Raw genomic sequence first — 114,263 nt, 5'->3', positions numbered from 1 at the left:
TAATAGTAAAAGTTATTCGCCAGGCGCAGTGGCTCGCACCTGTAATCCCAGCACTTTGGGAGGCCGAGGCAGGCAGATCACAAGGTCAAGAGATCGAGACAATCCTGGCCAACATGGTGAAACCCCATTTCTACTAAAAATACAAAAATTAGCTGGGCGTGGTGGCGTGTGCCTATTGTCCCAGATACTTAGGAGGCTGGGGCAGGAGAATCTCTTGAACTGCAGTGAGCTGAGTCGCACCACTGCACTCCAGCCTGGCGACAGAGCAAGACTTCGTCTCAAAAAAACAAACCAAAAAACCAAAAAAATAGTAAAAATTATTTTAACTGCTGGTGGGAAAACATAGAAATAAGAGAACCTTGGAAATTGATGGAGAAAAATAGAGGAAGGCACAATGGGCTCCTAATATTGATTACTTCATGAAGCCATGCTTTTTAAGGTATATATATATATTACTGAGATATACAGTGCATTCACCAAACTAATAACTCTTATTATAAATTGGGTTTACCTGAGACAGATTTTTCCTGTCTGACCTCCTGTCTGCTAATGAACAAACCTAATTCTCTACACTCTACCTCATCCTTTTCAACTGATAACATTTTTTAGAGAATGTGACCTTAGAAGCATTTATTTTTTATTTAGAGAAATGTCTTAATTACTTAGTAGTTCAAAAATAAACAGCAGTAAAACATATGACCTAATGTACTTATCATTCAGATTTAACAAACATCAACATGCTGTCACATTTGTTTCTGACCTTTAAAACAAACAACACAGAATGTTATCAGCACAGCCAAAGTTGCATCCCACATATCCCCTTTGCTTTCTCCTTTCCTAGGGTTAACCACTACAAAGAAATTTTTAATACCTTTTTAATACTTTTTATACTTGTTTTTGTATTTTTTTATAACTCAGGGTGCACAAAATGACAAGCCACCAGTGCATCCGGTGAGGGCGGGGTAAAGGGAAGCTCTCATTGGCAAGAAGGAAGAGGTTCGTGTCAGCTGCTTAGACATGGAGTCCACTGGCTCCAGAGGCTCAAAGCTAAAGTTGTCATCAGTTCATTGGTAGAGATGCTGTTACTGTGCAAATGGCCATTGAGAGCATGTTATCTGAATTACTGCAGTCCTAAAGAATGTCTAGTGATAAACCTTGTCATAGAAGCATATGTATATGTGTGAAACCTGCAAGCTGTGCAAAGCAGATGAGTGAAAGATACAAAGAGATGTCTTCTGGAGTTCTTAGAAAGTTCTTGGAAATAGTTCTTATCTCAGACATGTAAGCATGAGCCCCCTCTCCTTCATGCCTTCCCAGCCCTATTTTGTCTGGGTGTGACAAAAGTTATTTCATCCTGATACCTGCAACTTTCACATTTCCCTCTTTTGATAACGATTTTTCTCTAAAAATATCATTGATCAACTAGCCTGTAGCCAGGTTTGAATTGTCCTTTGGTGCTGAGATAGACCTGTTGTAGTTAGTTGACCTCATCCCACATCAGGCGGAAGTGATAAACAGCTGGAAGTCAGTCTCAAGACCCTTTTAGCCACATTTGAGCAAGAAGGAGGCCAGAAGGAGAAGCTCTTAGGCTTATCTCATCTGGATTTCATCACTAAATTTAATTTTGTCTGTTCCATAGGCATTGACTATCATCTCAAATTGCTGGGCCAACATTATTTTGTCAGGAGTTGTATTTCTGCAAAGATTTAACAGATAACAGGTATACAGTTTAAAAAGGAAAATACAGAGCAAAAGGAAATACAGAGCAAAAAAAAAAAAAAAAAACAGGTATACAGTTTAAAAAGGAAAATACAGAGCAAAAACAGCCGCAATATGACCAGCCCAGTTTGCATGATGCTTTTGAGCCATGCAACAAAGGCAACCAACTAAATAGATAAAATGACCCCAGAGAAATGGGTGGGACTTGTAGCCAGATAGACTTGCTCTTTTAGTTTATGTAACTGAGTTTCAACTTATCTGGAAGAGTTAACCTGGGTACAACATGCAGTATTAGCAATCACATAGATGCCACCTTGCTCAGCTAATAGATAATCAAGAGCAATTCTGTCAACACTACTGTGGCAAGAGAAGCCAATGGATGCTATTGAATTTTGCAGTGAAGTCTGCAAAAATTCCTGGGGTAGCAAATACATCTTTTACCATTTCTTCATTAGTGGCTCTATCATACCATTATACAAAAGATCTGACAAAGGAAGCAATCCAGAGTCCCATGCCCACCTGGTAACTCATGTTTAACCCTTTGATATAGTAAGAGGGGACTAGTCCAATGACTAGTCCCGTGACCAGTTTCAGATCTACTATGCATTGACAACAGAGAAACAAAACATCCCAACGCACATTAGCCTCCTGTTGTCCAAGTGTCTAAATATCTGGAGGCCCATATTGACATATCCCACCCACAAAAGTAAATATATCTGATATGAAAACAAAGAATTCTTCCATCTGTAAATTTTCTGTGCATGGCAGGATTAAACCAGGGGTCAGTTATATTACTATAAACTGCTAATGGCCCTTCCTCTTAAAATCAGTCCCAGCAAGTTTTCTTACATATGGTAAAGAGACCCAAGGAATACTTTAAGAGAGATGATCCATTGCACATCTCTAGGGCCCAACTAGAAGATCACTGTTTTGAGTAGATGAGACAGGGGACAGGAGTAGAAGGTGAATGAGAAAGCTTAACCTTATAGGATGCTCCCACGATACACTTTGTACAGGGGGTTGGAGCTGAGATGTTAGCAAAATTTGTTACAGATTGTACTAAAAGATCACTAGAGTCATGAACAGGTCAGGATTTTTTATGACAGATCCAACAATCAGTAAGTTTTCCCCTGTACCAACAGACGGGAAATATGGACAGGAATATCATCTTCCAGGGAAAAAAAATGGATAAGATAAAGTAAGAATTAGAAATAAGGAAAGGGTATACAGAAGTCATCCAAACATCTTGGGAGAAACAGATGCCACCTGCTTCAAATCTTAGAAATTTTTAATTTTATAAACTAAGTTCAATTCTTAGAAATTTTTAGTATTAATTCGCTAACAGGAGTGCAGGTCCACTCAGGAGCTGATGTTTTCCTTAGGTAAGATACATATATCCAAGAATCAATTCCTTTAAGCTCGGCAGCACAAAGGTTGGTTAACAGGACCGGAAATGGGCCTCTCAGTGAGGTTGGAGGGAGTCTTTTTTTAAATGTCTTTTCAAATAGACAAAATCTCCTGATTGTATATTATGGTGTTTTAGGTCTTCCTCTCCTGGGAATGCACTGTGGAAAGATCGTTCTACCAGAGCATACTTTTTATCCATAGCCTTGATTATATCTTTATAATACTGAAGCATTTCACCTTTCATGAACTTTGGGTCTTTGAGGTTGGGGCCAAATGCATGGGGTGCCCAGTAATAATTGCGAGTGGTGAGATCTTCTGTATTCCAAAGGGAGGCCCTTTAGCTCTGAAGCACTATAGGCAGGGCTTTTGGCCACGGGAAGTATAAGGTTTCTACAAAATTTGCCAATTGGGTCTTACGAGTACTATTGGTGCATTTCAACTAGTCCAGAGGGCTGGAGATGATAAGCACAATTAAAGTGCTGTAAGATTGGCCAGATGGCCCACATTGTCCTATAAAATTAGTTCCTCAGTTGCTGGGAGCTCAAGACAGATGGCCCTGGTATGGATTATCTTTTCTAATAGGACTTTACTGCTAATGTGGTGGCTCATCTTCAGGGGAATGCTTCAATCCAGTGGAAGAACATGCAGATCAAGACTAACACATATTTGTATCCATGCAAGGGAGGGAGCTCTCTAAAATCCAACTTTGAATGGCCCATTAAGGAGGTTAAAATGTCCAGGGTTATGCACCCCACGTTCCCAGGATTGGATTTAGGGAATGTAGGGCAGGGTAAAATAAGTATTTTTGGCTGCTTTGTTGATGGTACCTGACCAGTATTGTTTTATAGAAGTAATCATATTTTATGTAGTCCAGTGGCTTAAGTTATGTACCGTAGTAAACAATGGAAATTTCATGGAGTCTAGCAGGACAGGTTTGTTTATTTGGCCCAAACCAAAGTATATCTTTACCAGTGAATCAGCATCCACTATTCTCCAGTTTATTTTTTTGGCCCCAGGTACCCAATTCTGTGCTTCTTTAGTAATTGTTTCAGAATTATTTGGGGGAACTTTCTAGCTGGGCCATGATAGAAATTTGATCAATAGGATCTTTTAAAGACAGCATTCTTTGCTGCGTTATCAGCAAAGTGATTTTCCCTAGATTCCATACTGTCTAATTTTGAATGGCCGAGACTTTGATCATGGTTAGGGCATCAGGTAACTGTATAGCATCTAATAATTCTTGCCCATAAGGGCTATTCTTTATTTTGTCTCCACTGGAAGTGAGGAAACCTCTTCACTTCCAAACCATACCAAAACTACGAACAACTCCAAAGGTTTACTATATTAGTCCATTATCATGCTGCTGATAAAGACATGCCTGAGACTAGGAAGAAAAAGAGGCTTAATTGGACTTACAATTCCACATGGCTGAGGGGGCCTCAGAATCACAGTGGGAGGCAAAAGGCACTTCTTATATGGCAGCAGCAAAAGAAGATGAGGAAGATGAAAAAACAGAAAACCCTTATAAAACCATTAGATTTCGTGAGACTTATTCACTACCATGAGAACAGTATGGGGGGAACCACCCCCGTGATTCAAATTATTTCCCACTGGGTCCCTCCCACAACACATGGGAATTATTGGAGATACAATTCAAGTTGAGATTTGGGTGGTGACACAGAGCCAAACCATATCATTCCACCCCTGGCCCCTCCAAATCTCATGTCCTCACATTTCAAAACCAATCATGCCTTCCCAACAGTCCCCCAAAGTTTAACTCTTTTCAGCATTAACCCAAAAGTCCAAAGTGTCATCTGAGACAAGGCAAGTCCCTTCCTCCTATGAGCCTGTAAAATCAAAAGCAAGCTAGTTACTTCCTAGATACAATGGGGGTACGAGTATTGGGTAGATATAGCCATTCCAAATGGGAGAAATTGGCCAAAACAAAGGGGCTACAGGCCCCATGCGAGTCTGAAATCAAGCGGGGCAGTCAAATCTTAAAGCTGCAAGATGATCTCCTTTGACTCCAGGTCTCACATCCAGGTCATGCTGATGCAAGAGGTGGGTTCCCATAGTCTTGGGCAGCTCCACCCATGTGGCTTTGCAGGGTACAGCCTCCCTCCTGGCTGCTTTCACGGGCTGGCATTGAGTGTCCATGGCTTTTCCAGGCACCTGGTGAAAGCTGTGGGTGGCTCTACAATTCTGAGGTCTGTAGGACAGTGGCCCTCTTCTCACAGCTCCACTAGGCCAATGTCAAAGCCATTCAACAACAGTGCCCCAGTAGGGACTCTGTGTGGGGGCTCCAACCCCACATTTCCCTTGCACCCTGCTCTAGCAAAGGTTCTCCATGAGAGCCCCACCCCTGAAGCAAACTTCTGCCTGGGCATCCATGCATTTCCACACATTTGAAATCCAGGCAGAGGTTCTTAACCTCAATTCTTGACTTCTGTGCACCCACAGGCTCAACACTACATGGAAGCTGCCAAGGCTTGAAGCTTGCACCATCTGAAGCCATGGCCTGAGCTCTACGTTGGCCCCTTTCAGCTACAGTGGGAGTGGCTGGGAAACAGGGCACCAAGTCCCTATACTGCACACAGCATGGGGACCCTGGGTCCTGCCCACAAAACCATTTTTCCCTCCTAGACCTCCAGGTCTGTTATGACAGAGGCTGCCGCAAAGGTCTCTGACATGCCTGGAGACACTTCCCCCATTGTCTTGGAGATTAACATTCAGCTCCTCATTACTTATGTACGTATCTGCAGCCGGCTTGAATTTCTCCTCAGAAAATAAGATTTTCTTTTCTACCCATTGTCCAGCTGCAAATTTTTCCAAACTTTTATGCTCTGCTTCCTTTTTAAAACTGAATGCCTTTAAAAGCACCCAAGTCACCTCTTGAGTACTTTGCTGCTTAAAAATTTCTTCTGCCAGATACCCTAAATCATCTCTCTTAAGTTCAAAGTTCCACAAATCTCTAGGGCAGAGGCAAAATGCTGCCAGTCTCTTTGTGAAAATATAACAAGAGTCACCTTTGCTCCAGTTCCCAAAAAGTTACTCATCTCCATCTGAGACCACCTCAGCCTGGATTTCATCGTCCATATCATTAACAATATGTTTGTCAAAGCCATTCAACAAGCCTCTAGGGAGTTCCAAACTTTCCCACATTTTCCTGTCTTCTTATGAGCCCTCCAAACTGTTCTAACTTCTGCCTGTTACCCAGTTCTAAAGTTGCTTCCACATTTTCAGCTATCTTTTCAGCAGTGCCCCACTTCCAGTACCAATTTACTGTATTAGTCCATTTTCATGCAGCTGATAAACACATACCCAAGACTGGGAAGAAAAAGAAGTTTAATTATACTTACAGTTCCCCATGACTGGGGAGGCCTCAGAATCATGGTGGGAGGTGAAAGGCACTTCTTACATGGTGGTGGCAAGAGAAAATGAGGAAGACGCAAAAGCAGAAACCCCTGATAAAACCATCAGATCTCATGAGACTTACTCACTACCATGAGAACATAGGCCAGGTGCTATTTATTACAGGCTCATGCCTATAATCCCAGCACTTTGGGAGGCTGAGGCAGGTAGATCACATGAGGTCAGGAGTTTGAGACCAGCCTGGCCAAAATAGTGAAACCCCATCTCCACTAAAAATACAAAAATTAGCTGGGCGTGGTGGCAAGCATCTGTAATCCCAGCTACTCAGGAGGCTGAGCCAGGAGAATCGCTTAAACCTGGGAGGCAGAGGTTGCAGTGAGCCGAGATCACGCCACTGCACTCCAGCCTGGAAGATAAGAGTGAAACTCTGTCTCAAAAAACAAACAAACAAAAAAAACCACTCCTAATTTGAAGGATCATTTCACTCAGAAAATTAAGTGGGAGAAGTGGGAAAACCCCCATAAGTCCTTGGAGCCTCTTCACTGAAAGTGATCTCAGATGGGAGAGGAGATGGGGAAGTTGAGAATGAAATTCCCCCTTTCTCTTGCAGCAATCTCTCTTCCAGCCATCTGGAACATTGGCACAGCCCAGGGAGTCTCTGCCTAGTGTTATGTCTGGGAGCTTCAGTTTGCTGTAATTGAAGATTAAGAATGTTAGTGGTTTTCTTTTTAGTACTGTCCTCAGGGGTGCAGGCAAGCTGATTTGCCAGATTAACCAAATCAGATGTGGACATAGTTTTCCATTCCATGTGTGCTCTTTTGACAAGCTGAGAAAGTTCTTGAGAAAGGCCATTAGCAAACTTAGAATTAGAGCCTACTTGAGTAGATTCGGCATCCATAGGTAATCCAGAATTTTCTACAAATACAACCTGGAGCCAACTGTAATAGTCGTAATCTGGTTCATTAGGTTCTTGGGTACAGTCTTGGATTTTATTCATCTAAGGTTTCAGGAAAAGCCTCAAGAATAGCCTCATGAAGTTTTGTTATTTTTGTTTGTTTGTTTGCTTGCTTGCTCACTATGCTTCAGGCTCTGTCATAGTCTTTGGGGGTGTTTTTGCCTAAAGCCCTCTCAGGGTCACATCAAGGAGCCTGGGCCGTTCAATATTGGGCCTGGCCTTCACAAAAAAAAAATATATGAACCAACTGGCATAGGTGAGAAAAACCTGGATGATAAGTCGGAATTATAATACTGTGTTAATTTTATCAGCAAATTGGAAAGGTCTCCATGACCTTTGGGAATTCTGTGGCAATGGCTTAAAGTTCAGCCTTGCTCCAAGGAACAAAAGAAATTTAGGATTTAGAGGAATGATCAGTGAATTTAACTTTAAAGGGACAGGTTTTAACAGGACCAGGTTCAGGGGTAGTGGGAGCTGAGGAAAAGAAGAAATAGAGAGGAGGAACAGGGGAAAGAGAAGAGGAGGTCTCCTCCAATGAGGAACAAGTCTGGGATCCTCAAGCCTTGTCCTTCCTTAACTATTTGTTTGTCTCAGTTAATTTTGACATAGTATCTCATAAGGAAGCAATTGTAGAATCCTGAATGTACTTAGAAGCTTTGAGATACCAATTAAAGTATGTCTCCCATTCAGATTGTTTAATATTAGGACCACAGTCTTCTAATTTTGTTCTAATGAAACAAGTTTGGGGAGCTCAGATGCCCCCCAGTATGACCAATGAGGATCCAAATTAGTTTTGGTGTGGTGTGCTATAGTTATTGATTTAAAATTGTACACGAGAGAGGACCATAATTTTTTAAACATAGAGCCAGCAGGGGTCCCAGGAGGATTATAATTACGTGCTTTAGAATTTTGGGATCCCATTCTGCTTATTAATCTCTTGAGAGCAGAAGAAAAGCCCTATGAGCAAAGCCCTGTCAGGGAATGATAGGCGTTTGGACTGGTGTTTTGTTTTACAGTGTGCCTGGCACCGGATTTTTGTTTTACTTGGCAAGCAATCTGCACTCTCATTGCCTCTCCCATGACCAAGTTTTCCCTAGACGTGCAAAATTTTTCTTGAGACTGGCAGGCCCCCTAGTGGTAACTTGGCTGTTTGTGCACTAGTTTATCCTGATACAAGAGATTTTTTTTTCTTCGGACACTAACATCCCTCATACAACGATGGCCATTGCCCTAATGGCTTTTAAACGGCCAACTCGTGCCTACCTTTTGAGAAAGTAAATTTTTCTTTCAAAAGATGTTTAGAAATAGAGGAAGAAAAGAATCAAGCAACAAATGAAAGTATAAGCATATACAAACAAGTCAGAACAAAACCGAAACCAAAAGTGCACTTACCAGGACCAGAAAGACAAACTGTCTTTCTAATAGAAATAACTTTCCAAAAAAGACAAAAGGTCTTATATAGTCTCAAAAAGGATGCAAGGCATCTTAACCCAATCAGATCCTGAATAAGTCAACAGGGAGCTACTACCAAAGGGAGGGAACGCAATCTGAGAGATGATTTACCTGGGCAGAAGAAAGATGATCCATGGAAGCTTAGATTGCCAAGGGCTCAACTGTGGTTACCTACCCAGTTCCTCACCTGGTTCCAAGAGTCACCAATCTTTTCCAAACGTACTCTCACTTCAAGAGTACTTCCAATAGAGGGAAAAAGGCGGATAGGAGGCAAAACTAACTTGCAGCCTCCACTAGGACGGACAGAGTGGCATGTGTAGACACACACCATGAACTTTTGCTCTAAGAAACACCACAAGAACATACCAGGTAAAGCTGAGAGAATCCACAGACCCTTTGAGGGAGGTGGATTGCCGCTGCAGGCTCCGTGGGACAACTGAGGAACTGTGAGTTTGCTTGCTTTCTCAGCTGAGAGGCTTGGAGCCTGTAGACAATTCTCAGCCCTGCTCACCGGCTACCTAGAAATAAACTCACTGCTGCTGGCAGGTGGTGGGGGCAGGGGACCACCTTGGGAGTGAGACCAGCCTTTCAGGCTGTGGGCTGCATGGGATCTGGGTGAGACCTGTGACTGCCAGCTTTCCCCCACTTCCCTATCGACCTGTGTGACACAGCAGGAGCAACCATAATCCCCCTGGGAACATAACTCCATTGGCCTGGAAACCACACTCCCAGCCCCCACAGCAGCCACAGCAAGCCTCACCAAAGGAGAGCCTGAGCTCAGACATGCCTAACCCTGCCCCTACCTGATGGTCTTTCTCTAGCTGACCTGGTAGTCAAAGACAAAGGACATAATCCCTTGAGAGCCCTATGGCCCCACCCACTGCCTAATCTTCCCTATACTGATGTGCTGATGTGCTGATATAGCTGAAGTGCTAACACAAAACCAGCACGCTTAACAAAAATACAAGCAAGGATCCTCACAGAGTCCATTTCACTCCCCTGCCACCTCCATTGGAGCAGGTGCTGGTATCCATGGCTGAGAGACCTGAAGAGGCATCACATCACAGGACTCTTTGCAGACACTCCCCCGTACCAGCCCAGAGCCCAGTAGCTCCACTGGGTGGCTAGATCTAGAAGAGAAACAAGTCACTGCAGTTTGGCTCTCAGGAGGCTCTATCTCAGGGGGAAAGGAGAGAGCACTACATCAAGGGAGCACCCTTGTGGGACAAAGGAATCTGAACAGCAGCCCTTGAGTTCCAAACTTCCCTCTGACATAGTCTACCCAAATGAGAAGGAACCAGAAAAACAGTCCTGGCAATATAACAAAACAAGGTTCTTTAACACCCCCAAAAGATCACACTAGCTCATCAGCGATGGATCCAAACCAAGATGAAATCTCTGAAGTGCCAGAAAAAGAATTCAGAAGATCAACTATTAAGCCAATCAGCGAGGTACCAGAGAAAGATGCAGTCCAACTTAAAGAAATCAAAAGATAGAAAATATATGTAATTGAAGTTCAGAAAGAGAAAAGAAAAAAAACAGTTTAGGAGTAACATTTCATGAGACAATGGCTGACAGTTTTCCAAAAACTGACAAAAGCAACACCCCCCATGATATGGTTTGGCTGTGTACCCACCCAAATCTCATTTTGAATTGTAGCTCCCATAATTCCTACATGTCATGGGTGGGACCCAGTGGGCAGTAATAGAATCAGGGTGGGGAGTCTTTCCCACGCTGTTCTCATGATAGTGAATAAGTCTCATGAGATCTGGTGGTTTTATAAAGAGCAATTCCCCTGCACATGCTCTCTTGCCTGCTGCCATGTACGACATGCCTTTGCTTCTCCTTTGCCTTCCACCACGATTGTGAAGCCTCCCCAGCCATGTGGAGGTCTGAGTCCATCAAACCTCTTTTTCTTTATAAATTACCCAGTCTTAGGTATGTCTTATTAGCACCATGAGAACTAATACACCCCATAAAAAACTTTTTGAACCTATCAAAATAAATATACAGAAAACTAGACTTTAGACACCACAATTCAACTAGTAAAAACCAAAGACAAAGAAAAATCATTAAAGTAGTTAAAAGAAAAACAAATTGCTTTCAAACATTCATTCCTGACAACTGACACGTTTCAACATGAATCCAAAAGACAAGGGAATAACGTTTTAAGAGAATAAAAACTATAACTACAAATTGTGGACACTAAAAGCACTGAAAATATCCTTCCAAACAAAGACAAATGAAGACATCTATTCAACACATCTATCCTAAAACAAATATTAAAGAAATTTCATCAGACAAAGGGGAAAATGTCCCAGCAGAAACAAGGAGATCTAAAAAAATTTGAAGAAAAACAAAAATATTAAAGACAGCAAAAAATGAATGCTGACTGCACAATTATAGTTATGTATTGTGCAGTCTTAAGTATAAGTAAAATTAAAAATGTATGAAAACAACAAAACAAATTATAGGAGAGGGTTTAATAGAGTATTTTGTGATTTTACAATTCTTTTTAAAGGGGTAGATGTTAGAAGTTGCATTAGACTAATAAGTCGAGAACAAAAAATGTACCATTTACCTATAATATAAAATTTCTATTTGGTGTCTTTTTCTAATTCCCATCCCTTTATTAATATTCTGTTTAGTAATACATTGTTCTCCTAGTTTCCTCTAGTTCTTTGTCCATGATTTCCTTAGTTCTTTGCCCATATTTTTAAAAGTTGATTTAAAATCTTTCACTAGTAAGTCCAGGATCTGGGCTTCTTTCAGGACAATTCCTGTTGATTTTTTTCCCATGAGTGAGCCATAGTTTCTTATTTGAGAACTTTTTTTGCATACCTCATAATTTTTGTTTAAAATTGAGTATTTTTCATATTATAATGTGCTAACTCTAGAAATCAAATTCTCCTCCATTTCCAGGGTTTATTGTTGCTGCTCATTGTGGGTAGTAGTTGTTTCTTTGATTAGTGACTTTTCTTTTTTTAATTTTGTCTTATTTTAAGTTCCAGGATACTTGTGCAAGATGTGCACATAAGTTCCAGGATACATGTGCAGGTTTGTTATGTAGGTAAATGTGTGCCATGGTGGTTTGTTGCATCTATCAATCAACTCATCACCCAGGTATTAAGCCTCACATACGTTAGCTGTTTATCTTGATGCTCTCCCTTCCCCTGCCCCTGCTCCGAGAGGCCCCAGTGTGTGTTGTTCCTTCCCTGTGTCCATGTATTCTCTTTGTTCAGCTCCCACTTATAAGTGAGAACATGCGGTATTTGGTTTTCTGTTCCTGTGTTAGTTTGCTGAAGATTGGCTTCCAGCCCCACCCATGTCCCTGCAAAGGACATGATCTCATTCCTTTTTATGGCTGCATAATATTTAATGGTGTATACTTACCACATTTTTGTTATTGAGTCTATCATTGATAAGCATTTGGGTTGATTACATGTCTTTGCTATTGTGAATAGTACTGCAATGAACATACACACGCATGTATCTTCATAATAGAATGATTTATATTCCTTTGGTTATACACCCAGTAATGGGATTGCTGATCCAAACGATATTTCCGGTTCTAGGTCTTTGAGGAATTGCCACACTGTCTTCCATGATGGTTGAACTAATTTACATTCCCACCAACAATGTAAAGTGTTCCTATTTCTCCACAGCCCCATCAGCATCTGTTGTTTCTTGACTTTTTAATAATCACTATTCTGACTGGCATGAGATGGTATCTCATTGTGGTTTTGATTTGCATTTCTCTAATATCACTGATGTTGGATTAGTGACTTTTCTAAACTACTTTTATAAAGACTGTATTCTTTTGTGTGTGTGTTCCCTAAAGGTTCTGTTAGCTTAATGGTCAGCTAGTGATTTAACCATGATTCTCCTAGCTTCCTGGATCCAAAAGAAAAGAAAAGGAAAGGAAATTAAAGAATAAGATAAGATAAAATAAGAAAAAGAGAAAAAATGTTCCCCTGTCTTGGCAGATTGTCTCCGTGTTAGGGCAGTCCTTCGATAGTTAGCTAGGTAATTTACAGCTCTGCCTTATCCCTTCACTTACTGCTTACATGGATCCTAGAGATTAGCCAGAGCTAAAAGCATAGGATCTCTTCCAATCTTTCTAGGCACGTGTTTATTCCTGAGCGTGCACATAGCCCTCTAGAACTTTGTTATATGCAAGAGCTTATTACAGCCATTATTCCCCATTCATCTCCATCCCCAGACTCTTCCTCCCTAGTCAAAACAATCTTGAAAAATAAGAACAAATTTGGAGGATTTACACTTCCTGACTTCAAAATATACTATAAAACTGCAGTCATAAAAAAAATATGCTACTAGCACAAGGATAAATAACTAGATCAATTGAATGGAATTGAGAGTTCAGAAATAAACCCATATATGTATGGTCAATTGATTTTTAACCAAGGTGCTAAGACCATTCAGTGGAGAAAGAATAGTCTCTTCAACAAATGGTGCAGGGGTGATTGGATAGACACATAGAAAGGAATAAAGTTGAGCCCTTACTTCATAGGATATACAAAACTCAAAATAAACTAAAAACCTAAATATAAGAGCTAAAACTATAAAACTTTTTTTAAAAATTGAAGAAATCTTTATCACCTTGAATTTGTCCAAGTTTCACAGATATGACACCAAAAACACAAGCCACAAAAGAAAAAAATAAAGTGAACATTATCAAAATTAAAATCTTTTTTACATCAAAGGACAATATTGTAAGAGTGAAAACGCAATTCACAAAATGGAAGAAAATATTTGTAAACCCTATGTCTGATAAGGATATCTTATCCAGAATATATAAAGAGCTCTTATAACTCAACAACAAAAGACAAAGGGAAAAAAATGTTTTAATGGGCAAAGAACATAAATAGGCATTCCTCCAAAGAAAATATGTAAATGGCCAACAAGCACACAGAAGATGCTCAGTGTCATTTGTCATTATGGAAATGCAAGACAAAATGACAATAAAATATCACTTCATACCCCTTATCATGGCTATCAACAAAATGATAAACAAATAGTTCAAAGAAATTGAAACACTCAAACACTGTTAGTGGGAATGTAAAATGGTATGGACAGTGTGGACAATAGTTTATTCCTCAGTCAGTTAAACACAGATACAAGATGACCTAGCAACTCTACCCCTAGATGTATACCTAAAACAATTGAAAATAGGTATTCAAACAAAAACTTGCATCCAAATGTTCATACCAGCACTACTAACAATAGCCAAAAGGTGGAAACAACACAAATGTTCATCAATGGATGCATGTATAAATAAAATGTGGCATCTTCATACAATGAAATATTACTAAGCCATAAATAGGAATGAAGTACTAGTAGAGGCTAAACATGAATGAACCTTGAAAACATTATGTAAAGTGAAAGAAGCCAGACATAAAAGGCTTGCCTTTTTTTGTGTTTCGTTTGTATAAAATATCCAAAACTGACAACTTTATAGAGGCAGAAGCAGTTTAGTGTTTGCTGGAGGCAAATTTGTTTTATTTAAAAAGAAACCCAAAGTTAAAAATAAACAAATAAATAACTTGACTCTGCATATTCCTAAAGAAATAATGGGCTGGATAGTGACTTCATCTCATGAGGGCTGACCAGAGGTGATGAGTCCTTTCCCTGTGAGACATTCCCATCTTCCTTTGCCTTTCTAGCCCTATGCCTTCTACCTGGTAATGGACACAAAAGCAGTTCTGGAAAGCCTAATCTGCTACATGCCTGTAGAGGGCAGGATAGCTGAACCAGAGATGTCTACCCAGAGAAGCCCCGTCTGGATCAAGACAGGTAATAAATGGAAAGAGATCATAAAATAGGATATAATACCTGGAAAGGAAGGTGACTTTTTTTTTTTTTTTTTTTTTAGATCGAGTCTCACTCTGTCACCCAGGCTGGAGTGCAGTGGCATGATCTCAGCCTGCTGCAACCTCAGCCTAGAAGGTTCAAGCAATTGTCATACCTCAGCTTCCTGAGTAGCTGGGACTACAGTCACACGCCACCGCACTTTGCTAATTTTTTGTATTTTTCGTAGAGACGGGGTTTCACTATATTGCCAGGCTGGTCTCAAACTCCTGGCATCAAATGATCCACCCACCTCGGCCTCCCAAAGTGCTGGGATTACAGGCATGAGGCACTGCATCCGGCCACTGGGAGTTGTCATTTTTATCTCAGGAGCAGGAGAATAATATTCTTAGCTATTTCTTTCATATGTGGTGCTGATCATAGCCCATACAAGGAAATACCCCAAGATTTATTTCCCCTTGATAAGGAGGATTGGACCGAAGCCACACAGCAACGATTACCTGAGACGTTATGTACGAGATTTGGGGAGAAGACATCAGAGTTCTTTGATGACCTGCCTAAGCAACAGTAGGTTGGGATTACTGTTTTAGTCACATTTTGTTCTTATGTGTATCATGCTGATTCACTGTAGCACTAAGAGGATTCCTGCCTTTGAACCTCTGTGACACAGAACATACTTTGACTGTCAGCTAACAGCTCTGCATCATGTTGTTGTAAATCAGGATGACACCCCACTGTTAAAGCAAATACCTGGGTATGAGGGAGACATCACTGCGGTTGTCTGCCTAGTATATTGGAGTCTAGTTTGCCCTTTTACCTACAGCATGTGGTAATGTGTTTGGAAAACAATACAGGCAGGCATTCAAAAAATCACAATGATGTCTGAGAGGGGAATATGACATGACATGGTTGTCACATACCAATGATGATCTCACCCTGGAACTTCCAATATGATGATTATGGGAAGCCTTTGGGATACTTGAACTGAACGGCCCCTGGGAACTGAGTATGATAACCCTACAATCTCTTGAGGGACACAGTACTTTTTAGATGCATGTAGTTTATTTGAATTAGTCTTGTATCACAAGTACTCATGGCTGTAACACTTGTGATCACAGACCTTGCATTGGTCCAGAGTACTAAGAGGGACTTAGGAGGTTGGGAGCTTGGTTAAGCATGGCAAGTAGAAATGACTTTTCTGGAGACTCATGCTTGTGGTCTAAATGGTCACTAGGGGGAGTTCTCTTCCAGGAAACTCACTGAACTTGCATTTGGCCCAGAAATATGATGAGCAATGTGCTAGGCCATTCTTGCATGGCTGTAAACGAATACCTGAGACTGAGTAATTTAGAAAGAAAAGAGGTTTAATTGGCTCATGGTTCTGCAGACTGCACAAGCATGACACCAGCATCTGCTCAGCTTCTAGGGAGGCCTCAGGGAGTTTTACTCATAGTGGAAGGCAAAGCTGGAGAAGGCAGGTCACATGAAAAGAGCAGGAGCAAGGTGAGGAATATCGGCATTTTTTTTTTTTTTTTTTTTTTGAGACAAAGCTTTGCTCTTGTTGCCCAGTCTGGAGTGCAATGGCACGATCTCAGCTCACTGTAACTTCTGTCTTCCAGGTTCAAGCAATTCTCATGCCTCAGCCTCCTGAGTAGCTGGAATTACAGGCATGCGCCACCACGCCCCGCTAATTTTATATTTTTAGTAGAGATAGGGTTTCACCATGTTGGTCAGGCTGGTCTTGAACTCCTGACCTCAGGTGATCCGCCAGCTTTGGCCTCCCAAAAGTGCTGGGATTACAAGTGTGAGCCACTGTGCCCAGCCACCACACACTTTTTAAACAATCAAATTCAGGAGAACACACCCGCATGACCCAAACACCTCCCATCAGGCCCCACCTCCAATCCCCACGAGATTTTATTTCAGCATGAGATTTGAGCAGGACAAATATCCAAACCATATCACAGTATTTGAATGGACTATGCATGTTACCCAACTCACTCAGCATCTTTCTTGTCAGTAACTCTGGGCAAGAATCCATATGCTCACCAGCGAAGGAACAGCTGCCATATCAACAGCAACAGCACCTGATATATTTAGATAGCAGTTGTGCTGCAGGCTCAAGCAAGAGGAGGCATGTTTATGGGAACACTATGGCCAACCTAACCTATGGCATATGGCAAGATGACTGGTAAGCATGCTATTTACTGCTACTCCCTCAGAGTAACAGTGTCAAAAAGTTGAAAGGAGTTTTGACTCTGATACAATTTGTATTACCTTGGATGACCCAAAGTTGAACCTTAACTGGCTCAAACTCTACCAATTGTGGACAGATGGGCAGTGCTCCACAATGATACCTGGAACCTGAGTTATAGAACCTGAGTTACTATAAAACTTATTCCTTGGGCCAGGCGCGGTGACTCATGCCTGTAATCCCAGCACTTTGGGAGGCTGAGGCAGGTGGATCACAAGGTCAGGAGATCAAGACCATCCTGGCTAACACGGTGAAACCCTGTCTCTACTAAAAATACAAAAAATTAGCCGGGTGTGGTGGCAGGCACCTGTAGTCCCAGCTACTCGGGAGGCTGAGGCAGGAGAATGGCGTGAACTCGGGAGGCAGAGCTTGCAGTGAGCCGACACTGCGCTACTGCACTCCAGCCTGGGCGACAGAGCAAGACTCCATCTCAAAGAAAAAAAAAATATTCTTTGGTGGACGAAGTGTAATTATGCCTCCAGACCAGAGGGAACCTAGACTTTACTGAGCAATGACCTCTAGTAATTACACCAGTTATGGGAAATGTGTATGAGAAAATGGTATTTTTGCTGAGAAGGTTAGGAAATTGACGTGATTATATTAATGTCCTGAACGTTGTCTAATCTTTCTGCTACAGGTAATAAAGAATGTGTAGACTACTTTATAAAAAATAAATGAAAATGGTTGCCAGAATAAAAAGGTATTTTGAGAAGTCAGACTAAAACTTCCAGTTGATGCAATACTCATGGAGACTTATTGGCCAAAGAAAGAAGTAAATTTAGCTTTAAAAAAGTGACATACGCAGCTCAACACCTCTGTTGAAGCCTGTAAAAATGCAGGTGAGGCCAGGCATAGTGGCTCACGCCTGTAATCCCAGCACTTTGGGAGGCCAAGGCTGGAGGATCACCTGAGGTTGGGAGTTGGAGATCAGCCTGACCAACATGGAGAAACCCCATCTCTACTAAAAATACAAAATTAGCTGGGCTTTGTGGCGCATGCCTGTAATCCCAGATACTCGCGAGGCCGAGGCAGGAGAATCACTTGAACCCGGGTGGTATAGGTTGCACTGAGCTGAGATCGCGCCATTGCACTCCAGCCTGGGTAACAAGAGCAAAACTCCATCTCAAAATAATAATAATCATCATAATAATCATAATGCAGGTGATAGTGGAGAAAAAGGGAAGAGAGAGGATAGTCCAACTAAAAAAGATATATCCGAAATTTTTAAGTAAATACACTCATGGCCCAATGTGATTCTTGGGAAGGAATTCCAACTGCTCATTGAATAATATGGTCCTCATGGTTGCAGTTTTACAATGTCTATTTTTGTGCATAAAATGTTGTAGAAGTTACTACATTAAGGATTACTTTCTAAACTAGGTGATTTTGTCATTTGTGACAACATGGGTGAATCGAGGAGACATTATATTAAGTGAAATAAGCCAGGCACAGAAAAACAGATACCACATGATCTCACTTACATGTGAAATCTAAAACAATCAAATTCATAGAAGTAAAGAGTAGAACGGTGGTTAGCAGAGGAGGGGGATGGGAGAATGAACAGGGAAAGGCAAAACACTGCTTAAAGGGTACATAGTTTCCGTTCAACAGGAGGACTGGTTCCGGGATTTGCTGCACAGTATGATGACTATAGTGAACACCAGTGTATTATAGATTTCAAAATGGCTGAAAGAGTAGATTTTAGATGTTCTCACCCCAAAGAAATGATAAGCATTTGAGGTGATTATATGATAATTAGCTTGACTTGATCATTATATAATGTGTACCTGTGTAGAAACATCACATTATACCCTCACAAATATATGTGTTTATTATTTGTCAATTACAATTAAATAAAACTTTTTAAAGAAATTTTTTGAGACAGGGTCTTGCTCTGTCACCCAGGCTGGAATGCAGAAGTGCAATCTTGGCTCACTGCAACCTCCACCTCCCAGGTTCAAGTGATTTGCGTGCCTCAGCTGCCCTAGTAGCTGGGACTACAGGTGTGCACCACCAAGCACAGCTAATTTTTGTATTTTTAGTAGAGACGGGGTTTCGCCATGTTGCCTAGGCTGGTCTCAAACTCCTGGTGTCAGGTGATCTGCCCATCTCAGCCTCCCAAATTGCTGAGATTACAGGCATGAGCCACCGTGCACGGCCAAGAATTATTTTTTAGATGACACGTAGATGAAATGTTGGATATGGTAATTAGCTTGATTTAACCTTTCTACAATGTATATACAGATCAAAACATCACATTGTACCACATAAATATATACAATTATTATTTGTCAATTAATATATATAATTATCTTTTAGATGCCTAAGGAACATATGGCAAAGAAGTATTGACAAAAGTCAGAGGTAAACTGGGAGGAAAGAATTAACAGATGGAGTATAATCGTTTTTTCAGCCTCAAGAAAACCTGAGCACTTGACTCTCGGTTTTATTTCGTGCAACAGTAATTCAAAGAATGTACAGCATACCAGATCTATGATAAACTAGGATCCTGCTATATAGTGAACCAGCATGCTGCACCTCTTTGTTGATTTGTTAACTAGTAACTTCATAACCAGCAATTGCTAGTAATTGACAAGAGGCAGCTGCACAGAAAAATGAGAGATAGAAATACATCTCATAGGCCGGGCGCGGTGGCTCACACCTGTAATCCCAGCACTTTGGGAGGCTGAGGCGGGAGGATCACGAGGTCAGGAGATAGAGACCATCCTGGCTAACATGGTGAAAACCTGTCTCTACTAAAAATACAAAAAATTAGCCGGGCATGGTGGCAGGAGACTGTAGTCCCAGCTACTTGGGAGGCTGAGGCAGGAGAATGGCGTGAACCCAGGAGGCGGAGCTTGCAGTAAGCCGAGATCGGGCCACTGCACTCCAGCCTGGGCAACAGAGCGAGACTCCGTCTCAAAAAAATAAATAAATAAAATAAAATAGAGAAATACATCTCAGAGAGGGTTACATGACCATCAAGATGTAAAAGCCAAACAAGCCCCAGATCTGGTGCAATGCCCAAGCTGAGATAGTCTGGCTGTCTCTGTGACCATTCATATTCCAGTGTGAAATGATTATAGATACAGGAAGATGAGCAGAGGATAAGCAAGGCCTCCACAGTGCTGTTGCAGTGCATAGTGTGGTGCCCATCATTTGTACTATTGTAAAGCTACACAAATTGTGGTGCTGGGTGAAGCCTGTTGTGTCTCATCAATTTGACTGTCAATCCCTACATAAGACCCCGCCTTCCCACTGATTTTGTATACTCACCTTGCACAAAACGTCATCTTGTTCTTACCTTACTTTTTTTTTAACTTATTGTCGCTCGACTTTATTTTATTTTTTTGTAGACACGGGGTCTCGCTCTGTTGCCCAAGCTGGTCTCAAACTCCTGGGTGTAGGGAAAAGAAAGAGAGATCAGACTGTTACTGTGTCTATGTAGAAAAGGAAGACATAAGAAACTCCATTTTGACCTGTACCCTGAACAATTGTTTTGCCTTGAGATGCTGTTAATCTGTAACTTTGCCCCAACCTTGAGCTCACAGAAACACGTGTTGTATGGAATCAAGGTTTAAGGGATCTAGGGCTGTGCAGGATGTGCCTTGTTAACAATATGTTTACAGGCAGTATGCTGGGTAAAAGTCATCGCCATTCTCCATTCTCAAGTAACCAGGAGCACAATGCACTGCGGAAAGCCACAGGGACCTCTGCTCAGGAAAGCCAGGTATTGTCCAAGGTTTCTCCCTACTGAGATAGCCTGAGATATGGCCTCGTGGGACGGGAAAGACCTAACCGTCCCCCAGCCTGACGCCCGTGAAGGGTCTGTGCCGAGGAGGATTAGTAAAAAAGGAAGGCCTCTTGCAGTTGAGATAAGAGGAAGGCCTCTGTCTCCTGCCTGCCCTTGGGAACTGAATGTCTCGGTATAAAACCCAATTGTACATTTGTTCTATTCTGAGATAGGAGAAAAACCGCCCTATGGTGGGAAGTGAGACATGCTGGCAGCGATACTGCTCCGTTACTCTTTACTCCACTAAGATGTTTAGGTGGAGAAAAGCATAAATCTGGCCAACGTGCACATCCACACATGGTACCTTCCCTTGAACTTATTTGTGACACAGATTTCTTTGCTCATATGTTTTCTTGCTGACCTTCTCTCCACTATCACCCTGTTCTCCTGCTGCATTCCCCTTGCTGAGATAGTGAAAATAGTAATCAATAAATACTGAGAGAACTCAGAGACCGATGCCAGTGCAAGTCCTCTGTATGCTGAGGGCTGGTTCCCTAGGCCCACTGTTCTTTCTCTATACTTTGTCTCTGTGTCTTATTTCTTTTCTCAGTCTCTCATCCCACCTGTCAAGAAATACCCACAGGTGTGGAGGGGCTGGCCCCCTTCAACAGGCTCAACCAATCCTCCCACCTTCGTCTTCCGAAGTGCTGAGATTACAGATGTGAGCCACAGCACCCAGCCTCAACTATTTTTAATTTATTTTATCTTGTTTATTGTATGTATCTTTCTAAACAACCCTATTGTTTTTAGAACAGGATGAGATAGAAAAAGAAAAGAAAGAGAAGGAAGGAAGAAAGGAAAGGACAGAGCAAATAAAGAAAGGAAGGAGGAGTGGAGGAAAGAAACCCAGCCAGCCAAGCACTTGGCTTGTTTTTTTTTTTTTTCATGTGAATCTGGAGCATCTCAGAATGCAACTTCCAGGAATCCCAAAGTATAGATTACCATAAAGTCTAGTCTGTCTCCTGAACAAGCCCTCATCTCATTTGATACTTAGAGATACTTGAGTATGCTTCCCACTATCCATAGGGCCAGGATTTCATTTTCCCTCTTTGACCAAAAGCCCGAGGTGCTCCGTAGAAGACAGATGACTCCATGCCCAGTAACAGAGGCTGTAAGAATTAAAGAAAGAGGAAAGAAACACAAAAAGTGGCTCAACAGTCAAAGAGAGTTTTATTTTGGAGAATAAACCTGAGAGGGGCTTCTGGCCAAGTTAGGTCAGAGGCATTCTCTCTTACAGACTGAGGGTTTTTAATGGTTCAAGGCAGGAGAGCTTATCACAGGCTTGGAATGTTTGTCTCTGTCTTGCTTATCTGAGAAGGAGGGTTTTTGTGTCTGTTCCCACACATCTTCCTGCACCTGCAGGCATACCCCCTGAGTCTGCTTTTAGCTTCCCTATCTTCGGGCACCTAAAGGGAAAGGGAATGTACTTATTAGGGCCCACTGTTTTACTGGGGCCCATTGTATGAGTGTGAAGTTTGGTGGTTACCCAAGAGACTTTCCCCGTCTCTCTGTGCCCAAGCTGTCTTATCTGTGTTTTACCGTCTGCTCTTTCTGGTTGCTTGTTAGAAGATAAGTGACTTCCTTGAAATGCATGAGGTTAGAAAGGGAGCTGGAACTTAAAGTGGAGCTGTTTGTCCAAGATAACAGTACTCCTGCTCTGTCAGAGGCCAGTAACTGGAAGGAGCTGGAGGGCCACTATTGCAACTAAAACTGGAACAATTCTTAGAGCTTCTCCAATAGATAAATCATGTAAAACTATTCTTACTACATGCTGAAAATTCAGCATTTAAAGAGCCCCTGACATTGTCAATATCCCGGGAATCCAAAGAACCTGATGGTATTTTGTAAACCAACATAACTCTAATCTACCTTCATCACTTGTCCCTGGACTAGCACAAATACACACACACACACACACACACACACACACACACACACAATTCCATTACCTGAAAACTATTTTCCCCCAACATTAAACTATCCCATACCAAAAGACAAAATAGCATTTCACTTTTATAGACATACTTCATATTCCAAAATACTCACTCCTGTTCGTCAACCTGAGTTACCTACAAATGGGGAAGCTGAGTCACACCTCTGAGATATGACCATGAAAGCTCTGGGAATATTCTCATTACTAGGGAAGAGGCAATGACATGCTCCATCTCCTTGGGCTGTGCTTTGCTTGCTAAACTTGGAAAAGGTGGACCAGGCATGATGGCTCACGCCTGTAATCCCAGGAATTTGGGAGACCGAGGCTGGTGGATCATTTGAGCCCAAAAGTTTGAGACCAGCCTAGGCAACATGGCAAAACCCTGCCTCTACCAAAAAAAAATGCAAAACTTAGCCAAGTGTGGTGGCACATGTCTGTAGTTACAGCTACTCAGGAGGCTGAGGTGAGAGGCTCACTTGAGCCCAGGAGGCAGAGGTTGCAGTGAGCCGAGATCACTTCACTGCACTCCAGCCTGGGCGACAGAGCCAGACTCTGTTTCAGAGGAAAAAAAAAAAAAAAGAAACAAACAAAATAAAACAAAACAAAAAAACTTGGAGAAGTCACAGAGCAGAGTTCCCTGAGGGAAGAGCTGGGAGAAAGACTACCCTGTTCCCTTGGAGCACAAAGGGCCCTAAGGAGGCCTGGCAAAGGAAGGTTGAAGCATTACAGTTGGGACAGGGTCTCCAGACCACACAGGTCCTCACTCAGGGGTTCTGGGTCACTCTGTCTGCTGGGATGGGAAGTTAGGATGGTGCTGGGGACCAGAGGTGGGAAATGAGACAGGGATCTGAAGCAGTGACAGGAAAACCTATGACCACTGTCACTCTGCTTCCCTCTTCTTGTATCCTTGTTCTCTCCTAGGGAGTTAATGAGTGGGAAATGTCAGGTGGCTGGAGCCTTCAGCTGAAGTGTGGTTTCTGAATAAATTTGCAGACACAGTGTGGAAAAGGCTTCTGCTTCTGGACAGTGGAAATAAAACATCTGGACATAGGAGGCGCCATGACTAAATAGCCCCGTCTATCACGTATGCCTTCCTCACTGCCCTCCATGGGAGAATGGTGGGTTCCAAAATGTCCATGAGTCAAACATCGGCAAAAAATCACTCTGAGTGTTTTGATAAGACCCCAGTGAATCAGGAAAGGCTTATTCATGTGTTATTGTCCAAATGAACCCAATGAAATCAAGCACTATCCATGTGTACAGAAAGGAATGAGGGGTCACTATGACTAAACCTCTGATTTTTACATGTTTGGTTAATCTAAGTGCAGGCCAGGCAGGCTTCCAAGATTTAGCTATGACTGGTCACTTAACTAAAATATTTTCTCTTCCTCATAGTATAAATACTAACATTTGGGGATTGGGATGTTGACCACCTGCTGGGCATTGTGCTTTAACATGCTTTTGTTCAGCGAATCTTCTCAACTTCGAGATAGGTACTACCATTGTCCCCACTTCACAGATGGTGAAACCGTGTCACCGAGAGGTTAGGTGACTTGCCCTAGATCACTTGCCTGATAAGAGGCAGGACCATATACCTGAAAAGTGGACCAGTGCCCATTCTCTTAACCTCCATGCACATGACCTCTAGTACAGGCAAAGCATTTACTCTTCATGGAGAAGCCAAGAAGTCCAGGTTCCAGTCTTGACTAACAATAAAAATGTCAGGATAATTAAGGTTCTTCCTCCCATCATGCTCCAATTTCTCCCTTCTTTAAAATGATCCTACTGGATCTCTAGGAATTTCTCCAACTCAGAGACCCTAGGAGTCTGTTTTAAAGTTGAAGCTGTAAGAGACCAAGAGGCACCTTCAAGGAGAGGAGTTCCTGCGATTCTGGTTGGTCTCTGTCCCATCTGTAGTGACTTAAATGGAATGCTGCTCTTTAGATAGTGGCTTGAGGTCTGTTGCATTTCTTCTTTACATCTGTTCATAATTATAAATGTCCATCTAAGCATTATTTCATCTCGAAAATATGTATCAAGGGGCCATTGTGTCCCAGGCACCATGCCAGGTGGGGTGGGGTAACAAGGAACCAGATACAGTTCTTGTATTCAGGCAGCTCACAGTCTAGTGGGGAAGACGGTGTTGTAAGTACTGATTCAGTTCCAGGTTGTGTATGTGAGAGGGTTGCCTATCATGGAGGAACATCAGGCAGGCTTCCATGATATCTAATCTGAGGCAAAGGGTGAGGACTAACCCCCAGGGCTAACAGAGAGGGGGAATGGGCATTTTCAGGCAGATGGAATAGTAAGTCCCTAAGGCAAGAAGCAGCAAGAAATACTTTACAATGGGCATATGAAATGCAAGAAGTCAGGGAGAAAGGCAAGAGATGGAGCAGAGCCCAGCAGGAGCCCATCATGGGAAGGAGATTAGCCTTAAGTCTGCAGGCCATGGGGAAGCTTGTGCAGCACAAACGTCACTGTTATGGCTGAATTGTGCCCTTCCAAAAAAAACTATGTTGGAGTCCTAACCCCTAGTACCTCAGAATGTGGCCTTATTTGGAGATGGGTCCTTTAGAGAGATAATCAAGTTAAGATAAGGTCATGAGGGTGGGTCATAATCCAACATGACTGGTGTCCTTATAAAGAGAAGTTTGAATACAGAAACAGAAACACACGTGCATAAAGGAAGACAATATGAAGAGACACAGAGAGAAGACAGCTATCTACAAGCCAGAGAGAAAGGTTCAGAACAGATCCTTCCATCACAGCCCTCAGAATGAACCAATCTTGACAACACCTCAATTTCGGACTTCCAGCCTCCAGAACTGTGAGACAATACAAATACATTTCTGTTGTTTAAGCCATTCTGCTTGTGGTACTTTGCTACTGCAGCCCTATCAAGATAATACAATGATGTATTCAAACTTGCATTTTATAAAAACTGATTTGCCTACAGTGTAGAGAATGGATTGAAAGGGGGCCGTCATCTCTGCAAGGAGCCTGGTTTGGAGACAAGACATGATAAAAGTCTCCATAAGGGCAGGAAGAGCTGAGATGGAGAGAGGTGAACAGACTGAGAGACGTGGGAGAGGCAGAATCTCCAGGATGTGACCATAGGTTGGGTGTGGAAAATGAGGACTCAAGGGCCATGTCCAGTCCATGTTTGTAGCTCAGATAAACCTGTGACCAGAACACAGACTAGTCAACCACCTCATCAGGAACCTTAGATACAAGTTCTATACAAATAGGCAAGTCAGGAATACACTGCATAGTCATTACTTTCAGCTTTACACCCAGTTCTTCTGGCTTTTGCCAGGAGGTGCCCCTAGCTTCAACACCAGGGGTGACTTCATTTTTTCAACAAATATTTAGTAGCCACCCACGATGTGCCAGACACAGTACTAAGCTCCAGGAATATAGTGGTGAGGTAAAGGAAACAAGATCCCTGTGTGTTATGTCAAGGAGATGGCAAATGTTAATCATATTAATTAATGAGTAATTATAAATCATGATACGAGTTATAGAGGAAGGGAACAGAATTCTATGAGTGCATATAACAGGGTGCCTTATTCCAGAAAAGTGATGGCTGAGATGACATCCAAAGGACAACAGACAAGTAGGAGAAGCATCCTGGAAGAGGACATCATGATCCAACGTAGGTAGCCAAATTTATCCTTTGGTAAATGCTGATTAGCTCTTCTTCCCATGCCTACTTTCCCCAGGGGCTTCATCCAGCTTCTCCAATGTGCCAGGCTCCTGCCTACATTGGCTCATTCATGGTGTCCTCATCCTAGATGCTTCTCCTACTTGTCTATTGCCCTTTGAAAATCAGCTCAGCCATCACTTTTGGGAAGTCATCAATGGGCTTTGGAATTCCTGAAACAGAGTAGGGACTTAATCAATATTTACTAAATGAAGAGAGACTTTGTGTGGGGTTGAGTAGTGTTCCCCAAAAATTTATGCCCACTTTAAACCTCAGAATGTGACCTTATTTGAAAATAGAGTCATCTATGCAGATGTAATAAAAAAGATAAGGCCATAGTGGATTAAACTGGGCCTTAACCCAATGGCTGGTGTCCTTATAAGAAGAGAGAAATTTGGACACAGATTTGCAAAGGCGTGGAAACCAATGCCTCTAGAACATAGCCACATGAAGACAGAAGCAGAGATTGAAGTGTTGCATCTACCAGACGAGGAACAACAAGGATTTCCCACAACCACCAGAAGGTGGGAGAGAAGCATGGAACAGACTCTCCCTCAGAGCCTCCAGGAGGAACCAACCCTGCTGACACCCTGATATTTGACTTCTAGCCTCTACAACTGTGAGAAAACAAATCTCTATTGTTTTAAACTACCAGAGGCAATGGTATTTGGTCACAGCAGCCCCAGAAAACTAACACAGACTTTAATCTAAAAAGTTAGATGATTAAATATTGATTACTAAAAGATCACTGTAGTTGCAGTGCAGAGAATGGATGGAAGAGCAGGTGTTGAGAGGGGATATGGAAACGTCAAATACATCATTGAAATGAAACCACAATAATCTAGATGGGAAACGATGGCTTTTCCCACAGCATTGATGGAGAAAGTACAAAGAGATACAAGATTCAAGAGATAGTTAGGAGCTAAGATCATGGAGATCCTTGAAGAAACAAAGCCCATGCTGATGGATAATAGAATGGGAAAAAAATGGAAAAATTGTTCTAATTCAAGCAACACCTGCTCCTCTCCCCACCATGTGCTTCTAACTCTAGCCACCCTGATTCCCACAGCCAAAAATCCCTTCCATTGTCCTCCACGTTTTGCCTAGCTCAGCCCCCTGCTGCTAGTTTCTCCATTATCAGACACTTCTCAGTCACTCTAACATGTGTCATGTGTGTGTCCCACTTCTGTGTCTCTACCCTGGCTTCCTTCCCTCCATTCCCCCAACAACACTTGGTACATCATTCTTCTTGAGCCTCCTTTTGGGGTCATTTGCCCTACAGGTATCTATATTTCCAACATCATTACCATCGATCTATCTGCCTATTTCCAGAAGCAGATCATCTTTTGTGTTGAACTTCATTCTGAATGACTCTTGAAAATAGAACAAGACCCAATATGTGTAAGAATTGGGAGAGAAATTCCTGGTACAGTGTAAGGAAAAAACTCAAAAGTCAGAGTTGTTGAAAGGTGAAGTCCACCACCCCTAGAAGAGGGTATGATAAAGACAGTTTATACGTTGGGCAGCAATTGAACTAGAGGATATGAAAAGTCACTTACAACTCAGAAAAACTGTTCAATATTAAGGAGTTTCAGACTCCTCATTTTCAGAACTGACAACAGTGATATTTTGTAACAAGGTATATGTCCAAATCACACAAAATCTAGAAAATGTACCAGTTTTAGACATTGGTTATAATTTTATTGAGCCATAGAGCTTTCCACTGTAAATCAATGTCACCCCCATTTGGCTCAGAAGATATCCATCCTGTGGTAAGAAATGAAAACTTGAGAATGTAGTAGAAAAATTGATATTGTAAGTGAACATCTAAAAGCAGAAAGGCTAAATGTCATTGTTCGGCAGGAACGCTTTATTTCTATTGGTGATCTTTCCTTCCACATGAAGAGAGTTTAATTAATGTAATACCCTTGCTTTTTTTCACCTCATTACTGTTTCTGCTCCAGGAAGTACACTGGGAAGGCATATATTTGGCCTGTAATATGGTTTGGCTGTGTCCCACCCAAATTCCATATCGAACTGTAGTTCCCATAATCCCCACATGTCATGGGAGGGACCCAGTGGGGGGTAATTGAATCATGAGGGAGGTTACCTCCATGCTGTTCTCATGATAGTGAGTGAGTTCTCACAAAATCTGATAGCTTTATAAGGGGCATTTCCTGCCCCCTCCTTCACTCTGCACTTCTCCTTGCCCCCCTCATGTGAAGAAGGACGTGTTTGCTTCCCCATCCACCATGATTATAAGATTCCTGAGGCCTCCCCAGCCATGCTGAACTGTGAGTCAACTAAACCTCTTTCTTTTATAAATTATCCAGTCTTGGGGATGTTTCTATTAGCAGCATGAGAATGGACTAGTAAAGCCTGTGTCAAAGCAAAAATTGCATCTGACAAGGTTCAACAGGCAAGGTAAACTTTATTCAAGGCTGTTGCAATACAGGAGAGAATCCAGAAGTCAGTCTGACTTCAACTCCACGGAAACAAAGGGCAGAAGGGTTTTTCAGCACTTGGGTGAGCTAACGGAAAAGTACTGAAGAACATTAGGTAAAAGTCGTAGACCACCTGTGTTTGCTAATTGACTTTATCCAAAGGAAAAATAAACTTTTCATGCCTTTATAACAGGAGGTTACTTTGCAATGTGGAGCAAGGCACCTGCTGAAGTTAGGCTCCTGCCTTCCCACAGAAGACTGGAGATAGGAGTGCTACCTCCTTGGTGCTTACGTTCCAAAGAGATGGCTCCCAGGACCATGAGAAAGACATTTTTAGTTTATGAAACCGGCAAGAGGCTCTTTAAAAGGTTTACATCTCAATGGGATACAGAAAACTTTACAAGTTTTCTAAAGTAAATGCTCTATGAAAAAGGAGGTCAAGGACCCAGAGTCAGGAAGGAGCCTGTCTGGAGTTTAGTCAAGCTGAGGGGAATGAAAAGGCATCCTGGTCACCTGCTTGACTCAGTCCTCACCTACGGGGATCAAGAATTCCACTCTGCTTCTCTGAGCACGGGAGTGAGGCAGCCTAATTTTAGCCCTTTCAACTTTTACTTGAAGCCACATCCTCCAGCGACATCTCTATCAGTAGTAATAAAGGTGGCTTCCATCTACCATCCCTCCGTCCTATTCTCAGGCCTCCTCAGAGACCCCACAATCATGACTGGCCCCTACTTGTTAGAGAGAGGTTCTTGCAAACGACTCCTTGGAGAGAAGCATGCTTTCCCAAACCTGCCTCAAGGGGGCTTTACAAAGCCCAGCTACCTACCCAGGCTGCAAACTTTCTAGCCCATGTATTAGAATCCTATTTCAATTCTAGAATACACATTTTGATATGAGGTTTTAATAACGTGAAATATCTGCTCCTGTGTTCAGATATGTTTTGAAAATTCTAATGATTTTATTAGAAATTTTATTTTGATTTTATTGTGATCTCATCTAAATTTTTAATTTTTAAATATTAAATTTTAAATGTAATTTTGAATATACGATTTTAGTTAACCGTTTAAATTTTATTTAGATTTTATTGTGGAACTAGCATTCACCTTTATATAAAGCTGTGCCTTAAAAATTCCCTCAGAGACTTCCCTATACTTAGCCACTAATCCTTCCCACAGAACTGTAAAAACATGATTATAGATGGCTGAGCACAATGGGGCTATGAGCTATGAGGGCAGTTAAGGGGAATTCCTCCTTCTGGGACTCTTGGGAGCCTGTTTGACTCAGACGCTGAGGCATGGAAAGGCCTCTGTCTCAAGGTCGGGGATGAAGCGTCTTTGTCCATGTGGAGACAGATTCGCAGCCAGCCTGACAAGAATGCTGCTTGTACTGCACCCAGGCTAGTGCAGTGGCTCACACCTGCAATCTCAGCACTTTGAGAGGCTGAGGTTGGTAGATCTCTTGAGTCCAGGAGTTTGAGACCAACTGGGCAATATAGTGAGACCCCATCTCTGATGGATAATACCAAGTGTCAACTTGATTGGATTGAAGGATGCAAGGTATTGATCCTGGGTGTGTCTGTGAGGGTGTTGCCAAAGGAGATTAACATTTGAGTCAGTGGGCTGGAAAAGGCAGACCCAGCCTTAATCTGGGTGGCCACCAACTCATCAGCTGCCAGGGCATCTAGAATATAAAGCAGGCAAGTGAAAAGCCTAGTGAAAAGACTAGATTGGCCTGGCCTCCCAGCCCACATCTTTCTCCTGTGCTGGATGCTCCCTGTCCCCGAACATCAGACTCCAAGGTCTTCAGTTTTGGGACTCGGTTTGGCTCTTTGCTTCTCAGCTTGCAGACGCCCTATTGTAGGACCTTGTGATCATGTGAGTTAGTACTTAATAAACTCCCCTTTATAGATGTAGATCTATCCTATTAGTTCTGTCTCTCTAGAGAACCCTGACTAATACACCATCTCTACAAAAAAATAAAAAGAAAATTAGCTGAGCATGGTGGCATGCATCTGTTGTCCCAGCTACTCAGGAGGCTGAGATGGGGGGGATTGCTTGAGCCAGGGAGGTTGCAGCTGCAGCAAACTGGGATTGCACCACTGCACTCCTGCCTGAACAGAGCAAGAGCCTGTCTCAAAAAAAAAAGGAAAAAAATAATTCCTAGGAAAGTTTGGGTCTGTGCTGTACTTGTTAGTTTCTGTAGTACAACTACACCCTTTCAGCATTCCTAAACCTTCAATAAAATATTATTAACAGCTATAGCTTTTTCTTTACTGGACTGTGGTCACTAAGGAGTTTCTGTGCTTGTACCTGAGATGAAATGAAGTACGATATAACAGTACTTCCTTCCTTCTGGCCAGCCATGAAGGTGACAGCTAAAGCCCTTGGCCTGGTCAGATATGTCAGAGTAGCAAATTCACAAGGGGATTTTGTTTCAAGAAATCATTCTGCATCCATTGACTATCCATATTTAATTTAATTTTAAAAATTAAATATGAATCTACCTTGCAACATTTAGGAAAAAAATTCCTCGTGATTACACATCTAAATGTGACAGACAAAATGACAAGGCTTCTAGAACAAAATAGATGACATCTTCATGACCTAGAGGCAAGTAGAGATTTCTTAATTGGAACAGAAACACACCCATCATAAAATAATAGACTAATAAATTTGACTACATTAAAATTAAAGACTGGTGTGTTCACAAGGTCAGGAGATCGAGACCATCCTGGCTAACACGGTGAAACCCCGTCTCTACTAAAAATACAAAAAATTAGCTGGGCGCGGTGGCAGGCGCCTGTAGTCCCAGCTACTTGGGAGGCTGAGGCAGGAGAATGGCGTGAACCTGGGAGGCGGAGCTTGCAGTGAGCCGAGGTCATGCCACTGCACTCCAGCCTGGGCGACAGCGAGACTCCGTCTCAAAAAAAAAAAAAAAAAAAAACAAAAGACTTGTGTTCAAAGTACACGATTATTAAGAGTGAAAAGGGAAGCCAGAGAGTGAGAGAACATATTTACAGCACATGTAACCAACAAAAGAGTCATCTTCAGAATATATAAAGAACTCCTACAAATCAACAGAAAAATGGATGGGAAATTTGGACAAGGAATTTCATATAAAAGAGAATATTCAAATGACCAATAAATATTAAGAGGGGTTAAAGATACCACTAAACACCTACCAGAGTTTCTAAAATAAAAGACAAAAAATAAAAAGTCTAGTCAAGATTAAGGAGTAATAAAAACTCTTCTCCCCTAGTAGCAAGAGTGTGTAAGTTGGTATCACTTTAAAACTGGCAGTAGCTACTAATGTGAACATATGCATACTTTATGATCCAGCAATTTCACTCCTAGAAATACACCCAACAGATACGCATGTATATGTTCACTACGAGCCATATATCAGAATATTTGTGGCAGCAGTAGTCATGATACCCAAAGTTGGAAACTACCCAAGTGCTCATCAACAATAGAATAGAAAAATAAATTATGATAAATTTACAAAATTAGATACTATGCAACAATGAGAATGACCAAACTACAGCTACACCCAAATATACTGATAAATTTACAAACATAATGTGCAAAAAACTCCAGACCTGAAAAAGTATTTTGATTCCATGTGTACAATGTACTAAACAGACAAGACTAATGTGTGGTGTTAGAAGTGAGCATAGTGGTTATGTCTGGGATAGGTAGTGCCTGAAACAGAGCATCACGGGGATTCCTAGGTGCTGGTAATGTTCTGTTTTTTAATGTAAGTGCTGGTTACATGGTGTTTTCACTGTCCTGGGAAAATTCATCAAAATGTATACTAATAATTTGGCCACTTCTTTCTATGAATGTTTTATTTTTAATTTTTAAAAAATATAGGCCAGGTGCGGTGGTTCACGCCTGTAATCCCACCACTTTGAGAGGCCGAGAAGGGTGGATCACGAGGTCAGGAGATCGAGACCATCCTGGCTAACACGGTGAAACCCTGTCTCTACTAAAAATACAAAAAATTAGCCAGGCAAGGTGGCGGGTGCCTGTAGTCCCAGCTACTCAGGAGGCTGAGGCAGGAGAATGGCGTGAACCCCAGGGGGTGGAGCCTGCAGTGAGCCAAGATCACACCATTGCACTCCAGCCTGGGTGACAGTAAGACTCTGTCTTAAAAAAAAAAAAAATTAAAACCTACACAAAAAAATGCCACTACAAACCTACCTGAATGGTTTAATTTTAAAACATTGACACTACCAAGTTTTGATGAAGATGTAGAACAATGGAAACTCTTACCTAATACCAGAAGGAGTATAAGTTGATTCAACTACTTTGGGAAACTCTTGGGAATTATTTACTAGATTTTAAAACATATATACACTCTCACCCAGCAAATCCACTCTTAGGTACACACCCAACAGGAATGTGTACATTTTCACCAAAAAATATTTCCAAGAATATTCATATCAACATTATTCATAGTAGCCAAAAAACTGGAAATAACTTAAATGTTCATTAACAAACAGAATAGATAAATAAATTGTGGTGCAGATACAATTCTTTATACCGTACAGCAACATAAACAATTCCGTATTGTATTAGTCTGTTTTCATGCTGCTGATAAAGACATACTCAAGACTGGAAGAAAAAGAGGTTTAATTGGACTTACAGTGCCACATGGCTGGGGAGGCCTCAGAATCATGGTGGGAGGTGAAAGGCCCCTTTTATGTGGTGGCAGCAACATAAAATGAGGAAAAAGCAAAAGTAGAAACCCTGATAAACCCATCAGATCTCATGAGACTTATTCACTATCATGAGAATAGTACACAAAAGACCAGCCTCCATGATGCAATTATCTCCCCCTGGGTCCCTCCCACAACAGGTGGAAATTCTGGGAGATACAATTCAAGTTGAGATTTGGGTGGGGACACAGCCAAACCAAATCATTCTGCCTCTGACCCCACCATCTCATTCTGCCCCTGGCCCCTCCAAATCTCATGTCCTCACATTTCAAAACCAATCATGCCTTCCCAGCAGTCCCTCAAAGTTTTAACTCATTTCAGCATTAACCCAAAAGTCCACAGTCCAAAGTCTCATCTGAGACAAGGCAAGTCCCTTCCGCCAATGAGCCTTTAAAATCAAAAGCAACTAGTTACTTCCTAGATACAATGGGGGTACAAGTATTGGGTAAATACAAGCCTTCCAAATGGGAGAAATTGGCCAAAACAAAAGGGTTACAGGGCCCATGCAAGTCCAAAATCCAGCAAGGCTGTCAAATTTTAAAGCTCCAAAATGATCTCCTTTGACTCTAGGTCTCACATCCACATCACGCTGATGCATGAGGAAGGTTCCCATGATCTTGGGCAGCTCCATCCCTGTGGCTTTGCAAGGTACAGCCTCCCTCCCAGCTGCTTTCACAGGTTGGCTTTGAGTGTGGATTTTCCAGGCAACACGGTGCTAGCTGTCAGTGGATCTACCATTCTGGGATCTGGAGGACACTGGCCCTCTTCTCACAGTTCCCCTAGGCAGTGCCCAAGTAGACTCTGTGCAGAGGCTCCAACCCCACATTTCCCTTCCATACTGCCATAGGAGAGGCTCTCCACTAGGGCCCTGGCCCCACAGCAAACTTTTGCCTGGGCATTCAGGCATTTCCATACATCTTCTGAAATCTAGGCAGAGGTCCCCAAACGTCAGTTCTTGACATCTGCTCACTCACAGGCTCAACACCACGTGGAAGATGCCAAAGCTTGAGGATTGCACCCTCTGAAGCCACAGCCCAAGCTCTACATTGGCCCCTTTCAGCCATGGCTGGGACGCAGGGCACCAAGTCCCTAGGCTGCACACAGCACAAGGGCTGCACACAGCCCACGAAATCATTTTTGCCTCCTAAACCTCCAGGCTTGTGACGGGAGGGGCTGCCATGAAGACCTCTAATGTGCCCTGGAGACATTTTCCCCATTGTCTTTGGGATTAACATTCAGCTCCTTGTTACTTATGCAAATATGTGCAGCAGGCTTGGATTTCTCCTCAGAAAATGGGATTTTCTTTTCTATCACATGGTCAGGCTGCAAATTTTCCAGACAGTTACACTGTCTCCCTTTTAGAACTGAATGCCTTTAACAGCACCCAAGTCACCTCTTGAATGCTTTGCTGCTTAGAAATTTCTTCCACCAGATATCCTAAACCATCTCTCTCAAGTTCAAAGTTTCACAGATCTCTAGGGCAGGGGCAAAATGCCACCAGTCTCTTTGCTAAAACATAACAAGAGTCACCTTTGCTCCAGTTCTCAACAAGTTCCCATCTCCACCTGAGACCACCTCAGCCTAGATCTTATTGTCCATATTGCTATCAGCATTTTGGGCAAACCCATTCAACAAGTCTCTAGGGCATTCCAAACTTTCCCACATTTTCCTGTCTTCTTCTGAGGCCTCCAAACTGTTCCAATTTCTGCCTATTACCCAGTTCCAAAATTGCTTCCACATTTGTGGGTATCTTTTCAGCAATGCCCCACTCTACTGGTACCAATTTACTGTATTAGTTCATTTTCACACTGCTAATAAAGATATACCCAAGACTGGAAGAAAAAGAGGTTTAATTGGACTTATAGTTCCACATGGTTGGGGAAGCCTCAGAATCACGGAGAGAGGTAAAAGACACTTCTTACATGGCAGCAGCAAGATAAAATGAGAAGAAAAAGTAGAAACCCCTGATAAACGCACCAAATCTCATGAGACGTATTCACTATTATGAGAATAGCATGGGAAAAACCGGTCCGCATGATTCAACTACCTCCCCCTGGGTCCCTCCCATAACACGTGGGAATTCTGGGAGATACAATTCAAGTTGAGATTTGGGTGGGGACAGAGTCAAACCATATCATGTATACTCTATAGAAATATAAACAAATTACAGCCATTTGTACCAACACAAATGACTCTCATGAGTACAATGTTGGGTGAAAGAAATCAGACACAAAAGAATACATGCTATGTGATTTCTGTATATAATTTTAATAGAAAAGCTAAACTGTAGTATTAGAGGTCACGCTATCAGTTACTTTTGGGGGGAATAGAAAAGGGTAGCAGTTGAAAGAGAGCATGAGAGTGTCACTCATAAATGGGAATGCATAAGGTTGTATGGAAAAGCACATGGATAAGACAAAGTGAGAACTGGAGCCATATCTTTCATGGTCTGTTAATCTCATGTGCTTCTCAAGAGGAAAAAATAACAAACCTCAGATACATCACTCTCAGGTTTCATGCTCTATCTTCAGCTTTCATCAGGCCAGCACACCTCGAGGGCTCTCTCTCAGATCTCTGGTTGAGCCCCATCTCTGCCCCATCTTTCCCATGAGTCCTTGGTGAAGGTTCTTGGGAAAGAGAAGGTTGGTGGCTACAGAAGTTCTCTGTGGCTGAGGCTCCAATTGTAGACCATCATGCCAGCCCACACTTAGCCTTTAAATATTTGTTAAAAATTCTCCTGTTTCGGGCCAGGCATGGTGGCTCACGCCTGTAATCCTAGCACTTTGGGAGGCCAAGGTGGGTAGATCAACTGAGGTCAGGAGTTCAAGACCAGCCTGGCCAACATGGTGAAACCCTGTCTCTACTAAAATTACAAAAATTAGCTGGACATAATGGTGCATGCCTGTAATCCCAGCTACTCAGGAGGCTGAGGCAGGAGAATCGCTTGAACCCAGGAGGTGGAGGTTGCAGTGAGCGTAGATCGTGCCACTGCACTCCAGCCTGGGTGACAGAGAAAGACTCCATAAAAATAAAAAATAAAAATAAAAATAAATCAACTGTTTCTTCTTGCTCTCATCTTTGGAAGCTTTCTCCTCGTGCTGCTATTCCAACATGGATCAATGAAGCCTTGTGACTCTTCTAACCTGATATGGTTTGACTCTGTATCCCCACCCAAATCTCCTGTCAAATTGTAATCCCCATGTGTCAGGAGAGGGGCCTGGTGGGAGGTGATTGGATTATGGGGGTGGATTTCCCCTTGCTGTTCTTGAGATAGTGAGTGAGTTCTCACAAGATCTGATGGTTTAGAAGTAGGTGGCTCTTCCCCCTTCTCTCTCTCCCTCTCTCTTCTGCCACAGTGTGAAGAAGATCCCTGCTTCCTCTTCACCTTCCACCATGACTGTATGTCTCCTGAGGCCTCCCAGCCATGCTTCCTGTTAAGCCTGTGGAACTGTGAGTCAATTAAACCTCTTTTCTTTGTAAATTACAGTCTCAGGTAGTTCTTTATAGCAGTGTGAGAACAGACTAATACATTGCCTAAAAGGAATTCATCATTTTCTGTATTTTTGTTCATTTCATAGTTTCACATTTATACTCTACAAGTAAAAAAGTAACCACTGTTAGGGTGGGAGCAATATTCTCTTATGACTTTCTACATCCTAAATGGAAGTAGAAGTCTAAAGTTGTCCTCATTAAAGTATATGTATATTAATATTATATAGTGTGTGTGTATATATATTATAACATATATATCATTAACTTTTATATATGTATATTATATATATATATCTTATTAACTTTATTCCTGTATATTAATTAGGGCTCTCCAAAGAAACAGAATCAATAGGATAAATATAAGAGGAGATTCATTTTGGGAACTGGCTCATGTGATTATGAGCCCCAGGTCCCTCTATCCACTGTCTGCAAGCTGGAGAACCAGGGATGCCTGGTGTGATTCAGTCTGTGTCCAAAGGCCTGAAAATGAGGGAGGCCACCAGTGTAAGATCTGCAGTCCCAAGCCCTGAGAACCTGGAGCTCTGATGTCTAAGGGCAAGAGAAGATGGGTGTCGAAGCTCTAGAAGAAAGAGCGAATTTTCTCTTCTCTGCCTTTTTGTTCTATGCAGACTCCCAACTGATTGGATGATGCCCACCCACACTGGTGAAGGTGGACCTTCTTTACACTCAGTCCACTGATTCAAATGCTAATTTCTTTCAGAAACATCCTCATGGACACACTCAGAAATACTGTTTTAGCAAATACCTGGGTATCCCTTAAACCAGAAAAGTTGATACATAAAATTAGCCATCACAATTCCTAAGTAGCTTATCTTCTTGTGGTTCTGAATGGGATCATTTTTTCAGCTTAAGTCCATAACCACCATACAATGTGAGGTACTGTTTCAAGCTCCAATATAGTAAGTGGCTTGCAACAGATCAAAACCAAGTTGACCTTGCTTTATAAATCTAGAAGTGAGCCACCCAGGTATTAGCTGAGATCTTGGCCTCTACAAATTTATGTACCAAGTTCATGCCTCAGGCAAGTATTCCCATGTTCAATGTTTCTGTCTAGAAGCATCTAAAAGAATTTACAGCTTGTATGTCACTAAGCTTTTTTTAAAATGGAAATTTATAATAAGCTAAATTTTATAAGTTTTTTTGTGACCACCTCCTGGGTCTTGGTTTTTTTAGTAACTCTCATCAACTCACAAAGATAGCTCTGGGTTTGGTTTTTGTCATAACTCATCAACCTTACACAGGCAGTTTGATAACTTAGCAATCTCTTTTAACAGTCCCTTTAAACCAGATTATGGGTCAGCAGTTGTCTATGTCTGAAGGAGGTGAAGAAAATCTGAGAAAGTCCACCTGCCCTCTCCTCCTATACACAGCATGCAGGAGCACAGAGCATGCTGAGGTCTTGGGGCAGGACAGGCAAACGGAGAAGGAAACCTTCAGACACAGTAGGACTTCACTGAGTTCTATGCAGCAGCCACCAGAGCTGGGAAAGGAAGTAGGAAAGCAAAGAGAGACCGCCACCTGAAGCACAAGCAGACAGGGAGCCGTAGAACTGAGAAACACGCCACCGTCACTCCAGGCCTCCACTGAATACAAGGCAGCAGCTGCCTATGGCTGGAGAAGAGGCTGAAGAGCTGAGAGAGAACCATCCTATTCACCAGGCAAATGTGTAGTGGGCTGGCTGAAGGTTAAGGGAAGATCAGGAGAATTAAAAGAAACCCCACATGTACTCATACACAAGCCCTTCTTAAAGGAAAGTTGCAATCTTGCCCTTATATCATTTGAAGTCAGTAGTGAACTGTCTCTCACTAAAGCCACAACAAAGTCCAGACTTTACTCAACTCTAAATTAGTTTGACTCAGTTTCCCACACTAATAGCCACAAACAAACTGGATCACATATTTTGGGGGGCCTAAATATTACTTATATATTCTCTGTTATTTTACACATATGAAAAATGGAGATGTGATCCACCAAGAGAGAAAATAATCAATATAACAAGACTCAAAGAGGACTTTTTATGTTAGAATTATTAGAGAGGGACTTTAATATAACTATGATAAAAATGTTAAAGGGTGTACTGAAAAAGATAGGCTACATACTTGAACAGATGGAGAGTTTCAGAATTGAAATTGAAACTTTTAATAGTGTAGATATAATATATATTATATATAGTATATATTTATATACTACAAGTATATATATTACATGTACTATACTATATATAACATTTTATTACTGTACTATATTCTATATATATTTACTATACTATACTTTTATACTATTATACTGTATATATGATACAATATATCTGTATGAGCCAAATGGAAATGTTAGAAATAAAAAATACAATATCAGATATAACGAATGTTTACTATGTGTTTGTATATCAAAACATCATGTCATACGCCTTAAATATATATCAAAAAAGAGAACAACTAATTTTGAAACAGAAAAAAAAATTTTTTCAATGGGCTCCTCAGCAGATCAAACACAGCAGAAGAAAGAACCAATGAATTTGTAGCCATGTCAACAGAAATTATACAGACTGAAACACAACATGGGGGAAATAATGCATTTGGTAAATGCAGGACAATAGAAAATGGTGTAACATCTAAAATTGAAAGTCAAGAATGAGAAAGGAGAGAAAATGTGGCAGAAGGAATATTTGAAAAGATGATGGTTAAGACTTTTCCCAGAGATCCAAAGAGCTTATTGAAACCCAAGGAGGATAAACACAAAGGAAACCATATGCAATGCTCACTACCTGTGTGTAATGCCCATGTAATGAACATGCACATGTACCCCTGTATCTAAAATAAAAGTTGAAGTTAAAAAATAATAAAACTTGCCAGGCACAGTGGCTCACATCTATAATCCCAGCACTTTGGGAGGCCGAGGCAGGGGGATCCCTTGAGCTCAGGAGTTCAAGACCAGCCTAGGCATGATAGGATACCTTGTCTTCACAAAAAAATAAACAATAATAAACAATAATAATAAAATAAAACAACAAAAATGAAAACATATGTAGGCATACCAGTAAAACGTAGCATATGTCAGCATACCAGTAAAACCAAAGGCAAGAAGATAGTCTTGAAAACAGCCGCAGGAAATAAGACATATCCTATGCAAGGGAAAAGGGATGAGGAGACAAAAATAATTTCTGAGTTTTTATCAGAAATACTGAAAGTCAGAAGACAATGGAGCATCAACTTTAAAGTGCTTTAAAAATAAGCCAAAAAAAACCCCTATCAACCTAGAATCTTATATCCAGCAAAAATATCCTTTAAATCTCAAAGCAAATGAAGAGATGTTTAGATAAAAACTAAGATAATTTGTTCCCACCAGACCCACACTACGGGAAATGCTAAAAGAACTGTATTAGGCTAAAGGGAAATGACATCAGGTAGAAATATGAATCTACAGGAAGGAAAGAAAGGCACTAGATAAAATAAAATGTAGATAAATATAAAGGACCTTTTTAAAAAATACTGTTTGTAATTATATAGAAATGAATTGTAAATATGTTTATAATCATATATAACATCTTTAAATCTCTTTAGACAACTGTTGACTATTGAAAGTAAGAAATGATAACAATGGATCATGTGGTTTATGATATTTGTAGAAATAAAATATGATATTAAGAGTACAAAGGCTGGGAAGAGGAATCACAAGTGTACTGTTATGAGGTACTTACATTATTTGTAATGTGGTACAACACCTTTTGAAGTTAGACTGTGATAGGTGAAAGTGAAGATTATAATCTCTAGAGTAATCACAAACACAGAGGCATAACTAAAAAGAGATAAATAGAGGAGATAAAAGAGAATACTTTAAAAAATAATAGTCAATCCACCCAAAGGGAGGCAAGAAAGGAAAAACAGATGAACCAAAAGCATACACAACAAATAGAAAACAAATACCAAGGCTGGGTGTGGTGGCTCACGTCTATAATCCTTGCACTTTGGGAGGTCAAGGCAGGCAGATCACTTGAGGTCAGGAGTTTGAGATCAAACTGGCCAACATTGTGAAAACCCATCTCTACTAAAAATACAAAAATTAGCTGGGTGTGGTGGTGCGCACCTTTAATTCCAACTACTCGGGAGGCTGAGGCAGGAGAATCACTTGAACCTGAGAGACAGAGGCTGCAGTGAGCAGAGATTGCACCACTGCACTGCAGCCTGGGTGACAGAGTGAGGTTCCGTTGAAAGAAGAAAGAAAGAAAAGAAAAGAAAAGAAAGGAAGGAAGGAAGGAAGGAAGGAAGGAAGGAAGGAAGGAAGGAAGGAAGGGAAAGAAAGAAAGAAAGAAAGAAAGAAAGAAAGAAAGAAAGAAAGAAAGAAAGAGAAAGAAAGAAAGAAAGAAAGAAAGAAAGAAAGAAAGACAAAGGAAAGAAAGGAAAGAAGGAAAAAGAAAGGAAAGAAAGGAAGAAAGGAAGAAAGGAAGAAAAAAGAAAGAAAGAAAAAAAAAGAAAGAAAGAAAAAGAGGGAGGAAGGAAGGAAGGAGAAAGGAAGGAAGGAGAGAGAAAGGAAGGAAGGAAGGAAGGAAGGAAGGAAGGAAGGAAGGAAGGAAGAAAAGAAAAGAAAGAAAAGAAAGAAAGGCCAAAATTAAAAAGTAGGTTTAAACTCAAAACTATCACCAATTACATCAAACGTAGATATTCTAACTATCTCCTTCCCAGAGGTTTAAAAAACAAAGATTATCACCATGGTTTTAAAAAGTTCCAACTAAATGCTTTCTACAAGAAACATAAATTAACCTAAAGATAGAGAAGGGTACTGGGAACATAGCCAATTCCACAGGTTTTTTTTTTTTTTTCAGTTCATGCATGAAAACTTCGTTATGGACAAACACTGATCCACAGACTAACACTTGAGATGCACTGGTGTAGAATACACTGGAATCTAGGAGTTAATTCAAAAGTTATGTAGTCTAAGGTTAAGATTTTATTTGGGTCCTGGAACACGTTTGGTGGGTGCTGTCTCAGCTCACCTGGAAGCAGATATCTGATGGCCTTATTTCTAGGCACAAGTCCTCATTAGTCTCCTCAGCTTTATAAAGATAATAATATCGTTTATTGAGCACTTACTATACACTGGTTATTGTGTTAAATACTTTACTTGTGTAATCGTATTTAATCCCAACGACAACCCTACAAGACAGATACTAATGTTATTCACATTTTATAGATGAGAACCCTGAGACCTGGTGAAATTTTAACTTGTTTATTACTGCACAGTTAGTTGAGTTATGGAGTTAGAATCTGAAACATCTGTCTGACTGAAAGCCCTGCACTAAATACTAGTGTGTTGTTTGATTGCCAACTCTAAATAGGATTCACCTCTACTTGATTGATAATAGACACCAGCCACAGCTTAGGTATCAACGAGGGACTATTAGTTGGTGGTCACTGATACTCAGTGTTTACCAAAAGTTTAACTAAAAGAAAATATATTTAGGGAAGCTTGCTCAAAGGACATGCAGGTCATCCATACTTACCTGCAAGTCTAAAATCCAATATGTTGTCCACCCAAACCACTGGAAATCTGAGCACCTAGACAGCATTCTTTTTGCCTCTGAGCTATTGCTTACTGTGAATTTTTACACCCCAATGTGATTGCCAAAGCCTACATTAAGACTGATTAAAAGAAACCCCATGCAATGTGTCTGTTCTTAGAACCGCAGATGATATAATTTCACGTAATCAAGTGGTTTATTTTTACTTTTGGTCCCTGTGAACTGTGTGACTGACCAGAAAGCTTGAGCCAAATCTGAGGCCCACCCATAACAACAGTCATCATAATCTGCATTTTCAGAGTCATTCCTGGCTCAATTTTATGTCACCACCCTTGTTTATCCCCTCTTTTGTTCTTTTCTAACCTCATTTTCCACTTATCTTATCTGGTATTTTATACGTATTTCCAAGCTTCCTTAAATTCTTCAGGAATAAGACTTGGCATAAATATAAATAAATTCGAGGAAATCTACCAAAATGTAGAAACAATGGTTACCTCTGGGTAGCAGAAGTATAGATTTTTAAAATCTGTGTCTTCGTAAAGGATCTCACACCCTGACCATAAACATTCTTTCTTTTATAAGTATGAAAACATATTTCTAATTACAGATAAGCTGTAAAATTCTAATTTTTTGTTATGAATATTGGTAAAAATGTAGTCCATTAACGGAGACTGAAGGTAAAGATGGTGATATTCATCAGGAGGGAGACTATATAGTTGATTTTATGTGTCAAATTGGCTGACCCATGGTAACAAGGTGTTTGGTCAAACATTATTCTATGTGTTTCTGTGAAAGTGTTTTTTGGCAATTCCTGACCTACTGGTTCAATGAAATCTCAATCAAAATTCTATTGGGCTCTTTTGTAAGTTGAAAACTTTAAAATAAAATTTATATGGAAATGGCAAAGAACCTAGAAGAACCTAAATAACTTTGGGGGAGGAAAGAAGACCCACACCATGCAATTCAAGACTTAATAAGCTATAATAATCAAGACAGTGTACTTTTGGTTTTATAGCTCAATCAAACAAGAGTTCAGAAATAGATCTACAGTTATATGGCCAATTGATTTTTGACAAAAATTCCAATGCAATAGATAAAGGACAGTTTTTCAACAACTGATACTGGAACAATTGGATATCCATATAAAAAAATCAATCCTTAACTCACATCATATAATAAATTATTTCAAAATGGATCATAGACTTAAATGTAAAAGCGAAAACTGTAAAACTTATAGAAGAAAACAAAAGAAAAGCTTTGTAACCTTGGATTAGGCAAATAATTTTCACATAAGAAACAAAAAGCAAAAACCATAATAGAAAAAAAACTGCTAAATTCAGCATCATCAAAATTTTAAACTTCTGCTATTTGAAAGATACTGCTAAGAGCATGTAAAGACAAGCCACAGGCTGGGAGAAAATGTTCGCAAAACACACACCTAATAAAGACTTTATCTAGAAAAAAGAACTCTCACAATCAATTACAAGACAAATAGCTCAAATAGTGGGCAAAGGATCTGAACAGATACTTAACCAAAGAAGATACACAGATGGCAAATAAGCACATGAAAAGATGCTTGATGCCACTGGTCATTAGGGAAATGCAGATCAAAACCATAATGAAATACCACTACACATCACTAAAATGGCTAATACCAAGCTCTGGTGAGAGAAGCACCTGGAAATTGTATCCATTGCAAAATGGAGCAGCCCTTTTTGAAAACAGTTTAGCAGTTTATTTAAAAGTTTAACACATACCTACCATACAACCCAGCAATCCTATCCCTAGGTATTTACCCAAGAGAAAAGGAACCACATATTTACACAAAGAACTGTATGCCAATGTTTACAGTAGCTTTACTCACAGTAGCCAAACAGTGGAGACAGTCCACCAACGATGAATGGATAACCAAATTGTGGTACATCCATATGCAGCAATAAAAGTGAATGAATTACTTATATGTGCAACAACTTGGAAGAATCTCGAAAAAAGTATGCAAAATCAAAAAAAGCTGGACCAAAAAAAGGCTACATCTTATATCATTCTAATTGTATGACATTCAGGAAAAGGAAGCAGGAAATCAGATCAGTGTTTGCCTGGGGCTAGGAGTGAGAGAAGGATAGTGACTACCAATGGGTAGGAGAGAACTTTTGTGGCAATAAGAATATTCTGTATCTTCATTGTAGTTGTTACATAATGGCATACTGTTGTCAAAACTCATCAAATGGAATACTTCCTATGAATAAATGTTATTGTTCATAAATTATGCTTTAGAAAACCTAATTTTAGAAAAAACACTTTGTAGAAAATAAAAGTAATCATATTTTAGAACTTGGGCTATGGAAAGATTTTCTAAATAAGATCAACATGTAGCAAAAACAAAATATTGATAAAGTTGGCTCGCATTAAAGCCAAAATCTTTGCAATAATCTGACTACAAGACTCTATGTGAACTGGTCTTGTGGCCATTCTGACCTCAGCTCCTGCCCCTCTTTATTCATTCAGCCCAGTCCAGCCACACTGGTCTGTTATTCCTTAAACACATCAGGTGCACTACTACCTCAGTGCTCTCACCAATCTCATTCTATAATGTTATGCCTCCTTCAACAAAGAGGATATCACTGAGGTTGACTATGGCCATGCCAGACCCATCTCCCCCAACTTGGTCCCTCACTTCTAGGTGTCATTCCTGACCAGACCCAGGTAGGTCCTACTTTTTGGACTGGGAAGGGGGGCAGATGAGCCTGAGAGAGAAGTGCCTGTTTCTCCAGTATTCTGAGTTGCTGACAGCCAAAGGCTGTGTTTCCAATGAAGATACTGATCCATGAAGAGACTACACTTAATTTTTAATTACTGCTCCCTTAGGAGAAGACAAACTTTTAACCACAGATGCCACTTAATTAAACCACAGAGACCTTCTCTGCATGGCTAATTAGTATCGAAGCAGATGAGCCAGGAGATTCTCAAATGAAGTTTCTCTGGGGCCTCGTTAACAAGAATGGAGGAGATCCCACACAGGCAGCTACATGCGCACTGAAACTTTTCTGATATTTTACACTCAAAGCCTCCTGGCTTCAAGAGGTTCTGATCACCAACCAATACCATTATCAAAAGCATCTTCCCAGCTGGACTCTGCCTAACTCCCTAGCCTCATTTCTCTTCATGATCTATCATTCTCTCTATTCCCAGAAATAACAAATAGGTTTCACCTCTTACCCTGCCACTATTTAACTAAGAGTAGCTGCCTGGAGTGCTAAGTTGAGGATGATTCAAAGGTTCAAATCAATCCCCATGAGAAATAATGCTCTATGATAGATTAGCAATGTCTGCCACGAATGTGGAAGGGGGATATTGTAGCGTGAAAGCTATATATTCTCCATCTCTGCCCTATACCAAATCCTGAACTATGCTGCATTCCTAGACCACTTAATGTTTCTTCACACCTCCATGTTTTTGTAGGTTATTGCAATATCATTCCTTCTCTTCACTCAGTCAATGCCTAGTTGGCCATCCTTCAAGGCCTGACTTCTCTATAGCTTTCTCTGAGCATCCTTCCTTATCCTTTGGTTCAAGTGGGATTAATAATTTTCTCCATTGTACTTTTAACATCAGATTATTGTTGCAATTACTGCACTTATCTAAGTTATTGGGGTGCTGTGCAAGAATAACTTCTAGAGAGAAGTTCTTGGTGAATGCTATGAGAAGACACAAGAGACTGGTAATGACTCTCTGGTGGGAAAAGGAAAACAAAAAGAATAGAGGTATTTATCGCAAGAAATAGAAAGACAAAAGATAGAACCTCTAAGAATAGAGAAAGAATGAGAGGCCCTCCTCCTTAAAGTTACCGTGACGGTTAGCTACATAATAGTCCACAATATTGAAAGCAGAGTGGGGAACTGATGAAGAAAGCATAACCTGGTTGTATCATATATCATCAGAAGTCCTACACTAAAAAAAACCACTAAAAGAAGAAAGAAAATGATCGCAGGTGAAAGCACAAAATGCAAGCAGTGCAGCACAATGGAAAGAAAAATAATGTGAATAATCTAACAGAATATTGCTTACTAAAAGCAATAGTAAGGATGTCTTGTGAGGTTTAAAATGTGTGTTGTATTAAAATACATCAAAACTCTAACTCAAAAGGCAGGAGGGGAGCAAATGGAGTTAAAGTGTTCTACAGTTCTTGCATTTACTATGAAATGGTAAAAATATAAAAATATATTGGGCTTTAATAAGTAAAAGATATATATTATAATGTCTAAAGTAAGAACTAAGAGAATAAAATGTATAACAAGCTAATAGAAGTGCAAAACTTGAACAATAATTTAAAAGAAGACAAGAAAACAGAAAAACGAACAAAAAACGGGCAGGATAAATAGAAAATATATAGCAAGATAATAATTTCTATTGCAGTAATGGCAAAGCATCTTGTCTCAGTCTGAGCCTCCCATTTTAATAATTTTAAATTATTGGGAGGGAAACTCTGGGGAAAAATTTTTGTTTGAAGGCTTTGGAGCATAACCAAAAGCAGGTACAAAACGGACGGAATTAACCTTGCAAGAAGGAAATCACCTGGGTGAGATTCATATTTAATTGGCTTTTCTTCTGAGGGCATTCTCCAGATTATATAATGCAGGGTGGCTAACACTCAAGCAAAAAGCCAATATATCAGTATCTGGATTGATGGAGGGGACATTACTACATGCCTTACAGATGTTAAAAACATAATAAAGGGGAGACTGATTTGAGTAATAATTAAACTCTGGTCTCCCACACAGGGGCTCTGTGTGAATTACTCTTTCTCTATTGCAGTTCTCCTGTCTCGATAAACCAGCTCTGTCTAGGCAGTGGGCAAGGTGAACCCATTGGGTGGTTACAAATTTGGGGGCTGGCTCAGGATTGCCCTTGTGGCTACATGCCCATGGTCCCATAGCCCTCCTCCAGCAATGGATTCAAAGGCCAGCCCAAGCAGCCACCTAGTTCTCTTAGACTGGAGCTGACTCTGGTAGTCTCTCTACTGGCAGGGTGCTGCCAACCCAATGTGCATGGATTTAATTGTAATGGAGGAAAAGTCCTGGGGAGATGTCCCATAACTGTAGCCCTATCACAAGGTGTCTGTCCGTAGCCCCACTGCAGGGTGTCTGGGTTGATGAGTATCCTAGACACTGCCAATGCCTCCTTCCTTCTCCTGACTGGTTCTGTGGGCCCATGGTGGGGTGTCTGTCTGTAGCCCCATTGTGGGGTGATACCCCACAATGTAGCTCCACCACAGGGTGTCTGTCTCAGTTCAGCTCCTTCAGGGGTCTCAGTTTGTCTGTAGCCCCATTGAGGGTGTCTGTCTCAATTCGGTTCCTGAGGGGTCTTGGTTGGCCCTCCCTAACTAGTAGGAAGAGTCCTGGTTTGGGAGATTTCTCAATCAGGAAGATTTTGGGGAGATTTCTCAAACAGAGAATGGGAGGATAGTTTAGAAGGGATACTCTTGGAATGCTTGGCTAGGGATCTGATTTAGAAGGCCTTTGTCCATCTCATCTTTGTGTGTGTTTGTATATGTGGAGCAGATCTCAGAAGGAATTGCTGACAAAAGTCCAGCAGGCCTAACTCAGAGAAAGCCCCCCACCCTTACTTGACTGGTCACATTCAGTGAGCCCTGAAGAAAGCTCAACAGGCCTGACTTGGTGTGACTGTCCACTCTTTGCCTTGCCCAGAGACCACCCACTGAATTGCTGTTCAGAGATCATGCCTCCCCACCTGGAGTGGACCAAGGACAACAGGGACCAATGGGAGAAAGTTTGAGCCTTGCCATGTCGATATTGGGTCCTGAACGAGGTGACTAGTGTCTGTTTTGTTATGTGTATTTTGCTTCAGCTGGGATGGCAAATGTTAATTCAGTTTTCTATGCAGCCCATTGTGCAACATCTTGCAAAATTGGGAATCTTTTGTTTCTGGTTCCATAAAACAGAAAGGGTGATTTTCTTTTGTAAAGGGGCTTAACCCCTACAGCTATAGTACAGCAAGTAGGGTAATCAAAAACCACTTCATTCTTCTGGCATTCCTTGGTGTGTAATAACTAGGTAGGAAATATAGTTTATGGTACAGCTAATGGCAGTCATGGATGTACTCCTCGAACAGAGAGGCATGCTCTTGGCCACCTGGAAGATATGGAAACATCCCCAACCCCCACTGAGACATGAGACTCCCATGCAGGATGGGCTGATTACAAAATGGGCTGATTTGCTTTGGGTTGCCTTGCAATGAAATGCATGGTAGAAGTACTGCACTATCTTCTCTCATAGTATTTCCCTCCTTTTTGGGGATCCAGGATCCAGTATAAAATAACACCCTATCCCAGCAATTTGGGAGGCCAAGGTGGGCAGATCACCTGAGGTCAGGAGTTCGAGACCGGTCTGACCAACATGATGAAACCCTGTCTCTACTAAAAATACAAAAATTAGCTGTAATCCCAGCTACTCAGGAGGCTGAGGCACGAGAATCACTTGAGGTTGCAGAAGTTGCCGTGAGCCAAGATTGTGCCACTGCACTCCATCCTGGGTGAAAGTGCAAGACTCTGTCTCAAAATAAAAAAAAGCAAAAATTAAAATGGCACACTTAATTTTGGAGATCTGTCTTTGCCTTCCAGCTGTGCCTCCTCATTAGGCTCTACAAACTGCATGCTTTCCTGACCCTGTTCCTCCAAGGACTCCACCCAGAAGCCAGTAATCCAATTAAAAAAACTAGCCAATGAAAAATCTTACAACTGCTGGATCATCTGTCTGTCTGTCCGTCTCTGTATTTATGTGTTGTTTGTGTGATATTTATATAAAAGAGCTCTGATTAATTGATTTAGAAAAATAAGTGCTTAAATCATATTTTGTCAGAAAAATAGACACTTCAATGCCTTTTTTGTTCACATGACGTTAGTAATATTTTGAGGAAAAAAAAGACAGTTTTAAAGATTATTGGTAAAATAAAAATGTCTTCAAATGTAGGCATTTAGTCCAAATTTAAGGTCAGATATCAGATTTGCTAAAAGCTTTAAGATCATACACTGCTTCTTTGACTTTTGATAATTGTTCAATTTACCTACTTTGTAGCATGACATTCTAGATAAGGCCTGAGGACATGTGGAGCTAGCCATGCCCCACGCCCGCCCTGACCCTCTGGCTATGATGGAAAGAGTCAGACCTTATCTGCACTTCTCTCTGATCCCCTAGGTTCCATCCCTAGTACATAATTAAAATCGCTTACTTATCAGGTTTTTCACCAAAAATAAACATTGCTAATAGTTAACATTGCAACATGTAATTGAGACTACTAGAGAAACAGTTTTACACACAAGGTGTGTAGGGAAAGTAGAATGTGTTTTTGGTAAAAGATTATAAGAAGGCATGGGAATATGGTTTTTGTTAAAGGGAATGTAATTTTGTCTACTTCAGAGTGTTTTAAAGATCATCTTAACCTCAAAGAGTAATGGGAAAACACTGAAGGTTTAAGCAAAGTGAAAAGAGTTTGTGAAGGCTTGGTCTTGTAAAGAAAGTTCTGTGGGTATGAGCAACTTGGCTAAGATTTGAAGGGGATTATTTAATTTTTTTCTGTAGGTCAAACATTAAAATAAAAGCATACTAATGCAGGGCCAGAAACTGGGCCCATGTGTCCAAATAACAGGATTTTCTTAGAAAATTGATCTGCTGTTTAACAGAAAATTGTGAAGAGTTCTAAAAAGTTTATTAAAATCTTACCTTAGGTTCAAACTAATTAAAACTAGATAGATTTATAAAATTTTCTTTAAAAACTAGCTTTAGCATTAAAGATGCAGTAATGCAAACATGAAATATGTTTTTCTCTTTTGAAAAAGATCTTTATGTAATATTAAAAGATAATGAAAGGTTTTTGTTTGCCCCTTTGGGTAAATTGCAGGAAAAGAAAAGAGAAGAGAAAAGAGAAAGATTCAGTTGGCCTCATGCTAACTTCATTGAGTCTTGTTTGGAAAGCTTTGTCTCTTCTATCAAAGTATTTTGCCTTTTAAAAAGTTTTTTTGAGTTACCACTTTGGATAAATGAACAGCCTATGATCCTATTTTGTGATATTCCGTGTTTTAAACCTTTGGTGTTTGACAACCTTGCCAAAATCAAATTATAAAGTATGTCATTTTCTGATCTAATTAATCCTTTAGACATTAGGTTCCCTGAAGTCCAAAAATGATGTGTTTGGCTTATTTGGTATAAAAATCATACAGGAAGCATTGTCAAATATGAAATGGTGTTTGGCTTTCTTTGGGCTATATTTGTGTAAATGTGTTACTGGTATATGTTCCAAAATTATGTGAAACTCCTATAATTCTGATATGACTCAGTACATGTTATCAGTAATAATGATAATTGTTATGTTAAATTATTGTGTGCCACAGAGGTAATCAAAATTCCTAGTTCACAGTGGCTTTAATAATGGCTGTTCTGCATAGGCATGGGCAAGGACTTCATGTCTAAAACACCAAAAGCAATGGTAACAAAAGCCAAAATTGACAAATGAGAGCTAATTAAAATAAAGAGCTTCTGCACAGCAAAAGAAACTACCATCAGAGTCAACAGGCAACCTACAGAATGGGAGAAAATTTTTACAATCTACTCATCTGACAAAGGGCTAATATCCAGAATCTACAATGAACTCAAACAAATTTACAAGAAAAAAACAACCCCATCAAAAAGTGGGTGAAGGATACGAACAGACACTTCTCAAAAGAAGACATTTATGCAGCCAAAAGACACATGAAAAAATGCTCATCATCACCGGCCATCAGAGAAATGCAAATCAAAACCACAATGAGATACCATCTCATACCAGTTAGAATGGCGATCATTAACAAGTCAGGAAACAACAGATGCTGGAGAGGATGTGGAGAAATAGGAACACTTTTACACTGTTGGTGGGACTGTAAACTAGTTCAACCATTGTGGAAGTCAGTGTGGCGATTCCTCAGGGATCTAGAACTAGAAATACCATTTGACCCAGCAATCCCATTACTGGGTATATACCCAAAAGATTATAAATCATGCTGCTATAAAGACACATGCACACGTATGTTTATTGCAGCACTATTCACGATAGCAAAGACTTGGAACCAAGCCAAATGTCCATCAATGATAGACTGGATTAAGAAAATGTGGCAAATATACACCATGGAATACTATGCAGACATGAAAAATGATGAATTCATGTCCTTGGTAGGGACATGGATGAAGCTGGAAACCATCATTCTCAGCAAACTATCACAAGGACAAAAAACCAAACACCGCATGTTCTCACTCATAGGTGGGAATTGAACAATGAGAACACATGGACACAGGAAGGGGAACATCACACACCGGGGCCTGTTGTGGGGTGGGGGGAGGGGGGAGGGATAGCATTAGGAGATACATCTAATGTTAAATGACAAGTTAATGGGTGGAGCACACCAACATGGCACATGTATACATATGTAACTAACCTGCACGTTGTGCACATGTACCCTAAAACTTAAAGTATAATAAAAAAAAGACTGTCCTGAGACTTTCTGTCATCCACAGACATTTGTTGTCGTTACGATCCTCTTCAAAAGGTGTTTTATAATAGGCTGTAGGACTTTGAGAGGTGTTCTTGGATGCAGCTTTCTAATAACTTTGGAGATTGTGACATTAGAATAGAGGAAAAACTTTTGGGACTCTCATGGAGAGCTGAAATGTTGATGAATATCAAGCAGAACAGGAGTTAACTGAATGGACTGAACTAATAGGAAACTGAAGTAATCATTTTTTGACGTTTCTGCTAAAAAACATTGCTGATCCTTTTATTTCCAGAGCCAAGAAAACTTCTTTTCAGCTATGTATAACTTTTAACAACTGAGTAAAATACACTCCTATGACCAAAATTTGGAGCATATTTGTTTCTCTCTGCCTGGTTTCTCCAGAATTTGGAAACTATTTGAGTATTCTCAACTTAGGACAGTATAGTTATTGCATAAGTGCAATAAGAATCTGCTTTCTTTTGTAACAGGACACAGTTGGAGAAACTGGTTACTTTACCAAGACCGGAATGGCATGTTTTCCTTTAAGGAATCTAACTTGACTTACAGAGCCAATAAAAGCCCTTTGGGAAAACTGGCCTCATACCTTGTCTATACAGTCCCTGTATAGGGTTCCTGACTGGTGGTAAGTAAAGCATGTAACTTTTTAAGCAGCCCAAGGGCCCCAGGTTATCCTAGGACCTCAAGAGGAGAGGAATATACCCAACTCATAGTAATTTGAGGGTACAAACCCATGGCTGGGCTCAGCTTTTAAAAAATCTTATCTGAGATTCCTTATGAAACAGAGTTCCATCAAAGCCAATTTAAAATGCCTATGTGGGAATAGTTATTCTTGCTGCATTTTATGCAAATAATCAGGCCAGATATAATAAGACTAAAGTTTATTTTGCAAACAAATCACTTCTATCATGATTTGTTTTTAATAACAATGGGAACTGATGAGAGAAAAATTACGTTTAAAAAAAAACTATAGTAGACTTGTTGTTATCTGTTCTTGAGTTTTTTCTGCAGTTTGGACTAGATCTTAAAGTCTTTGTGGGTTACAAGTCTCCAAACTAATGCTTTCAAATCTTTACTTTTAAAACTGGGAATTGCACTCCTTACTCTAGTTCTCATTATTTACCTTATAATATGTTGTTCCCTTAAACGCGGTACTAAAACTATAGATGACAACACAAAGGCCTTTTCCATGCAAGCCTTGGAACCCCAGCCAGACCTGCATGAGTATGCTCAGACAGTTGCAAAGTGTTCCACTCCTCTCACCTTGGGATCAACATCTGCCCCCACTACGCCCTATCAGCAGAAAGAAGTTAGAGCGATCTTCACTCTTTTTCCATCTTCTTTAGCCAACACCTTAAGATTAAGGTGTTATAAAACCCAAAGGGAGAGATTGAAACCACCATTGCAAAATTGTAACTGAGACAGTGAAAGAGATCTGACCTAACCAACTCCATCTTGCTTTTAACTTCCAAGCTGCCCTTGTTCATTCCTGGGCGTAGGCACAACTAACTTTGGGAGGAACTTAGTTTATAGTTTAAAACAAAGAATGAGAACAGCCTTTTCCAAAGGCAAATTCCCTCCTTGCCTGGGGACTAGACTGCCTTTTTACGACTAACAAATTAGCCACAAGATTAGAAATTATGGGCCGGGCACAGTGGCTCATGCCTGTAACCCCAGCACTTTGGGAGGCCAAGCTGGGTAGATCACATGAGGTCAGGAGTTCAAGACCAGCCATGGCAAAACCCCATCTCTACTAAAAATACAAAATTAGCCAGGCATGGTGTTGAGTGCCTGTAATCCCAGCTACTCAAGAGGCTGAGGCAGGAGAATCGCTTCAACCCAGGAGGCAGAGGTTGCAGTGAGCCAACATTGCATGATTGCACTCTAGCCTGGGCGACAGAGCAAGGCTCTGTCAAAATAAAAAAAAAAAAAAGATTAGAAATTATGGTTTAGGAGTCATGCAGCTGGAGGCTACAATATTCTGACCCTCCCTAAACTGCTCATAAGATCAGTTCTTGAGATATTTTACAGATCCTGCACTTGACGGATTAGCTAGCACCACGCAGATTGATAAACTGGCTCATCCGATCCTGTGGCCCCCCACCCGGGAACTGACTCAAAACAAGAAGACAGCTTCTACTTCCTGTGATTTCTTCTCCGACCTAACCAATCAGCACTCCCGGCTCACTGGCTTCCCCCCACTCACCAAATTGTCCTTAAAAACTCTGATCCTTGAATGCTTGGGGAGACTGATTGGAATAATAAAAAAACTCCAGTCTCCCCCTCACCAAAAAAAAGTATAATAAAGGAGCTGGGCATGGTGGCTCATGCCTGTAAACCCAACACTTTGGGAGGCCAAGGTGAGAGGATTGCTTGAGCCCAGGAGTTCGAGACCAGCTTAGACAACATGGCGAAACTCCGTCTCTACAGAAAATACAAAAATTAGCTGGGCATGGTGGTGCGCACCTGCAATCCCAGCTACTGGAGAGGCTGAGGTGAGAGGATAGCCTGAGCTCAGGCAGTCGAGACTGCAGTGAGCCATGATTGTACCACTGCACTCCAGCCTGGGTGACACAGCAAGATCCTCTCTCAAATAACAAAAATAAAAAAGTATGATAAAGGTATATTCTGAACAACTCTCTGCCAATAAACTCAACAACCTAAGGACAAATTCTTTGAAAGATGCGATTATGAAAACAGACTCAAGAAACAGAAAATCTAAATAACTCTGTATCTCCTTTTAAAATCAAATTAATGACTTAAAACCCTCCCAAAACAGATCCTCCATCCTCAGATGGCCTCATTAATAATTCTTTTTTTTCGCTCAGCTTTCTGATCTACTCATTAATAAGTTCTATTAATCATTTAAAGAAGAAATAATACCAACCTTATGTAAACTCTTTCAGAAAGTAGAGGTGTGGCATTTCCCAATCCGTTTCGTGAGACCAGCATTATCCTGATAACATAATCATATATATAAAACATAAAAATGAACATAAAAACATAAATATAAACATAAAAATCTACTTAAAATATTATCAAATTGAATGCAACAATACATAGAAAGAATAAGACCATATGTCCAAGGATGGTTTATCCCAGATATGCAAAATTGGTTCAACATTTAAAAATCAATTCATGTAATTTACCATATCAATAGAGGAAAAGAGAAAAACAACTTTAATATCTCAATAGATGCAGAAAAAGCATATGGCAAAAAAAAAAATCAACAATAAATAGAACTGTCAATACGCTTAGAATAAAAAAGAACTTTCTCAAACTGATGAAAGGTCATTCCACAAAACACAGCTAACATCACACTTAATGGCAAAAGACTAAATGCCATCATCCTAAGATAGGGACAAGGGACGGATGTCTTCTCTCACTGATTCTACTAAATATTGTACTAAAGATCCTAGCTATACAGCATGGCAAGAAAAAGAAGTAAAAAGGCATGCATGTTAAAAAGAAAGGGGTAAAACCGTTCTTATTCAAAGATAACACTATCATATACATAGAAAGGCCTAAAGAATATGCAAGGAAAAAAAATCTACTAAAGCCAATATGTAAATTTAGTGAGTTTCCAGGATCCAAAAAGTCAATCGTATTTCTATATGCTAGGCAAAAAAAAAAAAAAGCCAAAGTAAATTTAAAAATAAAACAGCAATTTATCCACATAACAAACCTGCACATGTACCCCTTGAACCTAAAATGAAAGTAGGAAAAAAAAGAATTTCATCTACAATATCATCAAAAAAAATTTGTGGCTAAATTTAACAAAATCATACAAAACCTGTACACTGAAAACTACAAAACAATGCTGAGATTAAAAACCTAAGTAAAGGAAAAAATACACCATGCTCCTAAACTGGAAGGCTCAATATTAAGATGTCAGTTCTTCCCTACTTGATCTATAGATTCAACACTGTCCCTATCAAAATCCCAGCAGCTGTTTTTATAGAAACGGACAAGGTGATTATAAGATTTTTATGGAAACGCAAAGGACCTAGAAAAGCCAAAATCATCTTCAAAAAAATTTTAAAAACCGAGGTGGAAAACTTATACTAAACATTTTCAAGACTTACTAAATAGCTACTTATCTACTCACTATAAAGCTACAAACCTGTGTGATGTTGTCATAAGCATAAATAAATCAGTGAAACATAACAGAGAGTCGGGAAATAGACACACATATATCCAGTCACTTAGCTGTTTATAAAGGTGCTAGTGCAATTAAATCGGGGAAGGAGTAGTCTATTCAACAAATGATGCTAGAGCAACTAGATGTCTAAATGGAAAGAAATAAACCTTGGTGCTATCTGTATCATGGCCTTAGCATATGATATGCCAAAATTAAGTTAAAATGGAGTTGCGACCTAAGTGTAAAACTACAAACCTTCTAGAGAAAAAAACAGGAGAATATCTTTGTGATATTGCAGTAAATACAATTTTTTAGACAGAATAAAAAACAAAAACACTAACCATAAGGGAAAAATAGGTAAGTTGGGCTTTATTAAAATGTTTAAATTATATTCTTCAAAGTTATGTTAAGAAAATAAAAGGGCAAACCACAGACCAGGAGAAACTATTTGCAATACCTATAACTTATAATAGTGACAAGACAAACAACTCAATAAAAGGGCAAAAGAATCAAACAGACACATCGTAAAAGAAGATATGCAAATGACCAATGATATATGAAAAGATACTCAACATCATTAGTTGTCAGGGAAATGAAAATTAAAATTACAATGAGATACCACTTAACAGCCACCAGGAAAATGGCTCAATTAAAAACATATGAGAACCAAGTGTTACCAAAGATATGGCACCACTAGAACTGTCATACATTGTTGAGGGGAGTACAGCACATTACGACCCCTTTGGAAAACTATTTGGCAGTTTCTTAAAATTAAATACCTATCTACCATATGATCTAGAAATTCTACTCCAAATATTTAGAGTAAATGATTATATTATTTATTTGCATATCTTCTTTTATGATGTGTCTGCTGGAATCTTTTGCCTTCTTTTTGGGTTGTTTGTCTTATCACTACTAGCAGTTATAGGTATTACAAATATTTGTGATATTTAGTTAAGAGAAAGGAAGACTTATATTCACAAATGACTTGTATCAAATACTCACAATAGTTGTTTTCACAATAACCCAAACAAGAAACAATCTAAATGTCCATCGGCAAGGATAAACAAGGATAAACAAATTGCTGTATGTTTACCCAACAGAATGCCACCCAGGACTGAAAAAGAACAAACTGCCGATAAACACAGCAACGTGGATAATTTCACAAGACATTACGTTAAGCAAAAGAAGTAAGAAACAAAAGACTATATATAGGCCAGGTGTGGTGGCTCATGCCTGTAGTCTCAGTACTTTGGGAGACTGAGTCAGTAGGATCACTTGAGCCTAAGAGTTCAAGACCAGCGAGACCCCATCTATACAAAAAAAAAAAAAAATTAAAAATTAGCCAGGCATGGTGTGTGTCTGTAGTCCCAGCTACTCAGGAGGCTGAGGCAGGAGGATCCCTTGAGCTCAGAAGGTCAAGGCTGCAGCAAGTTATGATTGTGCCACTGCACTCCAGTCTGGGCATCAGAATGAGACCCTGTCTCTTTAAAAACTTAATTAAAGAATATATATAGTATGATGCCATTCCTATGAAGTTCAAGAACAGGCTAAACTATCTACAGTGCTAGAAGTCAGACTAGTAGTTACCTCTTTAGGTTAAAAGAAAGTTCAAGGTAGGCCAGGTGCTGTGGCTTACACCTGTGGTGAGAGGTGACAGCATGCTGGCAGTCCTCGCAGCCCTCGCTCGCTCACTCTCGGCCCCTCCTCTGCCTGGGCTCCCACTTCAGCGGCACTTGAGAAGCCCTTCAGCCCGCCGCTGCACTGTGGGAACCCCTTCCTGGGCTGGCCGAGGCCGGAGCCGCCGGAGCCGGCTCCCTCAGCTTGCCGGGAGGTGTGGAGGGAGAGGCGCAGGCGGCAACCGGGACTGCGCACGGGGCTTGCGGGCCAGCGCGAGTTCCGGGTGGGCGTGGACTGGGCGGGCCCCACACTCGGAGCGGCCAGCCGGCCCTACTGGCCCCGCGCAGTGAGGGACTTAGCACCTGGGCCAGCAGCTGCTGTGCTCAATTTCTCGCCGGGCCTTAGCTGCCTCCCGGCGGGGCAGGGTTTGCAGCCCGCCATGCCTGAGCCTCTCCGCCGCCGTGGGCTTCTGCGCGGCCCGAGCCTCCCAGTTCAGCGCCACCCCGTGCTCCGTGGCGGCCAATCCCATGGACCACCCAAGGGCTGAGGAGTGCGGGCCCACCGCGCGGGACTGGCAGGCAGCTCCACCTGCGGCCCTGGTTCGGGATCCACTGGGTGAAGCCAGCTGGGCTCCTGAGTCTGGTGGGGCCTTGGAGAACCTTTATGTCTAGCTAAGGGATTGTAAATACACCAATCAGCACCCTGTGTCTAGCTCAGGGTTTGTGAATGCACCAATCACACTCCGTATCTAGCTACTCTGGTGGGGACTTGGAGAACCTTTGTGTCTAGCTCAGGGATTGTAAACGCACCAATCAGCACCCTGTCAAAACGGACCAATCAGCTCTCTGTAAAATGGACCACTTGGCTCTTTGTAAAATGGACCAATCAGCAGGATGTGGGTGGGGTCAGATAAGAGAATAAAAGCAGGCTGGCTGAGCTGGCAGTGGCAACCTGTTCTGGTCTTCTTCCACGCTGTGGGGGCTTTGTTCTTTTGCTGTTTGCAATAAGTCTTGCTGTTGCTCACTGTTTGGGTACACATTGCATTTATGAGCTGTAACACTCACTGCAAAGGTCTACAGCTTCACTGTTGAAGCCAACGAGACCACGAACTCACCGGGAGGAATGAACAACTCCAGACACGCTGCTTTAAGAGCTGTAACATTCACCACGAAGGTCTGCAGCTTCACTCCTGAGCCAGCGAGACCACGAACCCACCAGAAGGAAGAAACTCCAAACACATCCGAACATCAGAAGGAACAAACTCTGGACGGGCCACCTTTAAGAACTGTAACACTCACCGCAAGGGTCCATGGCTTCATTCTTGAAGTCGGTGAGACCAAGAACCCACCAATTCCGGACACAGTGGCACTTTGGGAAATGGAGGCAGGAGATTTCTTGAGATCGAAGTTGGAGACCAGCCTGGGCAACATAGGGAGGCCCTCTCTCTACCAAAAATAAAAATAGGCCAGGTGCAGTGGCTCACACCTGTTATCCCAGCACTTGGGGAGGCCAAGGCGGGGAGATCACGATGTCAGGAAATTGAGACGATCCTGGCCAACGTGGTGAAACCCCATCTCTACTAAAAATGCAAAAATTAGCTGGGTGTGGTGGTGCGCACGTGTAGTCCCAGCTACTCGGTAGGCTGAGGTAGGAGAACTGCTTGAACCCGAGAGGCGGGGGTTGCAGTGAGGCAAGATCGCCCCACTGCACTCCAGCCTGGCGACACAGCAAGACTCCGTCTTAAAAAAATAATTAAATTAAATTAATAAAAAATAAGTTAGCCAGGGGTGGTTTTGCATACCTGTGGTCCCAGCTACTCAGGAGGCTGAGGTAGAAGGATTGCTTGAGGCTCAGAGGTCAAGGCTGTAGAGAGTTGTGATCACGCACCTCGGCACTCCAGCCTGGATGACAGAGCAAGACCCTGTCTCAAAAAAAAAAAAAAAAGTTCAAGCTGTACATTTGAGATGTGTGCATTTTAATGTAAGTAAAATATGTTTCAATTTGCATTGTAAATTTATTTTTAAGCCACCTCACTATTAAGCCTTGGATGATTTTTCTGTCACTACTCTTCTACTAGCAAGATTATGCCTACAGGTACCCCTATGCTTTACCAATTTTTACACTGCTCAAAGTCCATTCAATAGTGAGACTCCGTGCATCCTCCCTAAACTGATGATACTTAGTGTCCAGTCCAGCTGCCATTTTGAATGGCAGCTACAAGTTCAGCTGTATTTATGAAGCACGATATGTAAAAATCTACTGGAACACTTAGTTGGGGAACTTATGTTCCGTATTTTTCCAAATCAGCAGAGACTCCACCTCTGAGCTCTTGTCTGGCTGGGTGATAAAGGTAATCCGATTCAGACGGATGACCAGAATGACCAGCTACTCAACAACAGTGATCACGCAGAGGGGCTCACAAAGCAAGATTGTTTAAGAAACCCACACAGTGCACAATGCCTGGTGGTCACTGACCTTTTCAAAGGCTTATGGAATTATTTGAGACTTGGAAGAAATAATGTACTGTCCCAAAAACTTGCAAAATGAAAATTATGTTTAATTAAATGTCTACAAAATGCATTATGTTAGTCAACTAAAACCTACCTCAACATATACACGTAAATTATACTAAATGTGCTATATGGCTACATTTTAACATGTTTGGTATGAGGTAGGACTAGGCATCCAACACAGATTTGTCTTAATTGCGTGAAGATCAGGAAAATGCGGCCTTGCTCGCATGTCATATGGTAGCCTTTCTGTTAAGTCTAATAAGCTCTTCCTTTTTTTGTGGACATAGAGACTGCAATTGCTTCCTTCATTTCTGGAACCATAAGGGAAGCCAGCCTACATGGTCCTAGCAACCAAAAGCCCAAACTCTTGAAGAAAGAATCTTAGACGACAAGGCAGGAGAAACAACCGTCTGGTACCAGTTAGAACCTTTCCTTTCGTGAGACCCCCCTCAGCCTGTGACACATTTGGAGTCACTTTATTTCTTACTCTGCTTGCCCCGTGTGCCATCCCAGGATGTCAACTGACAGTTTCTGGGGTCACAGATCCCAGAAAATGCCTGGAGCGTAAGTCATTTGAATGTGTGCTCACTGCGTTTTTTTGTTTGTTTTTTGTTACCACTGACCTTCAGGATGGAGTAGAAAGAATATTCTTTTGGAATGGAAAATATATGCTTAGGATTTACCCAGACCTGCATCATTCATGTTTTGGTCATCATTTAGCAGTGGTTGGAAACAGCGCTGGGCTGGAGTGGGGGATGGTTTTGTCCAGGTTCTACCACTTACGGGCTTTGTGACCTCACATAAATCTTTTCTCTCTGAGCCTCAATTATCTCATCTGTGAAATGGAAGGAAGAACCCCAATTTCACAGAGCTGCTGGCATGCGAATTAATAAGGTATGCATATCATGATATTAGCACAATGACTGGCATGTAGTGAGTGCTCTCAACACTGTCAGACAGAAAGAAAGTTAATCGTTGCCAGGGGTTGGAGATGGAGAGTGACTGCTGAAAATGGTTATGGGGTTTCCTTTGGAATGATGAAAATATTCTAGAACTAGGTATTGGTGATGGTTGCGCCACATTGTGAATATACTAAATGCCATTCAATTGCACGCTGTAAGGTGTTTAAAATGATCAACTTTACGTTACATGTATTTTACCACAATGAAAGAAAAATAACTGGTAGACCGTCTTTTCCACCCCATAGGGTGAGTGGGGAGGAGGAGGAAATAGGATCTGCCCTGAATCCCTCCCATAAGGCAGGAACTGAGAATCAAGAGAAGAGCAGATCCTTGAGCATCAGCCTGGTGAAGGAGGCAGAGCTTGGGTTGCGGCCTCACTGAGTGTGGCTCACTTGGTGAGGGAAGGGGTAAGGGCAAGTGGGCAGCAGGCAGGGAGAGAGATGTCACTGCTTTGAGATTTCAGATAACAGTTATATGCAGTGAACGTCACTGAGGATGCAGAGTGTGAGTCATAGATTAGAAAGGAGACAGCAAGCCTGGAAAAAGTGAGTCATGGGGAGAGGAAAGAAAACGTCATTCATCTGAAGAGGAAAAGGATGACCAAAGGCAGCATGATACAGTGCAGAGGGCTCCCTCTGAGGCTTATGGATAGAATCTTCTGGAAGTGCATCAATATCAGCAATGCCCACCACCCTCCACTCCCCCATCCCTACTGTGATTCTGGTTCTAGATGATTTGGACAGGGCATATGGTGGAAAAAGGCCACGCTTTGGAATTTCATGTGACCTCCTACCACTTTGTAGCTGTATGACTCCAGACAGGTCACCTAATTTTTCTGTGTCTCAATTTCATCCTTTGTGAAACAGGAAAACCTACCTACAAAGTTGTTAGGAGGAGTTAATAAAATAGGCAGGTAAAATACATGCCCCACAGTAGACGTCTAATAAATATATGCTCCCTTTCTCCTTCTCTAATGGTACGTGTACACTCATAAATCCATTTTCTCTTTCCATCAGTCCATGAAGCAAGAGAAGTAACAAAAGGGAATTTTGAATAGAGAACTGGAACCATTTCCCATAATAAGTGTAAGTAAAGATGATGTTTTAATTACAGCCCTCATTATAAGAGTTAAAATCGGCCTGGTGTGGTGGCTCACATCTGTAATCTCGGCACTCTGGGAGGCCAGGGCGGGGAGATCACGAGGTCAGGAGATCGAGACCATCCTGGCTAACACGGTGAAACCCCGTCTCTACTAAAAATACAAAAAAATCAGCCAGGCGTGGTGGCGGGCACCTGTAGTCCCAGTTACTCGAGGAGAATGGCGTGAACCCCGGAGGTGTAGCTTGCAGTGAGCCGAGATCGAACCACTGCACTCCAGCCTGGGTGACAGAGCGAGACTCTGTCTCAAAAAAAAAAAAAAGAGTTAACATCTACCATAGAGGGCAGTTTTATTCATAATAGTAAAAAAAATGGAAACAACCCAAATGTCCATCAACAGAAGACTAGGTAAATCAACTGTGATATACGTTAGTTACACAGCAATAAAAAGATCAAACTGCTGATATACACAGCAACACGGATGTCAACAAATGTTATGTTGAGCAAAAGAAGCCAAACACAGAAAAAAGTACATACTTTATGACGCTATTCAAATGAAGTTCGTGAGTAGACAAAACTAATCAAAAGTGATAAAAGTGAAAATAGTGGTTACCTTTCAGTGGTTTTTGACTGGGAAGGAGCACAAAAGAGCCTTCTAGAGTGCTGGGAATGTTCTATATCTTGATTTCTTTGGCGGTTTATACATGTGTAAAAATATGTCTAATTATGCATATAAGATTAGTGCTCTTTGCTGTATGTTATACTGCAGTTGAAGGCAGGAGGGAGACCAACCTGCCACAGAAATCTGCAAGGGTGTACTGCCACATCGTTCTGAAACCCAAGCTGCAATTGTACAAATGGCTCAAAATCCCTTTTGACTAAAGGATAAAGATTGAAAGCAAAAGACGTATTTTGACCAAGTGTGGAGGGAAACTGACTTTGAATGAAACACGGATAACAGATAAGATAGTGAAGAAAGTGCTTCATTGTGATTCTCTTAACAGTACTCAATAAAAGTATCCTTTAAGTTTTAGTATTTCTTTCTGTCATTCACACATAGCTGTTTTAATTTAGAGTCCATTTTTATAGGAAAAGCATGATAAAGTTGAAAAGTGGGTTGTAGGCATGTCTAACATATTTTTGTGTGAAACATATTTTGTGTGTGGATACATAGCAGGTGTGTATATTTATGGGTTACATGAGATGTTTTGATACAGGCATGCAATGCATAATAATCATGTCAGGGCAAATGAGGTATCCATCACCTCAAGCATTTATACTTTATGTTACAAGCAATCCAATTCTACTATTTCACTTATTTTTTAATGTACAATTAAATTATTATTGACTATAATCACCCTGTTGTGCTATCAAATATAAGATCTCATTCATTCTTTCTATTTTTGTACCTATTAAACATCCCCCTTTCCCCCCAACCCCCTACTACCCATCCCAGCCTCTGGTAACCATCCTTCTACTCTCTAGCTCCATGAGTTCAATTGTTTTAATTTTTAGCTCTCCAAATAAAGTGAGAACATGTAAAGTTTGTCTTTCTGCGCCTGGCTTGTTTCACTTAACATAATGACCTCTGGTTCCATTCAAGTTGCTGCAAATGAGAGGACCTCATTCTTTTTTATGGCTGAATAGTACTCCATTATGTATATGTCCCGCATTTTCTTTATCCATTCATCTGTTGATGGACACTTAGGTTGCTTCCAAATGTTGGCTATTGTGAATAGTACTGCAACAAACATGAGAGTGCAGATATCTCTTCGATATACTGATTCCCTCTCTTATGAGTACATACCCACCAGTGAAACTGCTGGATTGTATAGTAGCTCTTTTTTTATTTTTTTGAGGAAACTGCAACCTCTGCTCCACAATGGTTGTACTGATTTACATTCCCACTAACAGTATACAAGGGTTCCCTTTTCTCCACATCCTCTCCAGCATTTGTTATTGTCCTTCTATCGTCTCACTCCATTTTAACTGGAGTGAGATGATATCTCATTGTAGTTTTGATTTGCATTTTTCTGATGATCAGTGATGTTCAGCACCTTTTCATATACCTGTTGGCCATTCATATGTCTTTTTTTTTTTTAAGATGGATTTCCGCTCTCATTGCCCAGGCTGGTGTGCAATGGCATGATCTCAGCTCACTGCAACCTCTGCCTCTATGGTTCAAGCGATCCTCCTACCTCAGCCTCCCGAGTAGCTGGGATTACAGACGCCCAGCTAATATTTGGTATTTTTAGTAGAGACGAGGTTTCACCATGTTGGCCAGGCTGCCCTCGAACTCCCTCAGATGACTCACCTGACTTGACCTCCCAAAGTGCTGGGATTACAGATGTGAGCCACCATGCCCAGCCTCATATGTCTTCTTTTGAGAAGGATCTATTCAGATCTTTTGCCCATTTTTAAATTGGATTATTAGATTTTTTTTCCCGTAGAGTTGTTTGAGCTTCTTATATATTCTCATTATTAATCCCTTGTCAGATGGATAGTTAGCAAATATTTTCTCCCATTCTGTGGGTTGTCTCTTCACTTTGTTGATTGTTTCCTTTGCTGTGCAGAAGCTTTTTAACTTGATGTGATCCCATTTATCCATTTTTGCTTTGGTTGCCTGTGCTTGTGAGATATTAAGAAATCTTTGCCCACTTCAATGTCCTGGAGAGTTTCCACAGAGTTTTTGCATAGTGGTTTTGTAGTTTGAGGTCTTAGATTTAAGCTTTTAATTCAAAATTTGATTTTATTTTTGTATATGGTAAGAGATAGGGGTCTAGTTTCATTCTTCTGCATATGGATATTCAGTTTTCCCAGCATCATTTATTGAAGATTAACCATCCTTTTCCCAATGTATGTTTTTAACAACTTTGTCAAAAATGAGTTCCTGTAGGTGTATAGATCTATTTCTGGGTTCGGTAGTCTGTTTCATTAGTCTATGTGTCTGTTTTTATGTCAGTATAATGCTATTTTTGTTACTATAGCTCTGTAGTATAATTTGAAGTCAGGTAATGCGATTCCTCCAGTTTTGTTCTTTTTGCTTAGGATAGCTTTGGCTATTCTGGGTCTTTTGTGGTTCTGTATAAATTCTAGGATTGTTTTTTCTGTTTAGATGAAGAATGTCATTGGTATTTTGATAAGGATTGTATTGAATCTATAGACTGCTTTGGGTAGTATGGACATTTTAACAATGTTGATTCTTCCAATCTATGAATATGGAATATTTTTCTGTTTTTCGTGTGTCCTCTCCAATTTCTTTCATAGTGTTTTATTTTCCATTGTCAAGATCTTTCACTTCTTTGATTAATTTCCAGGTACTTAATTTTATTTGTAGCTATTGTAAATGGGATTACTATTTTCAGAATTTTCACTGTTTTCACATAGAAATGTTACTAATTCTTTCTTCTCTTTGATCAATTCTCCTATTAAGAGACTCTGATGCATTCTTTAGTAGTCAGTTGCATTTTTCAACTTCAGAATTTCAGCTTGATTCTTTTTAATTATTTCAATATCTTGGTTACATTGATCTGATAGGATTCTGAATTCCTTCTCTGTATTATCTTGTATTTCATGGAGTTTCCTCAAAATAGCCATTTCAAATTCTCTGTCTGAAAGGCCTAGAGGTGTAGATATATGATCTTTCTCTGAGAGATAGAGAAAGATGACATATTTCTATCTCTCTAGGATAAATCCCTGGTGACTTATTTAGTTTTAGTAAGGTCATGTTTTCTTGAGTGGTCTTGATGCTTGCGGATGTTCATTCGTGTCTAGATGTTGAAAAGTTAGATATTTGTGGTAGTCTTTGTAGTCTGGGCTTCTTGGGAAAGCCTTCTTGGGAAGGCTTTCCAGGTATTCGAAGGGACTTGGGTGTTGTGATCTAAGTTTTTGGTCACTGTAGTCATATCAGCATTAGGAGGCACCCCAAGCCCAGTAATGCTGTGGCTCTTGCAGACTTGTAGAGGTACCACTTGATGGTCTTGGATAAGATCTGGAAGAATTATCTGGATTACCAGGCAGATATTCTTGTTCTCTTCCCTTACTTTCTCCCAAACAGACAAAGTCTCTCTGTCTCTGTGCTGAGCTGCCTGCAGCTGGGGGAGGGGTGGCACAAGCACCCCTGTGGCCACCACCACTGGGACTGCACTAGGTCAGATCTGAAGCCAGCACAGCACTGTGTCTTACCCAAGGCCCACTATAACCACTACCTGGCTACCACCTTTGTTTACTCAAGGCTTTAGGGCTTTACAGTTAGCAGGTGGTGAAGTCAGCCAAGCTTGTGTCCTTCCCTTCAGGGCAGCGAGTTCCCCCAAGCAGGTGCATAGATGCTGTTTGGGGACCAGGGCCTGGAGTTGAAAATCTTAAGAATCTGCCTTGTGTTCTATTCTACTGCAGCTGAGCTGCAGACAAAGCTACAAGTCAAGTCTTTCCCACTCATCCCTGCCCTTCCCACAGGCAAAGGAGTCTATCCCCATGGCCACCACCACCACAGGCCCATGGGGAGTACTGCCTGGCTACCACCAATGTTCACACAAGGCCAAACGCTCTTCTGGAAGCTTGTGGTGAATGCTGCCAGACCTAGGACTCACCTATCAGGGCAGTGGTCTCCCCTCTGGCCCAGGTCAGGTCCAGAAATGCTGTGCAAGAACCAAGGCCTGGAATCAGGGATGCTGAGAGCCCACTTGGTGCTCTGCCCCACTGTGGCCGAGCTAGTACCTAAGATGCAAGATGAAATTCCCTTTACTTTTCCCCCTGCTTTTCTCAAGTAGAAGGAGTCTCTCCTCATAGCCACCACAGCTGGGAATGTGCTGGGTCACACCTGAAGTCAGCACATCTCAGAATCTCACTCAAGGGCCATAGTGTGTGCTACCTGGCTACTGCTGCTGATTATTCAGGACCCAAGGGCACTTTAGTCAGCAGGTGGTGAATACTATCAGGACTAGATCCTTTCATTCAAGGCAACAGGTTCCCTTCTGCCTTATATGGCCCATATAAGCCCAGGGTATGTCTAGAAATGTCATCTGGAAGTTAGGTTCTGGAATGGGTGCCTCAGGACTCCGCCCAGTGCCCTAACCTACTGTGGCTGAGCTGGTATCCAAGTGGCAAGACAAGTCCTCTTTATTCTTCTCTCCTCAAGCTGAAGGAAGGAGTCTCTGTCAGAGCTGTGAGTTGCACTGCCTAGGGTTGGGAGAGGGGTGGCGCAAGCACTCCCTTGGCTATCTCAGCAGGTCACATGCCCCTCAAGTCCACTGGCTCCAAGCGCAGATCAGACTTTCCTAGGAGTTGTAATCCTTGTGGCCTATACTGCCTTTCAAGTTTATTTAGAACCCCGGAGCCCTTTAGCCCGTTTAGCAACTGGGATGGATGGTTCCCCTCTGGCTAGGGCTGATCTAAATTCTCCCTCATGGGTATTAGCTGAGTTCTGCCTGGTGTTGCTTTCCACTGTAACAAGGCAACACAGTTCTAACACAAAGTCCTACAACCACTACACTCTCTCTACACAGATTCTCTGTGCCATGTGGCTGCTGCCAGGGATTGGGGAGGGATGGCTCTGGCAATTCAAGACCATCTTTCCTACCCTCTTCAGTGCCTCTTTCAGTAATATAAAGTTAAAACCAGCTACTACAATCATTCACTGGAATTTTGATTCTAATGACGGTGCATTTTTTGTGTAGACAGTTGTTAAATTTGGTGTTCCTGTGGGGAAGACAATTGGTTGAAGCTTCTATTCTGCCTTCTTGCTCTGCCTCCTGCGTTTCTGACACTTTTTTTAACTCAAAAATTACTTAAAGAGTGGACTGTGTGTACCCAACAGTCCTTGTTTCTCTGTTGTTCTATAATTACATAACTTCACTTCTTAAGCTCTTTGCTTGCAACTATATCGAGCTGCTACCAGGTCAACAGTAAGGCCATTGTGATGGTCTTTGTAACATTCTAGGGATAGGGCCCACAGAGGCAGAACAGAACTAAGAAAATTCAGATTCACTAAAGTAGACTTTCCACGTTTCCCAGCCCCTTTGAACACCTTTCCTATGTATGAGGAATTTTCCTCATTATGGGTTCCTCCTTTTCAAGGCACAAACCAGAAAACTCACTTTCCGTTCTTTCTTGTAGCTGCAGTACAGACACATGAGCTGGGCTCCACCAATCAGACACAAAATAAAGATAATTTTAATTCTAAGTAGAGAAAAGAGAGGAAGCAAGTATCACACAGAATCCATTTTCCAGCAAAAGCGGCTGTAGAAGCAGCCTGTTTTGAGGGGCAGCAGTAGTGGGGTTTGGGCAGCAAAGGTGTCATTTGAGATGGCTGTGTCCATGGCAGTAGTAGAGGCATCTCCGCTGGACAGTGGCCACCATTCCTAGGTGCAAAGCCTCCAAGCCTAATTCCCTGGTCCTCCCAGTGGCTCCATGAGCTATGTAATATCCTATAATAAATTCCTTCCTGCTTATACAGGCTAGAGAGTGTTCTGTTGTTTGCATTGAGAGTCCTGAATGAATCACCCATTGTATTAGTCAGGGTTCTCCAGAGAATTAGAACCAATAGAATATATGTATATTATTATTATTTGATTTCCAATAATCAGATAATACAGTGGTTTGTGTATTATTTGATTATTGGAACTTGAATAATAATATACATCTATTGGTTACACGTGTAGGATGTGCAGGTTTGTTACACAGGTAAACGTGTGCCATGGTAGTTTGCTGCACAGATCATCCCATCAGCTAGGTATTAACATTAGCTATTCTTCCTGATGGCCCACCTCCCACCCTCAAACAGGCCTCAGCGTGTGGTGTTCCCCACCATATGTCCATGTATTCTCATCATTCAGCTCCCACGCATAAGTGAGAACATGCAGTATTTGGTTTTCTGTTCTTGTATTATTACCGAGAGAGGTAGAAATATATATATGTATATTTCTTGAATATATATAATCTTGAATATATATATATTCAAATCTTGAATATAAGTCTTGAATATATATGTATATATATGTATATATGTATATATATGTATATATGTATATGTGTGTGTGTGTGTATGTATATATATATATATATATATATATGTGAAATTGGAACACAGTATGTGCTCTGCTCCCTGGGTGCCCCAGGGAGAAAGTTGTTTTAATCAGATGGTGGGAACTGAATGTTATATCTCCCGGGGCTGGGGCAATGGGTATTTTAAGAGAACTTCTTGAATATATATATATTCGGTCTTGAATATACATCTATGTATATTCGGTCTTGAATATACATCTATGTATATTCGGTCTTGAATATATATATCTATATTCAGTCTTGAATATAGATATATATATATTCGGTCTTGTATAGATATATATATTCGGTCTTGAATATATATATATATATGGAGGATATACATATATATATATATGCACATATCCTCCATATCCATGGGTTCCATATCTGTGAATTCAACCAAATGCAGATCAAAATATTCAAATACAATAAAAATAATACAAAGAAAAAATACAGTATAACAACTAACATTTACACTGTATTAGGTATTATAAGTAATCTAGAGATGATTGAAGTTATACAGGAGACTGCACATAGGTTATATGCAAATACTATATCACTTCATATAAAGGACTTGAGGAACCACAGATTTTGGTATCTGTAGAGATCCTGAAACAAATCCCCCACAAATACCAAAGGATGGCTGTATATAGCTTTATTTTTAGAAATTAATTCACACAATTGTTGGGGTTGGCAAACCTCAAATCCATAGGGCAGACTAGCAGGCTGGAAACTCAGGCAGGAGTTGATGGCTATAGTCTTGAGGCAAAGTTTCTTCTTTTCCAGGAAACTGCAGTGTTTGTTCTTGAGGCCTTTCAACTAATTAGGTGCAGCTCACCCAAATTATTTAAGTAATCTCTTTCACTTAAAGTCAACTGATTGTAGATGTTAATCACATCTACAAAATACCTTCACAGCCACACCTAGATTAGTGTTTGATTAAATAACTGGGTGCTATAGCCCAACCAAACTGACAAATAAAACCAACCATCACATCCACCAAATCAAAACTCCAGGAACAAACGTTTAAATTACAAGCATTAAGATTCTTCACTCTGAGGAAGGTTTCTTGGTGTGTTTAGCCTGTTTCCCTTTGCAAAACTTTCATGTGCAGTTGTCCATACTAAGCAAAGTCTACCTAATCTAGTCACCTGCATTCAAGAGAGGAATACCTCTGGAACCCATCCCATCCTTCCATCCTCAAAGCCCTTCCCCTAGCCCCAGCTGCCATCAGCTCCTGGTTGGACCACAGCTGCAGCCTCCTTAGTTCTGCCAGCTTCCTGTCCTTCCTGCTCTGCTCTGTCATCCACCCTTCCCTAGGGTGCTCTTTCCAAAACACTCGTCTGATTGCATCTTCACTGATTAAAAGTCCCTCCAGGCTATTAAAGTGCTTGTGTCACTCAGTCCAGCAGCCATAAAGGCTTGATTACAAGCAACAGACACAAACTCCAACTGATTTAAGCAAAAGAGGAATTCCTGGAATAGGCCACCGGATGGAAGGAAAAGCTAAAGTCTTGAGAAGGGCAGGGATCCAGGCTGCCCTGGGGATCTCGGAAGCAGGAACGAATGGACCATCTTGTCAGAGCCAGCTGTGGGGATGAATCAGAGACAGTGACCTCAGTCTCCATGGGCCAGTTTTTAAGGAGAGGGTGTCTGATTGCCCAGGATTGATTCATAGGCCCACCCCTTGGCCAGAATGCACCTCTGATAGAACCACCAAGGCTGAAATTAATCAGAGAGGAGAAGATTCTCAAGCAAAGTAAGAGGTATTAGCAGAAGAGGGGAAATAGAATCTACAAGAAAGGACAGGACACAAGCTCTTCATGGAGACTTCCAGCACCCGACGGATCTTTCTATGTCAGAGCAACTGTGAGAGCAGGGAAGGATTGCATTCCCTGCATTCAGCAGGGGCCAGAAGGAATGATGGGAGCAGTTTCCAGCCAGCTAAGGAGAAACAGGAGTTTCTGGACTATAAGACAGGAGACTTAACCCCAAGGACTGTCAGACTGAACTCTAGTTTCCCCTGTTGTTTCTGGGCCATAGCTCTTCCTGAGAAATGCTAAGTCCAAAGTGTGGATCATGAAGAACCTTCCCTCAACCCCTCATCTTACTCCTCTGTCCTCTCTCTCTGCTGCCTACGGAGGTCCTGAGAAAAGGGTCTCAGAGCTGGAGTGGAGGGCTATCTGCCCTGAGATCACTGCTGTTGGGTCTCTGGTCTTGAGAGCGCAATAGGGGAGCACAGAGCAGAGGGGGTTAGAAGGAAGTCACACTCACCTTGTACATATCTTATTTCATTGTTTCCTTATTCATGGTCTGTTTCTCTGCCACTGCAGTGTGAGCTCCATAAGGACAGAGCCTTGTCTGTATTGATTACTCACTGCTGTATCCCTACACCTGTTACAGGAACTGGCACGTAGTAAGCACTTAGGAAAATACATATTTGGGACTGAATGAGTACCCTGAATATCAGGTGGAGGCTACAATCCACCATTCTGTCTTTGACTCTGAGCCAGAGAGGCAAGATCAGGCCTGGAACTGAGTCAAACCAGGAATCAAGAGGAGCGCAAGCTCTGGACTCAGCCTGCATGAGGTGTGTCACTCGACCACTCTGAGGCTGCTTCCTTGGTTTTGAAATGGAGATTATACCACGCACTTCACACTGTTGGTGTGAGAACAAATGAGAATTAAAAGTGTGAAATTGGAACACAGTATGTGCTCTGCTCCCTGGGTGCCCCCTCTGTTGTATGCTCTGTAAGGGAGAAAGTTGTTTTAATCAGATGGTGGGAACTGAATGTTATATCTCCCAGGGCTGGGGCAATGGGTATTTTAAGAGAACTTCCTGAAAAGGGCAGTGCCTGGCACGCAGGGAGAAAGGAAGCACCAGTGGTAGCATGTCTATACAGTGATGGGCCCAAGGATCCCAGCAGAAAGTCTCATGCTGCAACCTCTAGCACGCCCAGCCGTGGCTACGAGAAAGGCTAGCCACGTTCCAGTGTTGCCTCTGCTTTGGAGGATGGGACCAAAAGAGATATATAACAGGCAACTTTAGAAAGCGAATTTTATTAGCTTCATGAGAAACAGCTGCCATGAGTCAAGACCTGGATGGGGATAGAGCTCTGGTAGCTTCCAACCAATGGCGTGAATAAAGCCCACCTGTTCTCTCTACATCCTCAGACCAGGGTCTTAGTGGGGGTCCCAAGAAGAACACCCCACCTCCTTGCCCTCTCAGTGCAGGCACAGATTCAGGGAATGCATTCTTGTTGGACCTTAGGATCTCCCGCTCTATAATATCTCACTGAACAGGAAAATGAATCAAATCCACATTCTAGACACTCAGATGCTGACAGATTTGGGATATGAGCCACTGTTCTGGATCATCAGCCAGGAACGCAACACTTTGAATCACCAATCAGCAAGTCAAGATTCTGGAATGCAAAATAAGAACCCCCTAACTTTCTAGCAGATTTCATCAGTAGCTCCACATTCTAGAATGACTGTGTTACAAATCAACCAGAAATCTGACATTCTAGGTTGTCAACTAAGAACCCAGTATTCTGGCAGACCAAATGAGAACCACTCCTAACAGTCTGAAGGGCTAACAAGGAGTTCAGCATTCTGGAAGAACAAACAGAATCACAATATTCCAGATAATGGGTGAGACTCGAAGTTCTAAATGTCAACCCCAACACTCACCATGCCAAACCAGAAAATGAGCATTTAAGACCATCAGCCCTGGCCTCAACACTCTGGAATGACAAGCACAAAGCTCCCCCCTCTAGAATGCTGCTTTCCTGCCCCTCAGAGCTCTGTGGATGGTCGCTCCACAGCAGGCCCATCATCCTGACTGGCATCCGGCACACGGAAGGAAACGTAGGGACAGGTCTTGGTGTTGAGGCAGACCAGCTTCTTCAGTGTGGCCGTCTTGACGATGTTAAAGCCCATCTCGCCGCCAAATGTGCTCGGCTTCCAGTACTCCGGAGAACAGATGGGATTCCCTAGGAGACCCTTGAGGGAAAAGGGAGCCCCAATCTCTATCATGCTCTCCCCAAAGATAGAGTTTGGATGGCACTTTTCAAGAAGCAGTCCAGGGTAAAACTCCAACGCATCAATGTCTCCATACAACTCCTCCAACTCCGCTGCCATCTCCTTCTCTCCTACAAGGAGATAAGGGGAAACGCTAGCATCAGATCCATGATGCCATTAAGGTCAACCTAGGGTGGGACCCTTCCAGGTCCACCTTTTTCTGGGGCTAATAGGGACTCCAGGAGAATAACTTGAGCAACTGAGCATGTGCCCTAGAATTTGGCGTGGTTGGCACTGGAGAAAAGGGACAAGAGGAAAAGCACAAATTGCCCCTCCTCAGGGACAGGGTCTAGGGAAGGAAAATGCTACTAAAGAGAAAGTCAGGGGCCTAGATCTGCCACCAAACAGCCTATAACCTTGAGCAACTCTGGGCCCTAATTACCTGATCATTACAAAAGGGAGAATGCTCCCCATCTTGCTTCCTTCACAGACAGATTTCAAGACCTTAGCCTGGGCCAAGCCCTTTTATTACTAGAGCTCAAAGATGTAACATGTCCGAGCTCACACAGAAATTCAGTGGCAGTGTTCCTTCTGCCCCCGGGGACCATTTGTCGTGGGAGAGTAAAGAATAACTAAGATGCTGTTCCAGGATCACAGGGAACTCACGCACAGAATCTGCTCCACTCTGCAATACCCACATGTTCATGCATAGTGGCCAAGGGGAGACAAATGTGGAGCTTCCCTGCTTCCCTGACCAGTTCCTCAAATCCATCCTCCATTGGGAACTCTCATGGGCCATGTCACACTCTGCTTCAGTGGCTCCCCATTGTATGTGACAAGGGCTGGCAACTTGGCTGCCCAACATGCTGAGGATGTTGGGGGAAATTATATATATATATATATATATATACACACACACACACACACACACACACTCACATATATGCATACACACACACATATATACACGCACATATATATGTGCGTGTATATGTATATATGTATAGATATGTATATGTATATATTGATATGTATGTATATATACTCTAGTCATATGAATATGCAGATTCTTGGGCACCACCCAGGCTGGTTGAATCAGAATCTGTAGGAGAGGCATCTGAGATTTAGTATCTTAATCAGCTTTCTAAATGATTTTTATGCAGCTGGCCCATAAGTGGGTACTTAGAAAGCACTAGACCAAATAAAACTCAAAATATTTAGTATGAAAACCAAGATTCTACATGGTTTGGCCCCAACCTCCCATCACTAATCACCCCCACAACATAAGCTCCTTGCCCCAGCCACATCTATGACTTTCCCCAGATACCTGCTGTCTGACCTCTATGCCTTTGTACTTTCTTTTTTTTTTTTTTTTTTGAGATAGAGTCTCGCTCTGTCGCCCAGGCTGGAGTGCAGTGGCGCAATCTCGGCTCACTGCAAGCTCCGCCTCCCGGGTTCACACCATTCTCCTGCCTCAGCCTCCCGAGTAGCTGGGACTACAGGCGCCAGCCACCACGCCCGGCTAATTTTTTGTATTTTTAGTAGAGACGGGGTTTCATCGTGTTAGCCAGGATGGTCTCGATCTCCTGACCTCGTGATCCACCCGCCTCAGCCTCCCAAAGTGCTGGGATTACAGGCGTGAGCCACCGTGCCCGGCAGCCTTTGTACTTTCTATTGCTCTGCCTAAAACACTCCTCCCTCTCTTCTCCCACTGAAAATGCCATTTGTTCTCCAAACCCAGCTGAAAAGTCACCTTCTCTCCCCAAGCAGGATTATTTGCCACCCTGGCACAGCACTTCCACACCCGTTATAAGTCTGGTTGTTACACATTGCCACATGTATTGTCCCGTTCTATTTCCTTGTTGTCTCCCTGACTTTGCTGCCAGCCCCTCAAGGGCAGGGACTGCATCCAGGAAACAGCTGCTCACCTACAAGCTCCTGGAAGGAGGTGTAGGGCTTCATGCCAAACCTCTTGCGGTACTCATTGAAGGGCTGCAGCCGCATCTCCCGAGACTCCCTGATGACATCCACAGCCACGTGCAGGACGTGGTGGTCCATGTTCCTGCCCCCACCGATCTGCCGAGAGAGAAGCACAGCAGTGGTCTGGGAGCCAGGCCAGGCTGTCCTGGAGCCTGGGTAAGTTCCTGGAACAAGAGCTTCCAGTGGGAGTCCCTTCTGAGCTAGGATGGAGAGTGTTGGGCAGCCTAGCAGATGTGATGCTGCAGACCTGCCCCTGGGCCTGCTGCTGTCATGCTCTCTCAGGAAGCCCCTCTGAGTCTCAGCTTCCTCATTTTTTTGTGTGTGTGTGTGTGGGTTTTTTTTTAGACACTGTCTCACTCTGTTGCCCTGGCTGGAGTGCAGTGGCACGATCTTGACTCAGTGTAGCCTCAACTTCCTCAGGCTCAAGTGATCCTCCCACCTCAGCTTCTCGAGTAGCTAGGACTACAGGCACGTGCCACCATGCCTGGCTAATTTTATTTTATTTTTGTAGAGGTGAGGTCTCACTATATTGCCCAGGCTGGTCTCAAACTCCTGGCCTCAAATGATCCTCCCACCACGGCCTCCCAAACTGCCGGGATTACAGGCATGAGCCACCACATCCGGCAGCTTCCTCATCTTTGAAGCATGGAATGGGCCAGGAGGACCTCTCTTGTGGCTCACACTGCTCCCCAGTCCGTTGAGTTACACCAAGAGGTAGTGTAACCCCCTGTGAAGGGAGGGAAAATAGAACTCAAAGCCCAGGTAACCTGGTGAGATAAAAAAGGCTGCAGAAAAAGATTCTGATTACTAACAGTCAAGGCGCATTAGTCTAAAGAAAGCTCTGGTGCTGGCCAGGCACAGTGGCTCATGCCTGTAATCCCAGCACCTTAGGAGGCCGAGACGGGTGGATCACTTGAGGCCAGGAGTTCGAGACCAGCCTGGCCAACATGGCAAAGACCCGTCTCTACTAAAAATACAAAAATTAGCTGGGCGTGGTGGCAGGTGCCTGTAATCCCAGCTATTTGGGAGGCTGAGGCAGGTGAATCGCTTGAACCCAGGAGACGGAGGTTACAGTGAGCCGAAATCACACCAGTGAACTCCAGCCCAGGCAAGAGAGCAAGACTGTACCTCAAAAAAAAAAAAAAAAAAAGGAAAGAAAAGAAAGCTCTGGTGCTTAGGATGAAATAATAACATTCATGCTTAACTTAAGAGATAGTCATTTTGATAGAACAACTACAATTGGGCAAAAAAGAAAGGCATGGTTGGATGCAATCATATGAGCAAAGCAAGCAGAGGATGGTGCCAATTACAGCTTTACAAGCTGTGGGGCTGTTGAGGGTTGAACTGTGTTCCCCAAAATATTAAGTATGTGTTGAAGTCCTAAGTCTCTGCATCTGTGAATGCATCCTTATTTGGAAATGAAGTCTTTGCAAAAGTAATCAAGTTAAGATGAGATCCTACTGGATTAGGGTGGGCTCCAATCCAATAACTGGTGTCTTTATAAAATTAGGAAAGACAAGCTCAGGGAGAGCACCACAGGATGACAGAGGCAGAGACTGGAGCGATGCCTCTGCAAGCCAAGGAATGCCAGGGACTGTCGGCCACCACCAGATGCCAAGGAGGCATAGAGCCTTGAGAGAGAACATGGCAGCGCTGACACCTTGAATTCAGACTTCTAGCCTCCGTCTGTTGCTCTGAGCTTCCCAGTTTGTGGTACTTTGTTGCAGCAGCCTGAGGAAACTAATATAGGGACCTTGGGCAGCTATTCATGCTAAGTTTGAGTTCCCGCATATGTAAAAATGGGGAAGGGAAGAGCATCTACCTGATATGGCTGTGATCAATTTAAATGGGATAAACTATGCAAAGCTGTTATCTCAGTATCGGTCACATGGGAACCCCTGAGAGGGTAGCCATGGACGATGGTTATCAGGGGAAGCCCTGTCTTATCATCACTCAACTCTTCTTAATATCCTGAGAGTCGCCTGTAATCTCAGCATTTTGAGAGGCCTAGGCGGGCAGATCGCTTGAGCCCAGGAGTTCAAGACCAGCCTGGGCAACATGGCAAAACCCCATCTCTATTTACAAAAAAAAAAAAAAAAAAAATCTTGAGAGTCAATACATCTCTGCGGCCTTTCTGCCTTGTGCCAGGTACGATGCCGGGGCTTTTCACACACATCATCATGGTCATTCCTTGAAAACGTTCTGAAAACCGTCCAGCCTCACACAAAGGCTATTGTCTCTGTTCATGTCTTGTGTCCCCACAAAGAACCATAAAGAAACCTACAAAGAGGCCATAAAGTAGCCAGCAGCTGCCCACCGGGGCAGCAAATGCTAATTTCAGTCAAATTACCAGAAGGAAATGGAAATCCATGTGTGCCACAGCTTCATGACAGGGTTTAGGGACAAGGATTAGAGAGAAGCAGAGGACTGTGCGGCAACGGGGGAGCCAGAGACTGCGATGAAGCAGATGGGAGCTTCCGAATGTGGAGAAGGGGAGATTGAGGAAGGCATTGGCTGGGAATTCCAGGGAAAGAGAATGTGTTTGTTTGCTAGGGCTGCCTTGACAATGTACCACAGACCGAGTGGCTCAAACAATAGAAATTATTTCCTCCGTCTGGAGACTGGAGGTTCAAGATCAAGTTGTCAGCAGGGTTGGTATCTCCTGAGGCCTCTTTCCTTGGCTTGTAGATGGCTTTCTTCTCCCTACATCTTCATGTGGCCTTCCCTCTGTGTGTGTGACCTAATCTCTTCTTCTTATAAGCATACCAGTCACACTGGATTAGGGCCCACCCTAATGACCTCAATTAAACTTAATTACCTCTTTAAAGACCTTGTCTCCAAATGCAGTCACATACTAAGGTTCTGGCAGTTAGGATTTCAACGTACGAACTTTAAGGGAGCTTCAATTCAGCCCAGAGTGGAGGCTTATGATTTAATAAACACCACAGGCAGGCACTGTTACATATACCATGCCCTGAATGTCCTTCTGCTCCTCAAATTGCCATGTCCTCTGATTTCCATGCCTTTCACCCATGCTGTCATCTCTATCTGGAACACAGCCATCCCCTGCCACTAACACAACCTCTTACCCTGGGAAATCTCTATCCCTCCTTCCGATTTCTACTCAGATGTCACTTCTTTTCCCATAACCCGCAACTCTGGGTCAGATGTCCCTCCCTGACTCCCAGAGCATGGTGGGCTTTTGTACTATGGTTTATAACATACTCTTAGAATTCTGATAACATAGGAGAAGCTCTTAGAACAGTGCCTGACATACAGTAAGGGCCCTAGTGCTGTTAGCTGTCATATGATTGCCATCACTTTCTAGGATGTGAGCACTAAAAGATGAGCCAAGAACCACATAGGTCTTGTTCCCACTACATCTCTAGTACCTGGAGTAATGTCTGGTATTGTGGAATGAACAAATGAACCAATGAATTCACGCAGGAATGCTTACAACTGCCCTGTAGAAGTGACATTAGCCCCACTTTACAGAAGAAGAACCTGGAATTTGGACCCAGGTCTGCTGGATCCCTCAGCCCACCTGCCCTCACCAGCATTCCTCTGGGGCTTACCCGGCCAGCACTCTGGCGAGAGAAGGCGTCCACCAGCGCCTCGACCCCATAGTCCACCAACATGGAGGTGTTGAACAAGAACTGCTCGTAGCTGTACTCCTGGGAGCCCACCTTGAAGGAGTCAGGCATGAGGGGGTGCCAGTGGTAGAGATGGTTGAACTCCATGGCAATACGGTTGCGGTATTGGAACTGGACACCGAACAGCAGCTCTGGGTCAAATTTCAGCTGCAGGAAATAGCCACTCAGCTGCTGCACATACTCCTCGATGACAATCCTGATGGTCTCCCCTGGGCAGGGCAGGATTGGAAATAAGGTCAGCCAAGCACAGTGATTTAGATGCCCAGCTTCGAAAGCAGGCCAGTTGATGAGAGGTGCTTGCTTTTGGTCTCTTTATTGTTGTTGGTGGTGGTGTTTATTTTTATTTTTACAGACAAGGTCTTGGTCTGTCACCCAAGCTGGAGTACAATGGTATAATTACAGCTCACTTCAGCCTGAACCTTCCCAGGCTCAAGCAATCCTCCCACCTCAGCCTCCCAAGTAGCTGGGACCACAGTTGTGCACCACCACACCCAGCTTGCTTTTTTTTTTTTTTTTTTTAAGAGATAGGGTCTCACTATGTTATCCAGGCTGGTCTTGAACTGCAAGCCTCAAGCACTCCTCTCACCTCATTCCCAAAAGCTCTGAAATTGCAAGTGTGAGCCACCACACCTGGCCTTGCTGTTGATGTTTAATTTTGTTTGGCCTCTTCCATTTTGTCTCTTTGTAACACGATGTGAAAATAGAACTTTTGGTCTATTTTGACTGAGGTCTCAAGGCAAGAGCACCAGCTACTCCCACATTTCAGAGGGAGATTCTAGGCCCAGCTAAGCAGGACATGCAAACGAGGTGTCCAAGAATTGGTCTTGTGACCTCCCTCCTGAAGCCCTTCTGGTAGAGAGACTACAAAAGATGGAAAACTGGAGGATTTACTGGTGAGAGCTGTCATCATGCTGACATCCTCGGTGATAGAGGAGGACTTCAAGGAGACCACTCAGAGCTGCTGCAGTGGCAAAAGAGAATACTGAGGACAGAAGGGGAGCCTAGCCCTAAATATATTTCAAAAAACATATTTCCTATATGTTCTTATATAACAGGATTCTTATAAATAAATTTTTCCTCTGCCCCATTTGTAGCTATAACCAGCTAGAAAGCAAAACGCCAGGGAAGATGCAAATTGAACATTCTGTAACAAAATTAAAACTGGGCAACTAGACATTGTAAGAAACTGATATTCAGGCCTGTTAACCGTTAGACAAATTGGCTTTTGGAAATCGACCTGGAGCTACAGACTGTGGGATCAGCAGACCTGGATTCAAATCTTGGCTTTACCATTTCCAGCCACCTGAGCTTGGACCGAGTTACTTAATCTCTCAGAACCTCACTTTCCTTAACTGTAAAATGTGTGTTACAATAATATCAGTGCGGCCGGGCGCTGTGGCTCATGCCTATAAACCCAGAACTTTGGGATGCTGAGGCAGGTAGATCACCTAATGTCAGGAGTTCGAGATCACCCTGGCCAACATGGCAAAACCCTGTCTCTACTAAAAATACAAAAATTAGCCAGGTGTGGTGGTGGGCACCTGTAATCGCAGCTACTTGGGAGGCTGAGACACGAGAATCGCTTGAACCCGGGAGGCAGAGGTTGCAGTGAGCCAAGATCACGCCATTGCACTACTGTCTGGGCAATAGAACAAGACTCCATCTCAAATAATAATAATAATAATAATATCAATGCAATACTATATTAGGGTTGTTGAGAGAAGTAGACAATGAATATAGCGAAACTGCTGGCACAGCGCCTGGCATAAGAAGGGGTGTCCATATATGTCAGCTAAAAGTAGGAATACTAAGTGTAGACGCGAGGGGGAATCCCTTTCCAATACTCACATGTCACAGATCAGACTGAGGCTTGCAACCCCTTCCCATTCAAGAAGAGCCCCCTTTGTGATGGAGTGGAAGTAGCATAAATTTTGGTGGCAACCAGACTTCAAAGTCTCCATCTGCTGAGTGTCCCTGGAGAATTCACTTAACCTCTCTGAATCTTGATTTTCACAGGGTAATCATACCTGGCTCATGAGGTTGTAGGGAAGTTAAATGGTGCTCTAGGGTCCTGTCTTTGGTCACAGCTTCATCTCCAGCCAGTGTGCTGGACAGCCTCCAGCTCTCTCTGGTCAAGGTCTTTGCGATGCTGAAACTTCAGAACCAGCCCCTCTTCCCTCTAATGACTGTTCCTATTCCTAATGCCTGGCTCTTCATGGCTCCAGTGAATTAGGCTCTATAATTGTGACCAGCCATGCCCAGTGGTGCCCAGAGGTGGGGGAAGGGAGTTACTGGTGACTCAGAGCGAACATGGTCTGGACAGGGATGTCAGGGGCCAAGCTCCCAGGCAGGAAACCATCTGACATTTTAGGTTGCAGACTCGCCCCCGTAGGGAACACAAAAATATCCTGTCCCTGAGTCACCTAGAAGCTACCAAGCTGCAGGAAGGTAGATACATGCAGGGAAGGGCACATGAAGATTCCTGAAGGCCGGGCAAGCTACAGTTTGATCCTGCACGTGCTGGGGACCACAAGTGTGCATCTGGGTGCAGCACACGGAGGATGGCTAATCAAATGTGCTGAGTCACCCAGCTAATAATCAACCATCACAGTCATCCATTATCTAAAGGCCTGCTATGTGCTAGTTGCCTTCCCATTCATGATCTCAATAAATCCTTATAATCATTATTCACCCCAATGTACAGATTTGGAGACCGAGGCTCACAGAGGTTGAGAGGCCTGCTCAAGGTCTTCCAGCCACTAAGCAGAAGAGCGAGGATTCTAATCCCAGCCTCTACCTCTAAGTACCCCCCGCCCCCCACTTCTCGGGATGGAGGGCATGACCTTCCAGGGCAGGGCAGGTCTGGAGTCCTCACCTATGAGGATGAGGCGGGTCGTCTGGAAAAGCTGCTCATCGCCCCAGGTGGGGTGCTCAGCCTTCAGCAGGTCACACACACGATTGTGCTCGCGTAGCCAGAGCGTGGCATACAGCATGAGCCCGGGAAGCAGCCCAAACACCTCCTGGCCCACAGCCATCTGGCTCTGGGGTGGGATGCCTCGGGGGTAGTGCATCAACACAGGCGCCTCTTCTACCGAGGGCGGGTACATTTCTCCGTCCAGTACCTGTGGGATGGGGCCGCCTGGCAACCTGGGGTTGGGGGTCACTCACAGCTGCCCACAACCAACTCCCTCCCACTCCTGCCTCCAGCTGCCAGTTCCCCTCAGCCAAGGCTGTTGATTCCACCTCCAAAATGTCTCTTAAAATCAGTCCCCTGCTCTCCATCTCTACCACCACTACCTCAAGCAATGCCCCCTCATCTTCCACTCTGACTCCTTTCCCTGAGTGGGCTCCCTATGTCCACTCCTAATCCCCAGACAGGCCAGTCTCTGTACTGCACCCAAGCAAAAAAGAAAAAAAGAAAAAAAAAAAAAAAAAACCTTTACAAAAAAAAAAAAAACAAATCTTGCATCATGAGCTGACTTAAAACCTTTCCAAGTACTCTCTCTGCTCTTGGCAGAAAGTAGAATTCCTTAACACGGTCCCCACAGACATCTCCGCTTTCCCGTAAATTCATTCTTACCCTCGATCACTAGGCTCAGCAAACACTCCCATTTTTACACTCCCTCCAAGTCACCAAGCTGCTCTCCACCTCTAAGCCTTTGTAATTGCTAAACCCTCTATCTGGAAAGCCCTCTCCCATTCTTAGCATCCCTGACTCCTCCTCATCCTTCATGCAACTCTGGGTTTATTTGTAACTTCCTAGGGAAGTTTTACCCATCATCCAAACACTCTAGTGGCACTCACAGCTTCTCCTTGGTGGCAGCTACAAGTGTACCTAATTATATGGCAGCTTCTTCATTCATTCAGTAAATACACGCCAAGAGACTACTACATGCCAAGTACCATTCTTAGCCCTAAAGATTTCAGCATCAAACTTTGCTTTGGTGCTTGCCTAAGATTTGCACGATCCAATATGGTAGCCACTAGCCACGTGTGGCTACTGAGCACTAGAAATGTGGCTAGTGTGAATGAAGAACAGAATGTTACTTAGTTTAATTTATTTTATTTAGGTTTATCTTAATTTCTATTTGAATTTTAAAACTGATACTTCAGCTATTGGAAAACCTTTAAGTATGTGTGGAACAAGTCGGACATGTCACTCTACTTATTTAGCTGTACATTTTATGAAATCTTAATACAGATTAGATCACTCCAGTGAAAACAGAGCATCCAAATTGAGATGTCCTGTGAGTGTGAAATATACACCAGATTTTGAAGCTTCAGCATGAAAAAAGAATGTGATACATTTTATTAATAATGTATTGATTACATGCTAAAATGCTAATTACCTGGACATATTGCATTAAGTAAAATGTATTATTAAAATCATTTCACCTGTTTCTTTTTCCCTCTTTTAATATGGACATTAGAAAATTTTAACTATGTATGTGGTTTACATTATATTTCTGTTGGATAGTTGGGATTTAGACAAAAGCCCTCATAGAATGAGCATCCTAGAGTTTGTCTGTGGTTTTTTGAGGGCAGGGCCCATAACTATAATGGTCACTACTCAATCACCTGTGCCAGGCATATTCTCGTGTCCAATTAATATTGTGGAATAAATAAATAAATGCAGACTACAAATGTTTATCTCCTATTGAGCTCCAAAATCCACCTCCCTGGCTGACGTGGAAGGCCACATCTGCTCCTCCCTGGCTTCTCATACCTGCTGCCTCCTCCCAGGGTATACTGTCACTCCTGGCACAAGCCTCCCACTCCCGTGGTTGGCCCTCTCAGGACATGACTCAGACCTCCCCCCGCCGCCCAAGCAGTCTTTGCCAGGGGAGACCATGGGAGACCCCTCCCTCTGCCCTACCCCCTGGCCCAGCACTACCTGGTACTTGAGTTTCCCATCCTTAAAGAGCCGCAGTTGATACTGACGCTCCAGATTGTCTCCATAAATGTGGCCAAGGTCTACCTGTGGACAGAGAGGGGTTCCCTCAGGTCACCAGGGTTCTGGCCCACTGTCGATGACATGGGTGTGCCAAATTAGGTCCAGAGCAGTCCTGAGCCCCTCCTAGGTACTCACCCCATGGCCCAAGGCCTTGGTGAAGCCAGGACCCATCTTGCCAGAAGTTTTGAAGAACTGGTGGGTGAAGTGTTGTGCAAAGAAGGCAAACATGAGGTTGGTGCCTTGGGGGTCAGGTATGAACTTCCTCCTGAGCAGGAAGCGGCGGGCCAGGAGCTGGGCATCTGGCAACTGCTTCTTCCCTGGTTGGGGGGTAGGAAACAGCAGTAGCTTCTCCTATCTGGATCTTGCTGCCCTGGGGACGTCTGGGCTCACCAAGCAAACTGGCCTAAGCAGGAATCCCAGAGTGGCCTCCTCAGGACCACCTCTCCACCACCACCAAGTAACCCACTCTCTACCAAAAGACCCTAGAAGTATTTACGGGTGAAGTGGCATGATTTTTAGAATTTTAAGTGGCATGATTTTTAGAATTTGATTTAAAATACTTTATAAAAATATGAGAGGGGAGAAATGAAATAAGATGAAGAAACTGTGGGTAAATGTTGAAACTGACAGATGGGTACATAGTTCATTCTGCTTTTCTCTCAACTTTTGTGTATCTTTGCAATTTTTCCACAATGAAACATTTCACCAGAAAGAAATAAATAAACAGAAAAAAACAAACATGAACTCCCTTGCCCTGAGTCAAGGTAGCCTGTGTTTGCAGCTGACTATGCTATTTGCTAGCTGTGTGAATACAGATAAGTCATCTCATCTCTCTGAGTGTCAGTTTCTCCATCTTTAAAAAGAGGCAAATGATACCCATTTGATACAGTGAATCTGAGGATTGCAAGAGATAATGTAAGCATGGCAGAGAACCAGTGGGTAGAATTTTTTAAATCAAAGGTCAGCAAGCTTTTCCTGGAAAAAGCCAGATAGTAAACATTTTAGGCTTTGCAGACCATACAGACACGTCACATCTATTCAGTTTTTGCTATCGTAGCAGGAAAGCAGTCATAGATGACACATAAACAAATGTGTGTGGCTGTGTTTCAATAAAACTTTATTTACAAAAACGGAGAGGTGGGCTGAATTTGGCCTGCAGGCTGCAGTTTGCCAACCTATTTATTTATTTATTTACTTATTTATTTACTTATTTATTTATTTATTTTTGAGACAGGGTCTCACTCTATTGCCCAGGCCAGAGTGCAGTGCCACAATTATGGCTCACTACAGCCTCGACCTCCTGGGCTCAATTGATCCACCCACCTCAGCCCCCTGAGTAGCTGGGACTACAGGCACACACAACTACACCCACCTAACTTTTGTATTCTTTTGTAGAGAAGGTGTCTCACCATGTCTTCCAGGTTGGACTTGAACTCCTGAGCTCAAGCAATCCACCCACCTCAGCCTCCCAAAGTGCTGGGATTACAGACGTGTGCCACCACACCTGGCCCTGTCAACCTATTTTAAATGATGCCAATCTTTCTATGTCTGGCATAAAGACAAGTCATCCTTAGAATAAGTATTGAGAGGCCTTCCTTAATTATGTCAGTGTCAAATGAGTTGTCACCCAATGCCCTCACAGAAAGGAACAGAATTTTTTGAGTTCTGGTAAAGACATCTCTTCACAGTGCATCAAGATGTGAGCCCTGATGTTGAAGGTTCAAGATCAATGGAAATTACTTGGATTAAGATGGCTGACTGGGTTCCTCTGGCAGGAAAAAATATCAAGTACCCCTAAAGAAAATCCACCAAAAGGGAAGTTAGAGGGAGTGATCTGTCAACCATAATTTGGAATCATCATTCACTGACACTGGGCAAGCATTGATTTCAGCAAAGTTGGCAAGACCCAGCTATCCTGGTAGAATGGTCGTGCTTTGGGAATAGCAGCTAACCATGTGATGGAAAACCGTCACGGTAGTGCTCTTGACACCCGGGCAGGGACATGGTGCAAGGTTTTGAACCCAAAAAAGCACATAACCATGAGGCTGCACAGGACTGGCATTCAACAGTGCCACCATGTGGCAGGAACTGAAGTATAGCAGCAGTGGACTGATGAGCCTCTCTTGTCCTCTCTGTACTTGACGCTGAACTGATGGGTCTGAAATGAATAATATCCCAGATTTTTGGATAATTACAGGTGACAAGGGAAGGTCTTACAAGGAAGACCCCTGTCAGTGTGGCTAAGTGGAGTCTTGAGCAACAAAAGAAAAAAAATGTGACTTATTTGTACCTTACACTGGTGAAGCATGTAAAACTATTTACATTTGTAAAGAACCAAACACAGAGACAGCACCCAATAAATAGCTCATTATTCATTCTTTCCTACGTCTCAACTTCTAAGTCACTTCCACCCCAGCAGGACCCAACTCATCATTAGAGAAGAAAGGATCAAGCAAAGAGGCACCCTGGAACTATGGAAACATTGGTCTGACTCTAGGTGACCTCAGGCAAGACCCTCTGCGGCCCTTTCCTGTTCTCAAGCCCAGGCTCTGGACATGTCATATGTCTTGCCTTGGTCTAGCCATCTGCAGAATTGGGTCAATAATTGTTCTTCTGCCTGATTTTTCCCAAAGAGAAGAACTGAGCACCTCCTGTGATCCCCAGGCCCAGCTCCTCACCCCATTTTACCTTTGGTTCCCATGGGCGTGGGGCAGTCTTTAGGCACAGAGGGCAGAATACGAGTGTAATAGCTCACGTTGGAGAAAGACTCCCAGCTGATGTAGTCATGTGCTGAGTTGTAGGTGGGGGGACTGGGGATAAGGTTGGAGCGCACTGCAGAGAGCAAAAATAATGGTGACAAGGGTGTTTCCACCCCCAGCTGCACCCCCGTTCTTGCCTCCTCCTGGGTTGGGGCTTCTTTTATCAGGCATCATAGACTCTCCCCACCCACTACCCTTATCGGATGCCAAGAATCCAAAAGGACTAGCAGGACTGCTTGCTCCCCCAGGTCAGGGGGCCCTGCCCGACACCCACCTGTGAGTACCAGGCGCATGAGCATCTCTCGGATGAAGGTGGCATTGACAAACTCCCAGAACCAGCGCCCGTGAGTGAGCAGGAAGTGGGTGAAAGAGGGGCTGGGCCGCAATGAATTCCGGAGCCAGGTCCATAGGCCAGCTGCAGGGGCAGTGGGAGTCACTCAGTTGGTCCCTCCTGCCAGGACCAGAAGTAGCCAGGGTGGAAGATGGGGCACTGAGGACAAGGGCCGGGATGGAACAGAGTAGCACCTATGGGGAAGCGGGTAAAGATGGAACCTTGGGAGCAATGACACATGACAGAGCCAGAACCAGGCGTGAGGACAGGGGCCAGGGCATGTGGTGAAGACTCACCAGGGAACCCAGAAGCAGGGAGTGAGGGTGGACCAAGAGTGAGAGCTCATGCTGAAGCCAGGTCAGGGAGAGGGGCAGAGCCAGGCAAGGAAGGAGAACAGGCCCAGGGCCATAGAGGAGGGTAGGAAGTTAGGGTCTAGGAGAAGGGGCCCGGGGAGCAGAAGGGCTCAAGATGGAGGGAGTGAGGGCTGAAGGTCCAGCTCACGGATGGTGCAGTTGGGGCCGGAATAGCCCGTGCGGGTGCAGTCACACTGGTAGCGGTCAAGGCCGAAGCGGACACAGATGCCCTGGTGCTGGCATGGATAGTAACAACAGGGATTCACTGTGGGTGAGAAATGGAGGTCAGCGACCATGCTAGGGTGGCCTCCTGACCCCTATCTAGCCCCTGATGGGGGAATGAGGGGCCAGAGGCATGGACTTAAGTCGCAGCTCCATCCTGAATCACTGGGTGCCAGGGCTTCAGGGTTCCCCCAAGAGCCCCCCGTTCCCACCTCTGTGAACATAAACCCCCCATCCTGACATTTCCAGGCCCTGCTCTGGAACTCCAGCCTAGCCCACATCAGGCCCCCAGGGGAAGTGCCCCCTCCCTCCCTATTGCCACCAAACAGTGGCAGGAGAAGAGTCCCCGGCTGTGACACTGAAGGTTAAGAAAAAGCTGATAAAATTCCACAGCCCCGGGCTTCTAGAGCGTTCACTTCCTGCCTAGTCAGAGTCCAGCAGCAAGAGCAGGCCGGGGCGGTGGGGGCGGTCAGAAAAGGGACAAGGATGAGGAGGGGGACTTCTCCCAGACCACCACCCCAGGCTCTGAGTACCTGAACACTAGGAAAACGAGATCCCTCACCATTCCTCCATTTCTGCAGAAGGTAGAGAAGAGCAGATATCATAATGTCCACATTGCAGATGGGGAAATTGAGGCCAGAAAAAGGGAAAGCCAGACCTATCACCCCACAAGTCTCACCAGACCAAAGGCTCATCCCTTCACTTCCACTCCACCCCCACAGCCTCAGCAGCCAAGTCTAAGGAAAGAAGTTTTCCAGACCCTGGGTACAGAGGGTGGGTGTGCAGGAGGAGGGGGACTCCAAGGTCTCAGCTGCCTCAGCCCCCATTCCTGATGGAATCAGACTTGGCTCACATCAGGGTGGGGTCTGGGCTCTAGGATCCAGAGGAGGGTCACAGACCAAGGGAATAGGAGAGACGGGGCTGGAAAATCTCCTGGGAGGGTGCATGGAGCTCTGGCATCCGCCCTGCTGCCTCCTGGAGAAACTCTATAAGGAAATCCCTCTTGGCATCTAACCTAGATCCCTCAGACCACCACCCCCTTGCTAAATCTGCCTCAGTGATTCTTTAGCAGCAAAGTTACAGACTCCTCAGGTTCAGTAGGATCCACCATCACCCCCACCACCACCACTGTTCAGTGAAGGAAACTGAGGTTCAGGGAGAGGTGACAACTTGGCCAAGGAAACAGAACAGAGCTGGGCAGACCAAAACCTCCTGGCTCTTGGCAGGAGGCTCCATCTCTGACCTTACACGGAAAACGCCAGGCTCCTTTCTGCAAACATACTTCCTTATCTGGGCTCAGAGCCAACGTTACAGGGAACATGTATTCTTTGTGCAACTGGTTATTGCAGGTCAAAAGGGTAGTGAAAGGCCGGAACAGCTGAGGATGAAATGCTGTCATCTCAGGGTTCTAGGATCAGAGATCATGACCCTGGGCAAGACCTGCCCCCTATCCCCTGCCCTGGTCTCAGTCTCCTCACTTCACAGCACAGGTCTTGACCTGGGCAGCAGAGTCCTCTTGGTCCCCACGTCGAAGACGGCAACACCACCTCACATACATACATACATACACACACACACACACACACACACACACACAAGCAAGGACCACAAGAATCATGCAAATGGTTTTGCTTAAGCCCTGGCAACTCCCCACGGCCCCACAATGGCCCCAGCAGGGGTGTAGGAGGGAGGGGTCAGGGGAAGAAGGCTGGACAAAAAGGCTTTATCAGGCAGCCACAGGCGAACCTGACAGGCAGGATCCAGGGAAAGTGCCTGGCAGTACCCCAGCCCCCACCACCCCCAGCCACAGGCCCAGGAAGGCCAAGAGGCCTCTGGATCAGCCCCAGTGCTGGCTCAGAGGTCTGGTTCCCCCCAGAAAGGACTTGTCACTCTGCTAGAACTCTTCTTCTTGCCCCTCCTGCTGGCCTGGCTCTCTCACCCACCCAGGAGCCCCTGTAGCACCCACTGCCCAGCTCCCAATCCTGGCACACAAGGTCCCCTAGGACTCACGGTCCAGTTCTACCACTCTAAGGGCACAGGGGTTAGGCCTCCCCTAGGCTGAATTTCCCCATCCCTGCCACAGCAGAGATCTCAAAATGAGCTCCAGAGGTTCGTGCAGCTTAAACATTCTGCGCCAGCCCCTCCCTTAGCCCCAAACCCTCAGCATCTCCATCCTTCATCCAGGCTGTTAGCCTCCTTAATACATTTCCTCCAAATCAGCTGAGCCTATGCCTTGCCTCCCCAAGAAGGCTTCCCCTAATGTCCATACTCCCTCTCCCTTGCCCTGGCTCTGGGTTCCAATTCAACCTGCTCTTCTCCACCATAAGCTTCCAGGAGAAGGGATCCCCCCTTCCCTTCCGGCTTTCTCTTCCCCCAGCACAGGCTATGCACACAGCTGGGGCTTAACCAGGTCTGGGATCCAGATGTGGTAGCCAGAGCTTAACGAATGTTTGTGGAATAAATAAAATGAAGTGAGGAGATTGGTCACCCCCAGCCTGACCCAAAGGAGTCCCACATCTTCCAGGCCCTCAACAGCTGTCTGAGGTGGAGCCAGAAGGCCTCCGGCCGTGGCCCTAGAGCTCTGCCTCGGCAGGCAGAAGAGCCACAAGCTCCAGAGGCTGAAGCTGGAACGGCTGCCCACACCCTCTCTGCCAAGAGAGGCTGTGCAGAGCTGGGGGCTCCTCCCTCCCAGGCTGGCCCGTCCAACTTCCCCCTTCCCCTACCCCCATGTTCTTTCCATAAACACCACTGCTCCGGGGCAGGAAAAGTTCTCCCAGGAAGGACAACAGTGGGCCTGCCGCTGGTGCCCCAAGGTGTCAGCGTGGGCGGAGAGGAGACTGGGTGCCACTTAACTACAGCCGAACCATCACAGCCCAGCCAGAAAGCCAGGGCTCCAGCCGACCAAGTCCACAACCTTCCACACCCACACTCATTTATCTCCCCAGCACTCCTAGGAGAGGTAGGTGAGACTCCCCATTGCACAATGAGGAATGTGAGGCCCAGAGAAAGCAGGAGGCTTGCCCAGACCCCACTGCTTTGAAGTTGCAGGGCCAAGACTTAAACTCCCTCCTTCTCCTACTCCTGGAGGCGCTCAGGACTGGATTTGGGGAAGGGATGGAAAGGGAGAGTCGCTTTGATGCACAGACTGGGGATGACCCATGTGAGGTGGATTTGTCACATTTCTTCAAAGTGAACCGTGAAAATCCAGAATGAATGAAACCAGGACCCCAGGGGGATCACCATCTCCTGCCACAACCAGACCTTTAGGAACTATTCATACAGGAAGGCCTTCCTTCGGTCTAACTTTAATCCTGCATGTTTTCATGCCAACTCAGTTCTGTGCTCAGTGGAGGACACCCCTGTTCATCAAGAAAGAAAACCAGGGAGATGCAGGTACCAAGTCTAATTCACTTTGAGTCCCCCATACTCAGCACAGGGCCAGGCACCAAGTAGTTGCTTGGGAGAGCTGTATTGGAGAGTGGCTGCTCTTACTGGCTGTGCATTCTTGGGCAAGTCCCTCCCACCTCTGGAGCCTCATTTTTCTGTATATCCCATGAAGGGGGTTTAGCAGGGGGCTAAAGGAGGCCTTCCTTTCGACGTCCAGGCCCTCTACTCTGGGTAGAGGCAATCTGTCCCTCTCCATTATTTGTATCAATACAACCCTCCCACAACTGCCCCACCAGCAGAGAACCATCCCATTTGCTCTCACTGAGTCCCCAAGACACGTGGAGGCAGAGATGATCAGCACACCACACTGCAAGCCAGACACACACAGCCGAAAGGCCAAGCTGCTAGTCCCCATCCTCACAGATGAGGACTGTCCAGGACTGCCTGGTTCCAGAATCTTCCCAAGGGTTTGGGCAAGGAACACCCCCTAGCGCAAAAGTCAGGGCTCCAGGTCCAGGACTGAGCGTGACTAGGGGACAGGCACAGCCAGGGAACACCGAGTCCTCCAGGATGCAGAGGCGTCAGGCTACAAGACTGCCCAGTGAAGAGGCAGGACCCAAATCCCCTAAAGAATAATATTTAGAGAGGCTCTGGCGACCTGGCAGCCAGAGAGAAAAAAAGAAGGTGGGGGACCCTGACTGGTCTGGCCTGGGCCCCAGTTCCCACACCTAAGCACCACTGCACCAGACCCAGATAACTAGGCCCAGCAGCTGGAAGAGCCTGCTGGAGGGGAAGCCCTCTCCCGGCCCACAGACCCAACTGGTGCTGGTGAGAGCAGGCGCAGATGCCCGGGCAGCCTTGGCACAGCTGGGATCTTGCCCCATGTGCCTGGGTCAGCTGGCCTGGGGCTCCTGTGCCTGGCACGCAGCTCTGGTTGCCAGGTCATGCCCTATCCCCATCTGGAAGATGGGCACTGAGTCAAGTCCAGAGACTAGAGGGGAAGTACTTGAGCATTCAGGGCCTCCCCCACCCCCCCCCCACACACACCCTTGCCTCCAGGCTGACCTCCATCTCCTCATCCACCAGGGAAGCGAAAGCAGCATTCTCTCCCTCCGCCTGCCCTCTTAGGTGAGTGCAGCCCTCATCTCTTCATCTCCTTTGCCTCTAGAGGCAAAACACAGGCTTTGGCTTCCTGGGGCAGATGCCCAAGTAGCTTGGCCCTCAGTTTACTCACAGACTTGGAAATACGAGGGCAACCCAGACCTTCTGCCCCTGCACTCCACCTGTCATTCGTTCTTTCCTAGATCCTTGCAGAAGCCTCGGAACTGGTTTTCTGGCCTCCAGTCTCATCCCCACATTACGCATCCATCCTCAGCCTCCTGCTCCACATTACCCTTATGGTGTTTCCTGGTCAAGTCTCTTAATGTTTCCCCCACCCGCCACCTCCTTCAAGGTCCAGTCCAAATGTCATCAGATCCAAGAAGCCTCCCTCAATTCTTTGCACTGAGAGGCAGCTGCTCCCTCCCCTGAGCTCCGCACACCCCTGCTCTCTCCCCTGGACTCCCCACAACCCTGCTCTCTCCCCTGGGCTCCCCACACCCCTGCTCTCTCCCCTGGGCTCCCCACACCCCTGCTCTCTCCCCTGGGCTCCCCACACCCCTGCTCTCTCCCCTGGGCTCCCCACACCCCTGCTCTCTCCCCTGGGCTCCCCATACCCCTGCTCTCTCCCCTGGGCTCCCCACACCCCTGCTGTCTCCCCTGGGCTCCCCACACCCCTGCTTCCTCCCATGAGCTCCGCACAGCCCTGGTCCCCTTGGATGACAGTCTGTTGGCATTTCTGGCTCCACCATCAGCCTGTCAGCTCCTCCCAGCTCTGTGTCTCCAGGCCCCAGCCAAAGACTGGCATAAATAAGTCCTTGGGAATGAAAAAAAACAATTCCGTGTAAACATTTATTATATAAAAGGAAACAGAAAAGGCAAAAACAAAATAGCACAGACCGTGGCTCATTGTGCATTAATGAATGGACTAAAAAAGAATACAGGCGGGTGGGACCTGTACACCAAGGGTGCCTGGATGAGGCCAGATGGGGCCTCAGAGGAAGTGCTGGGCTGATCCAGGGACCCATCTTGTGATGGGTCAGCGAGGCAGCCTGATGAGCCCCTTCTACTCCCCATCACCAGCTCACTGTGAGGATTCAGACAAGTGGCCTCACTCCCTCTGGGCCTCAGAGTCCCCTTCTTTTTTGTTTTTTGTTTTTTTTTTTTTTTGAGGCGGAGTCTCGCTCTGTCGCCCAGGCTGGAGTGCAGTGGCGCAATCTCGGCTCACTGCAGGCTCCGCCCCCCAGGGTTCACGCCATTCTCCTGCCTCAGCCTCCCGAGTAGCTGGGACTACAGGCGCCTGCCACCTCGCCCTGCTAATTTTTTGTATTTTTTGTAGAGACGGGGTTTCACCGTGTTAGCCAGGATGGTCTCGATCTCCTGACCTCGTGATCCGCCCGCCTCGGCCTCCCAAAGTGCTGGGATTACAGGCGTGAGCCACCGCGCCCGGCCCAGAGTCCCCTTCTGTAGACTGGGTCTAACGCATCTCTCTGGCAGGGCTGTTGAGAGCACCAAAGAGGTGGATGTGCACAACCAACCTTTGTAAACTTTAAAGTGCTAGCCACATGAGCCTTCCTCCTCCTCTTCCCATAAACAAGACTTTTATTCAACCCAAACCCTTTTCTAGAGCACCCTCCATCCTCTCTTTGGGTTCCCTAAATGCCACCCACCCAAAGCCTCTGTTTCAGGAAACTTGGTCTGATCCAAAATCCATGTACATATCTTTCCTCTCTCCCCTACGCACCAGATCCTTAGAGCATCACGGCAGAAAGTGCAGATTCCCTCTGCCCCCTCCTGCCCTCTCTGGGCCTCATTTTAGAGATTTTACACAGCTAGGTGGTGAAGGAAACTATGTCCAGCTGGGACACACGCACACACACACTCACTCACACACACGCGCACACACTCACACACACACACGCTCACACACGCACACACACACGCACACACACGCTCACACACGCACACACACACGCTCACACACACACACACACATGCACACACACACACAGAAGCGGTGAGCTGGGGGAGGAAGGTTGGCTGAGCCAGGAACTGAATTCCTTCACCTGGAACCTGGCACATGCATGGGGGAGGGAAGGGCGGAATTTCTCCATCAACCTCCCCCATGAAACCCAAAGTGGCTCAGGGTCCATTGTGGGTAGAAGCAGCTTTCTGCGGAAAGACCTTGCAAAGTGTGTGGAGGCAGACAGACCTGAGTTCAGATCCTGGGCCCACCATGTATTGTGTGAGCTTGGGGGATCGTGGCACCTACTGAGCCTCAGTTTCCTCATCTGCTCAATGGGGATCTCTTACACCCCAGAGGAAGCATCCCGGCTCCTAAATGTATTTCCATCTCTCATGTTCTCCCGAGGTCTTCACCAGGGGAGACCTTCTCCACTGGCAATTGGAATCAGGATGGGTTCTCCAGACGGTTAGAGGCTGGAGAAAGGGAACTCATTTCCCTTGGTGCCTGCGGCTTCCTCCCAAAGAGGCCCCTATAGGAAACAGCGGAGTTGTTGGGTGCAGAGGCTGCTTAGACATCTGGGGGCCAGAACAGGTGAGGGGGATGGATAAAGACTGTCCCTTCTCCCCAAGTTGGCACCAGATCCCAGTCTGCTGTTTCCCCTGAAAGAACTAGATAGCCCATTAGCCAAGGCCACACCCCCGGGGGGCTTCAGGGAGCCCCTATCCACCAAAAGACAGCCTCAGTCCCCTTTCTCAGCACCACGAGCAGAAAGGGGAAGCCGGGCCCGCTGGAGGGGAAAGGAGGGGGTTGACACCAGGCCAGGGGCGCAGGACCAGGGATTCCCATGGGGAGGGATGGGGCCGCCTACCTGGCGTGGGCGCCCCTGGGTCCGCGAGCAGGACGGGGAGCGGCGGCAGCAGGAGCAGGAACAGCAAGAACCAGAGCAAGAGACTCCCTGCAGAGGAGAGAGACGAGGGGCTGAGCCTGGCATTCAAGGCTCCGCCAGGAGGCCAAGAAAATTCCCGGGCGCGCGGGACACCGGGGTCGCACTCACGGCTCATGGCGCGGCTCCTGGGGTGCGGGACGCAGAGTGCAGGCTCCTGTGCGTGCGCCTCGCACACTGCCTGGAGCTCTGGCCCATCCCCTCCCCACCCTTTCCCGGCTCCACCCCCGCTCCTCCCTCCAGCTGTCACCTCGGCTGCCCGCTTACTTCCTCTGCCCAGCCCCGGCCAAGGCATTTTATTAATTAGTGTATGATCGCTGCTAAGGCGGCTTTTCACCCGAGATCCTTGAAGCACTTACGTTTCTAATGCCTGGTGGCACTAGATATAGACAGGAAACTGAGGCTCAGAGACGATGCTCAATGCTGAGGTCACCCAGGGCTTAGGGACAGAACTGAGGATGGAAGCAGCTCCTCTAAACCACACACACTGCCCCGCAGAGAAGAAAGGGTCTCAGAGTTCCCTTCTGTAAAATGGGTCTAACGCACTCTACAGAAAAGGGTAGAGAAGAAAAGGGGCTAGAAATGGGGCAGTCCGCAGAGAAGAAAGGGGGCTAGAAATGGGGCAGTCCAGCCTGGCCTGCTGGTGGTTTCCTAGATGAGAAACTCACTACTCCTCAGACAGATCTAACAGGAAGGACTTACTTCCCCCATGGGCTGGTCTCAGCCCTCTGAAGCCACAGGTCTCTGCCAGAAATGAAGAGACCGGGCTCCAAAGTCCAAGAGAGCCTAGTTCAAATCCAGATTCCACAGCTTACTGACCGTGTCACCTTGGACAAGGTACTTATCTTTTCTAGCCCTCAGTATTCTCATCTATAAAATCGGCTTAATAGCAAAAACCATCCCAGAGGGTGGTTGTAAGATTCAATGAGGGAATGCACACAAATCTCCTGGTGCAGTGCCCAGCATGTAGTAGGTGCTCAGTTATCAGAAGGCATTTTTTTCAAAGATCTCTGAACTCAGATTCCAGGGCTGGCCAGGGTCCATGTTGTAGCTAGACTCACATCCACCACTGAATTTACAGAATCCCAGCATCCAGCTCTCCTTTTCTCCAGCTCAGGAAACACCTAGAAGGAGGAAGGAATGGGTCCAAGATCACCCAAAGTCCCCTGGTCCTGGCACCCACAAGTCATCTCCCTGTTTCCCCGGCACACCCAGCCATCCTGTGGGCCCCAGAGTGGGGAAAGCCAGCAGGAGGGCTCAGAGGTTCTTGTGCTGGCTCCTGGGCATCGCTGGGTGCAGGGTAGAAATTATGCCAGGTGGGAGAGGTGAGACCTGCTGGGAAGCCCCTCCCCCATTCTCACCCAAGCTGTTCCCATGCTCCCCTGGGACAAAAGCCAGCTGCCCTAGGGAGACAGAGCAAGCCAGGGCAGACCTGGAGAAGGAGTGGGGCAGGTGAAGGGCCTGGAGCTCTCAGGATGCCGGGACCGGCTTCAGCCTTCCTTTCCTCCCCAAATCAAGGGCCCCCTGGCATTTACAGGGCAAGGAGATGGGATTATCAGCAGAAGGGATGGGGACAGGGTGGAGGTGTGGGGGTCCAGTTGTCCAAAGGAAGGGGGAGTTTCTGGTGAGAAGAAAGGAGCGATGTGCTTGAATGAGGTTCCATCTTCCACTCCCAGGCCCTCCCTCCCTTTGGGCCCTGAACCCATCAAGTCACCACACCTGTGCCTCCTGCTGACTTCTAAGCCACCTGTCTGCACTCAAAACAAGAAACACTTGTGTGGCCCTGGCACTGATGGGAAGAGCCTTCGCCTCAGAATCAGAAGTGAGTTCAAGTCACTTCTTCCATAGTGTGACCTTAGACAAGCTGCTAGGCCTCACTGGGCCTCTGTTTCCCCATTTGAACAATAGAATGAGCAGATCAGATGGTCTCTGAGGACTGGTCCAGTTCCAGCATGGAGCAATTAAGCCCTCACTGCAGCCAGGCTCTGTGACCAGCACCGCAGATCTCAACACAGCTGCCATACAGGAGAGGATGGAGTCCGAGAGAGCAGGCAGGGTGCCGAGTTAGCCCTTCAGGGATGAGGCAGGACCAAGAGCATGGAGTGGGGAGAAGGTAGATGAGAGAAATGGTGGTAGAAGTGCCATGGCTTGGTAACCGATTAGCACTAGAGCTTAGGGGAAGAAAGGTACTGAGGACACCTAGCTTTCTGGCTCAATGCTGGTGGTAATATCCAGGGAAGGGGAGCTGGCATGGGAGGTGGAATTTGAATTTGGGCTTCTTGTGTTTGATCCACCTCAGGGGATGAGGAGGATCAAACCTTCCCTGCCTTCTCCAGCTTGGCCCATGGGCCAGCACCCCCAACCGCCCCAGCATGCAGCTGGATACACAGTCGAGAGGTCTGGGCTAGCCCTTGCCCCAGCCCTGGGAAAGAGACCACAGCACAGGGCCACCTTTTCCTGCTCCCTACTGCAAAGCTATAGTCTAAATGTCTAGGACTGGTGTCACCATCCTAGTCCTCAAGATTGTGAGCTTCCACTCATAGGGCAAGTCCACCTCCCACGTCCCCTGGGAGGCCTCCTCTACCATGCCTCCTCCTCCCCTTTCTCTCCTCTAGGAAGCCCCTGTGCCTTCCCTGGCCACTGCAGTGCCACTCCTGATCACATTGTCCCTCTGCCCCCCCAACCTTATGAGGCTATGAGAGTCTTGGTCACTCTTGTAGCCCCAAGGCCAAGCATAGGATCTGGCGGATAAAAGACATCTAGGGAATGTTGGTTGCTTGAACAAAGAAATGAATGAGTATCTAAAGGAGTAGTGAATGCATTAAAAAAACAGACCAGGTCTAGCACCAGCCTCATCGAAGTGACTGCCAACCACCCATCTGCTGTGACAGCCATCAAAAGTATCACTGCCTGCCTCAGTTTCCCCGCCTTCTCCAGCTTGTCCCATGGGCCAGCACCCCCAACTGTCCCACAGGTCCAGCTTCACCCTAGGCCCTGAGCCCTTTCCAGCTAAGGCAGCAAGGACCTCCTTCCCTATACAAGGGACGTTGCACAGGAAGTTTATGGGGCTGTAAAATACCAGTCCTCTCACTCCACTTCCTTCTCCATCATAGTTGAAGGAAGAGGAAGTGTTTCCACAGCCCTCCTCTGGCATGTGGAACACACTCCTAATTCTGCTTAGAACCTTCAATAGCTCCCACCATCCCCAGACCTCAGCCTGGACTTCAGGCCCTGGCATGTTCCCCTGGTAACAAGGGGTAGGATTTCTCTCTGCATAGCCCCCTCCCCATTATCCACACCAATCATGTGCCCTCCTGCTCACCCTAGCTGCAGCCTGGATTGTAATGCTCCTGGAGAGGTCTCACTCCTGCTGGGCCCCACCCACTGTTTGGAAAACCAGAGGTGACTCTTACCTGAATCACTCATGGACCCAGCCCCACCCGGCCCCACCTCTGCAGGCAGCTTCTCAGTCAGGCAGGAAGGCTCTGGACTCAATCCAATATCTCTTCAAATCCCAGTCCTCCACCCCACCTGACCTCTCAGTGTGACCTTAGCAGCAAACTGCCCTTTGTGGGCCTCAGTTTCCCCATCTGTAAAAACGTGGTTAATAATGCCACTCTTGCAAGAGTTGTTGTGAGGATGAAGTAAGACAGTCCCTGTGAGCATCCCCAGCATTCAGTAGGAGCTCGATGCTAGTTCTTTATTGGCCCTCACTTCTACTCCCTACCTGAGCAAGAGGGTTGCATGAAAAATTCCCTTCCTCCTCCTCTTTACCTACTCAGAACCAGGCTAGGGTTGACCATTGGAGGTAATAATCATAATGGCTAATATTTCTTGAATATCTACTATGTGCAGGGTAGAATGCTATGTTTTAAATGCACTGTTACATGTGATTTTTCTCAACAACCTTATAAAGTCAGTGTTATCACTTCCATTTACAGAGAAAGAAACTGAGGCCCAGTGTTGAAGCAGCTTGTCCAAGATGCACTACCAATAAGGGTCAGGTTTCAAGGCCCAACCCTTTTGTTCTGGAATATCGGGTACCTGTACCCAAGCCCCAGCATAACCAACCAGTGTTTGAAGTTAAAAGGAAACAGAAAGGCTCTGTTAGGGTGGTAGTTGGCTTGTGGAGCGATGTGTGGGATCCAATTTAAGCAACATAGTTCAGCTGAGAAGCTGAGAACTGAGAGTCACAAAATAACGTTTTGGTTTTGGTTTTGTTGTTTATTTTTTGTCAGGGTCTCACTCTGTTGCCCAGGCTGGAGTGCAGTGGTGCAAACTTGGCCCACTTCAGCCTTGATCCCCTGGGCTCAGGTGATCCTCCTACCACAGCCTCCTGAGTAGCTGGAACTACCAGGTGCACATCACTATGCCCAGCTAATTTTGTTTTATTTGTTTCTTTGTAGAGACGGTGGGAGGGGGGGGTCTCACTATGTTGCCCAGGCTGGTCTTGAACTCCTGGGCTCAAGTGATCCTCCCACACTGGCCTCCCAAAGTGCTGGGATTACAGGCATGAGCTAGCACACCCGGCCCACCAAATGAGTTTACATCCCTTTCTCATTGAAACCCTCACAATGGCTGGAAGAAGAAGGTATCATGATCCCCATTGTGCAAAGAGGAAAATGAGGCTCAAAGATGTCCCTAGATTATGCAGAGAGGAAGAAAAGTGGGAGGAGTTTTAACCACTTCTGGAGCACTTACCATGCGGCAGACATTATGCTAAAGATTTTTGGTGCATCATCTCCTTTGTAACTCCTAACAGCCCCATGAGGTAGATTTTCCTCTTGTCCCCAATTTTATAAACAGGAAAATTAACTGACTTGCTATAGCCTATACCACAGGCTATATATATGTGGTAGAGCTGGGATTTGAGCCCTGGCCTGTATGATTTCAACATTTACAAGCGTAACTCCCTATTACACTCATCGCTGGTTATCTTGTATCTCAAACCCTGAATCCTTAAACAAACACCCAAATCCTGCCAGGGATGGGCCAAGAAAATAAACAAGTGGGAGACTCTAAGTGGAGAGTCCCCAAGTTCATCTGGGGAGTTTCCACTGCAGGTCCCCTGTCCCGCAGACCTCTCCACTAGACAGCCAGCACCATCTGCTCGGCACAGGATGGCTGAGTGGTCATGCCATGGCACCCTCCCCAGCCAGCCCCCACCATCCGTGTAATCTGCAGAGCCTCAGATATCAGCTCCTGGGATCAGGGGACTCAGCCACCTGTGACGGACAAACCAGGGGAAAGAGCCATTGTCTGGCTAGGGGACATTGCTCAGCAAGTTTATGGGGCTGTAAAATACCAGTCTTCTCACTCCACTTCCTTCTCCACCATAGTTGAAGGAAGAGGAAGTGTTTCCACAGCCCTCCTCTGGCATGTGGAACACTCTCCTAATTCTGCTTAGAACCTTCAATAGCTCCCACCATCCCCAGACCTCAGCTTGGACTTCAGGCCCTGGCATTTGCTGAGCAGCAGGATATCACAGAAAGAGCCCTGGAATGGGGACCCAGTCGATCTGATTTCTTGTAAGATGACCCCCTGAAATCACTGTGTGACCTCGAGCTAATAACTCTTCCTCTTGGACCTCAGTTTCCCTACCTGTTAACTAAGCTTGGTGAACTAGGCATGCTGAGGATGAAGAGCGGGAGTTTTGACATGAGGCAGACCTGGGTTCAGAGCCCAACTTCAATTCCAGCTGTGTGAATTTGAACCAGTCATTTGTCATCTCTGAGCCTCACTTTCCTCATCTGAAAATGAGGAAAATAGTAGTATTTGTTTCCTGGGACTGTTGTGAGAATAAAATCACTTAGCTCAATTCCTAATATTCAGGAGGCACACAGCAAATAATGATTACTGGTAGAATTATTATAATTAATAAGTATAAAATTACTCCAATTCTGTCATTACGGCCCCAGATGCAAGGAAAAAAAAAAATGCTGGACTAGACGCTTAGAAAGAATTTAAGAGCGAATACTGACCAGGCGCAGTGGCTTATGCCTGTAATCCCAGGCATAACAGGACTTTGGGAGGCTAAGGTGGGAGGATTGCTTGAGTTTAGGAGTTCAAGACCAACCTGGGCAACTTAGCAAGACTCCATCTCTCTAAAAAAACAAAAGAGAGAGAGAGAATGGTTGCAGGCAAGTGCTAGCTTAGTGTATCAGGAATGCATGTGGTTACATATATAAAAAACCCCAAATATGGAGGCTTAAGCCCAAAAAACGAGGGAGAATTATTTCTCTCAGATGACAAGAAGTCCAGAGGTAAGCAGCCCAGCCCTGTTGTGGCTTCTCGGCTTCTCAGCAGTGCCGTCAGGAGTCCAGATTCTTTCCATCCTTCTGCTCCGTCATCCTCAAAATAGTTTGTGTCCTTGCAGTTAGCACTTCACGCCCATGTTCCAAACAGGAGAAGGTTGGAAAGGGAAGAGACAGCCCCAGGAGATTTCCACTTTACATTTCTTTCACCAGAACCGTGTCACGTGGCCTCACTTGGCTGCAAAGCAGGTTGAGAAATCGAATTTTTTGGAATAGACAGGGAAGGGACGGTGAGTTGGAAATGTCTCCCAGACTCCAGAAAGAGCCTCGTTCTGGCATGGGCTGTGGTTTCTGACGGGTGGCTTCTCTGGAGAATCCAGTAACCAGTGCATGCTGCAGACAGCAGAAGTGAGCAGACTTCTCTTGTCCCAGGATAAGGTCTGGGAATAGCAGGACCACAGTGGGTCAGAGCCAGCTGCTCCCTAGGAGAAGGCCCAATCCAGCCCCACTCAGGTGACAAAATCAGAGACTCAAGAGCCAAGCAGGGACTTGCCCAAACAGGCCAGGTATCTTTCCTCACTGTGCGGCCTCTTGTAAAGTAAGCGACCTTGGAACAAATCACATAAGAAACAGTGTGACCCAACGCAAGGACACCTCATCCTTAGAAAACCTACACCCATTGAACTGATAATTTAGGGTACAAGAATTCGCACTTCCAAAAATTCCTTCTGTTCTCAGGCAAGAACCGTAAAAGTCCATTTTCTCAAGCCTTTCAAACAGAACTGGACTGACTGACTCGTCATTTGCATGGAATGCGTGTTCCTGCTTTAACACTTCATTAATAACTTACCGTCATTCAGCCATATGCAGTATAGAGAAACATTTTTGCTTACATTATCTTCCCTTTTGATCCACACAGCAATTTTTTGATACAGATGTTTTATGTTTGCTTTGTTTTGTTTTTTTGAGACAGGGCCTCACTCTGTTGCCCAAGCTGGAGTGCAATGGCATGATCACGGCTCACTGCAGCCTTGACCTCCTGGACTCAAGCAATCCTCTCACCTCAGCCCCCTAAGTAGCTGGGATTACAGGCACTCACCACCATGCCTGGCTGATTTTGGTTTGTTTTTTGTTGTTGTTATTATTTGTTTTTTGTTTGTTTTTGTAGAGACAGAGTTTCACCATGTTGCGCAAACTGATCTTGAACTCCTGAGCTCAGGTGATCTGCCCGCCCTGGCCTCCCAAAGTGCTGGGATTACAGGTGTGAGCCACCGTGCCCGGCCAACATAGGTGTTTTTAGCCCCCGAATAAGTGAAGATTATTTCTATTACAAGCAACGGACACAATTCTAACTAATTTTTGCAAAACAAGGGGAAGTATTTTCTCTCAAGCTGAAAATCCATGGACAGGCAAGGCTGTATCCAGAAATCATATCAGGTTCTCTCTCCTACCCACCCCTGCCCCTCTCTCTCTCCACCCCACCTCTCTTCTTCTCCTTCTCATCTCCTTCTCCTTTTCCTCTTGTTGGCTTCATCCTCAGGCAGGTGTTCCCCAAGTGACGTTACAGAGGTCTCAGGCAGCTCCAGGCTTACGCTGTTCTCATGCCCCAATCCCATACGGTAAGAGAATGCCTCTCTCTTGGCCTTTTTCTTGGTACCAGGAGTTCCTGGGACACTTGTAATTGCTCCAGGGCTAGCTCATGCACCTATACCTGAACCAACGGCTGTGAACAGGAAGATGGAATGTCTGCATGCTGACTGGCCAGTCCCAGACCACATGTCCAGGCGACTGAGAGTAGGAGCAGGATGTTCCCCAATAGAAAACTGGTTGCAGTCGGCCTGGCGCGGTTGCTCACACCTGTAATCCCAGCTCTTAGGGAGGCTGAGGCGGGCGGATCACGAGGTCAGGAGATCCAGACCATCCTGGCTAATACGATGAAACCCCGTCTCTACTCAAAATACAAAAAATTAGCTGGGCGAGGTGGCGGGTGCCTGTAGTCCCAGCTACTCGGGAGGCTGAGGCAGGAGAATGGCGTGAACCCGGGAGACGGAGCTTGCAGTGAGCCAAGACCGCGCCACTGCACTCCAGCCTGGGCGACAGAGTGAGACTCTGTCTCAAAAAAAAAAAAAAAGAAAGAAAACTGGGTGCAGTCACCCAAAGAAGAGGGAAGGGGTGCGGGACAGACAGAAACAACTGATGACCACCAGTACACTGCATTTCTCCATTTGACAAAGAATCCAAGGCTCCAAGAGGGGAAGTGGCTTTTGTCTGGAGCCTCGGAGCTGGTAGGTTAGGAGCCTTACTGGTCCTGGGTCCTGGACCTGGATGGAGAGAAGGGGGAGGGCCATGTGGTGAGGGCACTCTTGCATGTCCAGAGCCTAGCTTGCTTCAGACCTTCTCAAGAGAGAGGGAGAGGGGTTTGCAAGGATGCCGGAAGCCAAAACTTCTTCTTCTCCCTACTTCTTGGTGTTTGCTTAAGCAGGAAAAGATCTTCATGTTTATTGAGCAACCAAGGCATGCTAGATACTTCTGGTACTTCACATACATAATGTCTCCGATCATGTTTTTCAGAGGTAGGAACTGAGGCTAAGAGATGTAAAGCGACTTGTCCAAGTCACACAGTCTTGGAATGGTAAGGCTGGGACTTGGCCCAGGTCTGGAATGACTCCAAAGCCTGGGCTCTTTTCTTGAATGTTCTCTCAATGGGGTGCTGTTGACAATGAGTGTAGGACTGTCCTGCACAGGGCAGAAATCTTAGCTGGCTAACAACCAAAATTTGCAACCCTTCCTGCGCCCCACATATCCAACTTCCACCCTCAGAAGGCTACCTCTGCCCCTGGATAACAACCTCAACCACCCTCACCAGCTCTGGTTCCTTTCTGTGGGCCCAGGGACTCACATAGAGAAAGCATTTGGCCGGGCGTGTTGGCTCATGCTTGTAATCCTGGCACTTTGGGAGGCCAAGGCGGGAGGATCACTGGAGCCCAGGAGTTCAAGACCAGCCTGGCCAACATGGTGAAGCCCCGTCTCTATTAAAAATACAAAAACTAGCCAGACATGGTGGCACATGCCTGGAGTCCCAACTACTCAGGAGGCTGAGGCAGGAGAACTGCTTGAACCCGGGAGGTGGAGGCTGCAGTGAGCCAAGATCGTGCCACTGCACTCCAGCTGAGGTGACAAAGCGAGACTCTGTCTCAAAAAAATAAAAAATAAAAAAAGATAAACTATTTAATAAATGTTTCCTGAATGAATGAATGGAATACTCTTGAGTTGATCAAAGAGGACTAGGTGTGAATCTCAGCTGTACCATTTACTAGCCAGATGGCATTGAGCAAGCTACTTAAATCCTCTGTGTCTCAGTTTCCTCATCTATAAAATGGGGGCAATCCTAGCACCATCCTCATAAGGTTGTTAGGAGGATCGAATGAGTTAATGCTTGTAAAAGGCTTAGGACACTGCCTGGTGCTTAATAAGGATTTCATCAGCCTTTGTTAAATGGATGAATGAATGGCTATTTATATGTTTGTAAACTATAAACTCTGATTACAGTTCACACACGCTTTGGCTTTTGTTATCTTGTTTGATCCTCTCCATCACCCTGCAGGAGAGCATTGTGTACATTTTACAGATAAGAAAACTCAGGCAAAGGGAGATGAGATGACTTGGCTAGAGATTTCTGCTTGTTGAACTGCAGTTCCAAAATTTCAGGCTCTGGCTTCTCTCTATGCCTGCTATCCCCACAAATATACATATTTTAAGCCAAGAATGAACAAGTGAATGAAGGAGCTGCTGGGATCCTGATCCCAGCCCCTCAGAGCAGCTTAACAGGGAGAGCTGCCCCGGCTCCACAGCTGGGAGGAGTCAGTCTTCCCTCCATCCAACCTGGGGCTCTCTCATGGGGCTGCCCAGTGGTTGTGTGGGGTAAATGTGGTATGTTTGTGTTGAGGGGGAGGTATGTGTGTGTTGTGGTGGGGCGGGGGGTATGTGAGTCATCAAGGCACTGGGGAAGGAGGAGGCCCAGCCATCCAGCCAGGACCGCCGGACCACAAGAAAGAACTGGGTGGTGAGTAGGACATGCAGCCAGCTGCCCACAGCCACCCACTCGTGAGGAGAGGAGCATCAGCTCTGTGAGCACCTCAGAGACTCCAAACCTGAACCCCTCCCCCAGGCCACCCTCAGGACAGAAACTGGGAGCCTCCTCAGGGCACCCGACACCCAGCACACAGGAGTGACCTCGCTGCTCTGCGATTCCTTCAGTTCCACTGCACCTATCCCGCAAATACTCAGAACATGGCATCTTGGCCAACCTCCAGACAGACCCCGGGAGTCCTCAGCTCTCAAGGACCTCCAAGATGATGGGGTGAGCCTCAGGAACAAAAGACAAAGGACAGAGGAGAGCACTGGGAACCTCCTTGCAGGGACTCACCTGCCAGATTCTTAGGAGGATCTTAATTCCCAAGTGCTGAAGGTCCACAAACCAGTCCCTGACCTGTTGTCGCCTCACTGAGGCCATAAGTTCCATGACTAGGTCTCCACCTGCAAAGCGTCTCTGGGCTGCCCACTCCCTTATCTTCTCACCTCTTCTCTGACAGACCATTCAGCCCACCTCATCTGCACCCCAGTCTCCTCTGACCCTCACTCTCAGTCCCCCAGCACCCCCCACCACCCTAGCTCGTCACTCCCACTCACCTCCCCTACCATCCTTTGGTTGCTGTCACCCTAAACCATCTATGGTTTTCTGTCACTCTCTTGGCAAAAAGGGACACACTGACCTGGGTTTACATCACACTGGCTGTGTGATCTTGGCCTTGTTGCTTCAATTCGTTGGGCCACAGTTTCCCCACTATAAAATAGAAGTATTTTGTGAGTGTTCAATACAACAATGGAAGCAAACATACTTACCACATATTAGATGCTCAACAAATATTACATTTTCCTTTCTTCAAAGTCTGCTACATATGAATTGGGTTAAGAAACTGAGAGAGGAGACTTTCTGACCTTTATGTTCCCCTTCGTTCTCCTTAAAAAAAAAATTTTCCAGCCAGGGATTCATCCAAACAGAACTTCTCAGCAAGAGTGAAGATTCTGTGGGATATTGATTCTCCACTGGAACGTGCTGTAGCCTGGGAGGCATTTATGACTCACCTTTGGGGTATGTCAAGGGGATATCTGCACGTCTGTGTTCATTTCAGCATTATTGCCAATAGCCAAGATATGGAAGCAACCTAAGTGTCCATCAATGGATACATGGATAAAGAAAATGTGGTGGCCGGGCACGGTGGCTCACGCCTATAATCCCAGCACTTTGAGAGGCTGAGGCAGGTGGATCATGAGGTCAGGAGTTCAAGACCAGCCTGGCCAAGATGGTAAAACCCATCTCTACTAAAAATACAAAAATTAGCCAGGAGTGGTGGCGGGCACCTGTAATCCCAGCTACTTGGGAGGCTAAGGCAGAGACTTGCTTGAACCTGGGCGGCAGAGGTTGCAGTGAGCTGAGATCGAGATTGTACCACTGCACTCCAGCCTGGGCAACAGAGCAAGACTCCATCTCAAAAAAAAAAAATAGAGAGAAAATGTGGTATGTAGACACACTGGAATACTACACAGTCTTTAAAAAGATGGAAACATTCACAACATGGATGGAACTGGAGGACATTTTGCTATGTGAAATAAGCCAGGCACAGAAAGACAAGTACTGTATGACCTCACTTACATGTGGAATCTTACAAAGTCACTCTCATGGAAGCAGAGAATAGGGAGGTGGTTACCAGAGGCTGGGAGAGGGAGGTGGGGAGGAAGAGAAATGGGGAAAGGAGAGATGTTGATGAATGAATGCAAAGTTTCAGTTAGGAAGAAGAAGTTTTACCTGCAATGGTGACCACAGTTAATAATAATGTATTATATATTTCAAAATTGCTAAAAGATTTTTAACATCCTCATCACACACAAAAAAATTACAAGTCAGTGAAGTGAAGGATTTGTTAATTAGCTTGATTGAATCTTTCCACAACAAATACACAGATAAAAACATCACATTAGCCAGGAGCAGTGGCTCACACATGTAAATCCCAGCATTCTGGGGGGCCAAGGTGGGCAGATTGTCTGAGCTTGGGAGTCTGAGACCAGCCTGGGCAACAGAGTGAAACCCTGTCTCTTAAAAAAATGAAAAGAAAATTAGCCAGGCATGGTGGCATGTGCTTGTAGTTCTACTCAGGAGGCTGAGATGGGAAGATTGCTCGAGTCCAGGAGATTAAGGCTGCTGTGAGCTGCGATCATGCCACTGCACTCCAGCCTGGGTAACAGAGCAAGACCATGTCTCAAAAAAAAAAAGAAATCATATTTGATATGGTTTGGCTGTGTCCCCACCCAAATATCACCTTGAATTGTAATAATGCCCACATGTCAAGGGTGGGGCCAGGTGGAGATAATTGAATCATGGGGGTGGTTTCCCCCATACTGTTCTCATGGTAGTAAGTCTCACGAGATCTGATGATTTTATAAATGGGAGTTCCCCTGCACAAGCTTTCTTGCCTGCTGCCATGTAAGACGTGCCTTTGCTTCTGCTTTGCCTTCCATCATGATTGTGAGGCCTCCTCAGTCAGGTGGAACTGTGAGTCCATTAAACCTCTTTCCTTTATAAACTACCCAGTCTTGAGTATGTCTTTATTAGCAGCATAAAAACAAACTAATACACATTGTACCCCATAAATATGCATAATTATTATTTGTCAATTAAAAATAAATAAATTTTAAAAATAAAAAAAGGAACCACCTTTGGGTATTTTTTCAGATTACACACACACACACATACATACACACACATGAGCACACATGCATATGCAATGAGATTCTGATATTCCCTTCTTCCCATGCCATCATGAGCCTCCATTACCAATGAGAGTGTAGAGTGCAAAAGAAAATGGAGAAACACTGAGATAAATCATTTATATGCCAAATCATCTCAGACTCACAGTCTGCTTAGATCTCAGCCATGGACGCCTCCCCTCACCAGGACTCTCCTTGCTGGAATCTCAAGCCACCTTCCTAAGGCATGATTCTCCTGGATCTGTCTCCTAGGAGTCTTTTAACTTTCTTATCCCAAACAACCCAACTTAATTCAACTCAATTCAATGCATCTCAACTCTCCTAAATTCAACTCAAGCCAACCCAGTTCAATTTACTTCCACTCAACCCACCCAAATCAAACCTTACACAAGGTCAATCAAACTCAACTCCACTCAACTCAACCCAACCCAACCCATCCCAACACAACCCAACTCAGTTTAACTCTACTAAATTCAGTTCAAGCCAAACCAACTCAACTCATCTCCACTCAACCAATCCCAAATCAAACTCCACTCATTCAATCAAACTATACTAAATTTGACCCAACCCTTCCTGACATGACACAACTACGCAACTCTACTCCACTGTACTCTACCCAAACAAAACCAATTACACTCAACGTAATTTAACTCAACTAAACTCATCCCTGCCCAGCTCAGTTCTTCATTTGTATCTCCTCCTTCCTTCCAACAATAAAGACCTTCCTCCCACCTCCCCACCAGATATCCTGTCATTCCCTAAATGACAAAGAGTAATGCCTATCCCTAAATGACAGGATATCTGGTAGGGAGGTGGAACACAAGAGTTAATGCCTGATCTAATGAAAGAAGGGGACATTTTTCTTTGGACTTTGCCTCTCCTTGCTCTTCTCCCAACTCTAACCAAATCCCCGTATATATAATAACTATTATTCGTCCCTGACTTTGCCATTTACTGCTACCCTTTAATGAAGCCCCAAGGCCACAAAGCCTCAGGCCTGTGAGGGCTTTCACCTCTGCTCACACCACCTCTAGGGAAGTGAAGTCTGGAGGAGATTTAGGTTGGCGGGGAGGCAGGGAAAATTCCAAAAGAAGATTTGATGGCCAGAAGAGGTACCACCAGACTGGAAACCTTGCAGGGAAAAGCAGTGTCTGAGTTGACCTCCAGGGAGCAGAAAACTCTGTCCCTGGCTTCTCTGCTCCATCCACCTGGCACTGTCTTCCCTCCTTTTTATGGCCCAGTCCTCCTTGGCCTGCCTTTATCAGCTTGGTGCTCTCTCGCTCACTCTCTCTCTCGTTATCTCTGCTCTGTCTGTGTGTGGCTGTCTTGGACTCCCCTCCTCTTTCAATAACTCTGTATTGCTGTCTTCCTCTCGTTGACTGTTCCCTCTCTGTCTCTGTTTCTGGCACAATCTGCTTCATGTTCTAAGCTTTGGGTGGGGAATTGTTCCTCCTGAACAGAGATGCCTGTGTCCCTTTATCCCCTCCACCCTTTCTCCACCAGGGGAGCCCTAGGTCAGCCCCGACTGCCTGAGAACCAGGAGCTAAAGCTACTTCCCCAGTCAGGAAATTAGTATTAGACACAATAGAGCTGGAAGGAAACTGAGGCCAATCTTCTCATTTTATGGATGGGGAAACTGAGACCCAGAGACTGGAGGGGGCCTGCCGTAGATCATACGGAGTTAGGGGAATCAGAATGAGGCCCTTCTGAGGCTGGAGAGCCCAGAATCTGAACCCAGAGTAGGGAGATTTGAGCATCAGGTTGGAAGGTGGGTGGGAAAACAACAGTGTCTGTCCGCAGAAGCCATCTTTATGAACAGAAGTATCAATCGCCATGCCATTACCGTCTCTGAGCAGTGCCTCACTGGCTCTCTTTTTCCTCCATCTCTATCTCTTCTCTGTGCCTTTCTCTACCTCTCTCATAGTAAAATGTATTGTCTGGAGGGTGGGGAGGAGGGGAGCCAAGAAGCATTCTGGGTGTCCCTTTGATGAGAGTCGTCCACCACTGACCCCAACCCTTCCACCTCTTGGGGTCAGGACTGCAGGTACCATTCTGAGAGCACCAGGGGGAAGGCCTCATAGGCCCAGGGGAAAGGAGGAAGCAGGAGTTTGCCTCCCACCACAGAGTGGCTGCTTGTGAGGGATAGGACTGGGGTTTTATGACTCAACTATCCTAAATTCAGCTCAGTTCAATTTACTTCCACTCAACCCACTCAAATCAAACCTTACCCAAGTCAAACAAACTCAACTCCAATCAACTCAACCCAACCAAACCCATCCCAACACAACCCAACTCAGTTTAACTCTACTAAATTCAGTTCAAGTCAAACCAAGTCCTAGTTCTAGACTGAACGTAGAATCCAGCCGTTGCACCCTTGGCCACAGGCCCCCCAGCCAACCAGGCACAGCCTCCATGACTTTCCTGGTCAGGGCGAGCTCTCAGACAAGGTCAGGGCTGCATTCCTTCCCATCCACCTTCCCCGCCAACACCCACCAGCCTCCTGGGTCGTCCAGACTCCAGAAGCAACCAGTGCTGGGGGGTGGCTACTGGGCCAGAGGCAGGCTAGGGTAAGAAAAAGACCCCTCACCACTCCCACGGCACTCAGTGTGGCCCCTCCTGCAGCCCAGCTGTCTCCTCCCAAGCCTGTGACCTGCGTATCTTTAACTGCAATCCCTCCCGCTAGAGTTGCCTCCTTCAGCAGCTCAGAGTTCGTGGGAGCCAGCCTGGGCCTTCCCCAGAACTCAAGGATATCTGAATATAGAAAAGGAGAAGAGAAGGCTGTGGTCTGTGTGGTGGGCAGAGGAGAAGCTGGGAGGGGGTGGGGTGGCTGCAGAACTAGGCTCTAGGCCCACGGACAGGCGCCACTAGGACCCATCCTGACCCAACCTCCAGTTCTCTCCCCAACCCGTCTCTGAGCCGCAGGTTCCTGCCTTTCTGTAGGGGGTGCCTCAAGTCATTGAGCCCAAACCTTCATTCAACTGATCTGGAGACTGAGCCTACAGCTGGAAAGAGTTTGCCCAAGAACACAAAACAGAGAAGGAGCTGGAATCCAGGGCTCCTGGCCCCCAGGCCAGGGTCCTTCCCCAGTTGGCTCTCAAGATGGAGTTTGTTTGGGGCCCTGATTTCTGCCCCATCTGCCCAAAAGGTCAAATTCAGGCAGCCCACCCCCAACCCAGAGAGTGTCTCGTTTCTCAGAACCCACGAACCCAGGCACTGGATGGAGCTGGGAATCCCAGAACCCTCACTCCGAGCCCTCACTCCTTCCTCTTCCTTCCCTCTTCCTCCGGCTCCTCTGTTGACCTCTGGCCGGACTGGCTCTTCCTTCCTCTTTCCCCAGAACCTTCTCCCCACCCCCAGCAGCACTGGGGATAGACAGAGAGGAGGGATCTCAGCCCAGGCCTGGACCTTGAGGCACATGGGTGGCAGACATGCAAAGCAAGAGTTCATTTGCAGCCACCCCGTCAGACAGTCTGCATTCTTGGACACAGGAAACTGAAATCCACCTCCCCAGCCTCCCGCTGGCCCTGCTGCTGCTCAGGGCCCATGGCACAGGTCATTTTCTCTGCCCAGTGGGCCCTCAGAGTCAGGCAAGCAGCAGTCGCCCTCCCTGCCAGCATCACTGTTTCCAGAGGCTACAAGCTCTTGGAGGCAAGCTCCTCCAAGAGGCATGAGTTCCACGTCGGCCCTTACTAGCTGTGTGACTTTGAGCAAGTCACTTTGCCTCCCTAAATGGCCAAGCCCTCATCACTAACATGGAGATAATTGTATGCATGGGGTTTAAAGGAGAAAAGAGACAGCATGGATAAGCACCTGGCACAGAACGTGGCATTTAAATGGTTAATGTCATTATGAAGTAGAGCAAATGCCCCTGTTCTGGCCATGGCTTTTCACCAGATTTGTATTATTTATTTTCAAATCCTTTCTGAGTCTAATCTAGTTTTTAAGTTCTGTCCTATAGCACAGAGTTCAAAGTTTAACTTAATAACCAGTTCCTGGCTGAGCGCAGTGGCTCACGTCTGTAACCCCAACACTTTGGGATGCTGAGGCAGGTGGATCACCTGAGGTCAGGAGTTCGAGACCAGCCTGGCCAACATGGTGAAACCCCCATCTCTACCAAAACTACAAAAATTAACTGGGCATGGTGGCGTGCACCTGTAGTCCCAGCTACTCAGGAGGCTGAGGCAGGAGAATCGCTTGAAGCCAAGAGGCAGGTGTTGCAGTGAGCTGAGATTGCACCACTGCACTCCAGCCTGGGCAACAGAGGGAGACTCTGTCTCAAAAATAAAAATAAAAATAAAATAACCATTTCCTTAGTGCTTACTTTGTGCCGAGCACCTGAAACAGGGAAGAATAAGACAGAAGCTTCTGTGCCCACAAGGAACTCACACCATGATGGGGGACACAGACATTGACCACTGACCAGGCAAGGACCATAGGATAAGTCCTGGGAAAGAGGAGAAGAGGAGGCAGGTGAGGTACATTCAGGGCACCTAGCTCAGTCCTAAGGGTCTTCCCAGAGAAAAGGTGTTTGTAGTAGAGAAGACAGCAGGTGCAAAGGCCCAGAGACAGAGAGTTCCCCTTTAGAGGAACTGTGAAAAGTAGATTGCATCTCAGGTGGAGAACAGCTAGTACAGTTGACCCTTAAACAATGCAGGGGTGGCGAGGCACGGTGGCTCATGCCTGTAATCTCAGCACTTTGGGAGGCTGAGGCAGGTGGATCACTTGAGGTCAGGAGTTCCAGACCAGCCTGGCCAGCATGATGAAACCCTGTCTCTACTAAAAATACAAAAATTATCTGGGCATCATGGCAGGCACCTGTAATTCCAGCTACTCAGGAGGCTGAGGCAGGAGAATCACTTGAACCCAGGAGGCAGAGGTTGCAGGGAGCCTAGATCACGCCACTGCACCCCAGCCTGGCAACAGAATGAGACTCTGTCTCAAAAAAATAAAAACAATGCAGGGATTAGGGAAACTGACCCCCATGCAGTAAAAAATTCACATATAACTTTTGACTCCCCAAAAACCTAACCACTGATAGCCTACAGTTGTCCAGAAGCCTTACCAATAACATAACAGTTGATTAACACATATTTTATATGTTATATATATTGTATGCTATATTCTTACAATAAAGTAAATTAGAAAAAAGAAAATAGAGCCCCAATAAAAACTCTGAACACTGAAGCTCAGGTGCACTCCCCTAGCTGGCAATACTCCACGGATATTGTCACATTGATACTAGGAGAGTGACACATTCTGATTTCATGGGAAGGACAATGGAAGCTTTACTTTATGTTTGAAAGAAACCCCCCTAGGCTCTGCCCTGTACATCTCTCCCTTTGGCTGATCTTAATCTGTATCCTTTCCCTGAAATAAACTATAACCACGAGTATAAGGGCTTTCAGTGAGTCTTGTGAGTCTTTCTAGCAAATTACAGAACCTGAGGGTGGTTTGGGGAATCTCTTGAACTTGTAGCTGGTGTCAGAAGTGATGGTGGGCAGGCATGGTGGCTCATGCCTGTAATCCCAGCACTTTGGGAGGCTGAGATTGGTGGATCACTTGAGGCCAGGAGTTCGAGACCAGCCTGAGCAACATAATGGTATTGTGTCTCTACAAAAAATAAAAAATCAGCCTGGCATGGTAGTGCATACCTGTAGTCCCAGCTACTCAGGAGGCTGAGATGGGAGGATCACGTGAGCCCAGGAGGTCAAGACTGCAGTGAGCCATAATCAGACCACTGCACTCGAGCCTGGGTGATAGACTGAGACTCTGTTTCAAAAATAATAATAAACAAATAAATGCATAAATTTTAAAACTTTAAAATTTTTTGTCCAGGCACAGTAGCACACACCTGTAATCCCAGCACTTTGGGAGTCCAAGGTGGGCAGATCACTTGAGCTCAGGAGCTCGAGGCCAGCTTGGGCAACATAGTGAGACTTCATCTCTGGGGAAAAAAATTAACACTAAAAATG

General features: G+C 44.4%; 1 protein-coding gene and 1 long non-coding RNA gene across 2 annotated transcripts; both read right to left on the bottom strand.

Annotated features, from left to right (window-relative positions):
- Positions 1-20,261: 20,261 nt before the first annotated feature.
- LOC131384351 (uncharacterized) lies at positions 20,262-58,016 on the bottom strand. The gene is made up of 3 exons (XR_009215108.1): positions 57,897-58,016; positions 55,053-55,121; positions 20,262-20,385 (listed from the first exon to the last, which is right to left on the bottom strand). It is a non-coding gene; the product is annotated as an uncharacterized LOC131384351 (long non-coding RNA).
- Positions 58,017-70,127: 12,111 nt separating this feature from the next.
- PTGS1 (prostaglandin-endoperoxide synthase 1) lies at positions 70,128-95,396 on the bottom strand. Its single transcript, XM_032165062.2, has 11 exons — positions 95,324-95,396; positions 95,138-95,224; positions 87,745-87,861; positions 87,187-87,327; positions 86,842-86,985; positions 84,289-84,470; positions 84,094-84,177; positions 82,075-82,321; positions 79,122-79,408; positions 75,495-75,642; positions 70,128-73,697 (listed from the first exon to the last, which is right to left on the bottom strand). The coding sequence occupies exons 1-11, from the start codon at positions 95,328-95,330 to the stop codon at positions 73,342-73,344; spliced, it is 1,800 nt and encodes a 599-aa protein (XP_032020953.1). The 5' UTR covers positions 95,331-95,396; the 3' UTR covers positions 70,128-73,341.
- Positions 95,397-114,263: the final 18,867 nt, after the last annotated feature.

The sequence above is a fragment of the Hylobates moloch genome, unplaced genomic scaffold (genome assembly GCF_009828535.3).
Source record: "Hylobates moloch isolate HMO894 unplaced genomic scaffold, HMol_V3 SCAFFOLD_10, whole genome shotgun sequence".
In the NCBI taxonomy this organism is placed as follows: Eukaryota; Metazoa; Chordata; class Mammalia; order Primates; family Hylobatidae; genus Hylobates; species Hylobates moloch.
The sequence above is the reverse complement of the archived record's forward strand: the minus strand, read 5'-3'. Positions and strand labels throughout refer to the sequence as shown.

Coding starts and splice junctions, on each gene's coding strand:
- PTGS1 (XM_032165062.2), bottom strand. Junction 84,471..86,841: donor CACGCCCATGGGAACCAAAG/GTAAAATGGGGT, acceptor CCCCCCAACCAG/GGAAGAAGCAGTTGCCAGAT. Junction 79,409..82,074: donor GACCCGCCTCATCCTCATAG/GTGAGGACTCCA, acceptor TGCCCTGCCCAG/GGGAGACCATCAGGATTGTC.